The 144,179-nt window shown below is 42.3% G+C and overlaps 2 protein-coding genes across 2 annotated transcripts; both read right to left on the bottom strand.

The window, feature by feature from the left end:
* Positions 1-50,966: 50,966 nt before the first annotated feature.
* EDEM1 (ER degradation enhancing alpha-mannosidase like protein 1) lies at positions 50,967-78,620 on the bottom strand. The gene is made up of 12 exons (XM_026501270.4): positions 78,007-78,620; positions 71,759-71,831; positions 68,745-68,848; positions 67,303-67,474; positions 66,131-66,314; positions 64,216-64,390; positions 62,629-62,749; positions 61,986-62,156; positions 60,111-60,184; positions 59,164-59,260; positions 57,434-57,637; positions 50,967-54,901 (listed from the first exon to the last, which is right to left on the bottom strand). The coding sequence occupies exons 1-12, from the start codon at positions 78,525-78,527 to the stop codon at positions 54,812-54,814; spliced, it is 1,986 nt and encodes a 661-aa protein (XP_026357055.1). The 5' UTR covers positions 78,528-78,620; the 3' UTR covers positions 50,967-54,811.
* A 6,870-nt stretch (positions 78,621-85,490) lies between these two features.
* Positions 85,491-134,806, bottom strand: ARL8B (ADP ribosylation factor like GTPase 8B). Its single transcript, XM_026501269.4, has 7 exons — positions 134,461-134,806; positions 99,517-99,597; positions 97,915-97,988; positions 97,317-97,410; positions 94,241-94,308; positions 93,285-93,355; positions 85,491-87,772 (listed from the first exon to the last, which is right to left on the bottom strand). Exons 1-7 carry the CDS (start codon positions 134,581-134,583, stop codon positions 87,723-87,725), a joined length of 561 nt encoding a protein of 186 aa, XP_026357054.1. The 5' UTR covers positions 134,584-134,806; the 3' UTR covers positions 85,491-87,722.
* Positions 134,807-144,179: the final 9,373 nt, after the last annotated feature.

Genomic DNA, 144,179 nt, shown 5'->3' with positions numbered 1-144,179 from the left:
TTTCTGCTTATCTATTTGCATCTCCATTCCTTACGTCTAGGTTTACTTGTCAGAAAATGTGGTGCAGCCTATTTCTATGTTGAAGACTGAAGTCTCTGTGTGGCTGGAGGTACTTAAGGACTTCAGAGAGAATCAGAGATGATACAACTTTATAGCCTGAGGAGCCATGGACTCGTGGCTAGTGTAGAAATCCATCAACTGTCTACCCCTGCTATTTAATCAACATTTTTAAAAAGTTGCCTCCCAGGAAACCCTATGTGAATCCTAAAGTAAACTGGTAAAGTGAAGTTCTCCCTGAGTAGTAAGATGCTACAAAGCATGGCACTGGGTGATATGAGTTCTGGACCCAAACTCCCAGTTCTACCACCAGCCAGCTGTGTGACCTTGGGCAAGCGTCTCATCCTCCCTGAACTCCAGCTTCTCCAGCACCCAATAAAAGAAGCTGAAGCACGAGTCTTTGCAAGCTCTAGCCTCTCTAAGCCAGGAGGCCTCAAAGGGCTGTGGGAAACACTATCTCCAGCTCCACTGTGCAACATGAAGTGATACAACTAAATGACCCGTAAGATCCCAACCGGCTTTAAAATTCTACAAAGGAAACAAATCAGTCACCCACAGTCCTTGCTTTTAGCTGCCTGGATTAAACAATTGTACCTGGATTAAAAGGACCCACATTGTAGAAAGGAAAGGAGGAATTAGGTCCAAGTTTTGACTCTAGCTGTACTTAGACAATAGATGTCCAAATATTCTGACCCTCACTTATCTCATCTTTAAAACAGATATGATAATCACCAAACTCTTACAAAGCTTAAAAAAGATAATAAATAGAAGACCCGTTATAAACTGTGAAGCACTGTAAAGCATTCGTTCCCATTATTAAATACTCATGCACATTGATGCCTCTAATGTCTTATGTGTTGTTTTATTGAGTGTTAAATTTAATGGAATTGTTAAACTTACTGCCTTTTATTAAACAGGCAATCGGAGGCAAGTCTAAACTGTAAAAGCAAGGGAATAGGTATTTTGCCTGAATTACCTGGGTAATCACAGCTAAATCACTTTGATGCGTTAAGAAGAGTAAGAATTAAGAGTATCTCAAGGCTGGGGAAGGACTTAATAACCTCGCTACATCTCCTTCTCCCCCATTATTTTATAAAATTGAGACTGAGAGAGAATTCCATTATACTACATACTGAAAAGGAAATGAAACCATAAATTCACACCAGACTAGCACATTAGCATGGGACAAAGTCATGCCAGGTGACGAGTGTGTCAAATGAGTTTTCATGTAAGGTGTAATTGTTTGTATTTTACAGAAGAAGGTAATAAACCAACACTCTGTTGCTTTCTCCTAACTCAGAGTTGTGTAAGGACCCATTTTGTAAATCCCAGCCCAATGGTACTAGTGGACACAAGGAGTCTATTATCTCATTTCCCTACATGCAGTTTAGGGAAAATGGATTCAAAAGATTTCTTCCTCCAGCAAAGAATAATCCAGTGTTTGAGCAAGTCGGTATGCTTACTGTCCTTTTCAGCTCTTGGGAAAAGCATCATGATCAGCAATGATAATAAACCGACCATCCTACCAACAGTTGAGAAGTTTAAAGTCATGCTTCCTGGAGCTGGGCTCTGAAACCTAAACCATGCCAGCTGGCACAGAGAGGCCAATGTGAGTGCCCCTCAACCACTCACATGGTAAGCCCCGCTGAATTGCTCTCATTCTAAGGGGAAACTTAACATCACACTTTTTTTTTCCTTTTCAACAGAAGTCCTCCTTGGGGTGCCTGGGTGGCTCAATCGGTTAAGCATCTGCCTTCAGCTCGGGTCATGATCTCGGGATCCTGGGATAGAGCCCCGCATCTGACTCCCTGCTCAGCAAGGAGCCTGCTTTTCCCTTCCCTCTGCTCCTCCCCCCCCCCCGCCCCCACCCCTGCTCATGTTCTCTCTCTCTCTCTCAAATAAATAAATAATATCTTTTTAAAAAATCATCTTTGTGATGTTCATTTTTCTTTTCGGAGCAAAGGATGATGCCAAAAAGGCCAATGTCACCGATTCAATCTGTATTCAGGACATTTAACTTTATCCTTGTCTTAAGCCATGATTTATCTGCCTGTGTACCTGTATCCTTGACTCTGAAGAGCATGCATCTATCAAATGGAAATAATAATATGCTCACTGCCTACCTGTAGTAGGGTGAATGGTTACCCCCAAAAGAGGTGTCTATGGCCTCAACCCTAGAACCTGTGAATGTGACTTTATTTGAGAAACATAATCTTTGCAGATGTACTTAAATAAAGGATCTCAAGATAAAATCATCCTGCATTACCTGAATGGGTCCTAAATCCAATGGTAAGTGTCTTATAAGAGTCAGAAGAGCAGAAGATGGAGACACACAGAGACAGAAGGGAGATGGGAGTTATGCAGCCACAAACCAAGGAATGCCTGGAGCCACCAGAAGCTGGAGGAGGCCAGAATTCTCCCTCAGACATTCAGAGGGAGCCGGGTCCTGCTGACACCTTGATTTTTTACTTCTGGCCTATGGGACTGTGAGAAAATAAATTATCGTTGCTCTAACCACCAAGTTTGTGGCCATTTGTTAAGGCAGTCACAGGAAACAAACACACTACCATAATGGGATTGTTACTAACTGTGAAAAAGAGTTTAAGTCGTTTCTGGACTGACCAAGGCCTGCCTGGGAAAATGAAGGTCAGAGGCCTATTTCTTTGGAAACTACCATAGAGTTGAGACAAATGTGTGTAGAATGTTATGGCGGCCTTCTTGGCTACAAAAGCCTGGTGTTTGGAGCTGTGAGTTGACATGCAGACCATGCACTTATGTGAACAGAAGTGTGTAAAAGACCGGTGGCAAACCGGAGGCCTCAACCGCTCTTTGTCAAAGTGACCCACACACAAGGTTCTTATTCTGGATATGCCTACACACCCCTGTGGGTGAGGGAACAAAGGAAGCTGTGTCCTTGGGTAGCCATTGGGTCTCCCGAAGAGATAAAGACACTGTGGAGCCTGCATTTCCTGTCCTTTATACAGCTGAGAAAAGGCAGTATGTGATGAAGTCCTATTGCATCTTATGAACATGATAGCCAATTCCAACCTACACTCACCCCTGTACCAATAAAATGCATGAATAGGTAACACATACTGGCATACCTGTATACATGTGCAGGGTGTTACATGCTGTCTCTCCATGAATCCTCACATCCTTATAAAACTGGCACCATTATTCCCATTTTACAGATGGAATGTAACACTTAAGTAACCATTCAGTAATAATTCAGATATTTTTTTTAAATTATAAACCTCACATTACACTTCTCCCTGTTGGCAAGATCAAATAAGTTTAGAGTATCTCATCCAAAAGTCACAATCTGATATCCCTCAGGTTACAGCTACATACCAGACATGTTCTGTCTCTATTTAAGAAATGTATTAGTTGTCAGTTGTCTAAAATCAGAAAATTTCACATTAAAATCTCTGGCTTACAGTGAATAAATATATCTTGCAACACAGGGCTCACCTGAGCGTATGTGGGAGCATAGCAGTGAAGGTGCCTTTTAGACAGAACCCTTCAGTTGACCACAGTCCCCACTATTCCCTCTCGACTCCCCAGACACTGAGGCAAAGGTCAACTACCATTCATCATTCTTTATCCAGCTCAAGAAATATATATGTACCCATTTATATTTCTTCTTGGCCGCTGCTAATGTATGAATATGTAGCCCTGATATATTAGTTTTCTATTGCTGCCATAACAGATTACAACAGTCTTAGTGACCTAACAACACCCATTAATTACCTCACAGTTCTGTAGGTCACAAATCTAGATAAAGCATGGCTAGGCTTGTTCTCTGCTCCAGGTTTCACAAGGTTGAAATCCTGGTGTAGCAGGGCTGCATTCCTTTTTGGAGGCTCTGGGGATAGATCTGTGTCAACCTCACTCAGGTTGTTGGCAAGACTCAGTTCCATGTGGTTGTAGGACTGAGATCCTTATTTCCCTGCTGGCTGTCAGCAAGAGGTCATTAGCTCTTAGAAGAGCTGGCTTTCCAGGGCTCAAGGCTCTCTTCCTCCATTTGAAAAACCAGCAATGGCAAGTCCAAGTTCCTCTCACGCTTCAAATTTCTTTGACACCCCCCCCCCCTTTCTAGAACATTTCTCTTTACCTTCCTTTTCTACCACATTTTCTCACTTCCTCTTCTGTTTTTATAGGCTCATGTGATGACAATGAGTCCATCCAGATAATCCAGAATAATCTCCCAATCTTAAAGGGAGATGATTAGTAACTTTAATCTGAAAATCTCTTCACAGCAGTACCTAAATTAGTACCAGCTTTAATGAACAGAAAAAAGCAATTTATATTGGACACATTAATTTGTTACATGCAAATGATTCTTATTAGCACAGCATGAAGACATCTTAGGCAAAGCTTATAAATGCTCAAAAATGTGCCAATATCAGTAAAATGGAAATAGTATACACCTCATACGGATAATGTAAGGATTAAACGAGCTCATGTAAAGTTTTTAGCACAGTAGCTGGTAGTAGATATTTATTATGTTTGCCTCCCGAGATATACTATTCATTCTCTGGGTAAGAGAGACCCTATTGTACTCCGTGACTCTTGCACTTTCCCATTCACTTCTAGATACACTCTCGCAGAGCCCAAACCACCCATTTCTGAAAAATGAATGGGCACATTACCTAAGCCAGGAATCATAAATTCCTCCACGGAATCTGAATCTTGAGTGGAATAAACCAAAGATTACATCTGCTACCTAGCATAATTCCAAAACTGACCACCGGGATCAGGCTCCTCTGCTGGGAGCCTGCTTCTTCCTCTCCCACTCCCCCTGCTTGTGTTCCCTCTCTCGCTGGCTGTCTCTCTGTCAAATAAATAAATAAAATCTTTTTTAAAAAATGGAAAAGTTAGCTACAGAATGGGAGAAAATATTAACAATGCATGTTTCTGACAAAGACTCATACTCAGGACATTTAAATTCCTATAAATCCAGAATAAAAAGGTAACCCAATATTTAAAAAAAAAAAAAACCAAGAAGGCAGAGGAGGAGAACTGAATAAGCACATGGCAAAGGAATGAGTACAAAGAGCCAAGAAGCACATACACAAAAAAGTGCTCAACATCATTAGTCGTGAGAAAAATACCAATTAAACACACTGTGAGATACCACTACACACTTGTTTGAATGGCTGCAATTTAAAACTGACAATACCAATGTCACACAAGCATTTTGGAAAATTATTGAGCAATTTTTTTTTATTACCTATGCTCTGACCCATCAATTTCTCTCCTAAGATTTATTATACAAGACTGTTTGTAGCAACTTTATTCATAAAAGCCAAAGTGTGGGGCAGAGAGGACCTAAATGCCCATCAGTGGAGGATAGGTAAGCACACTGTGGCGTATTCATACGATGGAATATTACTCAGCAGAAAAGGAGAACTAACTGATAGAACACTAAAGGTGAATCTCAAATCCATGTTGAATCAAGGATGTCAGAATAAATAAAGTCCATACTGTAAGATTTCGTTTATATGAAGTTCAAGAACAGGAAGAATGAATCTCTGTTGTTAAAAACCAGAAAGTAGGTGCCTCTGGGTGAGGGGATTGTTTGGAAAGAGGCACAAGCCAATATTCTGCCACGCTGGGAATGTTTTCTATCCCGATGGGAGCCACAGTCACCTGGGCACATCATTTTTCACAACTCATCAAACTGTATATTTAAGATCTGCAAATTTTACTATATGTAAATTAAACTCCACTACAGAAATATATGTTGATTTTTTAAAGGATACAGAAGAAGAAATAAATGCCATATAAAACTTGTAATTTCTATCCCTGTGCTACTTTATAGCAAACATTTTCAAACTTAAAGCTTTACTGACTCTTTCATAAACACCATCTTTAGCTTCCCATTACTCCCACACTTCATTAATGCCAGTTTGATTTTTTCCTCTTAGTGTTTAACAATTCTCTACCTAAGCATCTTCCATGACATGCATCATGCAAACACGGCACCGAGAGAGAGAACGTGAATATTCCTAACCCCAATTACATGGTGTAAAAATAAAGGCCTTGTTATTGACCATGAGAACTATGTGAACAAATTAAACATGGCTTGATCGTGCAGAGGAAAAAGGAAGTAACGGTTAGAGCTTAATAAGGTGATCCATGGGGTTCATTAACATGGAGTGGAATTTATCAGAAGAGGTTTTTGGAACCTAATTAATTAAACCCCCATCAAATAGATGCATTCGATTATTATGATCCCATTCTGAGTTTAAACATCAACACTAATTAACCCCATAATTTATATATTTCTCAGCCATGTGAGGAACATTAGTCACATTAATCAAAAAAGGATCACATTATTAATGAAAATAAATCAAGAAGCAAATGTAAATGAGATGATGTGACCCTTTGGCCCATCCCATTTTAAATTCATTTTCATAAATGGACAATATAGAAAAATGTCAGCCAACAGTATGTGGCAGAGGAAAAGTTTTAAAATTAGGAAATATATGTTCTATTCTCAGCTTGGCCACCAAAATAGCATATGACTTCAGCAAGTCACCAGGAGATTTAGTTTTGGATAACAAAATACACAACCTCCCTGTTTCTCATGGTTTACCCAAGAAGTGGGCTTTTGAGGAATCTGGGCCATCCATGAGTCCTATTCTTTATGGATTCCCTGATTAGTCATGGCTACCATCAGAAAGGTACTGATTCATGGCCTATCTTGAGATGCAAGGCCTTTAAAAAATGCAAACAATTCTCTTCTAGAAATACAACCTGTTTTCTTTTAGAAATGTTTTCTTTTTCCAGGAGGAGGAAAATAAAATTTTTCAGGTAGGTCAGAGCTAGACTGAGGGCAAAATGGCAGGACTGTTTTTTCCCCACGAAGAATCCAAAGATGTGTTCAAGTTCCAGTTGGCTTAACTTGGGGAATCCCTTAACCACTGGTAAAGTGAAAGAAGATAATACTACTGTTGTAGGATAACTCTCAAACAGTTAAAAATATGATACTCATGAAATATAAAACATATGTTTAAAATGTTTATTCAACTCGTTCATTAATGACACGGCCAGTAAGATACTCAAAGGAGAGTATGAGGAACAGAAATATATTTAGTCACTCAAAGGGATGCCGAAATAAATTTGCTCATAGAGGCAAAACTGGTTAATATCCTACAAGGCAATAAATGGTAATATTTGGGGCTATCCCTTGTCACCACAGGGAAATCAATTGCACCTCTCCGGGACAAGATTTATTTGCATCCCTGTGGAGAGGAATTATTTACATTCCTCTCAGACAAGAATAATTTGCAATGCTATTCATTTTTTACAAGTTAATTTCTATCCCTACAGAGTTGTAAAATAGCCTAGTTCAAGAGCCGGAGAGACAAACTACTGCCCATGGGTCAAATCCAGCCCAGGGCTCACAAAATAAGCATGGCTTTTACATTTTTAAAGAGCTGTTTTTAAAAAGCAGGGGAGAAGAAAAATAGCCAACAGATAATGTGTATATTCCGCAAAGCCTAAAATATTTACTATCTAGGGCTTTACACAAGTTTTCTGACCCCTGGCTTGGTCAATAGACATTCTACACCTTTGTAGACTTCGATAATCCCTGGAGGATTTGCTGGATAGTGTTTGTGTTGCAGTGAAAGAAAACCATCCTTCCTTTTGCCTATTTTCAAATTTTGGATAATTTTCTTGACACTATCTTCCATACCAACCTACCAGAATTTTGTGAGGTCAATTGAGCTAATAAAGCAGTTAGGAAACTCTGGAGTGTCATACATGTATAAAGGGGTGCTGTGCCTCAAGTGAAGGGTTGGCAGTTTTCAGAAGTAATTCTTCAGGGGCGCCTGGGTGGCTCAGTCGGTTGAGCATCTGCCTTTGGCAGATGATCCCAGGGTCCTGGGATGGAGCCCTGCATCAGGTTCTATGCTCAATGGGGAGTCTGCTTCTCCCTCTCCCTTTGCCCCCCACCCATACTCTCTGAAAAAAAACAGAGGGAGGGAGGAAGACGTAATCTAGTCCTTCAGGGTATGACCAGTATGTAATTACATCTACCCCAGGTGGCCTCTCCAAAGATATTTAGAATCCTGAAGCAAGATGTGTTTGCCCCAGGGCACCTGGGTGGTTTAGTCAGTTAAGCATCTGCCTTTGACTCAAGTGGGGGATCCCGGGGTCCTGGGATTGAGCCTCGCCTGCAGCTCCCTGCTCAGCAGGGAGCCTGCTTCTCCCTCTCCCTCTGCCTGCCACTCCCTCCCCCCCCCCCCCCCCCCCCGCTTGTGCTCTCTCTCTCTCCCTCTCTCTCTGACAAATAAATAAATAAAATTTAAAAAAAAAAAAAAAAGAGGAAGAAGAAGTGTCTGCCTCCGTGAATTCTGCTCCCCTGCGTCATCTACAATACCATTAGGTTTTATAAGAAAATCTGCACTTGTGTCCTTCAGCATTGGCTCATAAATCATTAACAATATTGGGCCTTTTACTAAGTTTGCACTTTTTTAACAGCAACTGCTTTCATAAAGACAGCACTGTCCCCCCCTCCCCCACAGCCCAGTCAAATGCCTTCAGAACCACCTCAGAATATTAAACTTTTTCCCATGCCAACCAAGACTTCCTGAAGCTATTAATATGTTTTCTAATAAATGAGGGTGATTAATAAAATTAAGCAATGCTTTCTGCTTGCCCGCTCTAAAATAAAACTCCTACTGATAATATATGAAAATCCATTCCAGCTTTATAAAATATACCATCTATCTCCATTAGTTGGTTTTCTAGTATCTATTGACCTCCCACTGGGTGTGACACATTCTGCCACATATCTTAGCAGATGGAAAAATAAGATCCCACGCATGCCCCTAAGAAACTCAAAATCTATTTTGAGCAATGCAAGCCATACACTGAAAAGGGCAAACCCGTGAAATGCAAAATCCAAAGTAGGTAAAATCAGCAGGGGTGATATCTTGGTGTTTGGAATCAGAAGAGTTCATGTACCTAATTCCATGAAGTAGTCAAAGAGAGGTTTCCTATTTTTGTAAGTATCTTTGCAAACATTAGTTACTACCATGAAAAATTAGGGTATTTCAGATAAAACAGTATTACTGTTTTTCTTAAAAAGTTCTGATGAGCTGGCAAACATGGACCGACATTGTCATATTGCAACAATCAACTAGATTCTTACTTCTCAGAGGATGGAAGAAGGAATCAGCAGGATGGCATCACCTAGGAGATGCTTAGAAATTCTCAAACTGGACACCTACATGTAAAAGAATGAAACCAGACCACTATCCTACACCACACACAAAATATAATGGATCAAGGACCTAAATGTGAGACCTAAAAATCCTAGAAGAGAGCATAGGCAGTGATGTCTCTGATATCAGCCATAGCAATATTTTTTTAGATATATCTCCTAAGGCAAGGGAAAGAAAAACAAAAATAAACTATAGGGACTACATCAAAATAAAGTTTCTGCACAGTGAAGGAAACCATCAACAAAACTAAAAGGCAACCTATGGAATGGTAGAAATATTTGATAAAGGATTAGTATCCAAAATAGATAAAGAATTTATGTAACTCAACACCAAAAAAACCACAAATAATCAAATTAGAAAATGGGCAGAAGACATGAACAGACATTTCTCCAGAGAAGACATACAGATGCCAACAGACACATGAAAAGATGCTCAACATCACTCTCCATCGAAACTGCGATATCACCTCACACCTGTCAGAATGGCTAATCAAAAACACAAGAAACAACAAGTGTTGGCAAACATGTGGAGAAAAAGGAACCCTCATGCACTGTTGGTGGGAATACAAACTTGTGCAGCCACTCTGGAAAACGGTATGGAGGGGGGTGCCTGAGTAGCCAGTCGGTTAAGCATCTGCCTTCAGCTCAGGTCACGATCCCATAATCCCAGGTTTGAGCCCCATCTTGGGCTCCCTGCTCAGTGGGGTGTCTACTTTTCCCTCTCCCTCTGCCCCTCCCCCTGCTCCTTCTCTCTCTCTCGCTCACTCTCTCAAATAAATAAATAAAATCTTTTTTAAAAAATGGTACAGAGGTTCCTCAAAAGTTAAAAATAGAACTACCCTATGATCCAGTAATCACACTATGCGGTATTTACCCAAAAAATACAAAAACACTAATTCACTGGGATACATGCACCCCAACGCTTATTGCCGCATTATTTACATAATAGTTAAATTATGGGAGCAGCCCAAGTGTCCATTAATAGATGACTGGATAAAGATGATGTGGTATAAACATAATGGAATATTATCCACCCATAAAAAGAATGATATCTTGTCATTTTCAACAACATGGGTGGAGCTAGAGAATATAATGTTAAGCAAAATAAGTCACTCAGAGCAAGACAAATACCATATGATTTCGCTCACGTGGAATTTAAGAAACAAAACAAACCAGCAAACAAAAAAGAAAAAGAGGGAGACAAAGCAAGAAACAGACTCGTAACTATAGAGAACAAACTGATAGTTACCAGAGGGAAGGTGGGTGGGCGGACGGTGAAGGGGATTAAGAGTACACTTATCATGATGAGCTCTGAGTAATGTGTAAAATAATTGAGTCACTATTGTACACCTGAAATGAAACAGCACACTGTACATTAACTACACTGGAATTAAAATTAAAAACTTAATAAAAAAATATGGAATCTCAGCTGCCTTCCCCCATTCCAAAACCATAGCCCCAAAGACAAGGTGCCCAGGAGGTGCCCAGGTATATTATAGGCATTCAATAATGAGAGTATGAACGTAGTAACAAATAAACCAACGAACGGAGGAATGTCCTATTAGAGCCAGAACTTCAAGTGACAAATACTTATTTCCCCTCAGGTGCTGTGCTAGGCCAAGGGGATACAGGGTAAATAAGATATCATTCCTACACTCAAGGAGTTCCCAATACATCTGGAAAGCCTGATAGATAAGCCATAATTGCAACACAAGAGAATTTGAACTGTAATAGAAGTGTAACGGTTATCTATTGCTTTAATAATGCTACATACCAAACAACCACAAAACCTCAGTGGCATGCTACAATTATTACTTATTGATCATGAATCCGGGGTGGTCAGCTAAGTGACTTTGTTGTTCTCGGCTTGATTACATACCAGGGAGCGGACTGAAGGTCAGGTGCTCTTGGTTCAATGACTGGCTCACCTCCATGCGTCTCTCCTTCTCCAGCAGACTGGCCTGGGCATTTTCCTGGGAACGGCAGATGTGTACTTTTTTTTAACTACAAAATGTTTACATTTTATTTTTTTCTTTAGATAAGGCAAACCTATTTTCCCAAGGAAATAACACAAATTGGCACAAAGACCAAAGGAGCTACCTCTGTCTCGTGATTGAGGTTTGTTTTACAATATATGAACTGCCGACACCGCCCCGTCACCCGGCAGCACTTCTCAGGGATGCCCTTGGCTTCGAAGCCCAGAGCAGGAGGCAGACATGGCAAGAGACAATTTGAGAAAAATGACTCGCTGCCGTGCTGACCAACTGGAACTGACCTTCAAAGGAATTTTCATCAGAATGTGGAGAAGACTCCGAATTTCATTGGGGAATGACTCAGAACTGGCAAAGACACTCAATGGCTTTGTCAAGTCTTTCTTTGTATTATGTCCACTAACATCTCACAGGCCAAAGGAAATCACATGACACATTTAGAAACAAGAGGCAAGAGCTTCCAAGTCACATGGCAAAGGGTGTGGACAGAGGAAGAGGAAGAACTGGGCCATTTTTGTAATCCACCATAACAGGTATGAAAAAGTGCTATAGGCAGAAGTTTAAAATCTAAGCATGGAGAGTGATTTTGGAAGCATTTCCATTCCACAATCCCGAGATCATTTTTTCTAAATACTATCTAAACTGGAAAGAACACTGCCATTCAGAGCCCTAACAAATAGAAAAATAACAAATAGAATTCGTGGAGCCCTCTCAGTGTATCAGGCCCTGTGCTAGGCTCTGCACATGCTCTAACTTACCGCTTCCTCCCCAACTACTCTGAGATGTGTATGATTACTCCAGTTACAGATAAAGAAACTAAGGTCCCAGAAAGTTTGATGACTTGCTCGAGGCGGCCCACCCAGGATTCACTCTGGAGCTTCTCCTCTCCTCACCTCCGGCACAGAAATTAAAGTCATGCCCATCCCCTCCTCCTTCTTCTTCTTGCTGAAAGAGGCTATGTAACGGTTTTCATGTATTGATCATTTTTGGCCAAATGTAGAGTCCCAAGAATTAAAATTTCAATACATGAACCACCAGGAGTAAATTCTAGCGTAGGTCAGCCATGAACTGGCAGTGTGTATATTTAGGGCTGTTGCATACTAACTGACAAGGCCCATTTGTTTTTGTTTTTCTCTGCAATATTGCATTTTCAAATTGCTTCCTTGCTCCAAACAGTCCTGATGCCATTTGTGTTGTGTCAGTTGCAACACAAATTCAAGTAATCCTGAAGAATCTAATAATGTGTCAACCAAAGATGAGGGCTGTGGTTTTTTCTCACTGTATGAATAATGCATTTTTAATGAAACCATTTCACTTCTCAAGTTTGAAAACTGTAGCCTAAGTATTCCCTCCTATCCCATTATTTTGTTCTGGGTGGTCATCTGCCTGACCTTGCTTGTACCTCCAAGATACAAGAAAGGAAGAAATTGAGTCCCTGGATATGAGCATTCAGGGTCAGTGGTGTTGAGTTGCAATCAGAGAAAACTTGCTCACCCTAAAGAATTGGATTCGCCCTTGGTGTGACCCATTTGCTTTCTCTCCTGAAATGCACAATTTTCCATCTGTTCCAGAAGTTGGCTTCCATCAATGTCTGGTGTGGAGTAAAAAGCTCAAAAACTGAAATAAAGCCTTGCCTTAGCAATCCTGTCCAATTCCCTAGTGGAACTTCTAAAATGGCCCACTTTTCAAAGTGACATAACAAGCAATGAGCCGTTTAGTGATTCAGCTGGAAATCCAAAGCCCAGGCTGTTTGTCCTCAAGCATTTCCATACAGAAGAAGAAAAAACCAGCAAGGAGAGAAGAGAAATACAACTTTCCCTTATGATCTACATCAGGGATGTTTAAAAGGCTTCACTTCACGTGACAGCTCCCCTTAAGTGGTGGTTCTGCCTGGAGTGCTCTGTTGAGAAGAATTCTGAACTCATGTAGGGCCCTAACGGGACCTGTGCAGCAATCAATTAGTAATGTCTGCTTGCACAAAGAGAAGCAGCAGCCTGTGGGCTATCCTGGCTTTGTTCTTAGGAAAGTCGCAGTTGGTTGTTTCTTTGTTTTTTTGTTTTAAGATTTTATTTATTTATTTGTCAGAGAGAGAGAGACAGTGTTCACGAGCAGGGGGAGCGGCAGGCAGAGGGAGAAGCAGGCTCCTGCTGAGCAGGGAGCCCGACCTGGGACTCGATCCCAGGACCCCGAGATCATAACCCGAGCCAAAGCCTGACACTTAACCAACTGAGCCACCCAGGAGGTGTTTAAACATTCATTCATGCAGAGTTATCCAGTCTGACTTACTATACGTGGACAGTAGAATAACTCTTGTAATGCCCGGCATCACTGATGGCATTAAAGAAATTAGTTGATATCAGCCTCTTTCCACAATGGGCCACTGTGAAGAAGAGGGATCTAGGTTTTTCTCTACATCACCATGTAAGAAACCTATACCATGCTTACATGTTTATTCTTCATAACCCAGCTCCATAAAACAGGCTTCACCCAATTGGATTTGTCTTTAAAACTGGTTGTTCTTTCCTATTCTTTCCCCACAGTTAAGAAATTGAGTGCTAAAAATGACCACATAGCCATGTCTTCCCACAGTCCCTGCATCGAATCAGTAGCTTTCTGCTGGACACACGGTCAGAGGATACCAAGAGCCTTGTTCAATAAAAGCAATGTAACCCCAGAGCATGACTCCGAGGACCACAACAGATCGTTAGGTAGAAATTAACTCCCTTTCTTGTCTGGTACCTCATTAAAGTTCAAAAATAATTGTTGTCCCTACTAGTTAGCACTTATTGTACGTCTCGCCTTATCACCTTGCAGAGCCTCGGTGAGAGAAACAGCCTTATTGATTGATGTCAGCAGACATGGGGGAACAAATGGTGTTTTGTTCATGACATCAGGGTTGGCCCACATGGCGGAACAGGACGGCTCATGGCTTAGCCAATGTCTAAGCAGGAAAGGCTAAGGAGCCCCCTACTCCCTTTCTCTTTGCTCTGCTCTTTCCATGTCTTTTTTTTCCTTCTGTTCTAGTGTGTTCTTCTTTTTCCTTTTCACTTTCAACTTTCCTCACCCTTTGTTTCCTTTCCACTTTTCTTCCTGTCTTCTTTTTTCTTTCCTTTTTTGCTTTCTTACCTTCTTTCCCTTTTTCTCTGTCTACACCATTATTTACTCCTAGCCATTGAGACTGTGAGTTCAACATGTAATGAGTGAGCTTTTTCAGAGGGTCGCATGTTTCACGTGGTCACGATAAAGCTGCCATTAGATCCTTTCCAGAGAAGGGATTTGCTGCTGGCTGGGAGAGGGATAGGGAGTGAAGGGGATGAAGGGCACTGCCCGGCCCGCCACTGAGCAATGGCTCTGCCATTGCTTAAACAGAGTCAAAGGAAAGTCTGCTTCTAACAGTTCTGAAGCTTCATCCAAAATAATGGGATAAAATGGCTCCAGGAAGATTAAGATGGAAAATAATTTTAATCCATATTCTAGTTCTTTTATTCTTATTATTTTAATAGCATTTGGAGGGAAATCCTTGGTTGCAGCCAATTTTGGCCCAATTCTCAGCTTGCCTAGCACCCTGGGCCACTCACCTCAGAAAACAAGGCAATGGAGGGAAGGCTCAGTGGGATCCATTGGCCAGGGGTTTAAATGGGTGGTTGGTCATGGCTAAGAGCCTCAGAGCTGAAAATTCACTAGAGCCCACAGAGTACTTCAGCCTCACTCTCTGACAGACTCCTCATTTTTGCTTTCTTGCTGAGCCCCCAGTTCCTATAAGCCACATTTGACTTTGCTGAAAGAAAGATTTAGGATAAAATCTGGATCTGTGTTTAACTGATTATTAAAAGATCGCCTTTTTCAAGGGCTTACAGATACCAAGATTTTTGCGTAAATTAATCCCTTTTAATTTTCACAACAATCTTCTGAAGTGAGAACTGTTGTTTCCATTTAAAAGATGTGGAAACTGAAGCCTAGATGCGCAATTTATTTGCCCAAGGTCACATAACAGTACGTCCTGTAGCCATGACCGACAGCACAGCAGTGAGTGGCAAAGCCCTTGTTCTTTGTGTCTACACTCCACTGCCTCCTTCAAAAGCCTACAAATGTGTCTGTACGATGACTAACCTCAAGTCTACAGAACCCTGTAGACTGGGTACCCAACCTCCTAGGCCCTGCTCAAGTTTCATTTACTCTGTGAAGCCTTTTCTAATGCCCCAGCCTCCATGGGTCTATACCCACAGAGAACGGTCAGCATACATTTAACATTTTGTACGGAAATTTTCCATCCTTTTTACCATGTTCTCTGTCTCCCTACCTAGACTATGAACTCCTTGAGGGTCAAAACAATTCTTTCCACTTCTTATTTTTGTCCAAAAAGGACAGAGTTTCTCCAACCAGGCTCTGCATATCGGTGCCACCCAGGGAACTTGTAAAATACAGATGGCCCACACCTGTCCCTGGGCTCCTGAAGTGGCCTCTCCGGGGAGGGCCTCAGCATCTGTACTTGAACCCATATCACGAAGTTCTTCTGAGGCACAGCAAGACATGTAAATAGCTTACCTACAATATCTACAACAGGTTTAAGCAATTCTCCTCTCAAAATGGCTGCAGAATCGTCATAAATATTTTTCGTGACCAAACTGCCTCTCTTCCTCTACCTCTCACAGCTCCTGAAACAACAGGTCTGGATGGTCCCTTGTGCCCTCAGGTGACCCAGACCCAGACCCAGGACTGTACTAGATCCTGGCCCAAGGGTGTTCCATTTTCCAGGGAGGTAGAAGGCTAGACCCATGCATACATCCTAGGGAGTTAAACTGTGCCAAAAGCTGTGACAGAGGTGTGTGCAAAATGCTCTCTGAAACCTGCAGAGGAATTGGGGAAGGCTTCTCCAAGGAAGTTAAATTGGTTGAAGGATGAATAGATGTTGCAGGGTGGGACTGGGGATAGATGGTGATTGATTTGTGAGGTGACACAAAAACATGTACAAGGGCAAAGGGTGGGACTCAAAAAACACCACTGTTTTTTTAAGAAACACTTAAATTGCCAATAGAGAACTGGTTATAAACGATAATATAGCTATGCAGTGGAACACTATACACATGCAAAAATGAGTGCAGAACTCTATATTCTAATTTGGAATAATCTCCAAGACACATGGTTGAAAAAAATCAAGGTACATGAGTGCTGGGAAAAAAAAACAAACAAACATGGGGGGAGACTGTGTACATACACACATTTGTGTTGAGGCAAGAATATTCTGGAAATACACATGAAATGCACTGGGAAGAGTGCCTGGGGGATAGATGGCAAAATAAAGTGTTTCATGATATGCCCTTTTATACTGATAGGTTAATGTGTGTATATTCATTCTTTGTTTACAAAATCTGCAAAGTGTTTTAAAAATATTTTGTTGGTGATCAAATAAAAGGATAATGAATGCCATTCTAGAGAATTGTTTCCTATTCTGGTAAAAAGTGTCCCACCACTCAGGTGTTCAAAAAGAACCTGGTCAAAAAAAGAAAAGAAAAGAAAAGAAAAGAAAAGAAAAGAAAAGAAAAGAAAAGAAAAGAAAAGAAAAGAACCTGGTCAACTGCCTGGACAGATGGTGTAGACAGGGAGAGAAATGGATTCAAGCAAGTTAGTTGGATGAGATGAGCTTCTGAGTACCAAGCCACTGGGAAACTCAAAGCGCCTAAGTTCAAACATCTGGGGGCAGGGCTTGCATCACTGAATTCAATTAAACAAGCCCATCGTTGGCACTCGATAAAGCTATTGAATCCAAAATCTTATTAAAATGTCTATATTGGGAGAGTCTGCTAATCTATAATAAAGCCACATTAATCGAAGATTTAAATGAAGTTAAATTTGTGTTAACAAATACTCTAAAGGTCAGACTCATTACTTTCGACTCAGGCAGCTCACATTTACTGCAAATATTTTTCTCTTGTATGTTACACCTCGGTGTCTGTTGAAACTGGCTTGCCCATAGCACCCCATTATCTCCCTCCAGCCTGAGAAGGAGTAATCTCCTCATTCCTGCTCAACTCCAGGGCGCATTGCCTTTGTGATATGATCAGGTAGCTTTCCCAAGAAATTTCCTTTGAGCTCCTCATTGTTAGAAAAGAAATTTCCTCTACTGCCTGAAACCCATTGGTGGGTATAATTTGTGGCATTGTGCTCGCCACCAGGAGGGTGCGTGAAGGCGGGAACATTAATCAAATTTGAAAACAACGAAGAAACAGTGGGCTCCGAGTGGATCAGCGTGTGATTAGCAGCCCACAGTATCAGATTTTAGAATGTGAAAACCGGAAAACCCTGGGGCTAAGCTGTATGAGACTGAAGTGCCAATCTGCAGGCCACCCCGAGGGCTTTGACAGCAAATATTACCCCCAAACGCCTAACGTCAACGTCGTTAATGTATTAGTTGTTTGTATTTCCGATCTCTATCATGAGCTGCAATGTTTCCGAAAACTATTATCAAATTTATATAAATTTGATATCGTCCCTAGCATGATACCAAAGGCGTGGGGTTTAATAAGTGCTCCTAGCTGATGAAATGTTTGTTGAGCGCCTACTATCTACAAAGGGCACCTTTGAGTTCCCTTTCACCAAAATAAGTAATTGGTCTATATGGTATTTTTTCACCTCTGGGCTTTTCATACATTTCACCCTGCCAGAAACATCCTCAGTCTTTCAAGATTCTACTCCTCCTTGAAGGCACAGTTAAATCCCTTCCCTTCTGTCCCCAATCCCCTGATACCTTTTTCCTTTGAGACCTCATAGTGCTTTGTATGTTCTGAGAGTACGCTACGTGGGCGTCACTAATAACAGTTACCTGCATTCCCTACTCTCCCTCCCAGAGCTAAGGAGCCTGTGAGCTTGATCCGTATCCCTCTGCATACAGTGCCCAGCACGGAGCCCTATAAACATCATGTTCTTAATATTTTTTTAAATAAAGAGCAGGAACTACCATGTGAAATTGTACTGGATTGAACAGTTCCCCTCCCCATCAAAAAAATGTGTCCACCTAGACCCCATGAATGTGCTTATTTGGGAAAAGGGTCCTTGCAGGTGTGATTCAGCGAAGGATCTTGAGGTGAGACCACCCTGCATTAACAGGGCGGCCCTAACCCAATGACATGTATTCTTAGGAGAGACAGAAGAGAAGACAGAGACGCAGAAAGGAGAAGGCCCTGGGAAGTCAGAGGCAGAGATCAGAGCGATCCCACCACAGCAAAATGCCTAGAGTCATCAAGCCTGGAGAAGGCAAGGCAGAATCCTCCCCTAGAACTTCCAGAAAGAATATGGCCCTGCCAACACCTTGATTTCAGACTTCTGTCCTACAAAACTGTGAGAGAATAAATTTCTGTCATTTAAGATCCCATGTTTGTGGTAATTCGTTACAGCAGCAAGAGGAAACAAACACAGATATGGTCTCTGGCTTTAAAGGAAATTATTGGAGAGACAGTGACATGCAGAGAGAAGAATATTCATACATAAAAAGACAACAGTAGGGGCGCCTGGGTGGCTCAGTCAGTTAAGCACCTGCCTTTGGCTCAGGTGATGCTCCCAGGGTCCTGGGATCGAGCCCTGCATCTTCGGGCTACCTGCTCAGCAAGGAGCCTGCTTCTCCCTCTCCCTCTGCTCGCTCTCTCACTCTCTCTCAAATAAATACATAAAATCTTTTAAAAAAAGAAAAAAAGACAACAGTAAAGTCAAATGTCATTAGGAGTTGCACGGATTTTAGATACCAGGTGCTTGTTCAGTCAGTAAACATTGATTGATCATCCTTGATGCTCCAGGCTCTCAGAATTCAGCGGTAAACAAGGCAGACAGACGTCTAGCCTCGTAGACCTTAGACTGGGCAGAAACTGCAAAACTCAAAAGCCTGCAGGGGACCAGGCACATGATAGAAAGCCCTAAGGTAGGGTGAGGGGATCTACCATCCACCTGCCCACTTTTGATAACGAGAGTTATTTCTTTGAAAATTTCTCTGAAAAAAGATCAGCCACAAGAATGATAAAGAGCAATCAACACTCAGACCTCCTTTGGAGTGAAACAGCAGGGACAGGTAGAAACTGTGGAGAACTGCAGACACACGTCCCAGCTGAAAGGGAGTCTTCACTCAAGCCCCAGTTGCTGCCACATGCAAATGAGAGCACAGTCTTGCCCGAGTTTTACTCTTAAGAGAAAATGAGAGAATCCCAGGGTTTTGTTTGGTTTTTTTTTCCCCCACTTTTATTGAGAAATAGTTGACATACATCGGAGTGTAGTAAGCAAAGGGGGTTAAGAAGATGAAATTGGGGAAATAGCTAGACGTCAGAAAATGCAAGCCTTTATGTGCCTTGGTCAGGCCACTGGACTTCCAGCAAATGAGATGGGATGCCTCTGGAGGGTTGGCGTAGAGGAAACGTGGCCTTGACTTGCACCTGAGAGCTCACCCTGCTAAACCAACAGATATCCAGAGACAGCAACTCTGCTGAGGGAGTTTCTGATGACCTCCGGAGGCGCTGGTAAACACTCGGTTATAAAATATTCAGAAGAAGCCAGCAAAACAAGTGGAGAACAGCCAGAGAGGTTGAGAGATGGACCATATCAAATATGGCATTAAAGATAGAGCAGCCGTTTAGAAGAGCAAATCCATCAAGAGCGATCCCACAAGGCAGCCTGAAACAACCACACTGCTCACTTTCTTCAGCTCTCGCGCGCAGTAGGACGAAGGCGTTCAGGAGACAGGTTTTGCTAACAAACATGTCTGTGCTGTACAGACCCAGCCTCGGGAATATCTGAAGCTTGCCCCCACGCCATCTGGCAGATGATGAACGTGTGATTAAACCTGATGATTAACCATAGCCAGGAATTTGATCGCTAATAGTCAGAGACTCAGGGGGCAACTTTTATCCGCGGTTGAGTGCTTTGCCAGAAACTGCCCCCCAGAGGGGACTGGGCGATCGGAGAGATGATGAAGGAGCCCCGTGGTGGGGAAAAATGAAACTGTAGACCAATGAGATAATAACAGCAATAGAGAGAAGCAGAGCTTCCCACACACATGCACCAAGTCAGAAATACCTCAGGATAATTAAACCCTACTCCAGAATTTAGCACCTTTTTGTAATAAGAATCTTTACTTGCAATCCTCAGCATCCTGTTGCCTTGGCAAAAAAACCTATCTCTTGACATTCGGGAGGTTTCCGTTCCATTTTCAAAGAACAGCCCCAGTGAAGATGCATTTCAAAAAATGTGTTTGTATCTGCAGTGACTTTGCCGATGAATCCCCGTTCCCCAGCAGAACTGGTTCCCATTCTCTCTCTGCCTTCTCTCCACCCCCATTTGCACTGGCAAACCTGGGGCTGGACGCACTGTGGCTGAACAAACTTTAGCCATTTTTAGCAGGAAAGCTGGTGGTTGTGTGGAAAAGGATAAAGATAAGACTCAGAGAGACTGTGCTTGTAGGAGAGGAGACTTGGGTGTGGGAAGAGAATTTCAGAATCCTGTTTACATGCAAAAGGCACCATGCAAAGACCCCATTTCATGAGGATCGATTCAGCCCTATGTTCACAGAAACCCAAGATATGGCCCTGGGGAGTTTGCTTAAAGCCATGTAAGTTTGAGTATGCTGTGTTTGAAAATCCGGTGATGGAAAACTCACGTTACTCCCTCTCTCGCCTTCTCCATCACAGTGGTGATGATGAGAATGTCTTCATTCAATAATTATGTATCAAGTGTGTGCTGTGAGCTAGATACCAGGTTACTGCAGAGAGCAAAGCAAAGTCCCTGCCCTCCTGCATCTTAACAGTCTGGTCGGGAAGATAGACAATCAATATATACATAGTGTAAATAAGTCATCACAGTCAAGATAGTGGTATGAAAAACAGGAAAGAATCTCTTTCAGAGAGGGTGAACAAGCAGGCCTCCTTGAGGAGAGCCTGGGTGGCACAGTTGGTTCAGCATCTGACTCATGATTTCAGTTCAGATCATGACCTCATGCGTTGTGAGAGCAAGCCTTGTGTCAGGCTCCATGTTCAGTGGGGAGTCTGCTTGAGATTCTCTCTCTGCCTCTGCCCCTCCCCCCACTCGAACACGCGTGCGCACACACACTCTCAAATAAATAAATAAATCTTAAAAAAAAAAAAAAGAAGTCCTCCTTGAGACGGTGACATTCAAACTGAGGTTTGAAGCAAACGAGAATAAACAAAGCAAGCAAAGAATGGGAAGAATGCCCAAGGAAGACCTATAGTGGGGAAAATGACAGTAATCACTTACCACGGATTGAGCTCCTATATGCCAGCTCCCTTCCAAGTCATCTCCTTTGACCCCGCAACTCTGCAAGGAGGGTACGATTTTTCCAGGGGATAACAGACTCAGAGAGCGCAAATAAATCACCCGAGGCAAGTTACAACGCTAATACTGAGTCGTATCAGCGTCCAGCTGTGGTGCACAGCTTTGTTTTGGAGCCCCAAGGTCAGAGCAAAGCAATGGATCAGAACCAGGAAGAACAAAAAAGACAAGCTTTCCAGGCCAGGGGGAAAGGCCAGCAGCCATTATGATGGATCTTAAAGGACTGTCTTAAAGAGAATTGTAATAACCGTCGCCACGTTCTCAGTGATGGTCTTGTGCCAGGCACTGCTAAGCCCCCCACAAGCAGCTCTCATTTCCTCCTCCCAACCCCTTCAGGTAAGAGACGCTACATGAAAAAAGGGATGGAACACCCCCTCCCCCGCACCCCCATCCCCTCCACCACCAGGTCACACACAGACCCAAGTGGAACCATGATTTCAATCTGGGATACTGACTGCCAAGGCGAGCGATGAGGGAGATTTAAACCATGTCCTATGAGCACTGACAGAACACAGTTAGCCAGGAGGAAAGAGTGCAACAGAGAGCCAGGGAGAGGACACCGCAAGTGTTTGGAAGGTTATTTCGTAGGGAAGCTGGGCTAGATTTGTTGACCTCAGAAAACAGAACTTAAATCAGTGGGTGCAACGAAAGCCGTCAGCACCCCATTCAGATCCACGTTTCCAGGTCCATCCCCTCAATGCCCAGTAGCTGCGTGTACTCGCTAACACGTTCTCACAGCGACACCCTTTTCTGGAGAATTGGCACAGGGAGGGTGCCACAAAGCAACTCAATGTCTGCTCTGTCCCAGCCGCTGTTTTCGAACTGAATTTTGACACGTACAATGACAGTCTGAAAATCCAGCCCCCTCTTTGTACAGCTTGCTATAATAATAACTAAAGCACAAAAAGACTGTGATTTGGAAACAAAATGAATCCCACGGTATCCTGTTTGTCCCCAGCAAGCAGACACAAAGCAAACCAAAAGAGGACTCAGGTAATGAGCCCTCCAAAAATACGGTTTGGGAATTTGTCCCTGCTGGTATTTTATTTAAGCCCTGGGGCTTTCCCTCCCTTGGCCAATTAACAGGTCAGTGATTTCTAGTCTCCTTGCACACCTAATATTTGCCTCCTCGGTTTAATCAAGGAAAGATGGAGGAAAAAGCAAGGACGTCTGACTGTAGCAAAAAGCACTTGTGAAAAGCATTAAGCCGAGATCAAATATTTAGGCTTCGGCAAGCTAGCTGATTGTAATATCCAAGGATAATAAATCATTTGAAAAAAGGGAGAAAAAGCGATCAATGTGAATAGTATAACTTGCCTTTCATCAGTAGCTCTTGATTTTTTTTATTGTTGCTGTTCATCTAACAATGATAGTTTCTGACTTCTTTTTCTTCTCATTTAGAAATACTTTTCCTTTCCCTGCCCTCACCCCCAGGCCACTCAGATGTGCAGTGTTATTACAAGAGGTTTTGCGAAGGAGGCACTGGATTCCATATTTTGTGAGCTGCAAAGGGGGACATATGTACTTTCCTTTAGCCCTTGTCTCTGTTTCCGCGGCTCCTGCTGTGGTTACATGATTACGAAATTGATTGAACTTCGAGAGACCAGAGCATTTCAAAGAACAGCCGTGTTCAAATTACGGATTGCAGTAAATGAGACTTAGGAGAAACATTAACAGCTGCCAACTGGCCAATAGCTTTCATCCCCAGCCCCCCCCCTTCCTCCCGGCCAAGCCCACATGGGCACCAGCTAATAAACGAAATGTACATAACAGATGAAAAATGATAATGAACAATTTGACATTATTCACCATTAATGTTTTCTAAAAATCTACCTTTTTAGTATTTGAAACAGTACCATTCATCTTGTTGCATTTTTTAAATTTTTATTATGTGCTTCAATTACATAATCTTCCCAGGAAAGTCTGCAACAAGGTCATACCTGGAAGATAAACTGCCCTGCGATTTATCATCAGACTATGAAATGACCTGATCCTTGGTGCTTATGGAATTTGGTCCTCCTGATTTTTAGAACTTATTTGTAACGGCTTTATTGAGATAAAATTCACATAGCATACAATTCATCCATTTAAAGTATACAATTCAGTGGCTTTTACTATATTCACAGCGTTGATGTTCTTTTGAGTAAACACAATTCCGTTGTTTTAAAACAGTCTTTTTGGAGGGAAAGCCATAGAGAAGAATCTAGAACTTCCAACCTCACGAACTTTGAATTCAAAGAATCGACTGCTACTTTCCTTCCACCCCGTGGCTCTGTTCTTCATAAATGTTTAATTATATTTTTGGACACATTCATTTAACCAATTCCAACATTCCACCAAGAAGTTCTCTATGCCCAGTGTCAGCAGAGAAGCAGTTGCATTAGGTTAAGTCTTGCACCCTCGCTGTGGAAAGCACAGTTGGGACTTTGCTGCTGGAACATAAAACCTCCATTTCCCTTAGTTCTCCTCACAGACATTTTTGGGCACAGCTCATTGCAGACTGAGCTTTATGACTTCATTATTTGCTCAAGGCACGTGATTTATTACTAGTAGCACAACATAAATTCATAGAGGAAAAATCTTTATAAAATATCAATGAACCAAGTTTCACTTTTTATACTTTGTGCTGCCTGTGTGTGATTTACACACACACACACACACACACACACACACACACACATTCAGTCATTCGTAGTATGGCTGATGGGTCTGATTCTGTTGTCTTTCCTTTTATAAGAGGAGATAATTAAATCTGAACACTTACTGTTCACTCAATTCCTGTGCACCACGCTTCTCACCCCAGGCTTCCTCATGTTCTTGGAGGAGTGAGGCCTGGGAACCTGTATTTTGCACAAAATTTCCAGGTGACCCGGATGGCCCGGCACGGGGAACCAAGACTCCTCTGTCACATACTGAAGACTGGATATTCAGTGCAAGCCGTGGGTGGCTTTGTGGCTGATGCACCAGAGTTAAATCACCAGCTGCTAGAATCTCAGTGTCTGTTTCTTCCCCAAATTCCTCTGTTGAAATTCTGACTCCCATGGTGATGGCATTACAAGATGAGGCCTTTGGACGTTGATTAGGACATGAGGACGGAGGCCTCATGAATGCGATTAGAGCCCTTATAAAAGAGGCCCATCTCCTCCCTTCTTCTTCCCCAGAAACCCCTCACCTCTTCTATCATGTGAGGACACAGCGAGACGTCACCAGCTATGGACCAAGAAGAGGGCTCCCACCAGATTCCAACCATGCTCATCACTCAGTCTTGGACTTCCAGCCTCCAGAGTGTGAGAGGCAAGTTTCTGTTATCCAAATGCCTCCCAGTCTGTAGCACTTTGTTATAGCGGCCCCAGCAGACTCAGATACGAACGGTTCTGAAGTCTGAGAGCACCCAAATCAGCATGTCCACTCGATGCCACATGCGGGAACTCTAAGAGGAACCAGACTTGACCTCTCTGTCTTATAGGAATCTGGACATGTAAACCAGCAAATTACAATAAAGTATTAAAAGCACAAAACCAAAAATCTGTATGTTACAAGGCCAATCTGAGGAAAAGTGTTAAAAACCACCTTCAGGTTTCCTGTATCTCTTCTTTCTTTCTTCTGACCTCCCATCCCCCCACCCAAACACAAGCCCCACATAATTACACACACACATACACACCATGTACACATACACCCATTCCCCACATACTCCCCACTCACATATCACACAGATAGGGCTGCCAAATTTAACTAACCTATTAAATTAGCCTTTCAGAAAAACATACTTGGGACATATTTCTACTAAAAAGAAATTCATGATTTATCTGAAATTCTCATTTAACCAAGGTCCTATCTTTTACTTGGCAACTCTTCACACCTCTTTCTCTCTCTGTCTCTGTCTCTCTCCCCCTCTCTCTTTCTTTCATACACCCACACCCACACACACACAGACACACAGACACACACACATACACTCCTCTACCCTACTTTCACATAGGTCTACAATACTGCTAAAAATCCCTACAAGAGAGCTCTGAGTCACTATCTTTTTTACCTTAATTTTTGCTTGAATTTTTATAATACACATGTATTCCATTTGAAATAAGAAATTTAAAAATTGTTCAGAAACCGTTAAATGCATATTTAGTCCCACTCAGCCATCAACATTCCTAGGAACGTGACTTCTCCTCGCCAAGTTCATGAACTGCTACAGAAAATACCATGTTTCTGGGGAACTATGGGAGCTCTAGAAAGGGAAGAACATGGGTCCAGTAAAAAGGGCAGCTAGGAAGAGACACTGGAGAAGGCAACCAGGCATGGAGACTGCTAAATGTGTTGGCTGTTTTTTAAATGATAAAACCTACTACAAACCAAGACTGCTATATTTGGCTGTATGTCAAATATGCACTGGAAGAGTGGCTGACCCAAGGCCAACGAGGCTGTACTCTGCTTGCTCTTCCCCCACATTCAGAGGCCATCTTTTTCCCATTTATATAAAGGCTCTGCAGAGCTTAACAACCGCCTCTGTGAGTTAGCATGTAGGAGAAATTGTTACATGCTTGCTAGTGTGCTAATTGGCTTAGGAGGCACACCGTTCCTGGAGGAGATCTCCCTGCTACAGAAGGAACACCACTCCAGGAAATTCAGAGCACTAGCAGGTGACATGGGCACTTGTCTGGTGCATACAATGGAAGCCGCCACCCCCTCCTTAGCCTGGCCTCCCTCACACTGAGCTCCAGAGGCAGGTGAAGGAATGCACTTGTCAAAGACGGCTACACTACGCTCTTCTGCAATGCTACTCTCCAACCCAGAAACCTGGTAGGATCGCAGGTGCTTCAGCCAATAGGGTAGCACAGAGGGGACACAGGTAGCTTTGGAGGCTACATCTAACAGGTGAGGCAGCTCCACCTCGCCTCTAGCTACCCTGAGGCTGCCATGCTGTAAAGAAGCCGGTGAGGTAGACTCTGAGGCATCCTAGCCTGGGCACCAGGTGTGCAGGAATGAACTTTCAGGAGACTCCTGCCCCTGCACTTGCATCACAACCAACCTTTGAGCCTTCCCCACCAAAACCCCAACATCCTGGACTACTGGCATGCCATTTCACTCTTTCTTGTCTGATCTCCTGACCCACAGAATCCACAGGTGTAAGTCACTATGTGTTGCAATAACTTGTTACACAGTCTTAATACCTGGAACAGCAGAACAGAATGCCACCTATGGACCCGGTGAGGGCCAACAAATTCTGTCAAAGCCTAGAGAACAGAGTGGTATAATCAAGGCCAACGGCATTGTCCTGAAATCAACCAGATGGGCTTCTTCCCTCTCTGGCCTCAACAGTATTTCAAGTCCATGTGATCACATCAAGACAGAAACCATAGGACATAAAGAATCAGCAACCAGAAAAGTGGCTTTACTCTCATTATTGCCTGCCAGAACCACACTAAGCTATATCGAGACTTCGCCACACCGCTCACCTCTGGGCAAGTTTGGTTCCTTCAATACTCACAACACCCCCTGGAGACCCCAGGGCTTGCAGAGCCTACTCCACAATGTGGCAGGACAGAAAACTTTGCAGGTACATTTGGGGGCTGCTATTCCTCAAGGAGAGGGACAGTTTGATGCCTTATAGTGCTCTTCCCTGGAAAGAAATTTTGAGGTTGTGGCGCTATTTCATCACAACTCTCTTGAGCCTTTTTTGGCATATAAAGTAAAGCTTCTCCTTAATATGTATAAGAACATGCCTAAGAACAGATATAACAAGCAAGCATGATTTGTAAATGAAGGGGAGTTCAGCAGACGGTTTGCAAACATTAGGAATTCTCTTACTTTGTGCAGACAGATTTGCAGCCCATATCTGGGAAAAGACACAGAAAACTTAGGAAACCCCACAAAAAGATTGTTAGAAACTAGAACTCCAGTTCATTAATTCCATGGATCACCCATGAAATAGAAGAGTCACTCACTATATAATGTTGTTAGGGGTCTCAAGGGTAAGGGATTTTTCTGAGGGCCTCCAGTGACATTTGCATATAGTGTTTTTTAAGATTTTATTTATTTATTAAAGGTTTTATTTATTTATGTCAGAGAGAGAGAGCACATGCAGTGGGAGCAGCAGGCAGAGCAGGCAGAGGGAGAAGCAGGCTCCCCCACTGAGCAAGGAGCCCAGTGCAGGACTCGATCCCAGGACTCTGGGATCACGATCCAAGCCGAAGGCAGACGCTTAACTGACTGAGCCACCCAGGCACCCCTGCATATAGTTTAAATAAGCACGTGTGATTACTTAATAAGTTCCAAGAGGATGCCCCAAATCACTTCTGCACCCTGACTGTATTCACAATTTAGGATGCTCATTGTCTCCAAGAAGTAGAATAGCCAGGAGTCATGCAAAAGTCTTGGGTCAGTTGAAGAGGTTGTGCACAGCTATTTAAAAACAAAACCAATGGCACTCATTTTTCAGGGAGGACAACAAAGACCTCCCCCTTGGAGTCTCTACTGGTAACAAACCCTGTGTGGGATGGAACTGCTAGCAAGGTCCTGAGACTTTGCTTCAGCCAGCTCTGCTATGTTATATACTAACAGTCTCCCGGAAGGGACATCATTAGTCCAGGAGCCCTTCCGAAAGGATGACATGCCAGGTACTTCCAACTCTCCATAAGTGACACGATGCAGTGGTCCAAGCACTGACCAAGAGACAGCCCACATCTCACCAGTAAGACTTCAGTTGTAAAAATATTACTAAATGAGTTCTCTGGAAACATTTTCATCATCATCCCTCAGGTCCCTATTATGCTTTATGATGCTACTGCCACCACCGAGCCATTGCCAGGTTGACTGGGGTAAGTCATTCCTCCTTAACAGCCCCCAACATAGCAAAAATGTTGCCCTCTTTCCCAGAAATAGCGAGATCGGAACAGCTTCCCATCGCTGTCCTGAGAACTGAATATTTATCTTGCCCCATCTCAGATAAAATGCCTGGCCCTAATGAGTGGGGAGCAACTAGGTTTCTGAACTATTTTCTCCCCTGTTAGGACCATAAGGAGAGGAGGATCCAGGGCCATGTCTGGAGTCATGGGGAAAGAATTTCATGATTGATTAATGATGTCTGCATGGGACCAAGGAGCAAAGACATCCGCCATGGGTTTGCTATCCTGGCTCTGACCTAAAAGCCACTCTCCCAAAACAACAGGACTGTTAAAAAATCAGTCATAACTTAGCAGGAGAAATGTAAACAAATGCTTTTTTGGTGGTGTTTGGGTTTTTGTTTTTGTTTTTTTTTTAATATTGCTCTTTTTACACCACTAGCACTTGGGGGGGAAAAACTGTGAAAAATGAGTCCATTTTATTACACTCCCAGATCCTGCTACTGATTCTAGTGGGATTAGCACTAATAAACCTCCGAGATGGAAGATTGAGTTGTAGTGGCTGCAATCCCCATTTTATATCGTTACAGATAATATGTACTCGCCAAAAGTAACTTTATTATTCTTCTGACATCTTTTATCTAATTCAGAAATGGGCAATTCCAGCCGTGAAATGTGTGTGCTGCATGCCAATATTTCCAGAAGCGGGGCAAACGCGGGCATGCTGATTGCACATGAAGGAGGATTTGGCCTTGGGGCCCCCACGCCTCCATGCAGCCCCCGCTGCCGCCCTGGGATCACATTCACAGGAGCAAGTCAGTAACGGCTGCTTCCTGCTTCTCAGGCACTACGTGGGCGTGCAGAGGGCAGGAATCCCTGAGCCCTTTGGACTGCTCTGTTTGAGGGGCTGGGGACCACCTTCAGGTCAAGCACAGTCTAGAGTTGCTGACCTCAGCTCCCAAACATTAAGAGGCTCCAAACTGAGGAGGGACGGCATCAGGCTGTGCCTTAGGCTAGGAGCTTCAGGACATGTGGACTCCACGCGAGTGACATCCATTAGCACGTTCCACCACAGTGGAAATGTGCTGTGACCTGCCTGTCCAGTAAGGTAGCCTTACGTGTCTACTGAGCACTTATACTGTGGCTGACGTGCCCGAGAAAAGTGGGAGGTTTAATCTTATGTCATTTTAATTAATATAAAGTATTTAAGTAGCCTTTGGTGATGTTGGTCAAGTGATTTAACTTATCCAGCCCTCAGTTTTACATCCTACAGACCCTCAAACCCACTCACTTCCTCCCCTCTCTCTGCAGCGCTGTAACCCTCTAACAAAAGCTATTCTGTCTGTCTCTCCCCAGGATAGCCACCACAGCCTCCCAGTCAATTGTCCTTGCTGACTGTGGATGGTGAGCACTTACAAAAATAAAAATTTGACTAAAAAAATCTATCAACAGCTTCCCAGTGCTTTTCAGATAAAGGACACAATCACTATCATGACCGGTTTATAAGACCCTGTGTGGCCTGCTCCCTCCTACTTCCCCAGCATGAACCCTCACTGCCATATCCTTGACCCTGGGCTCCAGCCACTCTGGACTTTCCCTGTCCCTTGAAGCTCCATGCTCTCTTCTGCCCCAGGGCCTTGGCACATTCTTCCTCTCCCATTGCTCATCTTCCCTCATCCCCCCTCTCCCTCGGCCTTATTTACTCTTGTACATCCTTTAGAACTCAGCTCAAGCTTTCCTCCTCCATGGAAGCCTCCAGTGTTGGTCCCAATTCTCTGTTGTAAAGTCCATAAGGATTAGAGTCTACCCCTTCAGAGCACCATGACCTGCCAACTTCAAGTTCATTGCTCTTGTGGTGAAGGAGAACACAGCCTTATCAGAAATGTAGTCGCATCCCAGAGGAGGGGGGCACAACTGGAAGATCTAGGAGATGTGAGGGAACTGGTTTAGGCAGCTCTTTCAATGCAGGGTCTGACAGGCATATGCAAGTTTCATAACACAATCATTTAGGACTGCTGAACACGGCAAGGCAAGGGTTTTGAAAAGTCTTGAAAAGTCATTTGATGAGCCCTGTTAAGTAACCTACAGCCCTGAGAAAGGGACATTAACCCTAATGAGAGATAGCTCTCCATTTGGATAAACACAATACAGCTATTTTTAACTTCAGCTTCTGGTATGGTAAGTCCTGTTACGTACAGTCAATAGAAAACCCTGTTAATGAAGATGGGGAGCTAAGTGCTTGCAAACGGGTCTGCTTCTCGTCGGGGAATTTGTGAAGTATGTGTCTGGTGATTATTTGATTCACGTCTCTCTCTCTCTCTCTCTCCCTCTAGGCTGCATACCCCATGGGAGCAGGAACTATATCTGCTTCTGGAATCACCACTGTACCCCAACACTTCATCTTGTGTGATGTCTGGCAATATATATTTGTGTAACAAATAACCAAACAACCATCAGGAAGAAGTGGACCGGTGAGATTTTGCACAGGGCGAGGGCATTAAAAGAATAATCCCAGGAGAAGGAAGAGGCGGTTTTTTAGAGGAAAGGAGAACGGCACAGAATGGAGACCACGCCACCGAGTCCACACACGTCCTTCTCCGGCTACAGACATACTCTCAGGGCTCAAAGTTGTTCTGCCTTCTGCCTCAGTATCTAGCTGCCTATGCGTGTTTCTTGCTCTTTCTGCCCAGGCATCTAGGCTACCTCCACACCCCCTTCCCAGTTCACCATTCATCTATCAAAACCTTAGGTCAGTCATATATCATCCATTCCTGCAAATTAAAGTCATGCAGCCTTTCTCCCAGAAGCGTCTTCATCGGCTTTGTTTCTTGTTGTGGAATCAGAGGCAGCCTCTTTCCTCTGCCTCGAGGAAGCAGAGCATCACCCATAAACCTTCAGTGAGCTTCTGCTGCATGGATAGGCACTTCCTGAGCCAGCCTGAAGCAGAAGGAGGGCTGACGGCCCTTCTGACCATCTGTAGAGTTCTCTGCGGGCAGGAGCTCTCCCTGCAAAAGTTCTTGCAGGCAGGGTCACAGTTCCCTCTGGGGCTCCAGGGTGAGCCCAGAGTGTACTTAGGATTCCTGTGTGACAAGGACTCCCTCCTTGACCAAACTTTACTTAGGTTCCTCTGAGCCCTCTTGTCATCTGGGCCTTGACCTTGACCACCCATGTCCTTGGCCTGCTTACTCCAGTTTTAGCAAAGAAACCTAAGTCAGGGTAGCAAGACTCTCGCCACTCTTGCTATAAGTCAATTTTCTCTTAGTGATTTTCCAGCCATCGAGCCTCACATTTTGCTCACTGGCTGTAAGCCCCTAGATGATTTTGCCACATTTGGAGTTCAGCCTGTTCTCTACTGAAGTCTCTCTCCCTACCGTAGCACAAATGAAATCCGTCTTGCCATTTGTAACCGGCATCCAGTGCCGAAGTTTTCCTTTACATGTGAGCTTACAGAGAGAGACTCCTGTGAGCAAGACATCGTTGCTCCTTGTCCACATTAATATCCTTCCACATTCCAGGGTATTGGACCCCGGGATCAGAGCCCTTCTAATTGTAAAAGACAGAAATCCAACTCAAACAAGCTGGGGAAAAAAAAGGAGTTTGCTCATTGCCATTTCTAGGAAGACCACAGCATGACTACACATGGGGCTCAAACTTCACCCTCAAGAGAATGTTTCCTTTCATTTCCTTGGCTCTGCTTTCCCTTTGTTGACTTTATAGTCACACAAGTTCCAGGCTCACTTGCTCCTTTATATTTCTAACATCACAAGAAGAGAAATGTCATCTTTCATCTCATATCCATCTCAGTCCCTCCAAAAAAAGTCTGAATGGCCCAAGTCATACATCAACCCATGGACCACCCCCTGGTCCCCCGACCAACCTGAGACCCTGAGATCTTCAGGGCAGAGATGCTCAGGGACCATTTGTAGGAATCCCCACCCAAACCAAGAGTGGGGAGGCAGGGGTTCTCAAAGAGAGCGATAAAGAACAGACAGACACCCACTACCTAGCGCTACTCCAAGTGTGGTACGTGCACCAGGCAACACGTAGGAACTCATGAGAAATGCAGATTCCTAGGCCCCATCCCAGATGAACTGATTCAGAACTTCTGGGAGTGAAGCCCAGCAATCTCTGCTTTAAGAAGCCTTCCAGGGGATTCTATGCACACTAAAGTTTGAGACCCACTGTACTTTTCTACCCACTGGGTCAGAAGTCACACACTGAAGAGTCGTGCTTGTACAGTCACTCCTGGAAACAAACAGTCTTAAAATGAGGATCATCCAGCACTTAGAAATGCCTTCCCATCATTTCTTAATCCCTTAGTGGGCCCTGCTATGTGTCAAGCACTGAGCTAGATTCTGCATATCCAGAGACAAACACGGAGCCACCTTAGTCATACAGAACCAGAGAGTTTCAGTCTAGAATGAGCTGTCTAGATGCATTATCACATTCCATTGATAAGATTATGAAACGAGACCAGCCTTCTGGAGAGCAATCAGGCAATATAGACCAAGAACCGTCAACATCTTTGTGCCCTATTAATTCAACTTCTAGAAATAAAGATTCCTAGGAAGCAAACAGTGATGTGGATCAAAGGTTATGTATAAGTCTTGGTAGCATTGTTCATCATCGGAAATAATGAAGGCACTCGGAATAGCCGAGGTGATAGGAAAACAGCTAAATAAATTATGATCCATTTGTGAAAAATCACATTCATGACTAGTTTTTAATAGCTTCAAAAATGATTACCATATGATACTACCTTTCATAGAAGTACAATATTGGCTCTGCCTCAGTTTTTATTTCCCGGACTCTTTATATTAGTTAGCTCCTGCTGTGTAACAAATTGCCCACAAGCCTAATGCCTTAAAACAACACCACTGATCCTATCACAGCTTCCGTGTGTCAGGCAATTAAAAGTGGCTGAACAGGGTCCTCTGACTCTGGTTTCCTCACCAGGCTACAGTCATATTAAGACTCAAGTAGGGAAGGACCAGCTTCCAAGCTCACTCCAGTGGTTGCTGGCATGATTCAGCTGCTCATGGGCTGTGGGCTAATGCCTCCTTCAGTTTCTTATCACATAGGGCAATTCACACCATGGCAGCTTGCCTCATGAGAGCAAGCAAGAAAGACCGCCAGCAAGACAGAAGTCACAGTCCTTAATAACTTAAATGTGGAAGGCACATCCCATCACTTCTGCCATATTCTATTCATTAGAAGCCCGTGCTGACAGGTGACTACTCTGAGACAAAGTCTTGCAGGCAACGTCGCAGTCCCTTCCTGAGCTTGAGGGTGAACCCATCGTCCTCAGGAGTTGTACTAGCAGATTATGCTTAGGATCCCCGGGAGCTCAGGGAGACCCCTAAGTCCAGCCCACACACAAGATGGGAGGAATACACAAGGCCATGAATGCCAGTAGACCAGGATCGCTGTGGGCCTCATAGAGCAGCCTGCTTCACCTTCAACAGTCAGCCAGAGGCCTGCAGCCTGAAGCTCGCCTCACCTTTCCCACCACCCTCATCAAGGTCAGGGGAACAGAGAAGATTCTAAGCACCTGACGGTTTGAGCCAGACACCAAGGAGAACATGGAAGCAGCAGAAGCAAACAGAGAAGAATGAAACATTTGGAAAGATCATCGTGTGTAAACACAAGAACTTCAGATGACAAATAGGAGAAAAGCACAGATGAAGCAGTCAGAGGAGTCAGGTCTCTCATGGAAGTTTAGCCCCAGAACCAGGGCCCTGGCCAAGGTCAGAAGTGACTTTTTCAGAAGCAAAGCAGATACTTAGCCAGGTGCACAGAGCCAGAGGCTCTGTGGCGCCCCACCCAGATCTCCCTTCCCGGAAGGGGCGCTAACCCCCTTGTCCTCCACAGCACCCAGTGGGAATGGTGGCCACTAGAGGTTCAGTGCTCCCTTCTGTAGGAAGTCCCTTCCCCCAGGAAGTTGCGTGTATATCCCCCCACCCCAGGTGGCCCACTGCCTGGCAAGGAGATGGCACCATGCTGCCAGGGCCAGACTCCCTGGATCTCCAAACTTGCCCTGTTCTTTCCTCTTAACTACACGGCTTCCCTCCCTCCCTTTCATGCTTCCCCCCAACCACCCAAGGAATCCAAATTCCTATTTCAAGTTATGCTTCAGGGGACTGAACGAAAATAGTGATGAAAGATACAAGATGGCAGGCACTGTTGAAAGGGCTGGTCCCCCAGGACATGTGACAAGTGCTGGAACACTGCTGCAGCTGGAAAAACCCAAATACCCAAGCAACAGGGTTTGGGATGGAGGAAGTAAAAACAGTGGCCCTGAAAGGAGTATTTGCCGTGTTGGTGTTGGCATTACAAACTCAGGTACTTAAAAAAAAGGAAGAGAATGTGGCTGCTATTCTCCTTAAGGGTCTCGAGCACTCGGTTAAGGTATTGATCCCAGGCCACCTTTGCACCATGGTCACCAAAAGCATCATGTAGACAAGGGTTCTGCTCCTCACCCCCAGATTGGTAAGAGAGAAGCATAATCAATTAGCGATAGTCGATCTCAACACAGGAGCTTAGCACCAACACTACATGCCTTGAACAAGCCTCCTCTGGACTGTGGAAGTGAGAATAGGCTTTTAACACAGGGAGGCCTGTGTTAAAACTCAGGAACAGCTTCCTATTAGCCCTGGCGCCTTAAGCAAACACTCAACTCCTCCTTCTCAATATATTAACTTCCTATGGCTGCTGTAACAAATTCCTACCAACTTGGACACTTAACACAACACACATATTCTCTTACCATTCTGGAGGCCACAAGTCCAGAACCAGTTACACAGAGCTAACATCAAAGTGTAGGCAGAACTCGTTCCTCTGGAGGAACCTCGTGGCCCCTTCCTCCATCTTCAAAGCCCCTCCTTCTTATCTCTGCTCACATTACCTCCTCCTCTTCTGAGCCAAATCTCCCTCCACTGCCCTCTCATACAGACACTTGTGATTACATTCAGGAGCAACTTGGACGATCCAGGATACTCCCCCAGCTTCAAGATCCTTAACTTAATCATATCTGGGAAATCCACTCTGCCGTATAAGGTAACGTTCAGAGACTCCAGGTATTAGGACTTGGATTTGGGGGAGCCTCCCACACTCAGTTTCTGTGAAGAAAGAAAATGCCTTTCTTCTCATGGCGTTGTTCTCATGATTATAACACTCAAATAATAGGCCTTTTCTCTTCCACAAGGATCCAAATTGTCTTGAAATCCCAGCCCCGCCACTGCACAGTAAACAATTTGGCCTTACCCTAAGGGAGCTCTGGACTTTGTCTTCAGCTTCTGGAAGGTAATCCATGTTGCACCTGATAGGAGTGTCTTTGTGGAGGACAAGGACTGGCCATCCTGGATCTTGGAGGGGGGCTGGCCATGCCTGATAGTCAGGGGTGAGGGATGACCATGTCCAGAGAAACAAACCAGGTGATTTCTATTGGGGACTTTGGTCAAGCTTTATCAGTTGCCCTGGAGACTGAGTTGAACCACAGGAACAATTAGTCAATCAACCACTCATGCCTATGTAATGAGGCCCCAATAAAAACTGGACACCAGAGTTTGGGTGAACACTCCCCGGTTGGCAATACTCCATGAATATTGTCACACATTGATACCATGAGGGTAATGCACCCTGAGGACAAGAGATACTTCCCATTTGAAACCTCTCCACACCGTGCCCTATGCCTCTCCTCTTTGGGTTGATTCATCTGTATCCGTTCATCGTAATAAATTGTAACCATGAGTATACTAGCTTGCAGTGAGTTCTGTGAGTCCTTCAAGCTAATTATCAAACCTGTGGATGGTTTGAGAAGGGGACCACTCCCTTTCATTTTGTAGTTGCCCGAAACTCCTTATATCTGGTGTCAAAAATGAGGGACATCTTGCATGGAAACTGTTCCCTTAACCTTGATGTGGAGAACAAAGGCAGAAGAAAAAAATTAAACCTCTTTTCAACTTACAGCCCACTAACAGGTCCTTGAGAAAGGCAGAGGCAGAGTGACCTTCTTCTAGGAACTCAACTGCCTCAGTGTTAATACTTTGTTAAGGGCAAAGTCAATGTTAGCCTAACATTAACGGCAAAGGCAAAAGACAACCTTAGCTTAACATTAGCCCAACCCCCAGGATCCTATGTCTCCTTTAACATATAAAAATTCCTTTGGAAACTTCTTTTATCTCTACCCCCCAAAATAAAGGTTAGCAATCATCCACCAAGCATATGGCCCACTGATATACACCTGATGAGGGAACGGAGGGCAAGTTGAGGACAGGGCAGAAACTGACACCCTGCAACCCTCCCCCCCAAGGGATGTACATGACATTCCTCAGGCACTCCTGGCTGCCCTAAAGGACAAAGAAATTGTTAACCTATAGATACCACAATCCTGCAAGACTTAAGTCTCCCTCAGTTTACAAATGTGTTAGCAGTTTACAAGAATGAAGCATTTCTATCAATAACCTAGCTTCTGGAAGGGAATGTAGATACAATTAAATGTCCTTATAATCTGCAGCCTCCAGGAAGTTCCCAACCATCTTAATGTTAATAATGCCTTCCTAGAGGGAAAAACAACCTTAACTTGACAATGGCAAGGCCTCCTTACCCTGTGAGTCTTCTTTAACATATGAAAGTATTTCTCAACCTCCCTTTTTCCTTATCTCCCGGAACCCCATGGTATATAATCAGCCACCCCTCACAACCCCTGTGCCGCAGCTCTTTCTGCCCACGGGTCCTGTCCCCATGCTTTAATAAACCACCAATTTTGCACCAAAGACGCCTCAAGAATCCTTTCTTGGTCGTCGGCTCTGGACTCCACCCCACTGAACCTCACCTATATCCCACAACCTCATCACACCTAAAGGGTCTCATGACTAAGGGTTTACTAGAGAGTAGTAAATGACCTTTTCCTAACAACAGCTAGCCCTTCAAGGTCCTGGAAACCTTTCTTCCAAATTCCTTAGAGATTTACGCTGTCCCTAATCCTCTCCCAACTTGAAAGTATATAATCAGTCACCCCTCACAACCCCAGTGCAGCTCTTTCTGCCCGTGAGTCCTGTCCCTGTGTTTCAATAAACCATCTCTTTGCACCAAAGACATCGCAAGAATTCTTTCTTGACCATTCACTCCCAAAGCCCAACATTTTCACATCAACATCAACCTTTGCAGTTTAGACTTGAAACAAACACCTATTAGTCCTATGACTTTAGGCATTTCTCTGTGCCTCACTCAGCACCCCAACTCCAAAATGGGGATACCTGGTAGGGTCACTGTGAGATCTGAATTAGTTAATATAAGTAAGCACTCAGAAGGGAGCCTGACACACACAGTAAACACGGAATCATGCACCCTTAATGGAAACAATATCACCAACAGGGCAAAAATGGTTCTTAGAGGTAAAGGAAAAGAAACTTACAATTTTTATGGATAAAAATTTATATCCAATACATAAACAGATAAATAGTATATCTATGGTATTAAAATTTCATAAGGGGGGATTAGAAAAACTCTAGGGGCGCCTGGGTGGCACAGCGGTTGAGCGTCTGCCTTCGGCTCAGGGCGTGATCCTGGCATTGTGGGATCGAACCCCACATCGGGCTCCTCCGCTGGGAGCCTGCTTCTTCCTCTCCCACTCCCCCTGCTTGTGTTCCCTCTCTCGCTGGCTGTCTCTATCTCTGTCGAGTAAATAAATAAAATCTTTAAAAAAAAAAAAAAAGAAAAGAAAAACTCTAAAAGGCTGCTTAAGAGGGGCAAAATGCAAAATGCAAAAAAAAAAAAAAAAAGGCTGACGAACTCGGCCCTGCACAAGACCACCTACAGTGACAGTGATGACACAGCCCAGGCGCTCCAAATGGCCGAAACACAGAGATGGGCTCTTTCTGAAACATGGGTAGCTCCCCAGTCTAGGGACAGGTCAGTCCAGATTGTTTCTCCAAAACCCCCATTCCCTTCCCAGGCTGTTCCTGCTGCGATGGGTGGGGCTAGCTAGGCTGAGGAAATGCTTCCTGCCTCCCTCAGCTAGCAGCACCTTTATGGGATGCCAGCCTTCACCCCCATCCTTGTTTTGCATATTATTAAAGCCAAATCATGCGGATGTCTGAACTGAGAGAATTTTACTTTTTTCCCCTTTCAAATCTATTTTGAAACTGATGGATGTGTAAAAAAACACATGCAATGTAAATTAGCCTCAAAATGACTGATTTTTCAGTAATTCTGAGAAAGAAAAAAAAAGAAAGTGTTGCCCTCAGAAGGTGTCATCTATCTGCATACAATTTGGGTTAGAAAAAGAAAATCCTTATCAGTACTTTATTATATAGCTCTCAACCCAGCGCCAGGAAACAGTGTAATTTGAGACAATGAATATCATCAATGCCATGAATTCAATGTAATTGTATTTCATTGAGAAAAGGAAAAATGTGTCTCCTGGCATACTTGTGCGTTTGAGTGAGGAGAAAGGGAACGACGAGGAGCAAGAGCACTGTACCATCTGGACTGTCAGAATAAAGATGAAAAATAGAACAGCCACTCACCCCGGCATTGGGAATTCAGTCACACACTCCTGAAACACGAAATATGAACACCATTAAGCTAAGGTCAAAAGAAATCAGCTCGAGGCTGGTTTTTCTCTACAGTCCAGCCACCCCTTAGTGAACACCTCCCTTGCAGATTCTCTCCCCCTGCTGAAGCTTCAGCCCTTGTAACAGAAGAGGTGAAGACTCCACCTGTAACGGTCAGAGTTGGGGCTTGAACCCACCTTCCCTGAGTCTCATATTCTAACCCTCTGGCTTTCAACAGACTGAAGCGGGTTCCACTCAAAAAAGGAAAGGATTGGTGCACCATGCTAAACAGTCCAGGTGGAAAGGCTTCAGGCATGGCTGGATTTAGGGGTTCGAACAACATGGTCAGGGCTCTCTCCTGCCTTCTGCTCTACATAAGAGCTCAGCGCTGACGCCTCAGTTTGGGGGGTAGGGAGATGAAGGCTGATTGGCCCTAGGTCATGTGGCCGCCCCAACAGTGCGGGGAAAGAGAGTGAAACCTTCTGAACTGAATGGGCTCTCCCAGAACAAGGATTAAAGGACAAAATATAGTCCTCTCTATCATCCAGGGAAAAAAGAATAGCCCATGCCCCTCCCCCATCCCCTCGTCCACCCAGCATGCCAGCCTTTCTCCCGGCTCTGCCCTCATGTTCTTGCCATGATCTGACATGACAGCATAAACTGACTGATTTCTGGGAAAGCACAATCCTATCACCACACCCTAGTACCCAGAAGAGTCCCTGGCACCTAACGGCTGTGGAGTATTTGTTCACTTCAACGAATGAATGAATCAGAAACACCGAACCTGCCCTCAACTAGAAATGACACGGTTTAGGTGACAAGGCGTGCTCCAGGGGAGGAGAAATGACCAGCACTCTCAGTAGGCGCTTCATACACGCTCAGCAGCGGCACACTCGGCAAAGTGGAGAACGACCCCGTCTCCCACCTCTCCCAGCCCAAGAATGGCAGAAAGCGGATGGATTCCGGAATCTGTTCCACGTGGTTGGGACGAAGACCGATCCGCCCTCGCGGGTGGTCGCCTGCGATTCAAAATCCAGAAACGTTGGGGCGCCTGGGTGGCACAGCGGTTAAGTGTCTGCCTTCGGCTCAGGGCGTGATCCCCGCATTATGGGATCGAGCCCCACATCAGGCTCCTCCGCTGTGAGCCTGCTTTTTCCTCTCCCACTCCCCCTGCTTGTGTTCCCTCTCTCACTGGCTGTCTCTATCTCTGTCGAATAAATAAATAAAATCTTTAAAAAAAAAATCCAGAAACCTTGTCAAAGCGAATTGCCCAATGCCCCCCCCCCCCAACCCCGCCCTGGAAATCCTGGAGATTCCCATTCTCTAAGTCTTGGGTAGAGCCCATGAGTTTCTAACAAGTCCCCGGAGGTGCCGCGTGGCTGTGTTAGGAACCGCACTGTGAGAAGGAGCTTTCCCAACAAGACAGCGTTTTCCAGCTGTACTCCAGAGCGGCGGGCAGCTACCGGGTGGCAGGAGTCCTTGGAAGGGTACAGCAGGAAGCAGCCTCGATGAGCTGCATTTGCAAATGTTATTACTTCCGTCCCAGAGGTAAGCCTTGAAATGCAGGCTGTGGCGCCGTTTCCCCCCAGCAAACTCCCAGGCAGTGCAGTATTCAAACTGTGGTCCTCTGACCACTAGCCTCGACCGCCTCCCCCGCCCTCGGCCCCAGCGTCTGTTGAAAGGCAGGCTGTGACTCAGGGCCATCGGGGATGGTTTAGCAATCACACGAGGGTTTGTGTTTGTGTTTTTTTAGATATATAGAAGGATTTATTGTGAAGGATTGGACTCACCTGAGTATGGAGGCTAACTTCTCCCCGGCTCCCAATCTGCCGGCTGCAAGCTGCACGCCCAGGAAAGCCGCTGGTACAGTTTCAAGTTCAAGCCCAAAGCCTGAGAACGAGGGCAGCCAGTGAGGGAACTCCCAGTCAGAGTCCTGAGAGCCAGAAGTCCCGGTGTCTGAGGGCAGGAGGACATGGACGTCCCAGCTCGGCAGAGAACAGATTGCCCCTTCCTCTGCCTTTCTGTTCTGTTCAGGCCTTCAACAGACCGGAGTTCTGCCCGCCGGGGTAGGGCCATCTTGTTTGCTCAGCCGCCTCCCAGTCGCGGAGGTGGCCGTGAGAGCCAGTGGCCCGCCATGCCTCCACGACGGCGACCGCCAGAGCCCCAGCCCGGTCAGCCATCTTAGATTGAACGGGGGATTCTCATTGAAATGTTAGAACCACTGCCCCACCCCAAGGGCTGCAGGGTTGCAGCAGAACGTAATTAGGTCTGTAATGAATATTCTGTGAGTCCTCTCCGAACCAGGGCTCACAACCACACACGCAGCCCATCTGAGGGTGAGGGAGGAAGAAAGGGAAGGATATCCCCACAAACCCCTGTGAGATGTGTATAACTAGCCGCATTTTACAGATGACTAAACTGGGATTCAGAGAGGCTTAATAACCCACCCAGCTAATAAGGAGCAGAGTCCAGATTTAAACCTACAGTGACGACTCAATATACCGCCTCTGTCTCCCAAATTGGACAACGGAAACCGAAGGCAGGACAATAACTGGAATGGAGGGCTCAACAGGACCCAGAAGTGTCTGACATCCAGAGTAAAAGTTCAAGGGGAGAAACTGTGAGGAAGGAGAGCCTAAGGAAGCCGTCATCTGGGAAACTCCCCATTGTGCAATGCACTGTGGGTGCCCAAGTTGCACCTAGCACTACTGGGTATCTCCCCAAATTCACAGCAAGCCGAAAGCAACCTCACAACATGAAAATTAAACCACCCACCGAACACCGAGAAGACTTGGTGCACTTCCCGTAGAGGAGGTCTACATTTTCCCTTTTCTTACCTACCCCTTGTTCTGAAACATCACCATCTAATAGGGCAGCTTGTGGTATTTTCCTAGTCTCACGCTCAGAAACCGAGACCCCAAGACACATGGCATTGCAAGTCTTCACTGAATAACTATATGAAAGAGTTTGCTCCCGGGAGGAAGACCCCATAGAGACACCCGATGCCATCATTGTCATCGTCACTTACTCATGTTTCAATTAGGAGCACACATCAAGAGTTCTATACAAGATTCCAAAAGACCATGAAATTACATTTTTGCACGCTGAGTTTAAAACATGCCAACACTGTTTATTTCTGTGCCGCTGGTTGTTAAAACTGTATTTTTTTAGAAGTTACCGCTAGAAAAAGTGAAGCAAGAGTGGCCTCTTGTGGAAGTGACGACACCTACAACAATTTGTCGAGCTGGAATGGCACAGGGTCTTTTGAAGCCCGCTGGAGGGAAATGGCCTATTTTCCGGGTGGTTTTTGAAAGGGCGTGCCTAAAACCTGAGGCCACGCCCAGCAGCCTTTCCTCCAGGCCATGAAAAGTTGCATCCCTCCCTCCTGTCCACCGCCGGCCTCCCCACTCCACGCTCCGCAATCGCCCAGGTGCGTCTCTAGCAGGTGTTCAAGAAACATGCTCTGAGATCCAGGGTTCGACTAGTTTTCCCGGCATTGTGTGGTGTGGACCACTGTTTTCTTCAAATATCACTCTCGGAGCGGGGGAGGGGGGAGGGGTGGGGGGGGTTGCGCATACAACTTAAAGACCTTCCCTCCTGGACTCCAATCCAAAACTGCCAACCCACTGACAAGCCCTCTTCTGGGTTTGTGTCCATGGAAGGAAAAGGAAGACTAAGGCTAGCATAGGTCAAACCAAACTAAAAGGGTTGAGGGGGGCCCAAAATCCTTGGTAGATTTCTCCACTAGATGCATATGATTTTATTTTTCCCCGTTTTGCCCAACATTTTGCCCCTTTTCACACGGTAGCAGAACAAACTGAATTATGACTTCTTTTTCACAATTTGGGAGACCAGTTTCACCTACGATGTTAAAATTCTTGTATTACAAAATTTGATAAGCACACTGAAGAACATCTAAAACATAGGGACCATATAAAGAATAAAAATAAACAGCCAGCCAGCTAACAAGGAACCCAAGATAAAAATGGACGTTGCCAGCAGCCCTGTGTGCCTGTTCACCAACATATCCTCATCACACTCATGGATGGCATGACCCCTCTGCTAACTTCCACGATCATCATTTGTTTTTTTTTTCTTTGTAATTTTCCGCATGTGTTTACACACCTAAGCGATAAATTCAGCTTGAGTTGCTTTTGACCGGTAAATAAATGGACCATTGTGCATTGCATCTCTGCTCTATGATCTCCCAATATACAGATCACTACTTTTGATGGACGTTTGGGTAGCCTCTCCGTTTTTTGCTTTGGCAAACCATGCTGCTACGAACCATCTCAGTAAGTGTCACCAGGTTCTCACATGCAGGGAATCCTCTAGACTAGATGCCAGCAAACATTTTCTGTTTGTCAGAGAGTGAATATTCGGGGTTTTGTGAAGCAGATGGTCTCTCACAACTATTCAACTGTCATCGTATAGGAAAAACGTGTGTGACCAAATGGAAACGAATGAGCCTGAATGTGCTCTAATAAAACTTTATTTAACCATACAAAACCAGACAAAAACTGGCGGCAGCTCGGATTTGGACCATGGTCCAATAGTTTGCTGACTCCTGTTAAAGATGACTTCCTTAGGCGTGACCTTGCCAGGGCCACCCCATGGCACAACTCCATGGCACCCCCACGAGGTGCGGTGCACAGCCCGGCACCACCAGAAGCTCGGCCACAGTGCGTGTTCCAATCAACTCTGCTGGGTAACACCAAGCTCCGCCCCCAAGCAAGTTTGCATTCCCACGAGCAGTGTGGCAGTGTCCCCATCACTCACATCCTTACCAGTACCTGGTATCCTTAATTTCTGCCAAACCCCTGGGTGTGCAAGAATTTTGTGTTGCAGTTCACTGAAACATAGCTGAGTCTTGAGTTCATGTATTTCTGACAGAATGACTGCTTTCTGTTAAACTGAAGAGAAGACATTTCTCCTTGGGCCCTTAAGTGGCAGAAGAACATAGTTTTGTATCATCCTCTTGCCCCTTCCCCCAAATCCATGCTTATCCACTGCTGAGGCAACTGTTTGGGTCACTCAAATCATGCCTTTGAACTTGAAAAGATCCTCCTACTAATAAAAGACAGGCAACCAAGACTGGTGGTTGAGGCTGAGGCTGTTTTTGTGGAAGACTACAGACCATACTAAAACCTGAAAAATAAAAACCCTACTAATGAAGGAAGCAGAGTGAGTGGCTATCTCCGTGATTCTTGGGGACCCTTAGTTCTTGTAAAGCAGAGCTGGTTGGAGGAGGTGAGAAGTTCAGGGTCCCCATTCTTTCCCATACTTAACTGGAGCTACAAGTTTGCAGGGTTTGGTTTTGTTTTTTTCATCTGTTTTATAAATTCAGCCACTACATTATATTTTATTTGAAGAATTTTATAAGCTCTTTAAAAAGGCTACAAACCAGACTGATGAATCACAAACCTGTACCCCTGAAACAAATACATAATATGTTAATAATTAAAATTAAATTTTTAAAAATTTAAAAATTAAAAAAAAATTTTAAAAAGGCTACAAACCACTATTCAATGTTTATCAACTTACAGAGAGCCAACACGAAAACTGCCCCACATGGAACCTATATGATACGGCCAGAGGCTCATACCCTGGGTTCCGATTCTGACTCTGCCACTTCCTGGCAGGGTGACGCTGGGCTGATGCTACACTTTTCTGAATCTGTTTCCTCACGTGCAAAATGGGAGTAATGACTAAAACTCCCACCTCAGCTTAGTCCAAGTGTTAACTGAGATAATGACTGGGAAAAGCTTGCTATGGTACAGGCATGAAATTTAAGAAATGAACACTAGCTATGGCGATCTTAGTTTTTAAAAAATGTAATCGGGAATATAGTGGAATGTCCCTTCTCCAATTCTCCATAAACTCTTCAGGCTCAGAACCACTTGTCTTCTAGTGAAGAAGTAGGTTTCGTGTGGCTAGACAATGAGAGGCCAAGGATCCAATTACTTTCTTTGCTTTCACTGCCAGGAAGCTGAGGGTCTATAACCAGGGGGTTGAGGGTTTATGTCAGAGAAGGGGTATACAAATGTGAGACACAAAATATATACAGATTGATATAAGTATAAATACAAAGAATAATCAAAACGTATATAACCAAAAAGTGTAGGAAAAGAGGTAAATCGGGTAATTTTCATTAAACCATTATAATTCGTATGGAATGTTATTGTATTTGCCAACTTTTTAATATTTGTGATTTGTTGTGATTTTTTCTCATCCTACATACATATTTACTTTTGCATTTCTAATTTTAAGTTCATAATTCTTTTTTTTTTTTTTTGTAAAGACATCCCTCCAAAACCCGGATCACCCTCCTGTAAAACATGGAAAAGTTCCTTTGTACTAGAGGATGCTCCAAGGGGAAAGCTTTAAGCAGGATTCTCAAACAGTGGTCCCCAGATTGGCGGTAATCAGGCTCACCCATTTTTGATGGCTGAGTAATATTCCTGTGTGTGTGTGTGTGTGTGTGTGTACCACATCTTCTTTATCCATTCATCTGTTGATGGGCATCTGGGCTCTTCCCACAGTTTGGCTATTGCGGACGTTGCTGCTATAAACTTTGGGGTGCAGGTGCTCCTTCGGATCACTACATTTGTATCTTTGTGGTAAATCCCTAGGAGTGCAATTGCTGGGTTGTAGGGCAGCTCTATATTCAACTTTTTGAGGAGCCTCCATACTGTTTTCCCAGCTTACATTCCCACCAGCAGTGTGGGAGGGTTCCCCTTTCTCTGCATCCTCACCAACATCTTGCCATTTGTGACCACATGGATGGAAGTAGAGGGTATTACGCTAAGCAAAATAAGTCAATCAGAGAAAGACAAGTATCATTTGATCTGACTCATACATGGAATTTAAGAAACAATACAGAGGATCATAGGGGAAGGGAAGAAAAATAAAACAAGACAAAATCAGAGAAGGAGTCAAACCATAAGAGACTCTTAATCATAGGAAACAAACTGAGGGTTGCTGTAAGGGAGGGTGGCGGGGGAAGGGGTAACTGGGTGTTGGGCATTAAGGAGGGCACGTAATGGGGCACCCAGGTAGCTCAGTCAGTTAAGCGTCTGCCTTTGGCTCAGGTCATGAGCCCATGGTCCTGGGATCGAGCCCTGAGTCGGCTCCCTGCTCAGCGTGGAGCCTGCTGCTCCCTCTCCCGCCTCCCCCCCTCCCCCGCCACTCATGCTCTCTCTCGCTGTCTGTCTCTCTCTCAAATAAAATTTAAAAAAAGAAAAAAAAAAGGAGGGCATGTGATGTAATGAGCACTGGGTGTTATATAAGACTGATGAATCACTTACCTCTACCTCTGAAACTAATAATACACTATATGTTAATTGAATTTAAGTTTTAAAAAAAACATGCCTCCCCCCCCCAAAAAATCAGGCTCACCCAGGAGCTGATTAGCCATGCAGATTCTCAGGCCCTGCCCCAGACCTACTAAGTCAGAAGCGCTGCGGCGGCGCCCAGCCATCAGTGTCTCTGCAACCACTCCAAGGGACTCCAAGGAACTCTGAAGTCTGACAACTGCTGTCTTTAAAGGAGTTTCCAAATCCTCACCACACACAACATAAAAGTACGCGTGTGTACTTTCACCAAAATGGCTCGGCTTGAGGCTTGACCTGTGACCTGCCGGCTCTCAGCCCCCAGGATCCCTCTCCAACGTGGTGGGCGGGCCTGCCTCTCACAGACCCAGAATCTCAGCGCTCTGTGCGCACAGCCCTGGCGTGTAGAAACCTCTGGAGCACCAAAGGGTCCGCGGGAAATATTCCTCAGGAAACAAGCTGCCTCGTGCCTTCCTGGCTTGTTGGCAGCAGGGCCTCGATCGGAGGCTCGAGTGCCTCCTTCTGTTCCTGTAGCAAACACAGCAAAACTTTGCACCACCGCGCTCCATGCTAGGATGCAGACGGTAGAGGGCTCGCGGGTTAATGAACACGTTTAGCAGGACCGAAAAATGAAATCAGACTTTTCCCGTCAGCAAATAAGCCCGCTAGGGCCAAATAGCTTGAAAACAAGGACTGGCTTAGCCAATTAGGTTACATGGTGGTTATTTCCTCTGAACTGTGTTAAGACTACAGCTCCAGGGTTTGATGTAAATATATTTAAGGGAGGTGACAAGATGAAGGCATTTATATTTTAAATGTATTATCGAGATATGTCAAAGCTAATACTAATTTTCTAGCACTTTTGAGTATTTCAGGTTCTGTAAGATGCCTCTACATTTAAAAATAGCAGGTACATGGGAACGCACGCTGGTGCAGCCACTCTGGAAAATAGTATGGAGGGTCCTCAAAAAGTTGAATATAGAGCTACCCTATGACCCAGCAATTGCACTCCTAGGGATTTACCCCAAAGATACAGATGTAGTGATCCGAAGGGGCACCTGCACCCCAATGTGTATAGCAGCAATGTCCACAATAGCCAAACTGTGGAAGGAGCCCAGATGTCCATCGACAGATGAATGGATAAAGAAGATGTGGTCTATATATACAATGGAATATTACTCAGCCATCAGAAAAACTGAAATCTTGCCATTCGCAACAACATGGATAGAACTAGAGGGTATAATGCTAAGCAAAATAAGTCAACCAGAGAAGGCAATTATCATATGATCTCACTGGTATGTGGAATTTAAGAAACAAAATAGAGGATCATAGGGGAAGAGAGGAAAAAATGAAACAAGACAAAACCAGAGAGGGAGACAAACCATAAGAAACTCTTAATCATAGGAAACAAACAGGGTTGCTGGAGGGGAGGGGGTAGGGGGATGGGGTGGCTGGGTGGTGGATAGTGGGGAGGGTATGTGCTATGGTGAGTGCTGTGAATTGTGTAAGACTGATGAATCATAGACCTGTACCCCTGAAACAAATAATACATTTTATGTTAATATAAATAAATAAATAAATAAATAAATAAATAAATAAAGCAGGTACAATGAATAATCATTTGATAAATCTTGAAAGACCTTTCTGGGATATATTTTATCTAAGAGAATGACTCTAATAACATAATAACAAATCCTTTTTGCAAAGGGGCTTTCTGTTGGTTGGAGGGAGGGCGGGCTCACTGCCTCTTGCACCCCCCATGCTGGCACAGAAAATATTCTGATTTGTGGAATGCAGTGCAGCTTCTGGACGTCTTGATTCTCAGAAGCGGGGAGGGCCACGGTGCCTCAGGCTGGGGTCCCAAGAATCCAGAAGCAGGTTTGCTGCCCTATCCCGACCTCCACCTTCCCCCTCCATGGGAGGGGCCACTGGGGTCTCAGAACAAGGATTGAGCAATATCCCTCTGGAAAGGGCCCAAGGTAGCCCCCACAGTAAAGACCCCCTTCTCTCCATCCTGGGACTAGAGCCAAACTATTTATCTAGTACTTAAGAGAACTTGAAGTCACGGGTTCAGGGTGGTTCCACTGTGACCTAGGGCAGGGTTGCTTACCTTCCAGTGGCCTCAGCTGTAAAAATGGAACAATAGAACTTACCTCCCAGGATTTTGGTGATGCTTGAATATGGTAGGCTTTAAGCCACATGTACACACACACACACACACACACACACACATACACGTTGGAGGCCTATTTGTTTGATGTGCCAGTGAGGAGCTGACTGTGCCAGGCACTTGCCCACAATTCCCTGGGGAGTGTGGGGCACGGGTATCACTCCTAACCACCCTGCACCTCATGTTCTGGCATCGTAAGATGGACAGGACGGCAGTGTATTCTGTTGGTGGGAACGCACGCTGGTGCAGCCACTCCGGAAAACAGCATGGAGGTTCCTCAAAAAGTTGAATACAGAGCTACCCTACGACCCAGCACTACTAGGTATTTACCCCAAAGATACAAATGTAGTGATCCAAAGGGGCACCTGCACCCCAATGTGTATAGCAGCAATGTCCACAAGGGCGAAACTGTGGAAGGAGCCCAGATGTCCATCGACAGATGAATGGATATAGAAGGTGTGGTTTATATATTCAATGGAATACTACTCAGCCATCAGAAAAACTGAAATCTTGCCATTCGCAACAACATGGATAGAACTAGAGGGTATAATGCTAAGCAAAATAAGTCAACCAGAGAAGGCAATTATCATATGATCTCACTGGTATGTGGAATTTAAGAAACAAAACAGAGGATCATAGGGGAAGAGAGGAAAAAATGAAACAAGACAAAACCAGAGAGGGAGACAAACCATAAGGGACTCTTAATCATAGGAAACAAACAGGGTTGCTGGAGGGGAGGGGGGTGGGGGGATGGGGTAACTGGGGGATGGACACTAAGAGGGCACGTGCTATACTGAGCACTGGCTGTTGTATGCAACTGATGAACCACTGACCTCTACCTCTGAAACTAATATTATCTGTTAATTGATATTAATTTTTAAAAAATTTTTAAAAAACAACCAAAAAAGGTAACATACTATTTTTAAAAAGGAGAAGAGAAAAAGCACAGCCGTGCATTTTCCTGATTAAACTGACATGAAGATGGTAGCTGCTGGCAGCTCACCGGCTCTGACAAAACGTAGCTCGTCCTGCTCTCACAAGAACCTGCGAGTTAAGGTGCTAGTGTCCGGCTTTGCAAACGAGGAAACAGTGTGAGACCCTGATCCAAGCTGCTGACCCAGAAGGACAAGCCTGGGGTTCCAGCCCAGGCCTCTTGGTGCCAGTCCACGTTCTTATCCCTCCTCAGCGTCCCTGTGTAAAAATCCTGCAGCTTATCCTGGGAATCAAATCCAACTTGACCCTAATTGTAGGAAACGCACACACACAGCTACTATGTGCCAGGGGCCATTCGAAGTACACTACACGGCTTAATCCACCCAATCTACCTTTTTTGTGTAAGGACGCTGCTGTCAGTGCATGTAATAGACGGGGAAACTGAGGCCCACGAGATTATTTACCTTGGACAACTTGGCGCAAGGCTCACCGGTAGAGGTAGGACTGTACCTCACACAGTGTGGGTCCAGAGTCCCCCTCTCAGCCCTGGCGCTCCCCTGCAAAGTCAGGAGAGGATGCTCCAGGACACTCGCCACGGCCCCTCTCAAGGCTCTTCCGCTGCCCCCTTGGCATTGGGGCCCTGCCTAGCCTTGTCAGGTGGTTATAAACCCATGAGACTTCATAGACACAACTACCACCGACCCTTACAAAGCAGCAGGGTGTTTTCTTTTTTTTTAAGTAGGCTCCACACCCAGCGTGGAGCCCAGTGTGGGACTTGAACTCACAACCCTGAGATCAAGACCTGAGCTGAGATCAAGGGTCAGACCCTTCACCAACTGAGCCATGCAGATGCCCCCAGCCAGTGTGCTTTACGACCAGCAATGTACTTCTGATCCCAGGGCTCCCTTCCTCTCCTTGCCGCAATTCAGTTTTTTAAAAGCCCCATCAGAATTGCCTAGAACACAAAGGTGGGACACCAAGGTGTCACAGGGGCAGAATCAGCCATCTCTTCCAGACCTCATCGCAACTCAGGTAGCAGTAGGGAGGGAGCCATCCCGCTGAAACCCTCCTGGCTCATGCCTCCCCCAGACCATGCACCCCACGCTGACCCCATGTGCCATTACCCCCACTTAGCCTCCAAGAGGTCAGGAGAAATGAATCACCTTGCTTAAGATAGTGGAGAATGGGTTCCAGAACCTAGAGAGACTCAGATAAAAGGCAACAAGAACTGAGAATGAGTTGGGGCCTGGGATAAAGGAAGTAGTTGCAGAGAGGAGGGGAGGGACAGGATGAAAATCGTTACACGAGGCTCTAAGCCACATGGCAAGGACAGTTCAACAGAAGGTGTGACGGACAAAAATGGAGCAGTATTACTCAGGGCTCAGCTATGAAACACACATACGCACACAAAATAAAGTTTTTATTTGTCTAGTTTTATAGTTTCCCTTAAAGGGTTTTCCCCCTTTTTTGTCCTGCATGTAATGTATATGTGTGAGTATATAAAGAAGAAACAAAATGACAATTCAAAAAAAAAAAGAATCTTTTAATAAAAATTACTCATAAAAATCCTAATAAATTTCAAAGAACAAGATATTTCTTAGTATATTTATAAAAGAACATTTGGTCCTTTTACAAAAAATCTCCCTCTTAATTTAAATACATTTCTTATTTACAGATTAAACATAAAATATCATCTATAGTTGCAAAGCATATTGCACATTACAGAGAGAGAAGCATGTGTATATCTCAACAGGTTTTCCCAGAGTTTCCAACTCCAGATTTTTTTGTAAAAACAGATTTACCTTTCTTGTGCATAATAAATAAAAATGCAGCTTGTGTTTTGCTATTTAAAACTAAAACAAAATACCTTTTAAAAATATTATTTCTCTGCCTCTCAGAAAGAGGGAAAGGGGGTATGAATTAGGAAGGTCCACAGGTACATTTTCCCGGATTCACATCCAAACTCCAGCAGGAACAGAACCCTGAGCCCTGCAAAACCTGGGGATACACAGCCCAGCCAGCCCACCTTCCCTCTTTCACAAGGGTCCCTGCCCTGCAGGGAAGAGGCACTAGAGACGGAGCTGGATGTCTGGGAATGGAAAAGGAAAGACCAAGATTTTCTTCAAAAGTCCCTGCTCAGGTACTCTAGTTAGAGCAATCATTCAGCCCTACCTTTTCACCAGCATTAAATTTGAAAGCATCAAGAGAAAGACCTCTGGAGCCCTCCAGAGAGAAGAAAAGGACGTCTGATGTTCAGTCCACAAGATCTGAAGCAAAGGATCACAGTTTGCAAACATTCGGTGAACTGAGCTAAGGAAATAGCTAAGAGGGTACTTTTCTTTGGTGGGGGAGGGGAGGGAAGGAGGTGGAGCCACGTTCAGGCCCTTGGATTGCACAAAGAGCCTCCTCTAAAATTCACCTGCACAGACACACCCTGATGCAGAAACACACAATGACTTTAGTGACATGTGCGTGCCCCCCCGATCCAGGACAACCTGGGAACCTGGGATTTGGAGGCACAGACAGAATTCGGGTACAAGAGCTGGAACGATAGGAAAAGATGTGAACATTGGAAGCTGGTTCTTCACAAAGGCCAGCACAGCTGGAAGCCAGCCAACACTTCGTCTGTCACCTCCCATTCCGGAAATGAGTTCCTCGGTCACATCACCGAAAGCAGCAAAGTCTGCCCTGTATGGACTGAGAACTCTGTGGTAGGAGATTGAGACGGCCCAGCCTAACTACAGGGCAGCTTTCTACGAGAGTTTTGCAAAACCGTATTCCTCGCATCGACCAAAGCCGACTCCAGACGCTAGCTACACAGGGGAACTTGAGGATGGTGCAGGCTCACGGCTGTTCCAAAGGATGACCTCTGTTCAGAATCAGGCCAGGCCTGGGGCACAGCACTGAGCGAGGGAATCTCTTCGACACTCCCCTCCCTGGCCCTTCCCTATCTGATACCCTGCAACACAGAATGGAAGAAAACAGCAAAAGCCCTGCAAAATATAACACAGTTGTTGACATCCTGATTTCCAAAAAGAAAACAAGCTTTGAACTTGTCTCAAAGAACCTTCGTTTCATGACTGGCACTAGACAGTATTCTGCCTCCAGCCCCACAGATCACGGGCAGCATCAAACTTTAGACCGGCTAGTCTGGAAGCTCAACCACCAGGATTCGTCTGTAGTAACACCCTCACCCTCCGTCTCGCCAACTGGTACAAGTCAGTGCCCAGAAGTCAAGGGAGGTTGAGACTTCACACAAAACACATATCATGGCAGCCGGTGGCCCCTGGCGTGCGTCAGTGGCCCTGAGGCACAGGTCCCTTTCCTGAGCACGAGGGGGATGGAATGCCAGAGCGGGACACAGGTTAAGGGCCTGGATGAGAGGGTGGTGTTGCAATGCTACACATCGATGTTGCCCCAGAAGCTGGAGAGGGCACCCGGCAGGGCCACGAGAGACAGAACTGATGCCCAGAGGACAGACTTCCTTCCCTGACATGCCCCATCCCCCCAGACGGGACATTTATAGTCCTGCCTCGGTTTGCCTGGAGTAAAGGTAGGGGGACGCCGTGCCTGGGTGTACCTGCGTATGTCAAATGAACATTTTGATTTTACTGAGTCAACGAAAACACCTAAAATATACAGTGTTCTCAAAGAAAATGTTCTATTCAGGAGATGAGACAAGGTCGATTAAGAGAATGCTTCCAAAATGAAGAGAAAAGGTAAAACAGAAGCTTTTGATTTTGTTTACTTTACAACAATCTGCATAGTAAATACTTAAAAGACAGAGGTCATGCATTTATTACTGAAAATCCCTTTTGCAAAAATCTCCAAGAACTGAATTCTGTATCTATTTTAAAAAAAAAAAAACAGTAACACTGAAATTTCAAGAAGGAATAAAACTTCTCCCTTTGATTGGTATATGGAATGGCTCAGACCACACTTCTGGTTTTAAAAAAATGAACAGGAAATCATTTGAAGTGTGCAAGCAGACAGGTGAGCAACATGACAGGTAAGGTTGGAGGTTAAGAGACTCTACCAGGATGTACCAGGATGCATCTCAACCTCAGACGTTATACGGAAGCCAGGCTGAGGGTTCAAATCCACCTCTGCTCTGTAGGAGCATTCAGCCTAAGGTCAAAGAGAGATGCTTCTGTTCTGGCTAAGGAAAGAATAACAAAGAAAGAAGGCAGTGTAGCACAACTTCCTCCTAAAGTCGGTTTGCTTAAAATACCAGGCTGAAAGGCAAGGACTGGCCAAGAATTTTCCAGACTCTTACTAATACTCATCCCTTCCCCTTTTTCACTGTGGTCCCACCCCGTGACAATACAAAACGAGGCCGCTAAAACCAGAGCAGCAGTGGCCCCAACCCAAATCCTGTAAGGCACTAAGCTAAAGCCCGCAGTACAGAGAAACGGCTCAGGGATGCCAGAGAGCCGTCCGATCATTTCTTTCTCCCTGACGAGAAACGGCTCAGGGATGCCAGAGAGCCGTCTGACCATTTCTTTCTCCCTGACTTAGCTAATTGGCACTAGACACAGAAAACAAAAACAAAACAAAATTCTAACCCAAAACGGTCAGAATTGAGAATCCTTGGTTAGTAAATATGAGATAGATGGAAGCTCAGACATTCTTGGGTATTTTTCTCTCCCTAAAAGGCACCTGGTCCTGGAACTATGGGAGTTCTTCAGGTAAGGTCAAATTAAATGTAATATACCGTCCCAAAGATCTAGCTGTGTGACAACTTAAGAGACTGCCTTTTGAAATTCAGATAAAAGTTATTCATAAGCAATTAACTTGTAACATTGTGAAGATTATGTGGGGTGCAAATGAAAAACTGAATGATTTTCCTCCCTGTGATCCAAAATTGTGGGTGGAAGCAGAGCCAATTATCTAATGAGAGAGAGAAAGGATAACAAAATGCAATAAATAGGGATGAACTTCAGGCCCTTTGCACGGAAATTTCGTTCACAGTCCTCTAACAGAGAGGTAGCAATACTGCAGTCACGGCAAGTGCCAGAGACAGGAACGCACTTGTTGGATTCCAAAGTGGGAAGCTGCGAAGCCCCATCCAGAGATGCCCCATCCACACTGTGCTTATAAAATCAGCATGTCCTAAGAAGCCAACTCCTACGTACCTTCTTACTTCAAATTATACCCTTAAGAAAAACGGGGCATTTTATTGAACAGAAGAGAAACACTAATGTATGCAAGAATCTGCTAGATGTGTGTGAGGAGCTGGACAGAAATCCCTACACCATCACAGACGGCCAGACTTCCATCCTCTTCCGCTTCAGACTGGATCTCTGCACAGCGTGGGTCTGGCTGCTTCCATCCGGGTTCAGATGAGGCCCCACGGAGGTGAGCAGATCAAATCAAGCCAACCATCTGGTCAATCTGCCGCATGTAGATGCTCTTTAAGGGCAGGGAGTATCTCCTCTCGTCAGGAACACGATTGCACTAGAAAGGAAACAACAAAGAGGAAATATGTCAACTTTGCATTAAAAATCCAAGTACTGATTGCTCAGAGAATAAACGGGTTTCTCCACCTGGGCACTGCTGACACGTGGGGCCCTCTCGCGTACTGCAGGATGCTTACCAGCATCCCTGGTCTCTCCCGCTAGATGCCCCTCACCCCTACCCCCGAGTCATGACAACCCAGACTGTCTCCAGACATTGCTCGCTGTTCTCTGAGGAGCAAACCACCCCCAGTTGAGGATGACTAACATCATTTAATACCTTCACAGGGGAAGAAATGGAGACCAAGGAGGCTAAAAGACACCCACCCAAGGGCAGAGTGACCATGAGAAGCTCATCCCTTGCGTCCTTAACTTAATCCACCCAGAATTTCAGAAAACACCGTAGCTATTTGGAAACACAGCTGGCCTTTTGAACAATGCAGGGTTCAGAGCACTGACCCCAGTGCAGCTGAAAACCCACATGTAACCTTTGACTCCCTAAAAACTATTGACGGCCTGCGGCTGACCGGAAGCCCTGCTGGTAACTTAATCAGCAGATGCTACACTTCGTATTTTGTATGCTGCGTGTATTACACACGATAGTCTCACAATACAGGCAGCTAGAGAAAAGAAAATGCTATTAAGAAAGTCAAGGAAGAGAAAATACATTGACAGGACTGCAAAGTACTTATCAAAAACATCCGCATGCAGTTCGGACCTGCATTGTTCAAGTGTCAACTGTACTGTGGCTTTTCCCAGCCACAGCTAAAACCTAAGTGCTTGACAGAGGTTTTTGTTTTTTTTTGTTGTTGTTGTTGTTAAGGAAAAGCCCCTTTCCCCCCTCAAAGGAGATGCGAATTTGAGAACCAAACACGTTTATCTGCCGACAGTTTCCACATACATTCATGACACACTCGCCTAGGAGGAAGCACGTTCCCACTGCTCCGTGCCACCACCGAACTCACTACCCCCTCCCCCACTCCGCATCCCCTGAGATCAAGGCCGCAGGTCCTTCAGCTCGTCCCAGCCGCTCCCCAGCCGCGCACTTGCAGGTGCCATCCCTGCTGCCCGAACAGCCCTTCCTGCGAAGCTCCTCCGCATCCCTCACGGATCTTCTGAAAGGAGACCTGGCCCTTATTTCCCCCGGCAGACTGACTCCTCCGACTCCTCCCTCCTCTGTGTTTCAGCAGCACTTCCTGCGGCGCCTTACTGACAAACACCGGGGAGGAGCCGGTCTCCCCACGAGCCCCCTCTGACGGACCCACATCGCCAGAGCCAGGCACAGGATCAGGTCTAAGACAAGTGTCTCCTTCCAGTCCACCTCCTGGCTCCAATGTGCGACCAGAAGCTCTCTGTGCCTCCCTTTCTCCACGTGTAAAATGGGAGGCCAACGGCACCTACCCTCGAGGGGCCGCAGTGAGACGTTAATGGGCAAGACCAGCTGGAAAAGGGGCCTGGGCTGTGGGAGGCGTTATACACGAATGCTGTTGTTACTATTTCCCTCCCCCCAGCTCTCCTCCTTCTCTTTCCTTCTCAATTGGGCTGTGTTTGCCTAGTCTACACCCCATGGCCTTCTGGAGATTTGGGGGACCAATCTCTGCTCTGGTCCGTCAACGTAGTACACAGACTGATGGTAAAGACCTTCAATGAGACACTGAAGGCCAAGTTCAGAAGCAGAGTCTGGGACCAAGGGGTGTCCCCTAACCAAGGCAGTTTGGAAGTAGGTGGCAGGCATCTTGACAACAGAGGCTTTTTCTGAGCAGAGATGCGGCACCCAGGGCACGGTGGGATAACCCAGTTTGATATTTCAACTGATACGGGGTCTCCCACTTCCAAACCATTCTGACTCAAATCAGTACCACTACCTAGGACTCCTACCAGGAACTGCAGGACTGGTTTCCAAACCTTTCCCCGTGTTCATCAGGACGGTGGAGGCATGCTCAATGAAACCTTGCTTTAAACAAAACTGAGTTCCTCTGCACTTCCAAGAGCATTACATTAAAAATCACAATGACTCATGACTGCTCCTTCCCCCTCTCTGCTGGTGGGTGATTTGGCTGATCTCTTCCATTTGTCCTTCCAGATCCACTCTCTGCCCTTCCCCATTCTGCTCTGGCCCCAGAGGCCAACCTGATAGATTATACCAAAAGTCCCTGTGGCCTCTGACGTCTGGTGAGCATTGGCACTGAGAAGCTCCCACAGAGGAAAAGGCAGAAGGATGGTCAAGTGTTCACTCTGCTGGCTCCCTTCCTGCAAGGTCGCTGGAGTCAGCTCAGAACGAGGCTTCTGCCAGGAGCCCCCTGCCCCAGCACGCCTCTCTCCACCCAGGTTCCGGGGACCACGAGCCCCTGCAGCTAGGATGGACAGCAGCGCCACTCCCAGGGGTCCCCACTGTCAACGGTCTTTTGTGAAACTCTTCCCCAGTGACCCAGTCTATGTGTGCCACCAATTTTCTGTCAGGGACTCTGGATGACAAGTTTGTATTATTTTCTCCTCCTCCACATGCCAACCACCCCTGGAGAAAGCAACTTACGTTGGAGCTGGAGTTGATGACTTTTAAGTCCGGTGATTTAGGCCTGTGCACAGACTTCCCCTCTTGGTCCTGCCCTCCCTCTTCAGAAAAGAATTCCTTCCAGGGTGATTCCCGAAGATGTTTATCCACAGATACAATGTGTCCCTCAGTTGTAAACATGTATTTGGTTCCGGATTTGTGGACTGGATTCTCCTCATCAAATAGCTAGTGGGAAAGGAAAAAGAAAGAAAACAAAAAAGATACAACTGGTAATTGTAGCACATTTGGAACAAACTCAGTTGAGTGTGTCCCAGACTACATGGGGAGCAGAATTTGCTGGGTCCTCGGGCTTTTCAGTGACAAATGGGTGAAAAGGTGGCTCCCAACTCTGGATGCAAATCAGAATCACCAGTTTTATTTAAACCCAAATGCCTGAATTTCCCCCATTCCATCCCACCCTGCTCGGACCCAAAGATTCAGAAATCCCAGGGCTGAGACCCGAACTTGCATAGTCTATAAAAGCTCTCTGGATGACCCCATTCACTCCCCTGACAGTTGTGGCACTAGAATTCTAGAACTAACCCCACCTCACATACACCTAGGCCCTCAACTAGAAAATGCCGGAAGGGAAGAAGCACACGCTCTATCCTTCACCATATCCCAGGGCCTGGCCATAGAGCCTGACCCCTGTGCCACCACCCGACTGACTCCTGTCAGAATACGGGCCGGGCTCTAAGGACAGAGGGCAGTGCCTTCCTTCCACAGGAGGCATGAGGCAGGAGCGTCCAGAAAGAACACCAAGCTGAATACAGGACAGGTCAGTGGGTGGAGAAGGCAGGTGTCCAGTAAATGTTAAATGAGTGAACATTTAGGACAGAAATCTCAGTGATAGAAGAAACCTTACAGTCACCTGAAGTATTGTACAGATGAGGAAAAACGAGACTTGGCACAACCTGTCTGTGTTTCCACAGCTAACAGAAGAATGGGGTAGGCCTAGGTTTTCTGGTCCCAGACCCTATGTTCCTTCCTCTAGAACAGCCTAGGAGGTCTCCTTTATTCGCTCTAGAACTCGCCCGCGACCACCCCAGGCACCAAGGGCTGCTGAACAGGATGCACGCAGGGCTCCTATCAGCCTGCAGAGGGCGGCCAGCCTGGCCCGGAGACATGCACTGAGAGGGAGGCCTAGGCCCCCGGGGGGACCTGACTGAGGCGTCAGCTCTGCCATGCAGTCACCCCGAAAACCCACACAAGTCACCTGACGTCAGCTCCCATAAGGGGAAGAATGAATGTTGACAATGATCCCTTAGAGGTTTCCTCCAGGTCCCGTGACTCTGTCTCTCTCCACACACCTGAGAACGTGTGTGTGGACAGAGAGCCAAACGGGCTGGGGTCTCAGCCAAACTCACACGCATCAAAAGACGTAAGGGCGGGAGACACTGCTCTCTTCCTCAGAGACGACCTCCCCGACCATCCCAACTCACGTGCGCAGGTCCTCTAGGAACCGTGACCAGCACTTCATACCGGCTGTAATCGGAAGTTCCTTTGTTTACTTGACGATGCCTCCCCCACAAGGTTAGAAACCACGGCAGATGACAGCAATACGCTCTTGTTTTGATAGCACTGGGTCCCCGGGCCAGCACACGCCCAGCACAGAGCCGTGCCCGGTGAATGTATGCTACATGGAAGACCGGATGAACGCATGCTCCGAGCATTAATAAACATTTCTTGGGTTAACCTTCTAACACACATACCAGATACAAGTATTTACAGGTCTCACTGAGAAAGAAGCTCTCCATCCGGTCCTCTTTGGATTTGTCTATGACGTGATGCAATGTCGCATACCCACACCTATAAAACAAATTTCCAGTTAGTCCTGCCTCTGCTCCTTCCTACCTGCTTATTAATTTAAGAAGCGGAAATAGTCTCTTAACAGAATAATCAGCCAAATTATCAAATGCCATATGAAACACAAATTAGGTTAGGTTTAAGAGCTATGTTTTTTGAGCCTAGATTATTTGCAAATTTATGAAAAAGTGGTGTGGCTGCTAAATCATCAGGTTAGTCATAGGGGGAAGAAGGTGGGACTGGTGGAGGGTACTTGCCAAGCACTTAACATGACACCAAGAAAATGACTGGCAACAAATTTAGGACTGATTGAAATTTTTTGTCCCAGTATCTGTAGAACTGACTTATCATTGGATAGCCTAAAATATTTTGTAAGAGAATACTTAAGATATACTGCTAAGTGAAAAAAGCAGGTCACAAAATTGAAATATAGTTTTTGTTAACATATACGTATATACACACATTATATGTACAACTACATGAAAATGTTGGCTGTGGTTACCTACACATGGAGATTACAATGACAAGATTCTACCTCCACATCTTCTGTACTCCCTCAACTTGTTAGTACATGTATTATTTGTACAACTAGGAAAAATAAGTTATTTAAAAAGAACATACACAGTCTGCTGGAACCTTACAGAAAAAAAAGGTGAAAAAATAAAAAATAAAAAGCAATTCCCACTGTAATGGACTGGTCCTGCTACACAAGAAGTAAGCAAATTTCCTACAGGATTAACATTAATTGACCTGTTCTGTAAATTAAAGTGCAAAATAATTCTATTTTCCCCGGAACAACTGAAAATAAATCAAAAGTGGCCAACGGAAAAAGGAAGGAACTTAGGAAACTAACTTGACTCTTGTGTACTTTTCCAGACTCTGCAGAATATCCATTCCTACATGGAGGTAGAAGGGATTCTTGGTTGCCTAGAGAGAACATGAGAGAACGTGATCCGGCGAGGGCCTGGGAAACAAGCCATCAACAAGTATCATGGTGACTGCAGCAATCTCCCGAGAGGCGAGTCACTGGCCAAAGGCAGGCACAGCGCCCAGCTCACGTTACCTTGAAGGGTCACACGTGTCAAAGAACTAAGGTGTTCTGCTGGTTCACGTCAAAGTACATCTACAGTCTGTTTAACCGCTGAGACAATCCGCTCCAGGGCAGAACGATGCCCTGCTCTGGCTCTCCCGGTCCCCATCATGATCAGAAATGAAAGAATGCCTTGTTGATGGTACCGTATGTGAGCCCAAATCTAGTTTCCCTCTTGCCTCCGAACTCTCAAACTTAAGATGCAGGCCCAAGGACGCAGGACTTTGCCCCCATTCCACTTACAGCATTCTGAGGAAAAGCTAAGAGGAACAAGAAGACTTTCACACAGGAGGCCCCCACACTTTCCTCTCGAGCCGCCCTACGAACTCAGTCCTGAGGGTTGCTTACTGTGCTGTCACATGCTCTTTCACGGCTTCACTAGGAAACCAATTCTCTGGGAAGATGAGACCTGTACCCCACACACAGTGTAAGAGCTGGGGCTCATCTTGGATCCACGCCTAGGGCCCGCCTGCAGCAGCAAATGCAAACTACCGTGGCTGAGGGCAGCGGTCTGTGTGGGAAGAGGCACAGGGAGAGGCCTCAGAAGGCGGAGCCAGGAAGCTGAAGGGTTCTCTGACTTCGAAGAAAAGAGTCAACGGGAGGAAGAAGCTGAAAACAGGAAAGAAGAAGTGACGAGAAATGAAGAGGTATAAACCCAAAGGCAACAGACCGAAGCTTAAGAGGAGAACTTGGGCAGCACCAGGCACAGCATCCTCGGGGCGCACGGAGCCGGGCTGACCACCCAGCTCAGAGAAGCAAACTCGGAGGCTATCCGTGCCCTCCTCTGAGAGGTTATCTAGATCTCATGAACTCTCTCTTTCATGTGAGGCCTAGGACCAGTTTCATAGGATTTCTCCCTTTTTCGTCTAGAAGCAAATGGCACGATTCAGCATTAATTTTTTCTTCAATAAATCCAAACCACAGTACTAATCCTACTACCAGAACTCAAAAATGTACGGGCTTGCCCCTGCAGGCGTTTGTCCCCGGTCGGCTGAGGCGCACTGCAGGCTGGCTTTGCAGAAAGCTGCTGGATCTGTGAATGGATGCAGACTCTCCGTGTGTATAGATGGACGGCACGCTCAGAGGTATAAATACCTGCCTTCGACTGCGGGGGAGACTTCACAGCTAAAGTGACAATCCTTCTGGCATGAAATTTCATGGAAAAACGAACACTATACTTTTTTTTAACTATTAAACAAAAATAGACATTCAGATGAATCCCAGATGATTTCCTTTATCCAGAAAAAGAATTCCTTTGGTCTGAATAATGATTACACAGACCAGGGTCTCACAGTGCATGAGTACAGAACTGTATCTCAAAAAAGAGTTCTTTGGCCAAATAAATCTGGAAAACACAGAGTATTAAGTCCTCTTTCATGTATAAGGATGTGAGAGAAAAGCCCTATGGTACAGGCCCGATGGGCTTTGCGGAAGGTTAGGTTCAACAGCTCCATGTGGGACCGCAGACGCCTTCTCTGTCCTGTAGAACCAGGAATCCCACTCGATATCAAGCCTACGGTTAGGCGGCAACCGTATCGGAGTCACAAAGAAACAGCACAGTTCTACACCAATCAGCCAATGTCTGCTAAAAACCACCTGCTACAGGTCCTGCTAGCGCTGAAACACAGAGTCTAGTACCTGGTAGAGGAGATACGTAGACTCCACTAACTCCGGTCTCAGCGGGTAGAAGAGCACGTCGGGGGCCTGGAGCTGCCAGTTATACCTCTCAGGGAGGGCCCCGTAGCGTTTCCAGATGGCGTAGTAAAAGGCATGGAGGCAGATGGCATCTTCCACATCGCCTATCAGAACCTAAGGAGAAGACGCTTTTCTCAAAGTGGCAAGATGTGACACGCAGGCCCTGGGCGCTCCCTCTGCCCCCCACTTCTTATCTGACCTGGTTGGAGACAAAACCAACCCAAAAGTAGCAACTCAGGGGAAAGGGTGCCCTCCCTAACAGACTGTCAATGCCAAACTGATGTGAACTGCATAGGGCAAGATGTTAACTGTACTTAGGAGCAAAGAATAAACAACTGAGAGACAGATGACCCAAAAATCACGTACGGTCACTCTCCAGCCATGGTTTTACACTTACTTAGTATGGCTCTGTTCCAGATCCTGACGACTAATCTCACAAACAGAATAATCAAGACATATTGTGCTACTAATCTCCCAAATCCGGACGAGCCCGAGAATGCTCTGGTGTCACAAAAAGAAAAGAGAACACACAGAAACCCGTGGTGGTAATGGCCACGTCTTCTCGGCAAACGCGGTGGCTACCTACCTGCAGTCCAGGGAAGAAGGCCTGCAGCGAGTCAATCCAAGTGTTCATCAGCTGCCCGCTGAACATGTTCACGTTCACGTACAGCGGCGGGTCTCCTTCTCCTTCGTTACAGGCTTCCCGGCTGGCGGGCCAAGCAGAGCAGGCAACGGTGAGAAGGCTCGCTGACGGCCCTCCAGCCCTCCTCCTCCCGCAGCCGCGGGTGGTTTCACTTCAATGGCATCAACATTAACGTTTTCTCCTAACTCGTTCTTTCAAACCTCTACCTGTGGATACCAGACTCTAGCGTCAGGTAACATCTACCGTGGAATAAAAGCTCTGAACTTAGCCATTTTAACTTATCAGGGACTTCACTGTATTTTGCAGAAAGCACTTGGACTTTCTGGCTTACGAGTACTGCCACGTAATAAGGTATCTAGCGTGGGTCTTTGTTGGTTTTGACCTGAGTGGAAAAGAGTCTCTTCTCTAATAAGGTCCTACACCAGGGGCCTGAAGGAACGCATCAGAGCAAGATGCTCAGGGATTACTACTCAATTTAGGTTGGGACTTTAAAAAGCAAAAATGACTGAACTCTGGCCAAACGGCCTCTTACTAAAACACAGCACTCACATAAGGGGTTCCTACAACAGCTAACGTAATGGGTCCAAGAAAATCTCAACATGCAGAAACTCAGTACCTATCACCTGCACTGGACACTTAACCTACAAAGGCAGACAAAGACCTAAGGAAGTGAGGCGACCTCGGGGTAGAAGCCACTGTCACTCTGAATGGCACTTCTCTCCTGCCCTCCTGACGGAACACTGGGTAGCAAATAATGCTGTTTTAAACAACAGAGGGGGAAATGTGGTAATTGTCCTTTCTGTCATTAGGTATAAAGACCAATCCGAACAATTCATCAGTAATGGTCCGAATTACAGCTCTGTCTGCTATTAAAGCAACAGCGAAACACAGGCACGTGTCACTCCTTGCGGCAGCCAGTCTCCACCATGGCCCCCCAAGATCCCTGACTCCTGGCAGTCACAGAGGGTGGGCCTTGTACAGCCCTCTCCCACACTGTACCAGGTTTGGTCTGCGGGGTCTACAGAGCAGGGCAGCAGGGCTGGTTTGTCATTCCAAACGTAGGTCACAAAAGCACACCTCTGACCTCTCTTTCTACCTCTGTCAGATCACTCACTCTGGGGGAAGCCGGCTGCCATCACCTGCCTACAAAGAGGTCCACGTGGCGAGCAACTGAAGCCTGCCAACCACCACAGGAGTGAGCCTAGAGGTGGGTCCTCCGGCCCTGACCCACCCTTGACACGGCTGTAGTCCCTGCCAGTAGCCTGGTGACAACCTTGCGAGACCCTGGGTGCGCTCAGCAGCTCTTGGCTTCCTGACCCTCAGGAACTGTGTGACATAATGTTTGCCGTGTAAGCCACTAAGTGCTGGGGTAATTTGCGACGCCACAGCAGAAGGCTAATACAGCTCTTCACCCCAAATGCCTGCCCAGCAACCAGGAAGCGGGAAGATGACTGCGGAGACCACAAGACGCTGTGGAGTCAGGTGGAGAACACACCCTGGCTGTTCTACAGGGCAAGGGAGGAGACACACCCTCTTCTTAAGTAGTTCTGAATACTCCGGTACGCAGCATTAAACATCTCGAGGTCTTCCTTTTCTCCAAAGAGAATGTAAGATTTCAAGAGGTATTCATAGAAGGAGTCCAGGCCAGCGCCCAAGCCGCTCTGCTTTCCAACCCAGCGGCCCGTCTGAATGTTCACCACGTTGCCTGCAAAAACAGATAAAGCCCGTCAGGCCCCAGGTATCTGGAGACGGCTCCTCCTCCAGGGTGCCCTCCTACTCTGGCCCCACCACTCTCCCACACCCTCAGCCTTGGCAGAAAAGAAGGAATGAACGCTTCGCCCTCACATTTTTATCAGTCCCATCAGCGGCACAGCCAGCCAGGAAATCTTTCTCAATATACGGTGTTTAAACAGTGGGACAAAACTGGGGAAAACACTTCAGGCAAGAGAAAAGTAAATTTGTCATTTTGCCTTTCCAGATTAAGTGCATTTCAAACGCCAAAGGAGTGTTCAAATCTTTGACTCGGTAATGCCATTCCTAGGAATTTATCCTTTGTGAAAAAAAAATGTTTTTAAGAACAAGTATTGTGTTGTTCATCAAGAATTATGAACTCTATGATTTATATTACCTGTAAAATGAGGGGGGAAAAGAAAAAACAGAAATATTCCAAGTGTCCCACAGTGGAAGAGTTAAAGGACTCTATGTAGATTTTAAAGACAGTAGCTATGAAAGCAAGATAACAACCTGAACAACCTGAACTGCCAAATGTAAAAATGTCATGGTGACACTGGCAAACCATTTGGTGGTGGGGTGGCGATCTGGGCAACTTGTTTATTTCTACCATTGTTGCCAAACACAACAAATATGTAAATAAACTTAAAAACTTAAGGAATAATCAAAAATCACTTGTAGGGCACCTGGCTGGCTCAGTCAGAGGAGCACGCAACTCTTGATCTCAGGGTCGAGAGTTCGAGCCTCACACTTGGCATAGAGATTACTTAAAAAAAAAAAAGTCATTTTTAAAAAGGCAGCGCTCTTGCAATGAAGCTCTATGGCCCTCCAACAACTAATCAAGGTACTTCTTGATGACAAAATAAATTTTTCTGGGGCGCCTGGGTGGCTCAGTCGGTTAAGCATCTGCCTTTGGCTCAGGTCATGATCCCAGGGTCCTGGAATCGAGCCCCACATTGGGCTCCCTGCTCAGTGGGGAGCCTGCTTCTCCCTCTCCCTCTGCCCCTCCCCCCTGCTTGTGCTCTCGCTCTCTCTCGAATAAATTTTTAAAATTTTTAAAAATTTTTCTCAGTGTAAAACCCTTTAAAACTAATATTTTGAATTAGCAAAAACTAGTAATTACTGGAGATGAATGATGAGTACACAGGGATTCATTATTCATTATACTTTCTTCCTACTTTTGTAGGTTTGAAATGTTCCATAATAAAAATTTTTTAAATAACATCTTGACCAAATATTTTCGAGAGGGAAAAAAAAAAACCCACCTAATGTAGGTTTAATCTGGCCTTTCAACCTACTACCACATGCCTAGATTTTTTAAAGGAGAAAGCTACTCCACCAGTAACTCCAAATGCCTATATTTAGAGCCTTATGCTGAAACAATACAATCTGCCTCAGAGGCAGTTCTTTTTATAACATTTCCATTAATAATTATTTTCAAGTGGAATATGCTAAGGGATTCAAATCAGAAGGGAACCCTCAAACAGCACAAGCATTCTTCTTTCCCATCAAACCTTACAGCCTCACTCAAAGCAGAAAGTCCCACAGAGAAACTGGACATGGCAGACACGAAGGGCCATTCTCTCTGAGGTGTCCACTGTCAGTTCGGTGGTACAGACAGAAGGAGTGGACAGTGAGGAGAGCCCCAGAGAAGAGGAAAGGAAAGGGGGCCACATGTACCCAGTCCCAACAGCCTGAGAAGGTGCCACCACACCTAATAATCCTGTATCATTGCTCCGCAGGTTCCAAAGGGCTTTCACAGCACGTCTGGCCACCCACTCAAATGTAGAATCCCCCAGGAGTCGGCTCAGAATCCCAAATTCCACCAGGAGGGAACCGGCGCCCGCTGTGCAAGTCTCATTATTGCTGTCAGGGGGGACGCCTGTCTTTAGATTCACCTGGGGACAGGAAGAGACAAAGGATTTGTGGCAAGACTTGTGAGGAACCCTCAGGGCTAGAAGGCCAGGTCACAGCCACTAGACTCAACTACTGAACCAAACTTACTGCAGTGTGACGCAGCTCACCGCCTCCCATGTCACACCTGAGACAGGGGAGTTAAGCTTCGAAGACACAAACAAGACAATCAGAACACCACGGCCTTGTTTTAATAAGAGCAAGTCTTAGGGGAATGGTTACAATGCTATGCACTAATCCACGTCTTTCCATAACCGGGCTTTGGCATTAGAAACAAAGGCCAGCTGTGGGATCCCTTATCAATTTTAAGTGAGCTACTAGGAACTCACCCCTGCTCAGCGAACAGAAATCACAAACCGGCAGACAAGGGAGACACGGGAAGAATGTGACAGCCTGTTTCATCACTGAGGCTCCGTGGGCTGGCAATTCTCTTCTGGTTACCTAAAAGGCTGACTCAATTCCCAAGGGAGTTCTGAGCTCAGCAAATTGGGTGCCACAAAGATATAATCGCATTCCAAATCTTGCATTTAAATCAGCAGCTCACTGGCTGGGCTGGGCAGGCTTTTATTTGAAAGATCCAGGTGAAGCACTCCCAAGAACATTCGCCAGGACCCTACAGTGCACACATGAGGGTCTCTGGGGAAACGTACTCGAGTCAGAAATAAAGACAAATTCCCCATGCTGTTTTGTGGCAGGGGACATAACTCTCACACGCAGAACTTCAGAATACTGAGTACAGGAACATAAGTTCCTTAAGGGGAAGAATCACGTATGTCAACCGTATGCCTAGTATGCAGTAGGTGCTCGGTAAATGCTGACTGAATTAAAAACATTTACATCACATTTAGGGACAAATTCTCTCAAGGACACAGCTTTCCTCTTTCACATCACTTCTCTCCTCCCCCCAAATATATCAATCAAAAAAGAGTTTTAATTCAGGAAGATGCTGAAACGTCCAACTACTCTACGTACCCGAGGATAGGGGATCCCTGTCTTGGTGTTTTCAAAGGCCGGCAGGAGCCGCACGGCCAGGTCATGAGCCATGTGCAACAATTCGTTATCATAATCCTTAATTGTCATGTCACCAAAGGGCTGCTTGGAGTCAGTTATTATTCTGTGGGCAGAAAGGAGGCTTCCTAGGACCCTAAAAGACAGGATGACAAGAAGAACACAAAAACAATACAATCACGTGGCTTGTCAATGCGCACAATCCAGTTCAGACTGAAAGCAGCAGCCTCAAACCCCTTGAACTCAGAGCTGCCTGGAATCCCAGGGACTGACCTTAATGGCTTCTTGAAGTTCTTTCCAGCCCTGATAAATGACCGATTCTTAATTACCCACATTACTGGGTAATGGGGGGACAGAGAACCATTCACCTGAGGCCACCAAGAATAATCTCACTTAAAGTAATAACTAATGGCCAGCAGTCTCAATCATCTCATCTGAAGGGAGGGTACCAGCCATTCTCAGAATAAACATTACCTTTCAGTATTAATAAAGGACTCGGTTTCTCTCATATGGGGAAAACACTTAACCATATGGGAAACAGGAGAGGGCAAGACAGCAAATACTAAGTAGCTCTCCTAGTTCAGGCTGCCAAAGTGCTGAGAAATTCTCCACCTTCTGGTGAGGAGGCAAGGTGAGGAAGAGGAGGAAAAGACGCGCTCAGAGGCAGACGGCCACCAGCTCAGGCTCAGGTCTATGTCCCTACGGAGCCAGGAATCCTGCATCACCCCAATGATCTCAAGCTGATCATGATGTTTGCTGGTACGATTGTTGTTTGAAGTTATGTTTTCATAACTTTCATTTTAAATAAATGACACATCTGAAATGCTATGCAGTAACACAGTTTTCAAAAAGTTTAAGTAGTAAAATAGTCACAATATATCAGCCTAGAGATGAAAGATACAAAACTGAGTATGGAACATATGCCCAACTACCTTGGTGGGGGGAGGGGGGGCAGCGGGCACGGGGTGGGGGGTGGGGAGAGAAGTTAGAGTGGCACATGAGAGGGAAATACACCCAAATGGTAAGCAGTCGTCCTCTGTGGGTGGTAGGTAAGATGGGAAACTTTCATTTCCTTCAGAAATGTTGTAGGGGTTTTCCTAGGACACAGTGAAGGAAGGAAATGAGACCAGACACCAAGTGACAGTGAAAATCTGCATTAATAGGACATCCGTCTCCCACCTACATTAAAGCTTAAGTGAGTCTTTCTTTTCAGACCCCAATGTAATTACTTTGAAATGTCAATTGTTCCACTGATGATGAAGCCCAAAAGGGAGAGGAAAACGACACGGCGCCCATAAGGTCCCCGGTGGACTCTCTACCTGGATCTCGCAGCAGGGAGAGCCTCAGGAATTTTGCTGCTCACACCCAGAAAAGAAGCCTTCCATCCATTTCATGTACTATTTTACCTTATCGTGGCCTCAAAGACTTGGACGGTGGAATCTTTGTCAAATGAAACTGTGTCGATCACTAACTTGACTGCTTTCTGGAACTCAGACGAATTTCCCATTATCTTTAAAAAGAGGAACACAAACCCTTAAAACAGCTTGAAATGACACGGAGGGGCCACTTCATCTAAATGTCTGTCCGCGGTTTTGCCACCCATGGAAGGAGCATAAACACAACACGTAGAAACACAGTTATCTCTTAGAATATATTCCAGGACAGAAGGCAAGCCCATTTCCCGCAACTCAAGAATCCTATCTCCTAATGGTCAAACTGTGAAATAATTCCTCATGAACCATTAGTACCCCTCACCTTCCCACTAGACTCTCCCTCAAACTTCGTCTGATTTAGCATGCAAGGCGCTAGAGTTCCTAAAACTCTTGAAATGAGTAAAAATAAATCCAAAAACCGAAGAAACAAAAATATAACTTCCCCTATGCTCTTCAAATAAATCGACAGCTTGGGTGCTTGGCTCCCAGGAGACTGAAACATCTGGAAAGTGGACTTGTTGCTACTTATCCAGATGTCCAAACACTTTAAGAAATAGCAGCATTATCTTTTGGAGCACAGCATAAACCCAGGGGCACTCGAAACAAACAAAACATACAAATAATCTGCTCCGTGTCCTTTTTAAAGAGTGATCTAAAATTACGATTCCTATTTTGGGTGCCTGAATATGATCTCATGCTAAGCCACTCTCTCCTATATGAAGTGCAAATTGGGAATAAAATTTTACAGATTAACTCAACCAAAATGCTTTCATTCTGTTCGAAAATTTAGGACAATCCTGGGACTTTAAGGACATCATAATGATACACACACAAAGGAAAAACAAATAATTTCATCCAGACACTATTTCTTTCAAGCGTGCCTGAATTCCTAGTATTTATTGGGCTAGCACATCTTTTTATCTCCCTCTTTGTTGTTATTATGCCATAAACACCCAGAGCAAGTACAGACGTTTCTTTCCTGGCCTTTAGTTCTTTCTTTTTAAAAGATTACTCAATAATGCTACACGTTGCAGCCAATGGTCAGGGGACTGTTATCTTCCGAGTGTTTCTACAGCACATCTGTTAGAGCCTGTTTAAAACGTTAGCAAGAGAACAAGAAAACCTCAGCTGAAGTAACACCTGAAAAATAAGCCCGAAGTGCTAGCACAGTGAAGACCGGATATTCTACAATGAAAAACCACACAAGTGGCTTTGTTTCCTTACAGATGCTCACCAGTGACAATATCTGTTAGCAGCTGCAGAGGCTGATATGATCTCAGATCGAATGGAGGATGGTGAAGGAAGCCAGCAACTTTCAATTACATAGTCCAATTTACCGTTTTAGTCACACAGCTACAGAGTAAGCAGGCTGTGAAATCATTTGCTCAGGCTTAAGAAAACCTGGACTGGACAAAGGAGTTAAATCGGGTTCTTTACTGCAGGACTTCTCAGAGCCTTTGAAATGCTGGCATACGTTGTAGCTCTCCAATAATGGACAGCCATGCAGAAATTCTCAAGGTTCACTTGGAAATGGAATTCCTCTTTTGGGGAATATACCCTTGGAAACAGTGTTGGGAAATGCTGAATTTGGAGAAGTTCATTTTTTCAACACATATTTGCAGTCCTACTATGTATCAGACACCATTAGGTGGAGAGTACAGTGAATAATACAGATGAGGTCTCTGTACTTAATGAGCATGGCAGAGGGATAAAAAGACACAATGAGGGCCAAAAAAGAGAGGTCAGGGATGAGAGGCACTCCTTCATAAGGTACGTGAGTTTTGGGAGACTCTCCAAGCAACACCTACAAGGCTGAGTCAGCCTCCGGTATCTTCAACAAGATAACTCTAATTAGGCTGAGCAGACTTGTCCCGGCACATTGTGATCGCCGAGGATGGATGACTGAAGCGGAGCAGCAAAAAGCCCAGAAGGAGAAACTGGGCCACTAACATGCTGTGCAACCACAGGCTGGCAGAATGAAAGCCCAGAGGCCCCGCAGACCCTGGGCCCAGGAGGGCACAGAGACCGCTCGAGCTCCTCCCAAGTCCTAGCGAGTCTCCCGCCAGCGAGCTCCTGGGCAGCTGTAATACTAACTTAGCTAGCATTACCCACTTCCAACCCCTGACAGCTTTAAACTCTTCTCAGGGAAGTTAAAACAGACAAGACTACATTAGTAAATGCAGGATTTGGGCTCGAAGACGGGAAGAATTCTCTAGTGGTAAAGGCGTGCTGGACAATGAAGCGGAGCAAAGAGGCTTGCGACAGCTTCACGAAGGAGGATTTAACATGCTACGCTGAAGTACAGTCCCGTGGAAGCAAAGCGCCGAGAGGCAGACCGCGCACACGGCCCGCACGGAGTGATGGCAAGTACCATGCCAGCGGCGTCCTGCTTGCAGCGAGCGTCTTCCTATCTGCTCAGGCGTCTCCAGCTCCCGGACTCCACGAGGAAACCATGGGATGTTGGGGGAAAAGGCAGCGCCCATATTGGCAGCCTCGGTGTGGACAAGACACGAGCGGCACGCAGAGAGGAGCGTTTCTAGAGAAGGTCTTGCGCAGGGGCCCGGGGCCAGGGCTCAGGACACACTCCCGGGGAGCAAGCAGCCAGATGCTACTTCAGGGGCCCACTGACCCGGAGCTTGTCTTTACTTCTCAAATCTTAACTACAGTAACTGTCAACTTGAATGGAATGCTCTACTGATTCCTTTATCGAATAAAATAGTGGGAAACTGGAAGAAAAATAGGTTCCCCCAAAACAATCATTTCTTCTCCATTTTTTTTTTTTAGGGGAATCACATTTCCACTCCTTTAACCTTGAATGCCTTTCTCACCCTCAGCATTAAGGTCATTAAAATAAACAATGGCTATCAAAGCTATGAATACATTTTGAGTATCAGGTTTCCTGGAATTCCCATCCCTGGTAGAAACTAGAGATAATCAATCCCGAAATATCTTAATTAATGAAAAAAATAATAAGGCTAAACACTTACCGCAAGTGTATCCAATGCATCAACAAGAGTCAATGAATAATTCCCTAGGACATCATTGATGTTCAGATTTGAACTGAAAAAGAAATAAAATTAAAATTAAAGAAAGGTACTTTATTTTAAAAGAAAAAGGGGACAATAACACTAAACACCCATCAGAAACTGAAACTGTTGGCAACTCTCACTGATTCAGGGACCATTATAGGTGAGTCAGTTTGGCAGTGGTCTTTCTGTCTCATAAGTGACTATTTCTAGAGTGTCTGCAAGTGGACTCAAGTCACACAACAACAGAGACACACCAATGACACTACTGTGGGAAGAACACGCAACAGGAAGTCCAGAGGTGGTGAACCAGAGTCGTGTGCCCGCTCTGAGGTACAGCTTTATCACCACAAATCAAGCTCTCTGGCCAGCTTCAAAGAGCTCTGATTTCAAAAACATTAGGAATGGAAAAAGAAAGACCCTGTCGTGTGACCTGCCCATGACTCTTCATTTTTTTTTTAAGATTTTATTTATTTGTTTGAGAGAGAGAGAGAGAGAGAGCACACGCACAAGCAGGGGGGGAGGGCCAGAGGGAGAGGGAGAAGCAGGCTCCCCGCTAAGCAGGACTCGATCCCAGGACCCTGAGATCATGACCTGAGCTGAAGGCAGATGCTTAACCAACTGGGCCATCCAGGTGCCCACCCCCATGACCCTTTAATACAGAACTCAGCCGCTCCAGCAGGTTACCCACAAAAAGAAGCAAATACCTTCCATGACAGCCTGATTACCACTCAGCTGTGCTTTGGTTGGGGAATAAATTAACCTCTTGATCTCATTTTCTCATTCACATCTCAATGAAAGAATCCCATCACCTCCACCAACTCTGAGGAGCTGAGCCAAGGCAGGACTTCTCTACGCTGGAGCTGCACCCACGTTTCTGCCCACACCTCCTGTCTCCACAATCAACACCGATTTCCCTTTCTGAAGCAATCTTAAGACGCCGACTTCAGGCCTGCAGTGAGGGTAAAGCTCCCAGTCACTCAGAAGTAAGGAGAGAAGTAGGATACCTGCTTACTTTCACTAAAGACCAAAGTCAAAAAGCCCTGGCTTTATCTTTGACAGCAGATTCACTGAAATTATGGCATCTTCCAGCACATCCCCAGACCACTGTGGCTAGTCCTTCAGTCACTCGAATGGGACTGGTCTCGCTTCCCTGTTCTGGATGGCCTGCTCTGCTCTCTGAAAGCGTCCCCCCGCAATGTGCCTGGGTTGGGTGAATGGCCTTACATGAGGCAGGCAAACAGAACTTCAACACGTCACAGCTGATCTTACCTGAGGCTTCCTTCCTGTTGCTTTGTTGTGTGCTGTGTTACCCCACTAAATCTAGGACAAAGAATTAAGAGGTAACTTTTACATACATTGTTTCAAACAGGCTACATAGAAGGGGCTATCTGGGAACCAGGTTATCTCGCCCCTCACAAACCATGAGGCCAGCACACTGCACGGCTCAAACACAGCACCTGCTTCTTCGATCTGTAGATTCTTTCTAAATAAAGTTATATAATTGCAAAAGGTCCTCTAGCCGAGAGCTGTGGGTTAAAATAAGCACTTCAAGGGCACTGCCAGCCAGAAAGGATACAGGAAATGCAGAAAGTTGGAGAAGAAGGTCAGAGTAGACAGGGAGATCCTTGTGCTCAATTCTGCCAACTCCAGAATATTCTGTTGGGTTTAAATATTTAACTGCATTGCTCTGTGGCTCAGAAACAGAGTGGGTTCCCAGGACCCACCTCATTAGAAAATGGCTCCCTTGGGAGGCCTGGGTGGCTCAGTCGGTTAAGCATCTGCCTTTCGCTTGGGTCATGACCCCAGGGTCCTGGGATCGAGCCCCACATTGGGATCCCTGCTCAGTAGAGCCTGCTTCTCCCTCTCCCTCTGCCTGCTGCTCCCTCTGCTTGTGCTCTCTGTCAAATAAATAAATAAAATCTTAAAAAAAAAAAAAATGAAAAGAAAGAAAATGGCAACCTCACCACTTAGCAACACCCCAACTGCCCTCTCCTGAGCTGTACCCTCGTCTGGGCCAAGGTCACCCACTCCACCTGCACAGGCCCGTGGAAGGTAGTACGAATTTTGACTGCTAAACTGCTTCACATGTTTTATAGTACTTTTCCTTTTAGGCCATCACTAAAAAGGACACAACTTTACAATACCTCTCAATACAGTGCCCAAGCAGTTACTCACAATGAACAGTTATAAGCAACGCTGCGGTAAAAAAATAAAAATTTGGAATAACTGGGTGGGTTCCTTCTCTCCACTAAGACCAATCACCTGAAAAATCTAAGGTGTGCATTAAAACACTTTTAACTATTTCCTACCAAGTAATTGCTATACACTCTTTCAAAATGTGCCAAAATAGAAGAAAAGAAAGAGGGGTGTGAAGTGGAACGTAGATTCCATAAAACCCCCTTGGCCTAACAGCACCATACTACTGTGATTCCATTTACACCAGCTCATGATGTAGGTATAAGACTGTGGCCTTGTTCTTTGTAGATATTCTTGATCGATGGCCAGCCTGACTTATCTGCTAAGTGCCTCAAGCCAAGAACTAAATCTTCTAGTACGGGGCTAGGCTCCCAAGTACACATCTTTTCACATCACCAGCTGGCTGAACCACGATGACCCAGAATTAAACTCTCCACTTAATTTACCACGTGTGACTGTTCATGACATTCACCCCAGTGTGAATTTGTAAGGTTATCACCCCAAAACAGAGCTGGAAAAAACTACAACCTTTGACAGACAATTTTTGATTATGTAACTAACAAAATCAAACATACAGTAAAAAAAAAAAAAGTCTCCCACATATATTTAACCTGTACCAGCTGTTCAGAAATCTACCTGCTGCTGGGTAGCACTGAGGTAACATAGGAAGCAGTGTCTGTGCCAAGGGGTTGACAATCTGGAGAGACAAGACAAAGGGAAGGGAAGGTGAGCACACAACAGCACTCAGTTCTCAAGTGATGTTGAAATGTGGGAGAGCAGCTCAAACGGAAGAAACGGAAAGGAGAACCAAGTAAAGCAAGGAAAATTGTTTTCAAAAGTTCAATGGCATCGTAGAAAAAGACTTAGGTCTGACTGTGAAGTGAGACAGGACATTAGAAAGAAAGAAGAATGCACAGGAGGCCACCTTATGCTAGCGGTGCCTCGGAACGGGTCGGTTTGGGGCCAGTATCAGTTGGGGTTGTTCACAGGCTTGCTTTTTTACTTGAACAGCAATATGGCCATGCAGGAAGCAAAGAAGGATCATGCGCCCAAGGCCTGAACTATCGTTATCATTCACAAGATGACAAGAAATAGAATATCCAAATTTATCTGAAGAAACTTTTGAATTCGGATCCTCCAACCCAAATTGGGGATATGAGAGTAACTGACTTTGCACAGTAATCTGTAGCTGGGCCGAAAGATTAGCTATTTTAAAGTGTTCAGATTTCATTTACTTCACGTTAACTCCTCACCCTAACCTACAGTCAAACAAGACATGCAAGACAAGCCTCAAGTAAATGTGACTAAAAGGAAAAGAAACACAGATTGAGCACCCATATTTTGTTTCTGTACTTTCTACATACAATGGTTATGTCACTCTATATTTTAAATGCATCATTAGAATATGCTTGACAACTATCATTAGAATACATTTGATTTTTTTAAATCTGAAAAACTTTGGGGCACCTGGGTGGCTCAGTCGGTTAAGCGTCTGCCTTCGGCTCAGTCATGATCTCGGGATCATGGGATGGACCCCTCATCGGGCTCCCTGCTCAGCTCCCTCTCCCTCTGTGCCCTCTCACTCTCACTCTTGCTGTCTCTCAAATAAATAAATAAAATCTTTACCCCCCACCAAAAAAAAAAAAAAAAGATATTAAAGAAATAAAAGAAAATCTGAAAAGTTTTTATTGCAGGTTATCTATTTTGGGGATGTAAATGTATCCTATTGTTTCAGAGCCAGAATGACAAAGCTCTCGTTCTAAACGTTTCTTTGAAAATCCTAGTCTGAAAGGAATTAAGTTAAAGAAAGGAGAGTAAAAAAAAATTAGCCTTTCCACTCTTTGGAAGCAGTCAGTGTGAGGGTCTATTCAAAGCCACCATTACCCAGAGTTCTTTCACCTCCTCAAAGACACCAAAGGTTTATCAACCGAAAGGTTTATTAACCTCTGGGAACAACCCTTCCCAAATGGCATCTGCTCAATATTTCAAACTCCATCTTTCCAACAACAATACATCTGTCTCAAAGCAACCTGACTTCAGTTTACCCACACCGCCACTGTACAATCAAACCAAGACACTCATCAGCAGACTTCATCCTGAAACAAAGCCTATGCCACCTGGAACTACCACAGGGACCAGCAAGTTAATCAACTGCCACGTCACCTTGCTGGAGAAGGGCTCCAACTCTCCAAAGGGTTCCTAACGGTCATTAAGAAAAGCATCAAAATGTCATCAACTCACTCTCCTGACCATCATATTCCAATTGAAAGCGTTATCACAAGTCCTCATTAAACTATTTTCCTTAGGTCCACACCATAAAAGGAAATCTGAGGAAAAAGTGAGAGAGAATAAGGGCACTTACTCAAAGTATCCTCTCCCTCCTTGTAATACCATGAGCATTAGTGAGAAAATACAAGATCCAAAATATGTACACACACTTTGGTTTCAACTATGTAAAATATGTGTAGGCATATGGGCAGGAGCTGCCAGGAAAAATAAATTAAAAATAACTGTCTGGTGGGGTTTTAGGCTTTTTTAGTTTTTTTCAAATTTTAATCTTTTTTTCCTCCAACAACAAACAACAAAAAATGAGATCCAAAGAAAATACATAGGTATAAAGTCTGGTACAGTTAAGGACTAACAATTAGCTCACTAATTTCCTAATATCTGGAAAGGCCCCAGTAATTTTTATCAAAACTTAAAAATTTTTCTCAAAAAAAAAAAAAAAAAACTGAGATAGAAAATATTCATACCCATAAAGCCTGATACAGTGAAGCAAGAAAAATAACTCATCAGTTTCCTACAAATTTAAAAAGGCCCAGTCCTTTGAAACTAGCTTGGACTGTGCCCCTCGCTTCACTAAAACTCATGCTCCTCAAATTGTCATTTAAGATATGACTTTGTAGATAACCTAACCATTTCTTTAAATTCTTTAAACCCCTTTAGTATATGGGCTTCCTTTTCAGAACTTAAGGACAGGACTCTTCCTTTCACCAGGTGAAGGAAGATACATCCCTCAAAGTCCAAAAGCACCCATAGGATGTGGGGCCAAGGCAATGGGCAGCCCATCTCCTCTACTCCCATCACCCAGAGGAAGGTAGTCACCTATCCGGTTTAACAGGGTCAGTGGCAAAGCACACCCATTCTCTCCAGCTGGAAGGTCCTTAGCTGGGTGTGCTGTCCTCCTGGACTCTGATGTCAACACCAGTGACCCTGGAAGCTTGGCCTCCACAGACAAGGCTGGTGGAAGGGGAGGACTGGCTGACCTTACTGGACAGTCCGGCCACCAGAGTGGAGGAATTTATGGGGCAGATAAAGGTGACAGTCAATTCAGCGGCCAAGGAATCAAACCCTGAGTATCAAGACCCCAAATCTTGGCCAGACAGCCAAGACAGAGTCTCTCCCTTTCCTGTAAGTTTCCTCAGCCTAAGAAGCAGTCCCCATAAATGAAGGAGAAAGGTTGGAGACCCACTCTGCGTCACTATCACTGGCTGGCTTTGGAAAAGTCCTTTCCTGGAATCAACCCCTGAATTTTTATATGGGGATAAGTCGGGGGAGGGGATGAGAGACTGTTTTGAAGCTCCGTTTACAAGGGATTTCATTTTGATTATATATATGTTCATCTGGAGAAGGGGTTATTGGAGATGAGAGTCTAAAGCCCCCGAAGCTATCCCCTTGGTACTTGCTACCGTCCCTTCCAGTCTGAGCCTCAGTTTCCCCATCTGTAAAAGAGACTGCGCTGAACAGTTGTCCTGTAACTCAAGAGATTCCGGAAGAATCAAGAAAGAGGACAGCCACCGGCCCATCCACACCACCCCCCCAAGTCCAGGGGGACGCCCGGGGCGGGGGGCGGGCCAAGGCACTGGGCGGGCGGGTGTGGCCCCAGGCCCTTAAACGCCGCGGCAGCCCTTGGGGAATCCGGAGGTCAGAAGGCTGCACCCTGACCCGGAGGACGGAAGGAAGCGCGTGGGGCGCGCGGCCGGGGCGTCGGGCCAGCGCCGACTACTTACGGGTCCCCGCGGTCAGGCCCTCGGCCGCGGCAGTGGATGGGGTTGAGCTCGTCCTGGGGAAAGGCGTGCGCCATGTAGTTGTCGTAGCCGAAGACGAACATGCCCCGCGCCAGGTCGCGCATCTGGGCGCGCAGCTGCGGCGGGAAGGCGCCGCTGTAGCGCTTCTCGTACTCGTCCGGGCCGCGGCCCCGGCCGCCCAGCACGTAGCCCCAGTGGGCCGGGCCGCACACGCCCGGCTCCGGCCGCCGCGGAGCCCGCCGTCGTCCCGCCGCCGCAGCCCCAGGGAGCGGCGGCTGCATCCACGACGGCCCCGACGGCCCCCCGGGCGTCCCGGGCCGGCCCGCGGGCCCCAAGGCAGGAGACTCGGGGCCGTCGGGGGCCCTCAGGCGCTGGAAGCCGAAGCTGAGCGGAAAACGCTGGTAGAAGCCCATGCTGGGCCCCAGCCCGAAGACGAGCCACAGCACTCCATGGAGGCCAAGCCGGAGGAGCACCAGCCCCAGGACAAGCGCTCGCCATTGCATGGTCGCGCGGGCGCCGCGGGCATTATTTTAAAGCGCGGGGGACCTCCCCCGCGGACCACCGCACCCCGCACCCGCCCCGTAGCCCCGCTCACTTCCCCTTTAAGGAACTCCCCCGTGACGCACCAGGAACCGGCCCATTGTCCCCCACCCCCAGTTCCTCGGGCCGGCCGGCCCGGCCCCGCGTTCGCCCGCCCAGTCGCCCGGGATTGGCCCGGCCCGGCCCGGCCTCGTGGGGCGCGGCCGGGGACTCCCTCCCGCGCCATAGGCCGCCCGGACTTCCGCAGCGCCGTGAGGCCCCGCCCCATCCTCCCGCCCCGCCCTCGGGGCCCCGCCCCATCCTCCCGTCCCGCCCCCTGGGCGGTCGGAGTCCAGATGGGCTGGCGTGGCGAGTAGAGGCCGCTCGGGCTACTAGTGAGAAAACTTCCAGCCAATGGGAGCGCTGCACGGGAGCACCAGTCGGACGCCGGACAGAGACTTGGCCCCCAGCCCGCCGGGCTTTGGGTAGAGCTTGTCTCCCGCCTGGCTGGGACCGGAGAAAGCCACTCCAGCCCTAGGTTAGGGATGGTGCCAGTTAAAAGACGTAAGGAAGAGGAGGGAAAGGGACATTTCCTTATAAAAGGAGCTACTTTTGCATTGCACGGGCACGGTTTTTAAGAAGATGGTTGTTTACGGTGGGGGTGGGATACTCCTGGTAGCTCCCGACGACACAAAAAGGTATCCTGAATTCTCTTATCAGAACACCCTAATTTGTAAGAATCGCGCACTGTAATTGTAAAACACATATTCCCAGATCTTATACTAGACCTAGCAAATGCCAATGGGGAGGGTCCTGGGAATTGTGTGTAACAAGTGCTCTTGGGCGATTCTTAGCATCTGGCAATTTCAGGAAATGCTGAATTAGGTTATATTGCCTTTGTCTCGGAAATAGGAGCTTAAAAAAAAAAAAAAAAAAGGAAAAGGAAAGGCCGCCGGTAACGCCGAATTATTTTTGCCTAATCTATTTAACCAGGTCCCCTCCCGCCTCTGCTACTCCCACCATCTCTCCTGTGCACCACAGTACGGACCTAACCTTTGGGTTCCTAGAATAGATTCCTGGTCAAATCACTTTACCCATTACCACATACCCATGTATCTACTTACAATTAAGAAGGTTGAGAATATCAGCTCTGAAGGGCTATGGCTCTCATATAACAATTCAACAGTTTAGGGGTTTTGTTTTGTTTGCTACATTTGTAGATGTCTGTTAAGATATTCCCTCAAAGTTAGACCATGTGCTTGTTACACCAAGGTTTCTGAAAAGCACAGGAAGCAAAAACCGATGAATGGCCCAAATCAGAGATTGGCTGAGTGACCAAGGAGTGATTAAGAGGATGATGAAGTTGTCATGTGGCACAATCATCACATTCTGAGTCAGGGGGCTTTTTGCAACATTGAGGAGGTGTATGTAATGGGGACTCGGGAGCCCAGAGAAACATTTTATTACAACACAAGGTAACTGGCACCTACTAAGCCCCTCTTTTTTGGCTGAGCCTTATTCTTCCCCCCAAATCCTGAGAGATAGGCCTGCCCAAGCATCAAAGAGTATAAAGAGAGCTTGAACCGAGGTCTTTTGCCTATGAAGATTCTTTTACTCCTCTGTGAAAGGCAGGTAGGAACCATGCTAGAAATCCAATCTTGATTGGGCTTGATCCTGGACTTTGAGGTCTGCCTTCCAAGAACCTGAAAACTGAATGTGAACATTAGGGTATGTGTTGTTGCCTTCGTTAGCTATTTTATTGCAAATTTAAAAAGTTTTAAATTTGATCTTGCTCCATGGTCAAGTGCACTCCACATTAATGACAGCTCCTGTCCTCACATTTGGAGACAAGCTCCAGTAAAAACAAAACCAAATTTCTTTTCATAGCCAGAGAAAACCATCTAACTTTTGAAAGATGCTTTTCCTGGTAAAACTGACAGTAGCTGCCAGTTATGTATGTCTTATGGTCTTCAAAACGTGTTGTCGTTTAATCTTCACAGATAGCGTTGCTAGGCCTATTCCACAAGCCATAAGGGAAGAAATCAGGTTGGAAGGCTCAAGTTCTCTGAGCTACTTACTGTAGGCAGAAAAAGAGCTACCACCCAGGTCTCCTGAACTTTAGCAGAATTTACCAAAACTAGCTGGCCCTCAAAGCAAATGAAGACTGGTTTTTCTACTCTTCCCAAGTCACCCACTGGCAACATTGTTGACATTAGTGCCCTGCAAGGTGCAGCCAAAGATTTAGGGGCCAGGTTCAGAAAGTGTTTTGCCTCGAATTAAGCTGAATCAAAAGAACACGGAATATCTCATGCTAGCCTTTTAGATTAGCCTAGGACTCCCCTTAAGGTAAATGTGGCTGTTAAGATTGGGACAACACCCCTATCAGAAAACCTCAACCTTAAAAATCAACTCTTTATGAAAGGCTTTTCTGTACAGTCTCACAAGAGCATCAGGGGACTGATAAAAAAAAAAGAAAGAAAGAAAGAAAGAAAGAAAGAAAGAAAGAAAGAAAGAAAGAAAGAGAAAGAAAGAAAGAAAAGAAAAAAGAAACGTACTATGGTAAAAATGGCTTCGCTCTGGGGGACGCCAAAGAGACAACAGCTGAGAACCCAGACTCAGAAGCCCCATTGCCAGATGTTCAAATCATAGCTCTCGCCTCTTGAGTGACCTTGGGAAGTTACTTTTCTGTACCTGGTTTTCCCATCTGTAAAATGAGGGTGGTAAGAATAGTACTTAGAGCATATGGCAGTTTTGAGAACTAAAGTATTGAATGTATATAGTGTACCTACAACAGTGTTCTGTAGTGAGCCCTGTTACTACTCATGAACTCTATGAACTGACCAGCATTTAGTAGAAGTACCTGGTACATATAAACCTGAGGTCTGCTGGATGAATTAAACAAGCCCTATCCTATTTTCAAAGCACTATTTTAGGAGAAAAATGTGTCTAAGGAAACCAAATACGAGACTGGACAAGGACTAAAACTCACCACAGTCCAATATCGGCTCAAAGAGCTGTGAATCCTCACGTCTACTTAACATGTTCCAGCTTCTATACCTCGTGGCCCTAAATCTCTGTGATTTGGAATTATATCCCACAAGGTGATCCAAATTCAATCTCCCTCGTACTTTGAATGTTGAAGGGAAGTGACCTAGGAGGTATATTTTGGTGCCTTTAAGATATCCTCCATTGTAAACAAACAGGCAGACATTCCAGTTTTCAGAATCAACCTTGTGAGTCTGAGTGAATCACCGCACTAGGTTCCTAAAACTGCAAAGCCAGAAAATGACCTCAAAATGTACAAGGATACTTGCAGAGATTCCTATGTTAAATATCAGGGTTAATATAGTCTCATAAAAGGAGGATTTTTCTGCTCTAAAAAAACTATAAGGGATTTATTATCCAAAGCAATAATGTAAAACGAAACAAGTGATGTAATGATGACTTTTAAAACTGAGTACTGCTTCTTTCTGAAGCAATATATACTTGCTTTGTAAAAGGCAGGGTGGGGGGGAACTTAAGAAAAAAAGGGGGAATGAGGAGGAAATTACATATAATCACATTAATTTGGTGGAGATCCAACTGCAGAATTAAGGTAATATCATCTCCTCAGCTGGGTAAGAAAAGCTAAATTTCACTTGTTTAAAATTGTATTTAATTATCATTCCCACTTATCTGATGGGCCGAAATCCTGAAGTCTGTCAGCACACTCTGCTAAGACGTGGGAGACAGGAACTAGTAGAAACAAAAACTGGCATATCGTCTGTGAAGGGCAGTTTGGCAACTCCTAGCCAAAGTACAAACCCATTTACCCTTTGACACAGATATGCTTCTGTGAATTGCTGCACACATACGTACTTCACTGCAGTAATGGTTACAAAAGCAAAGGGTTATAAACAACCCAAATGTCTACCAACAGGGGACCAGTTAGGTGAACTACGGAATCTGGAAGTGAAAAACACATACACAATGAAATGAGAACTATGCTGCTATGAAGGAGAATGAGAAACTCTCTATACTTTGATATGGAAAGATCACTAGGACAGAGTAATTGGATAAAGTCATGTTCAAATCAGTATGCTACTTTCTATGTAAGAAAGTGATTAAAAAATATATATGTATTTCTATTTGCTTTTTGTATTTTGTATAAAGAAAACACTAGAAAAATAAATAAGAAAGTGATATAAGGATTACCTGTAAGGCCAGAGTGGTGGTGGGAAGGGTGGTTACTCAGTCATGGATCAAACCGACTGTTCATGTTTCTTTGGATATTTTCAATTTTTGAATCATGTGACTTACCTATTAAAAACCATTCAAAAAATAAGTGGAACCTAGAAAAAAAAAGTGGTAAGCTTCCTTTCCTCAGCTGTTCTAACTACTAAACCACTAAATCAAATGCAGTGATTATCCATCAAGAATTTATATTCACCATTCATATGCCATGCCCCACCCTTTAGGTTATTGATGTTTCCAGAGAAAGTAGATAACAATTGTTAACCTTCTTTGAAGGATGAGAGCTTGTGCTTTCATAAATCAGTTAGTGGTATGATAAATATTAATTTTTTTCCTTAGAAAATGATACAAATAGAAAAAGGAGTTATTTAATTCAAATATTGGGTAACTGGTAGACAGAAATGGTGGACTTTTAATATGTAGAAACAAGAGAGCACATTGTGTGATAGACTGTACAAAACTGAGGTTAGGCCAAAGCTGTATATAAAAGCTGGTTGGAGGAGATGCCATAATTGGCAATCTATTTATGTTCTATTTCCCATGTTCAAAAGGGATTACATTGACTTTGTTGGGGTATTCTCCCTCCTCTCATTACTTTGAAAAGAAGTATTTTCTAACTGTTCCAGTATTCTCTAAGCTCCAAATAAATTCTAGCTGAACCCAGTAACAGGGCAGTTATAAAGCGTTAAACATTGGCTCTAAAATAGTTTGCCCCCAAATTGGTAGTAGGTATGTATTTTTCCACATTGTATAGCAGAATAAACATATTTCTCTAGTCTGGGAGAAATACTTTAAATTTTTTAAATGATTTCAAATTATAAGCCTGTATATTTTATAGCATTTCCAAGTTATTGTATCATTCTGTAAAATGTGACCTCCAGCTCTTGTGTTAAAGTGATAAAATGTAAATATTTGTGCTTTTGGATTATTTCCAAGATGAAAAACATGCAAAGTTAACATATTCACTAGGCTGAGTGGGCCTTTTCATCTATCTTCTCTGCTGTTTTAGCATCATCCACATCTCTTGGCTGCTAGAACGGTAGTCTGTCAGGAGAAATAGTATTAGAGATCCTCTACTCTTCAGTTTACAGATAGAAAACTACAGGGCCAGAGGGAATTCAGCAACTCACCACACAATCAGTTAATAGCAAAGAAAGGAACCTATTTTCTCCAAATGTCAATCCAGCACTCTTGACAGAGCCAAACTACATTAGCATTTTAAACTGACAAATTATTTTCCTACCACATCCCTTCCTTTTATAAATTCAAGACCTGCAAGCCCCAGTAAAATGAAGTATCTTTCCCCCTCTGATTCCTGTTAGGAAATCTGCATTACCTAAGTTACCAGCTGCCTTGCAGTTTTAAAATAGAAATTACCTTACTGAAGAGAGGGCTTGTTAATGAAATGGAATAATGAATGACAACTGCTATTGCTTAGATTAAGAAACTTCCCATTGCAATCTATCTAGCATGTCAATGACTTGCTTCTGTTTCCTAAAAACAGCAAGAAGCAACAATTACAAAAGCACCCACTTTTATTAATAGCTGAGTTTTAAACAGAAATTATGTGGAGGCTATTTACTAATCAACAGGAAACACCTGCAGTGAGCCACACATTGTAGAACTGCAAGCTTAAGGGAAGTTGGCAAGGCTAGTGTTTGCTTTACTGTTTTCCTTTTCAAGCACCTTCACAGGCATATATGTTCTTGAGGGCTCAACAGTTCAAGTTTTTAATAAAGAATTTCAAACACAACATGGTGGTTTCCCCACGATGGCATTTTTAAAGTATTTGGCCAAGTGGATGTTACATTGTAATGCTGGCTACAGTAAATTCAGACTTCCACTCCAGTTCTCAATCTACCAGACCATGAGGCTGGAATTACCAAATCAACAGGATTTCAGTGTAACTGGATCCTGTACGGATAGAATTACACAAGGCAATTAGTTCCTCAGTCAAAACAATGAATACTGAAGGAGCCACAGTTCCAACACATCCAATTTACTTGACAGAATCAAAGGAAACAATTTTAGAAGTCTCAATTTTTGAAAGCAGTTATAAACTTAAAATCAAGGATTCAGTAAGCTAACCTTATATCCTCCCCACCCCTTTCCCAAATATCACATTCCTCCTTCAAAAATCGCTTTGGTAGAAGGGTGACAAGAAGAGGATCAAGTTAACTCCTTGACTAAATATCTCCACCAACCCCATACAAGAAATGAAACTGGGTATCCTAGGGACTTCTGTCCTAGAAATGCTAAATCACACATCCAATTGGCCAACAAGGTTTGGCTGTACAGAATAACAGTACGGATATAGAGAAAAAGCCAAGTTGAACTTTTCTTCAGTAAAACTACATAAAATCATTTCTGCAATAGCTTTGATGAGATAAATGTTCACTTTTATAATGCAAAAGATAACTCACTAGCAAAGCAGGCCAAATGGCTTTATTTTAAAAATGTGCTTCCGTGGGAAAACCACGTTTGATATTTAAAATCTTTTCATTCTGGAACTGAATTAAGTAGACCGGCCCTGCAATTTCAGCTTATTAGACGACTTTTGTTAAAATTTTTAAAACGAATAGATTATAAAGTGCCTAACCAACTAGCTCCTGCCACTTCTAAAAGTCCTAAATTTGATATATCAGGACAGTTTACAAGTAATAGCATTTCCTCCATCGTCCCCCCCCCAAAAAAATCGCAATATCAATCCTGTGGATATTTTAAAAGTTTATTTCTATTTTAACTAGCCCACAGACCCAATTCTTTGAGAAATGAGCTGATTTCTTTCTAACACATTGTCTGTGGACCTTGCTCGTGGTAACTTTCCTCCCATCCCCTTCCCAAAAAGTCAGCACCTTCCATCATGATGCACATTTTAAGTTAAAATTGTCAATACAACCCTCAAAATGCAAGTTTATTGAATAAAGCTGAGAAGAGCAGTAAACAGACAACAAATGCATCACCTAAATAAAAAAATTCACGTATTTACAAAGTTCAGTAACTGTTAAGTTTTCACATGCAGAAGTTAATGCACAGGAAAATGTTGGTAGTAGAGTTTGGATGTCTTGAAATGCTGAAAGCAATGAACAGACACACAAACACATTAAGTTTTAGCTATAGGTCAATTAACGAACCTATGCAGTCCCCACACAGTCACACACTTTAGTTCCAATTCCTCCTCTTAGGCACAAGCAAATTGCCACATTCTTTGTAATGGTTCAGAGTAACCATTAATGGTGTTGAGCTACTGTAGCAAGTTTAAATATCCCTTCATTTACAGAACCATCCACCCCATCAGGGAAGTATGCAACATGCTTCAAAGAGTAAGAACAGAATTTTAAAAGCTGAGATTCTACTCACAAAAACGTGAATGGAGGAAAACAAGTAGTATCTGTGCAACACAGTGCAGTATTTTGTACAGAATATTGTTAAGGCCATGGCAGTCTATAAATTAAAACTGGTATTCATTAAAACAACTGTTGACTGCACTCTGAGTGCTCAACATGTATGGAAATGCACTGTCTACATGAGTGCTGCTTAACAAAAGAAACACAATCACACACAGTGTGAGGCAACACAGAAGCGGGTGTAGCATAAAGTTTTATCTACTACAGTGGTTTTATGTGAGTAACAATTTACAAGTGAACCAGTATTAATGTGTCCCTTTATGTATATGGACGTCACTAAACTACAAACATGTTCGTTTTAAGTTTCTATACATCTCCGTGTTGTAGAAGCAAACACTACACAGCATCAGCTCCTCAGTTCTCTGTGTGATGGATCATGAAACAACCTGTAGACGCTGCGCATGATTACCTTAGATAGAGCAGGCAGGTCTAGAGTTGTCACAATAATCGAGATGTCTAATGGCACCAGACAAAAGAGTGCCGAACCTTACATCAATAAGAGAGAAAAATAAGAATTTTTATTTGTTTCTAAGTATCTATTGTGCTGAAAGTCTATGACTGGATATAAAAAGTCGAGAGTTAGAGTGTCATGCAGCAGCACTGATTTAATGACTAGAGATAGAAAGAACAAACAGGTGTTTGAACAAAGTCTGACATTCTTAACACATTTTATTATATTGGCTGGAATGCTCTAAATTCATGAAAGCCTTTGAGAAAATCTTCAATTCCCAACCGTTTAAAAAATTGTGTTGAACCACTCCCCCCCCCCCAAAAAAAAAGAGAAAAAGAAAAAGAAGAAAAAATAGAGAAGTAATGATCTGGACAGATACACAACAGCATGCCTTAGTTCCTCCCATATCCCCAGCTGCTATCCGGTGATGAAGAATTCTCAGAAAGCAGATGTTTTTAAAATTCATGTACGATCTCACCAGTGTAAAGAACCAATAACAACACTGATCTGGTGCCTCTGCTCACTCTTTGCAGACCATTTTTTAAATTCCTAAGGTGTAATTATACATTTCACATGCATTTGTGAGATATGTAAACATTATGTTTATATCCCACATGAGTCAGACTAAAGGTTTTCTAAATACTGTATGTGGCACTAGAAACTTCATGCTGTACCAAGTCAGTATCAGTATTAAGCTAATGGACTCTATAATGAAATATCATAAACATTTACTGAAAACCAATATAAAAATCTGGCCCAGAAAGACCAGAACAGAAATACGCAATTTTCTTGATTTAAGATGGTCAAGTGTGTGTTTAAAAAAAAAAAAAAAAAAGCTCTATACACTGTTTAAGACAAGTATGTATAAGAAGCTTTTTTTGTGTGTGCTGACTTTATCATGACAACTCTAGCTGATTCTTTATGAAGAAGTAGGGATACACATCTTCAGCAGTGCACAAGAGAAATAAACTCTGAAAAAGGCAATTTCTTGGGTTTAGGAAGGACCGTATTCTGGGAAGTACTTCAGAGGAACGGACAATAATTCTAGGATTATAGCCAGGAAGGACTGGAAGACTTCAGGAGATGCTTCAGCTTCTTCTAGATTTTGAATGTTGAATAAGCCACTGAAGTGTGATATCTAAAGATGGAGGGAAAAAAATTGAAGGCATTAAGATATCAAAGTTAAGACACTAAACATGAGAGACAGTATTTAAAATGCAGCTAATTCAAAGTACATGCTGGGCCTGCCTGCTTCTGCTTTTTGCATCTGTACTATTCTCCATTACCTAAACTTCACGAGGACATTCTAAGGAATTAATTCAAGACTCAGGAGTCTCTGATTTAAAAGTTAAATGATCCTCAGGACAGCCTGTGCCATCTTTTATTCATTCAAAAATTTACTGACTGCCTGTTAAGATAAGTACTGTATGTGAAGTGCCAGGAATGCAAAGATATGGGAGAACCCCACTATCCCCTGAAGGAGCTTTTAGTATCAAGTCAGAAAACATAGAAGAACTCATGTGGGACTGGGAGAAGGGCTGCCCCACAGAATTCCAGGCAAAGGAAACAACAAAAGCAAAAGAATAAACAAAGGTATGCACAGTGTGGAGATGTGGATGGATTGTATGTGATAAGATGTGGATGAAGCACAGGATTAGGGGAAGGGGCCACCACTCATCGCTAAGGCTACAGCAGGGGTTCTCAACTTCACCGTTTTGAGCTTTCGGACTGGATAATTCTTTGCTGGGACAGGACAAAGGCCTTTCCTGTGCATGGCAGACTATTTTGTGGCATCCGTGACCTCTACGCCTAGATGCCATTATCACTCCCCCTACACACCCACAACTATGACAACCAATAACGTCTTCAGGGATTGCCAAATGTCTCCTGAGGAGCAAAAATGTCCTCAACTGAGAACCACGGGCTAGAGGGAGCCAGATAACCTTGTATACCACTCGAACATGCTACTAAGTTTGGGTTTTAGTCTCAAGTCAACTGGAAGTTACTGGAGAATTTTAAGCAAGAAAATTATATTAGTTTATTTTAGGATGATCAACAATGGCAACAGAGGAGGACAATTTGGAGTTGTCGGTATAGACGCTATCACAGCAAGAATAGGAAATGCGAAGGCCTGTAGCAAACAAATGTTGTAGGGATGGAAGAAGGAAAATGTGGAGTTGACCAAGATACGAACAGAGAATCTTCTGGCCTCAGTGAGTTGTGTTTGTCATGGAGCTGTTGACAAACACGGTGGTTAAGAAAGAACAGACTTGAGAAAAAAAAGATAAAGAATTTAGCTACAGAGCATATCAGATTTGAGGTGCAGAAGGTAACAAGCATGGAGATGTCCAGCAGATAGTTTTAGCTATATCGATATCGATCTCAGAGAGGGATGGGAACTGGTAAGATGTCACCACAGAGGTGGCAGCTGAAGCTATCATAGCTGAGATTAGCCAAAAAAAGCACTTAGATTGACAAGAGAAGGCAGCTAAGTTGAAACAGTGAATTACTGTCCTTGAGTTCTTTAAAAATGTGTCATCCATATAAAGAGTATGTGAGCATCTATCAGAAGCAGCACTCAGGGGCGCCTGGGTGGCACGGCGGTTAAGCGTCTGCCTTTGGCTCAGGGCGTGATCCCGGCGTTATGGGATCGAGCCCCATGTCAGGCTCGTCCGCTGTGAGCCTGCTTCTTCCTCTCCCACTCCCCCTGCTTGTATTCCCTCTCTCGCTGGCTGTCTCTATCTCTTTCAAATAAATAAATAAAATCTTAAAAAAAAAAAAAAAAGAAGCAGCACTCAATTCTCCAAACCTGAAGGATGAGTGCAAATTCAGTTTACAAGCTAATATGTGTTATGGAAACTGTAAGCCACATACATGTAAAGAATAGCCTAGAGCTGAGATCTGAATAAATGCAACCTGTTCAGAGTTGTGGAAACAATGATTTAACCTGACTGTTGAACCAGATCATGTGCACTTTAAGAAGAAGACAGCAGTGTGTAGTAAGAGCAAAGCCACATTCATTAGGATTGAATGGGGAGAAAGGTAAATCTGAGAGTGAAATGCCCAGGTTTAAATATTTAAGAAATCCACTTAAAAAAAAAAATAAACAAAGCTTATGGACACTGGACAGAAGTTATATCCTAAGACAAATGGATCCTTAAGACTAGATAAAAAAGCAGAAAAGAAATAAGATACTCAAATGAAGGAGTCATCTTCCATGACAAAAAGGGCCACAAGTATGAGTCATCTTTGCAAAGATCATGTTCACAGAAGTAATCTGTTCTATGTGTGGTCTGAGGACACATTACTGAAGTATTTCATATTCCACACTGGGAAGCTGGAAGGAGAATATACAACCGATGTGCACTGAGATACTTCTGGAATAACTGAGTAAATTCATAAATTTGGTTCTAAAATATGTTGTAAAAGGTGAAATTAAAGAGGATGTTCTGATTAGACTACCCAAGAAGTCTAATCTACTTGGCCGTTAGTTGTATTTCTTGCTCCATTCAAATAAACAGGCATTCTGATTTACAAACCACTTGTTTTGAATCTAGTTAGAGTGGATCCATTTCCTTGGGCTTGCTAGTAAGTGAAGCGGCAGTTCTACAATCACAAACTGCTGACTATGGAGCTCTATGACAGACTATGAGGTCAGCCTCAAATAACAAAAGAAGTTCTCACCAACTCTCGGGCATTTACTTCTTCTTTTTTTTTTTTTTTTGGAAGATTTTATTTATTTGATAGAACAGGAAAGCACAAGCAGAGGGAGTAGCAAAGGGAGAAGGAGAAGCAGGTTCCTCACTGAGCAGGGAGCCTGATGCGGGGCTTGATCCCAGGACCCTGGGATCATGACCTGAGCCGGATCATGACCTGAGCCGAAGGCAGCCACTTAACCAACTGAGCCACCCAGGTGCCCCTCGGGCATTTACTTCTGAATGAGCTTACAAGATTTTTTCGGGAAAAGTATTCGGCTAGTTTCTCAAGGAAGTAAAACAAAGGATTTTTTTTTTCTCATTTCAATAACTTTTCCCCCCTATTTTATGAAATACCAGAGAAAATATAAGGGAGTGAAATGGATTTACAGAATAGCACAATGTCCTAAAATTATGGTTAGTGTATGCAGAACACAGTTTTTCAACCTCACCACTACTAACATTTTAGGCTGGACAATTCTCAGCTGTGGGGGATGGTAGCATGTTTAGAATATCCCTGGTCTCTACCCACTAAGTGCCAGCATCACACTCTTCATTATGACAACCAAGTGTCTCCAAACATTGCCAAATGTATCCTGGGGGCAAATCCTTCAATGAGAACCAGTGGTGTGTAAGTAAATGCTCTCTTGGGGACACAACTTAAAACTTAACATGAATTCCTCCTAACATGGGGGTGGAGGGTTTAATAAACTCTAAGTAACCCTAAGTGCTTGAAGAATCTGTCCTCAAATTAACTAAATGCTCACAATATAGCATATCACTTATTCTACCCATTTAACAGAGGACAGTTTGTGTCCGTCAGCAAAGTATTAGGCTCAGATTGCTTTTGGGTGCTCTTTAAAGGAAGCCCAGGGGCGCAAGGCTGGTTCAGTGGGCAGAGCACATGACTCCTGATCTCAGGGTTGTTAAGTTCAAGCCCCATGTTGGGTGTAGAGTTACTTAAAAATAAAATCTTAAAAAAATAATAAAAATAAGAAATAAATAAAGGAAGCCCAGAATTAGCAAGAAAACTATCAACACTTTGAGCTCATCAGAGCATGTTTGAGGAGGGGTGAGGAATGAGCTGATGCACTAGAACTGACTTGGGAAAAAAGTTAACTGTGATGAGAACCAATACATACTGAATGAAGGCTAAAGGGAAAAAAATAGAATACCTTCTAAACACACTGTGTTGGCACTATGTGTTACACTCTACTCCAATACAAGGTTTGTTTGTTTGTTTTTAATTGGAGGTGTGACTATGGTAGAATGGTCAGAGATACAATGTTTTTGGCTTTGAAGATGGAGGAAAGAGCCATGAGCCAAGAATGCAGGCAATTACCTAAAAGCTGAAAAACAGAAGGAAATGGGAGTCTCTCCTAGAGTCTCCAAAAAGAGCACAACCTGTCATTTTAGTCCTTGATTTCTAGCTCAGTGAGAACTATGACAGGCTTCTAACTGACAGCAGCAACAGAAAACTAACACACCCACGTGACATCCACCATATGTCAAATGCTGAAATGCATTTTCACATTCCCTCTCACCCACCATTATCACCATTTTATAGATGAGTAAAATTGGAGATCAGGGAGGTTAAGTGCTTTGTCCAAGGCCAGTCAGAGAGTAACTTAGGACCAAGTGTTCTGGCCTGAGGCTGCCTAACTCCAAAGCCCATGCTGTTTGCAGCCCATTAAAAGGCAATGATAGACAGCCTCATTTTTCTGTAGTAGCCCACAGAGTGATTTTTTTCACCAGTGACCACATACCCAGCTGCTTCAAGGTACATGAATTAAACTCTTCTCTCGCATTTTGTTTGGTTGAACCTGTCACGTCAGACAATAACCATGTGACTTAGTCTGAGTAGCTTTTCGTCATGAAGGTACACTTTACCAGTGAGTATATTGTATTGCACTGTCATAGGTCTTTTCACTCATATAGCTAACAGGTTGACTAGCCTTTTCATTTTGTCAAACGTTTCTATTCATCTTTCCTTTTGACCTTGTGATCCTTCTCAGACATTCCAATCCACTTTTATTAAATAACCTCTCACAAATTAGTTAAGAAACTAAAGTTCAGCCAGATATATTTAAATTCTTTAAGGACACTGTATTGGATTGAATAGTGTCCCCTAAAAATTCACACCTACCTAGAAACTCAGAATTTATTAAAAAATCGTGTTTATAGATATGAGGTCATACTGAATGAAGGTAGGCCCTAATCCAATGATATGTATCTTTATAAAAAGAGAAAATAATACACACAGAGAGACAAACAGAGGAGAAGGCTATGTGAAACCAGAGGCAGAAACTGGAGTGAAGCCTTGATACGTCAAAGAATGCCAAAGGGGGCCTACAACCACAAGCTAAGAAAAGGAAAGGAAGGATATTCCCCAACAGCCTTCATGGCCCTGCTTAACACCTTGATTTTGGACGCCTAGCCTCCTGAACTTGAGAAAATAAATTTCTGCTATTTTAAACCACCCAGTTTGTGGTACTTTGCTATGGCAGTTCTAGGAAATTAATACAGACATTAAATAGATGAAGGGTACTTTTGGGTAATACTTCCAATAGAGTACTAACATTACGGTAATATACTGGTTCAAAAAATGAACAATTGTTTAAGTGCTTATAGAACAATTTTTGTGAAGTCTTATTTCAAAAACATTTTGTTATAAAGCACAGCTGGATACTAGCTCTGCCAAAATTAATACAATAAATTGATATCACATAATGTTTAACTTCATGTCTATTTCATTTACTTCTTTAAATAGCATAGAGCACATTCAGGATGTTGTATTTGCTGTCAAAAGATACAATGTCTATTATTTTTCCTAAGGCAAAAACAACAGTCCTCTTATAAAGGAAGTCACTTAAACAGAAATGGGGATAATAAAGAATAAGAAGCTCTAAGACAGCCCTTCCAGTGACACCCATTTCTTCCACAGTTATTTCTTACCTATATTATCCTTTTCTTTGCAAGAAATTGAATAGCAGCAAATTTCTCTATCCTGAATAGCAGACAGGTTCCTGTAAGAAGCAGAATTAAGAGAATAAGTCTGTGCTTAAAATAACTATCAGACCTATCACTCTTTGTTCAATTTTCTTATCTTTCTATACTGAAGAAATTATTTTACTACTACTAAAATTTTTAGGAATTCACCTCTCTGGTAGGCCAAATTTACCATGTTTACCTAAAAACATGGCTATAATCATTACTAAATAATGGGAGGGCCTGGATGGCTCAACTGGAAAAGCGTATGACTCTTGATCTCGGGGTTATAAATTCAAGCCCCATGTTGGGTGTAGAGATTACTTAAAAATAAAATCTTTAAATAATAATAATAATAATAATGATGATAATATAATGATGCTAAACAAAGTAGTGGGCAAAATAGTATAATTTAGAACCAATTTTTTTTGTATGACTTGAGAACTTATTTCCCCCCAATTTTTTTTTTTTTTTAAAGATTTTATTCATTTATTCGACAGAGATAGAGACAGCCAGCGAGAGAGGGAACACAAGCAGGGGGAGTGGGAGAGGAAGGAGCAGGCTCATAGCGGAAGAGCCTGATGTGGGGCTCGATCCCACAACGCCGGGATCACGCCCTGAGCCGAAGGCAGACGCTCAACCGCTGTGCCACCCAGGCGCCCCTCCCCAAAATTTTTTTTAAAATTATTAACATATAATATATTATTTGTTTCAGGGGTACGGGTCTGTAATTCATCAGTCTTACACAATACACAGTGCTCACCACAACACATACCCTCCCCAATATCCACCACCCAGCCACCCCATCCCTCCCACCCTCCTCCACTCCAGCAACCCTCAGTTTATTTCTTGAGATTAAGAGTCTCTTAGGCAGAACAATTTTTTTTTAAAAAAAAACACCATCACTCATTCTTAAGACATACATTTTTTCAATTAGCTGTTTCTCATCCAAGGCATTAGGAAGATCTCTCTTGTTTCCAAGTACTAGCACCTTTAAAAAGAAAAGATATTAACAATAAACTTTTATGTAAGAAAAGGTCACAGAAGCATGAGATAGTCATATTTGTAGACATTAAAATTAGAATGCTACCACATGCCATAATATTGAGGTATATTTGTATAACTGGTGGCCTATCTCATTTATTTAATCTTTCAAATTAGCATTCATTTCAACTTCTACCACATGGATGCCCCTAATTCAGTATGTGGCTGCTAACTTCTACTTAAAATATTCTTAAATTCTTACCATATTCTTAAATATGGTATGTATTCTGCAATTTCTAAATAAATCTCTACCAAAATGTGAATATGATCTTAACACAACCAAGAGTGGGGGAACAATTTTTAACCACTTTTATGTTAGCCATTAATCATACAAACATATAAATATGCTTTTAAAATTCCTGATCCATCCTATAGAATATCATGTAGAAATATTCTAAGACAATGGTTAAGTCTGGAAATCAGGATAAATATAGCAGTCCTAAGCTCTAGGAATAAATGGTATTATCTGGTTGCTAGATGTGCTTTGAAAAGGAAAGGAGAGACAGGCTTCCCAATCACCACTCTATCTTCTCAGATAAGTCCTTTCTGCCTCAGAGAAGGAAAGAATAGGAGTAGATATGACATATTTGAGAATATCCATACTCTGAATCAGTGTTCTCTAAGAACATGTGATCTCTGACCCATCTGAACGAAGTACATGCCATGTCTACCTTGCCATACCTATTTCTTTCACTTAAAACACCCCCACCCTACTCCACACATTCTGACCATTTCTACTCATAGGACCTAGACTCTTACTTTGCACAAAGCACAAAGAGACAAGGACAGAGGCACAGAGAGTCAGGGACACTGGGAGCTCACAGGACAATGTTAAACCACAGCCTGTCTCCCCTTCCCCAACTTTCACCCCTCTCCATACTCTCATTTAAGTCACACTAAGTTCTCAAGCTGGACCTGCCTGAATTTCTAAAAATAATATCATGGCCATTTGTGACCAGCAGTCAGTTTGAGGGTTACCTGGCATTTTAGTCCTCTTACTACATTTAAGAACTCTCCTCCTACCTTATGAACCTGCCTCCCAATAAAGCTACTTGCTTCTATGGATAATTTTTGCCCCAGCTTTCCTTTCTGCTAGAGCGTGGACACATAATCTAGGATGAACCAAACCTTTCAATGCAGAGGCCGTGATGCAAGAAAGCAGGATAGAGAACCCATTCTGATAGGGAAAGGGAATCAGCTAGACGACCTTCCAATCAGAACAATTTTGTCTAGTGTTCAGAAACTGCATGTGGTCACCAGACTTACTCCGTGGTGAGTTTGGATATGATCCTGGCAGCTGCTCAGCTTCCTCGTTCCAGCCTATTTCCTGAGCCTGCTTATGCGCAGCCTTCTGAGAGACACTGTGAGCTACCCAATATACTTTCAATGAATTCCTTTCTACTTAAGTGCTTTCTATTGCTTGCAGCTAAGAAGACTTTTGGTGACCTTAAGGTAAGACTGACTTTTACTTACAGTAGGTACACAGAACCAGGTTTTAACACAGCAGAAAAAGAACAGGCTTTGAAGTCAGATAGACATGAATTCAAAACCTGGCTGCACAACATACTAACGCTGCCATGTAACCCTGAAGAACAACGGTTATAAAGGAGGGATAACCATGACCCTCATTATGTTTTAAGGATTACCTGAGAAAATATACCTCAAGTATTTAATATTCATGAATTTGTCATGAGGCTAAAGCGTGGTCCTTTTGCAACATTCTTCAGCTAAACAAATGGCACCCCCTTCCATCTAACTTCATGAACCAGAAACTAGGAATTATTTTTTATATCTCCTTTTCCAATCCATTACCAAGTCTGGTGGACAGCATTCCTAAATATCCCTAAGATCAGTTTCCTTCTCACCAACTTGTCTACTACCACCCTAACCCATGGTACTGTAATTTGCCAAGACAACTTAAACAGCTTCCTCAAACTGCCCTCCTTAGAGTCCCCCTTGCCACTTTAATCCATTCTTAAACTGAAATCAGAATGACTTAAATAACATTCTGACATTTAAAACAGTCCAACAGTGAGTGCTTGGGTGGCTCAGTCGGTTGAGCAGCTGAACGTCCGATTCTTGATTTTCGGCTCAGGTCATCGTTTCAGGGTCATGGGGTTGATTACCACCACCCCACCCCCCACCCCCGCGTGGATCTCTGCACTCAGGGCAGAGTCTGCTTCTCCTCCTCCCTCTCCCTCTGCTCCTCCCCCTCCCCCCACCCCTACCTGCTCTAATAAATAAAATCTTGAAAAAAAAGAAAAAGAAACACTTCAGGAAAAAAGTTTTAAAACACTAGCAACAGCTTCACACACAGTCCAGTCCAGCCTCCTCTAGTATCCTAGCTCCCACATGGCTCACCACACTCTCCCCACCCTCTCACTTTGCTTTTGCTCTAGGGAGACTGGGCTCCTCTCAGTGTCTTGCTTCCTCCTACCAAAAGGCCTTTTGTCTACAGTTCTCTTTTCTTCCAATCGCCCCATTCCTCACATGTCTACATATCCCTCACAATTCAGCTCAAGCAACACTTCCGCAGGGAATCCTTTCTTCCCTCAAACTAGATCAAATCTCCCCTCTAATTTTAACTCATGGCTCCTGGTACCTCTCCTTCATAGCACTTATCAGAGCTGTATTATTCAAGTGATTTCATGGCATCTACCTTTCCTACTAAACCACAAACTCCATGATGGCAGGGAGCATGCTTCTATTCACTTCTGTTCATCACTGTCTTCCCCAGGACTGAGCACTGCTCCTATTATATATAGTTTAATAAATAGCTGGTTAAGAAATGAATAAATAGCACAGAGCCCGGTATATGGCTAGTATTCAGTAGAGATAAGCCTTTTAAGACTTTAAGACATTTAACTGATTTCAAAAACAATAAATCATGCATTTATAATTTTAATAATTATATTATCATCATATAACATAAAATAACAAGAACTCCATACTTACTGGAATTCCTTGTAACTGTGGTTTATCTAGAAGATTATGTAGTTCATTTCGAGAGGCTTCTATCTTTTCACGATCAGCAGCATCTATCATGTAACTTAAAGAAAAAAAAAAGCGATTTCAAAATCTCATCTCCAAATTCTCTGATGGTCAAAATTAGGGATAAAGATTTTTAATTTTCATATTTATACTACCAAGGGACTCCTGGCTGGCTCAGTCAGAAGAGCATGTAACTCTTGATCTTGGGGTCCTGAGTTTGGGCCCCACACTGAGTGCAGAGATTACTTAAATAAACAAATTTTTAAAAAAGAGTTATATTACTGAAATTGTTAATCAAAATAAAGACCTAGATAAAGAAAATCTCAGTACCCAAAAATACTTTTAAGAAGATTATACTTAGATGCTAATACATGATAGTAAAACATTTATATCTCTTATAACTAAAATTCTCATTTATGATTAAATTTGTTAAAGTTTCATTATTAATGGGATTACACTAAGAAAGACTGTTATGGCATGAAATAAAAATTGAGCCTTCGGAAGTATTAAAAATAACCTTTTTTCCTGGAAACCTAAACTGACTTTTTAAAAAAGTGCTTACACAATGGCATTGACTCCTCTGCAGTACCGTTCCCACATGCTCCGGAATCGGGGTTGTCCTCCTATGTCCCAAATCTTTAAATCAAGACAGACAATTCTTAATTAAGATATATTTTTTTAAGATTTTATTTATTTACTTGACAGAGATAGAGACAGCCAGTGAGAGAGGGAACACAAGCAGGGGGAGTGAGAGAGGAAGAAGCAGGCTCATAGCGGAGGAGCCTGATGTGGGGCTCGATCCCATAACGCTGGGATCACACCCTGAGCCGAAGGCAGACGCTTAACCGCTGTGCCACCCAGGTGCCCCTTAATTAAGATATTTTAAGTAATACAATGAAAGAAAAAGTAGCAGAAGAAGGAAAGAAAGATCAGGCAGATATGCCCATTTCCACAATGCTAGAGCCAAATTACTCCTGAAAAACCTGAGCTGAAACAAGTTCTTAATCTAGAAGCTCTTGGGTCCGCTTCTAAACTTGAAGCTCATATTTAATATGTTTACACTGGATCTAGTAAGTTCTACTAAAGAAGATTTTGTGCAATACTTTCTTTGCTTGTTAACCAATACATTTCCGTATTGAAAATGTATCTTTAAGAGAACATTTTCAGCAAGTACCAAATCACGCATCATCCAGATTTGAATGCCAAAAGAGAAAATAACAGTTCATTCAGAATCTATTAAGATTTAATTGTCTGATTGGGTATGCATTAATGCCTAATCATTTACAAAATTATTGTATCCACACAAAAGCTACTACCCACAATAATTTCATAATTATGCCTACTCAGTAGGTACTATTCTGGACACTGGCCTACATAAACATCTTAAGTCATGGTATGTATCTTCAAGAGGCTTCCAGTTTAACTATAGAACCTACAATATGCATAAAGAGACCCATACATGAAAAATGAGAAACTTCATTAGATTAGCTCCAGGAAGAATTTAGTAAGCAGCTTCTGTGAGCCACAGGAATTGGGTGAAATGGCTGTAAGGGCTCAGACAATTAGACAATTGTTTAATTAGACAATTAAACGGCCATGAACTACAGAACACACACAAAAAAACTAAAATATGGCCCCTGATAAAGAGTCCAACAGTCCACGATTTAAACCTGTCAAATTCATTCTAAAAACAAAATTATGTTCAACTAGTTAGCTTTCTTATTATATAGTTTTAATTTTAGGGCTTAGTAGCAAAGAAAGAGAAAACTGGGTTACCATATATGTACCACAAATATAATACTAAATTACCAATATTATAAATAATAAATTATCTTTCAATATAAAATACTGTCCATGAAATAATGTAATTCCACTCTCCAAATACAGAATCTCAAACATGGGATTTTTATTTCCTAGGAACATCTACATCGCAATTATTATTCTGCCAAGCCATATGTTAAGTTTTTTATGACACTTAATAACATTTCAACTTACACATTTTAATTTATGAGAGAAGAAAAAAACAACTGATTTACATTCTTTTGGAATATACCCATTCATGAGTTAAGAAGTACAAATAAGCATGCAAAAAACAAAGAAAAAGAAAACTTTGTAGCTGTATATGCTGACAATTTAAATCAAGTATGGCAAGAAGATCACGTACCTTTATTGTGACGTTACCTTTAGTTACTTTCCTCATGTTGAAGCCCACTGTGGGTATCATATCTTCACTGAATTGACCTGACTGAACAAAAGAAAACATCTGAAGTTAAGATTAATCAGTATTTATTGAGACATAACACGGCATAAGCTTTAAACATCAACAATGCTTCTATAACCATTTTAGTATATAACTAATTTTTTAGTGGTGGTAACAATATGTCTTAAGAAAACATTCTTTATAGGTGCACCTGGGTGGCTCAGTCTGTTAAGCGTCCAATTCTTGATTTCATTTCAGGTCAGGATCTCAGGGTTGTGAGATCAAGCCCCTCTGCGGTGGGTGTGGAGCCTGCTAAGATTCTCTCTTTCCCTCCCCTTGCTCCTACCCACCCTCCTTAAAAGAGAAAAGAAAAGAAAAGAAAAGAAAAGAAAAGAAAAAAAGAGAAGAGAAGAGAAGAGAAGAGTTCCTTTTACCTGCAATTCTTGAAGAGATACATTATTTTATTCATAAAACACATATTCCATTTAAAAAAAGATACTTTTAGTAAGATAAGAACTTTTTACAAATTTCCTTAAGTTTAAAAAAGAAATATTATGTATCACAACTACAAATGAAAATTTATTAATTCCCCACCTACACATAAATGTTAACACACAAAGCAGGAAATCAGAAATAAAACTTCAAAGTTCTCCATTTTTAGCATTTAAATTATTTTGACAATTTACAACTCACTGCTAAATAGCTTTCCCAAGTTTGTCTTTTAACGAGGCTTATAAAATATTTTGTCATTGTATAGGTTTTCCTTTTATGTAATCAATTCTGTTCTCTTTTTGGCTTCTGACCTTCTTCTCATAAGACTAAAATATTTTCTAATAGTATTTGAATATGTGGTCCATATATACAATGGAATATTACTCAGCCATCAAAAGAACGATTTCTCAACATTTGCTGCAACATGGACGGGATTGGAGGAGATAATGCTAAGTGAAATAAGTCAAGTAGAAAAAGACAATTATCATATGGTTTCACTCATTTACGGAACATAAGAAGTAGGAAGATCGGTAGAAGAAGAAAGGGGGGTAAATAGAAGGAGGAATGAACCATGACAGACTATGGACTCTGGGAAACAAACTGAGGGCTTCAGAGGGGAGGGGGATGGGGGAATGGGATAGGCTGGTGATGGGTATTAAGGAGGGCACGTATTGCATGGTGCACTGGGTGTTATACACAAATAATGAATCATGGAACTTTACATCAAAAACTAGGGATGTACTGTATGGTGACTAACATAATATAATAAATTATTATAAAAAATTTTTAAAAATAAAATTTAAAATGTTCATCCATCTGGAATTTGATTTTACGGGGCAAGAAAGTTCCTTTTTCAATCACCTCACTCCTCATTTAAAAATCCACACATTCCTAACTAATTTGAAGTGATATGCCAAATGCCATACAGAGACACTTCTACGTCTGAGTCAATACTTTTCCATTAGTCTGTTTATTCCTAAATTAGGATTAAATGAGTTACTGCAGCTTGTATAATTTCATATTCTATACAGAAGATCAAGAATTTGGAATGTTTTCAAAATTGTCTTGGTTCATCACTCACATTCCAAATAAACTTTAGAAACTCATATTTCAGTTAAAATATTGACTGGAATTATATTAACTATATTAATTTGAGAAGGATTGCCCTGTATCAATTCTTGATATTTAACCGTGATCAAGTTTCTCCATCCAGGCACATGGTTTGTTCATTTAAACGTTCAAATCTTTTATATCTTTCACTAAAGTATAATTCTCATAACAGCCTTCACATTTCTTATATTCCTTATTTTTTTAAAGATTTACTTGAGAGAGAGAAAGACAGTGCAATCGGGGGGCATGGGAGAGGGGCATAGGGAGGAGGGACAGAATCTCAAGCAGACTCCTTGCTAAGCACAGAATCCAATGCAGGGCTCAACCCCATGACCCTGAGATCATGACGTGAGCAGAAACCAAGAGTCGGATGTCCAACCGACTCAGTCACCCAGGTGCCCCTCATAGACTCTACTTTGACTACAATTACGAAGTACATCTAATGAGTCACAGCTAATACTGACTTTATACATTTACATATTTATAAATTTTATTTACCAAATATTAATTTCTCAATTGACCTGACTCACTTTTTAGGTAAACAGCCCACGATTATGAAATCTCTCTCAACAAAGGAATGGTTAAACAAATACGACTATTTTCAACGCCCTAACACTGGTTGATTGTTTGCTGTGACCTTATGCTAGCCACACATGATTCTAAAACTGTCTACAAGTCCTGAGCACAATGAATTCCAATTTTACAAATTAATTTCCTCTACATAACTCCAAAGTTCTATGTTCCCCCCACCCCCCCATTCAGTGGAGTTCAGGCTGATTTCAGAAAAACGATGTTAACCACAATCACTACTTTCATTTATATTAAACATTATAATTCTCAGAACTTTCACATATGATTTATATGTGAAAATCTAGTCATGACATCAAAACTACATATATCAAAACTAGTAATAATACAACAACAAAAATAGAACCTGATTAAAAGGGGAGCAAAGGCAACACCAAAGGCACTATCCATGAAAGCAACCATAAGGTGGACTTCATTAAAATTAAAAACTGCTATGTGAACAAGGTTTCTAAGAGTTACAATGTTAAGAAAAGACGCACAGAGTAGGAGAAACTATTTGTAAAAAAAGATACTTCCAATAAAGGACTATTATCCAAAATATACAAAGAACTCTTTAAACCTCAACAATATGAAAAAAAAAAACAACAACCCGATTAAAAAATGAGCCAAAGACCTCAACCAATACTTTACCAAAGAAGGCAAATAAGCATACCGCACATCATATGTCATCAGGAAAATACAAATTAAAATCAGATACCACTGGTACACTTATCAGAGTGGCCAAAATCTGGTGCACCAATAATACCAAGGACGTGGAACAACAGCAACTCTCACTCATTACTGGTGGTAATGCAAATGGTACAGCCACTATTGAAGACAGTTTGGTGGTTTCTTACAAAACTAAATATACTCTTACCATTCAATCAAGCAATCATGCTCCTTCATTTTTATCCAAAGATGCTGAAAACTTAAGACTGCACAAAAACCTACACATTAATGTTTACAGCATCTTTATGCATAACTGCTAAAACTTGGAAGTAACCAAAGTGTCCTTCAGTAAGTTAATGCATAAATAAACTGTGTCATATCCAGGAAATGGAATATTATTCAATACTAAAAAGAAATGAGCTACCAAGCCACAAAAAGACATGAAGGAATCCTAAAAACATATCTAAATGAAGGACTCAATTTGGAAGGACTACATACCATTCCAACAAAATGACTGAAAACATGACTCCAGCAATATTCTGAAAAAGGCAAAACTATGGAAACAGTAAGAAGATTAGTGGTTGATAGGTGGTGAAGGGGTGGGGAGGAAATGAATAGGCAGAGCACAGAGGATTTTTAGACAATAAAAAGAAAAACTCTGCATGATACCATAATGATGGACACATGTCATTATACTTTTGTCCAAACCTATACAATGTACAACAAAGAGTGAAAAATAATGTAAACTATGGACTTTGGGTGATTGTGATGTGTCAACGTAAGTGCATCAATTGTAACAAATGTACCACTCTGGTGTGGGATGCTGATAATGGGGGAAGCTGTGAGTGTAGGGGCAGGAGTTACATGGAAACTCTGTACCTTCCCCTCCTCGATTACGTTGTGAACCTAAAACTGCTCTAAAAAAAATCCTTTTTTTCTTTTTTCCTAAGAGAGAGAAGCAGGCTCCCCGATTAGCAGGGAGCCCAATGTGGGGCTTGATCCCAAGACCCTGGGTTTCTGACCTGAGTCGAAGGCAGACGCTTAACCGACTGAGCCACCCAGGTGCCCCGCTCTAAAAAAACCTTAACAATAACTGTTTTTTAAATGGGCAAAGGACTTGAAGAGACATTTCTCCAAAGGAAATATACAAATAGCTAATAAGAACATGAAAAGATGCTCACCATCACTAATCAAATGATGGAAATGCAAATCAAAACCACAAAAGATACCACCCTCATGCCCATTAAGATGGCTATGATCAAAAACAAAAACAACAAAATACAAATTAACAAGTTATAGTGAGGATATGGAAAAACTGCAACCCTGGTGCATGGTTGCAGGAATGTAAAATGGTGCAGCTGCTAAGAAAAACAGTATAGAAGTTCCTGAAAAGGTTAAAAATAGAATTACCACATGATCCAGCAATTCTACTTCCAATATGTACCCAAATGCACTGAAAGCAGGGACTCAAAAAGATATCTGTATACCCATGTTCACAGCAGCATTATCCAAAACAGCCAAAAGGTGGAAGAAACCCAAAGGCCACTCGCAGATGAATGTGGTTTATTCCTACAATGTAATACTATTCAGCCTTAAAAAAAAAGTTTATTCATGCTAAAACACAGATGAGCATTTTGAAGACAGTATAATAATATAAATAAGCCAGATACAAAAAGACAAATACTATATAGTTCTATTCACATGAGAAACCTAAAATAGTTAAATTCATAAAGACAGAAAGTAGAATGGTATTTGCCAAAGGCTAGGGAGAAGGGGGAAATAGAGAGTAACTGCTTAGTGGGTATGGAATTTGTTTGAAGCAATTAAAAAGTTCCAGGGGCCCCTGGGTGGCTGTCAGTTAGCCTTCAACTTTGTTCCAGCTCAGGTCGTGATCTCTGAGTCGTGGGATGGAGCACTGTGTCAGGCTCAGCACTCTGCTTGGCATGGAGTCAGCTTGAGATTCTCTCCCTCTCCCTCTACCCATCCTCCTGCTCGCTCTCTCTCTAAATGAATGAATAAAATCTTTAATAAAAAAAAGTTGTATAGATGTATGGTGATATACTTAATACTACTGAACTAACTGTATACTTAAGAATAGTTAATATGTGGAATACTCCTCAGCCATCAAAAAAAACAAAATCTTGGGGCGCCTGGGTGGCACAGCGGTTAAGCGTCTGCCTTCGGCTCAGGGCGTGATCCTGGCGTTCTGGGATCGAGCCCCACATCAGGCTCCTCCGCTATGAGCCTGCTTCTTCCTCTCCCGCTCTTCCTGCTTGTGTTCCCTCTCTCGCTGGCTGTCTCTATCTCTGTCAAATAAATAAATAAAATCTTTAAAAAAAAAAAAAAAAATCTTGCCATCTGCAACAAACTACAAGGTAGAACTATAGGGTGTTATGCTAAGCGAAGTTAAGTCAATCAGAGAAAGACAATTGTCCTATGATCTCACTGATACGTGGAATTTAAGAAACAAAACAGAGGATCATAGGGAAAGAGAGGAAAAAAACAAAACAAGACCAAATCAGAGAGGAAGACAAACCATCAGAGACTCTTAAGCATAGTAAACAAACTGATGGTTGCTGAAGGGGAGACGTGTGGGGGGATGGGGTAACTGGGTGATGGACATTAAGGAGGGCACCTGATGTACTGAGCACTGGGTATTAGACTGATGAATCACTGACCTCTACCTCTGAAACCAATATTACGTTATATGTTAACTGAATTTAAATAAAAATAAATAAACGTAAAAAAAAAAAACAATAGTTAAGAGGGTGGGGTACGTGGGTGCTGCAGTCAACTCAGTGAATGACTCTTGGTTTGGGCTGGGGTCATGATCTCAGGATTGTGAGACGAGCTCTGCATTGGGCTCCACACTCAGCACAGAGTCTGCTTAAGACCCCCTCTCCCCCCTGCACGTGCTCTCTCTCTCGAATAAATAAATAAATCTTTTTTAAAAAGTCAAGGGACGCCTGGGTGGCTCAGTCATTAAGCATCTGCCTTTGGCTGGGGTCATGGTCCCAGGGTTCTGGGATCGAGCCCCGCATCAGGCTCCCTGCTCAGGGGAAGCCTGCTTCTCCCTTTCCCACTCCCCCTGCTTGTGTTCCCTCTCTCTCTGTCAAATAAATAAATAAAATATTTTTTATAAATAAATAAAGTCGAGATGTTAAATTTTGTTTTGTGTACTTTAGCACAATTTAAAAACTAATATGCTGTAAGAAGAGGTGATTATTATTTTATAGAACAGGAAATAAATTCCCAAGGTCACATAGCTCAATAGTGGTTGATTCTGTTTTTCTTAAAGATTTCCACTGTAATTATATGTATTGTAGTAAGTTTTAATTGATGTCTGAAGTGAGGTCCATGTGAGATAATGCCTCATTTGTTTGGTATCATTAGGAAATAGGTGTTTTACACAATGAAGCAGCCAGAAATGCTAAACTTTTTAAATGCCAAAACTTTTAAACTAGCTTACACAGGAAGCTTTCTGAAATGCATTACATACTTAAGGTGCCAGGGTGGCTCACTCTCTCTCAAATAAATAAAATCATTAAAAAAAAACTAAAAAATAATAAATGCAATACATACTTAGCTAACTTCTCACACATAATTTATGGAACATGATTTAATGTGCTCTTGGTATTTCAAAGTTACTTAATCAATTGTAAAACAAGAAAACAAAGATAACCCTTACAGGCCCTTCTGGCAAAAAATTTAATGATTGTCAACATCTAGTATAGTACCATCCCATGATAAAATGATGTAGGGGTCTGCAGTATAGTGGGGTGTTGACCCTAAAATTTCTTTGATGTTCCTTCATCTCCTTTGTCCATACTTCGTACTGGTGGCAGAAGCTAACTATAACTTTCTTTAATTCAGTTGCTAGTGCTAATCTGCAATGGCTGAAAATTAGGTAATCAAGTTCTTGGGTTTTTAATCCAAAAACATCTTGAGCACAGAAATATGTTTAATAAATACTTAACTGTGATGCATGGATTTTGTGCTATAACTACTTTATAAACTTGGAAGCATTTCTACTGCTTTCCTAGTATCAAATCTTAATCCTCACTTTTCAAAGCTTGTGCTGAATGACTAAACCACTGAGTTGGCAGTTGTTCTCTAGGTAACAGAGAATTTATTTCTGTGCTGTCAAAATGCCACTAAACTGAGACAAGCAATTTGGGAAGCAAATAGAGGCTTGAAAAAAAATACTACTTCATTGTGTATCATCCTATTTACTTAAACAAATTTAACACTTAAATAATACCAGACACTGTTCTTAGCACTTAATAAATATTGATACAAGTAGCACTCACTGATTTTGTGATGATGGATAGAACTGTAGTCATCTACACACACCCTATAAGCCAAAGTCTCAAGGCAATATTTCCAGAGTTTGTTAATTTAGGCAAAATAAATCTGAAGCAAAATAGGTGGTAAAAAGAAGACTATCCTCTAAGCCTGGGAATCTTATTACCAATTTTTGCTACTTACTAACCACACGCAAATGATTTTACCTTTTTTTTTTTTTTTTAAGATTATTTATTTATTTATTCATTTGTCAGAGAGAGCGTGCACAAGCAGGGGGAGGGCAGGCAGAGAGAGAAGCAGGTTCCCTGCTGAGCAAGGAGCCTGATGCCTGGACTCGATCCTAGGATCCTAGGATCATGACCTGGGCCAAAGGCAGACGCTTAACCAGCTGAGCCACTCAGGCATCCCTGATTTCACCTTTAAAAGGAAGCTACCTTATATAGAAGAAGAGGGAATTGGAAGAGTATGTCCAAAGCCACTTCCAGCTCTAACATTTACGGTTTTGTATTTTATTTACTGGCCTCTCATTTAAAATATAGTTAAGCAAGAGATAAATGCCTACAACAGTACAAAAATGTGGCTCTCTCTTTCCAAAATTCTTTGGTATATGAAAGGCTAAAAGCAAACCTTGTCCCAGAAAGGTTTCCTTTACTGCTAACTCACATGTAGATCTGGGGAGAACACAGTGAAATACTCACACATTTCAGTGCTTTAAAGGAGGGATTCTAAATTAATTAGGTTAGATTTTACAGTTGCTCATTACTGGTGGTAATGCAAAATGGTACAGCCACTATTGAAGACAGTTTGGTGGTTTCTTACAAAACCAAATATACTCTTACCATTCAATCAAGCAATCATGCTCCTTCATATTTATCCAAAGATGCTGGAAACTTAAGACCGCACAAAAACCTACACGTTAATGTTTACAGCATCTTTATGCATAACTGCTAAAATGTTAATAGTCTGATCTTGGTAAAGGGTATATGGATGTTCTTTGCAATGCTTTTATTCCTACAACTTTTCTGTAAATTTGAAATTATTTGCAAACAATACATTTTTTAAATGACAATTTTTAAATGGGGATCATCAAATACCACCTTCTCCTATATTCCACCAATGACAACTGGAATTAGAAGATATATCAGCCATGCCACTACTACCTATTCCCTACTACAATAGTAAAACTCATGAATACACCCAATCATAAGGAATTCCAACAAGTTCAGGAACAAGTCATTGCTAACCTTGTTCTATCTATCCTTTAATATTCTAAAAGGACACTCATTTATAGATATCTTCTAATAGAAAAATCCATGTTTTGTATTTCATAGTTTTGGTATAAAGTTGAACCTTCTGGGCTTTAAAACTGGCATTTTAAAATCTACTCCAGTGTTTCAATATTTATTTACAACCTGGGAAATGCATTAAGATAGTGTGTTCTACACCTAGGCTTCTCTTGGTTTTTGGAACTAAACATATTTTCCTTTTCTTTCAAACCACTTAATTGTTACCACTGTGAACACAATCATCATGTCTGAGGCAATCTCCCTTACAACACTCTTTTTAAGGGGCTAGAAAAGATAATCATTCACTATAGTAGCACTTCAAGAATCATTAATATAATGTTCAATTTTCTCCCAATTTTAGAACACTATGGACAATCTCTTCTTTAATAATTTCCCAAAAGACAACAATTTGTTCTCAGTTTTATGTGCAAATCTGGACTTAACTTCCAACTACAGACATAACTCATTCCCAACGAACATCAGTTTGAAAGCACACATTAAAAAATCTGTTTGGCTAACTGAATCTTAATAACCAAAGAATAACTTCTCTCAAAATTCCAGTGCATTTGTTTGTGGTTTGTTTGTGGGTTTTGCTTGTTTGGGGGTTCTCTGTAGTACTTATTACAGAGAATTAAGAACCACATCAAAATTTTAAATTTCAGTTTCCTCAGGGACATAATCAAGTAAGGCCTCTTTTCTTCAAATGGCCCAAATTCTCAAAATGGGCCACTGTTCTAAATAAACTAAGCTTAGAAATTATTTCTCTGAAGCAAATCAAATAATAGAAACTTTCTACAAAGTCATAAAATTCCAAGATTATCCTTCAAAAAAATGATGCAACTTGCAACACCGACTCAAAAAAACTTTTAACTCTTCAAGAAATACTAGCTAAAGGAGTAACAGCATCCTTAGGTTCTTGCAAAGACAGGCCCCTATGTAGACTGTGGTCTGGATGCCAATGTTTTTCATCTGGTCTCGAAATTCAAATCCACCTGGGCTCAGTGAGGATGTGCTCTTCCATCTGTGCTGTCACAGATGAGGAAAAAGTGGTTACAGCTTTCAGGCTTGGCATTCGTGAACTCTGGCTTAGGGGTGCTGCCGTAGGCAAGCCAATTACAAAAGCCTGTTTCACACATGACCCAATCATTGGCAGCACATGGAGACAATGAATGTGTGTTGTACTGATTCATGAACACCATTTCCTCAATGGTCATAAACCCACAAAGCTACTTTGCCTCCACTTTTACTCATTCATTTATTCACTCACTTATTCAAACAACAGAAGGAAAGAAAAGAAACTAGGAAACAAATATAAAATACCACACTAATATACACCATTTAAAACAAAGGAGGTAACATGGGATGACTGGGTATCCAGAAGCCCTCTCTGAAGTAGTGACATTTAAGCATCTAAAGATAATTTAAAATCTACAAAGGATAATAGGCCAGCTTCTGCACATAACCTACCTGTTGTGCTACTTGAATACTGGTAAGGAAATCTAAATTTCAGTTCCAGCTATGCCACTTTCGACTGCATATAAACACAACTTTGAACACTCTTGCTCAGAATGCAAAGGTTCTACGTCCTCTGTCCTTATAGCTGCTTCTCTAAGTGTCTATAGCTACTTCACTTCCTCCATTTCCTCAAGTGCTTCTACTCCCTTCCCTTTGCTTTTCTTCTTTCCTGAGTCTCAAAAGCTACTGTAGATAGGAGTTTCTGCTGCCAAACAGGCCTTTAATAAGAAGGGCATTCCTTTCATCTCTGAGGCAAACAGACCCACTCCAACCCACAAGTTGTAATATTTAACTCCTAACTGCTGTCCTGGTCCTCACAAACCACTCAAGCATCACCTCTCTGCCCACAAAGGCATTCTTGATTGATAAGACTTTTCTTCCTAGGACCATACCTGAATCTAAGGGTCCAGAAAGCCAAGTCTCCAGGTTTTAGTGTTAAAGTTGCCAGTATCTGGTTTGTTTTGTTTTGTCCTTTATTAATGTTTTTAAATTTATGGTAATTTGGCAAGCAATCAAGTTTGCCCTGGAAGGACTGGAGGTGAATAGCTTATTTTTCAAGTGAACTATTAGTAGGTTTTTTACATTGTTGGGATATATATAACACCCCAAACAGTAGCAACATGGATTTTAAAATAGCTCTTTTTGGGTGGCACCATTAAAACTGAGTGAAAGACATTATGTTTTCTTTGACACTAGGGTATGAAAACTAAATATAACAGACAAAAATTCTCCAAATAAGAACTTTTTTAAAGCATAATGGCAAAGGGAATGCTCTAACAACTAATTAAATGCCTGTCATTCCAATTCAACTCATTTTAAACAACTAATTAATCCTTACTTCTTGCTAATACCAACAGGGCTACTTTGAGGCAATCTCCTTTACAAAGATAACTCTTGAGGATTAAAATGTTCTCAAAACCACAGTTTCAATTAGGAGCCTGAAAATTCTCATCTCTGCTAACCTCTATTCCTGAAGAAAATTCATTTCAAAAGGTCTCTAATGACTATTTCCTATGTTCACTATACCTTTCATTAATGGCATTTTAATAATGGTTTTACTAAATCTATATCCAAAGAACTGCTTAAGGAAAACTCAACTTGCTTGTCTGTAAAATAATTTGCTGGTGAGCATCCCTAGTCAAACACTCAGAGACCACATCACAATGCATTTTCACGAAGATACACAGAAATTATCACAATGCAGTAATAATGTGAAGATGGATCCCAAAAGAAATCAGTGCTACAGACCTTTAGCAAATATTGTTTTGTTAACCTGTCAAGTCACTAATATGTCTGGATGTATTTCCCATAAGCATCAAGGTTCCACCATAAATCTTTAATAAACACCTGTGTCTTTACATAAAAAGACTACTACTTATCTTCACATGTGAGCTAAAGAAGGTTCTAAAGTCAGAAGCATGAGACTGGGAAAAATTAGCATACAGTCACATCTTCAGGCCTTGATACTATTCTACTGGTTGGTCTCTACTTTTTTTTTCTTCTTTTCTTTCTAACTTAAACACTGTTTCATAAAGAAAGTGATTTTCTATATTTAAAAGTTTCTTTCCTTTTTTCTGGGAAAACGGGGTACTTAAGAACTAGAATGAGAAGGAGACCTCTTTTCTTGCTGCATGTCCCCTGCCTGTGTGCATGTTTAGCTTGTTCAAAAAGATATTACAAAACATGTCCATCAAATCCCAAAATAGGCTTTCTACTACTAAATTAAAAGGGGGATTCCTAGAACCACCCAATGCTCGAAGTCAGTGAGTTATATATGTAACAAAAGTCCTTTAGTCATAAGGAAAACTGCTTTATGGCAAGGCTTCATCATATATAACAAATATTTAACCTGCAAACAGTACACTGAATTTCACTCTTCAAAACAAAGTAACAGGTCTATCAAACTCTATTAAAGCCAGAATCAGAAGAAAAATAATAATTTTAATGTAATTAATAAAGTCCATCCTACAAAAGTAAAATGGATGATAGTCATTTCAGGACAGTTTAGTAACTGTGGAGTTACTGTAAGAGTCTGTGGAGTTATTATAAGAGGTGCTGTTCATTTTCTCACATAATAGATGTTAAAACACAAGGAAATAGAAATAGTGTTAGTTTGGTGGTTATGACTGAGACTCTGGAGACGGGTTATACTAGGTTGTAACTCTGGTCTTACCACTTGCCTAGCTTTGTGTCCCCCTTGCATGCTCCTTAATTTTGCAATGCCTCACTTTTCCCAAATATAAAATGGAGATAACAGTCACTATCTCACAGAGTTGTTTAAAAATTAAATCAAGTAAAACACATACAGCATTTACAACAATGCCTCTTCAGAAACAGGTACAGAGAAAGCATTTAATATTTGCTATCATCATCATTACAGTCCATTAAATGTGATGTAATGTTAAAAAGCAATGCACAGGGTTCTGGTTAAGATTAGTTAAGCACACTCTACCCTATCCACTGAGTGTAACTAAAAACCCTCGACAGAATGCATGCAGCACCTGAGGGCTCTGAAAAGTGTGTGGAAACAGGTAGAATAGAAAAGGAAGTCAGAACTCAAAGCACAAGCAATCTGGTGCTATTTCCTAGTTGTTTTCTTTCCTCCCAACCTCCCAGCCTGGATCAAAGGCAGCCCAAATGCCAGAAATGTATACCAGGCATGAAAAGAAAAGGCTCCAAGAAAAGCACCTTCTCTTTTGAGTCTGAGGACTGTGCGTGTGTGTTGGGGGTGAGGGGAAGGGGATGATGGCAGGACAGGACAGAGAGTGGGAAAAGTCCCCTGCATTTTTTCCCCTCTCCCCTGCCATGGCCTCCAGACAAAACCAAGCCTGAAAGCTATGAGCATCTATGGCAGCGATGGTCAGGCAGGCATTCCTTAGAAAAGGATCCTCTCTAACCATAGGAACCCTGGTCCAAAAAGTGCTTGTAGTGGGGGCAGGATGGGGCGTGGATACAGAGAGGACTCCCTGTTGATTATTTTCTGTCTATTCTCTTGGCCCGTGAGATAGATTCAGTTGAGGGAAGGACACAGCAAAGGAGGGATAACAAAGCCCCAAGTTTGTAGACAGAGGATCAGGAAAGTGGGGAAAGGGCTGTGAGCAACAGTAGGGGGAAATATGCAAAGGGAAGATCTAGAGAAATAGGCCCCACAGAGTTGTACATGAACTCCTGGGCTCATCTCTAAACTGGTATATGGATCTGACCCTAAAGAATACATCAAAGGCCCTGAGAACTAAACTACTAAGTAGACTACTTGCCAGGTTTCTGGTTAATGCCCGACACAGTATATAGCCAGGAATAATCCAAATGTTACTACCGAGGTTTTGAAAACCGGACATTAGAAACAAAGCCTACAGAAGAAGGCAGGTTGGATCTTTTGGCCTGAATTGAACTGGGTCAAATGCATACTAAAACAAAACAAGTCATTCTCCATAGGATGTAAACAAAACCCAGACTTGCAATATTCAAAGTGTCCACAATAACTGAAAATATGAAGAATCAAGAAAATTCAACAACTACCAAAGGAAAAAATCACAGACTAGAAGCCAACATCAAGATGACCCCAATGTTGGAAATATGAGACAAAGACTATCATAACCACGCTCCAAGGATGAAATGAATGTAACAGGGAGTTTTAGCAGGTAAATAAAAGTTATAAAATAGAACCAAATGAAAAATCTTAGAACTAAAAAATACAGTAAGAAAACAAAACCAGGGGCGTCTGGGTAGTGCAGTTGTTAGGCGGCTGCCTTCGGCTCAGGGCGTGATCCCGGCGTTCCGGGATCGAGTCCCACATCGGGCTCCTCCGCTGGGAGCCTGCTTCTTCCTCTCCCACTCCCCCTGCCTGTGTTCCCTCTCTCGCTGGCTGTTTATCTCTGTCAAATAAATAAATAAAAAATCTTTAAAAAAAAAAAAAAAAAAGAAAGAAAGAAAACAAAACCAAAACAAACCTCACCAGATGGGCTCAACAGAGGAATGGAGATGACAGAGGAAAAAGTCAATGAACTTAAAGATAAAGCAACAAAAATTACCCAACCTGGAAAAAAAAGGAAAAAGAAACAGCCAAGCCTCAAGGATCTGTAGGACAATATAAAAAGGTCTAACATTCATGTCACTGAAATCCCAGAATAAGAGAAAGAAAATGAAATCACAAAATACCCAGAAAAGTCAAAGCAATCTTGAGAAAGAAGGCCTTTTACTCCCTGACTTCAAATTCTAGTACAAACTATAGTAATCAAACCAGTATGTTATTGGCTTAGAAACAGACCCATCCATCAATGAAAAGAATAGTGAACCAGAAATAAACCCACACATATGTGGTCAATTAATTTATGACAAGGGAACCTAGAATATACAACAGGGAAAGGACAGTTTCTTTAATAAATGATGTTGGGAAAACTGCCACTATCTTACACCACACACAAAAATTAACTCCATAAATTAAAGACTTGAATATAAGACCCATAACCATAAAACTTCTAGAAGAAAATATAGGCGGTAGGCTCCTTGACACAGGTCTTGAGAATGTTTTTGTGCATCTTGACACCAAAAGCAAAAATAAAAAATTGACAGTATTGAACTAAAATGTTTCTGCACAGCAGAGAAAACCAACATCAAAATGAAAAGACAACTTACCGAATGGTAGAAAATATTTGCAAATCATGTCTGAAAAAAGGGCTGATATCCAAAATACGAAGAACTTATACAACTAAATAACGATCTACTTAAAAAAATGGCAGAAGACCTGAAAAGATATTTTTCCAAAGAAGATATACAGATGGCCACCTGAAACATGAAAAGGAGCTCAACATCACTAATCATCAGGGAAATGCAAAGCAAAACCAAGTGCAAATCAAAACCTCAGGCCTGTTAAAATGGCCATTATCAAAAAGATAAGAAATAGTAAGTGCTGGCAAAGATGTGGAGAAAAGGGAACCCTTCCTTGTTGATGGGAACGTAAACTGGTACTACTGGCCTCTATGGTAAACAGTATGGAGGTTCCTCAGAATTAAAGACAGAACTACTATATGATCCAGCAATTCCACTTCTGGGTTTACCTGAAGAAATTGAAAATACTAAAGATACATGTCCCCCACTTTCATTGTAGCATTATTTACAATAGACAAGATATGAAAACACACCTAAGTGACCAACAATGGACGAATAATGAAAACATGATATATATGTATATTCATATCAGTTCACATATATATTCATATATATATTATTCAACCAATAAAAAATAATGAAATCTGGATGCCTGGGTGGCTCGGTCAGTTAAGCGTCTGTCTTTGGCTCAGGTCATGATCTGGTCCTGGGACTGAGCCCGACATCAGGCTCCTTGCTCAGGAAGGAGACTGCTTCTCCCTCTGCCTGCTGCTCCCCCTGCTTATACTCTCTCTCTCTCTGACAAAAAATGTAAATAAAATCTTTAAAAGATAATGAAATCTTGCCATTTGTGACAACATGAATGGACCTCAAGAGCACTATACTAAGTGAAATAAGTCAGACAGAGAAAGACAAATACCGTATGATTTCACATGCGAAATCTAAAAATAAAAAAAAAAACCCAAGCTCATAGATAAAGAAAACAGACTGGTGGTTCCCAGAGGCAGGCGATGGAAGTGGGGGAGGGGGGGGACGACATGGGGGACAGGTGAGAGAGAAATGGGTAAAGGGAGTCAAAAGGTACAAATTTTCAGTTTTAATAAATAAGTCAATGGTGACTATAGCTAATAATACTGTATTCCATATGTGAAAGCTGCTAAGGGAGTAAACCTCATCACAAGAAAAAAGATTTATTTTGTTAACTATGTACTAAGGTGATAGATGTTAACTAGATTTATTGTGGTGACTATTTCATAATGTATGCAAATAAAAAAAATCATTATATTGGGGGCGCCTGGGTGGCTCAGTCATTAAGCATCTGCCTTCGGCTCAGGTCATGATCCCAGAGTCCTGGGATCTGGCCCACGGGCTCCCTGCTCAGCAGGAAGCCTGCTTCTCCCTCTCCCTCTCCCTCTGCTTGTGTTCCCTCTCTCACTGTCTCTCTCTCTGTCAAATAAATAAAATATCTTTAAAAAAAATCATTATATTGTACACCTGAAACTAATATTTTATATGAGAATTATACCTCCATTTAAAAACAGAGAATAACAAAATGTCCAAAATTTGGTGAAAGACAAACTTAGATTCAAGAACAACAAGCTCAAAGCAGCATAAGCTCAAAAGAAATCCACACCTAGGTACATCATAATTAAACTGCTGATAAGAAAAACAAAAAAATCTTGAAAGCAGCCAGAAACAACACATGACCTACGAGAATAACAACTTGAATGACTATGAATTTCTAATCAGAAACCTTTACAAAAGCTTTTACAAATCTGCTGGGGGGGAAAATGACTGTCAACTTAGAATTCTGTATCCAGCAAAACATTCTTTAAGAATGAAGACAATAAAGACATTCTCCAACAAAGGAAAACTAAAAGAATTTGTACATATCTGCAGATATGTACTAGCAGATATACTCGAAAAGGAAGGCTAAAAGAAGTTCTGCAGGCATAAGATAAATACGGAAACTTAGAGGGGCGCCTGGGTAGCGCAGTCGTTAAGCGTCTCCCTTCGGCTCGGGGCGTGGTCCCGGCGTTCTAGGATCGAGTCCCATGTCAGGCTCCTCCGCTGGGAGCCTGCTTTTTCCTCTCCCACTCCCCCTGCTTGTGTTCCCTCTCTCACTGGCTGTCTCTATCTCTGTCAAACAAAATAAATAAAATCTTCAAAAAAAAAAAAAATAGGGAAACCTAGAACTTCAGGAATTAAGGGAAAGCAATAGAAATGGTAACATCTGGGTAAATGTAAAGTAACTATTGTCTTCCTTTCGAATACTTAAAATGTTTGATGGTTACAAGCAAAAATTATAACATTATCTGGTGCTGTTTTCAATGTATGTAGATATAATATGACAATAGCACCATATAGACAAGAAGGTAAAAGGACCTATATGGTGGTAAGGTTTCTACATTCCACATGAAGTGATAACATATTAATTCTAAGTAAACTAGGTAAAGTATGTATACTGTAATAGCTAGGACAATCACTAAAGAAGCCATACAAAGAGAATAGTCAAAACTGCAATAAATTAGTGAAAAATAATCCAACTGAAAAGAAAGCAAGAAAGAAGAAACAAAGGAATAAAAAACAAAGGAGACAAACAGAAAACAAATCATAGAACTAAATCCGAACATGTCAATAATTACAATTATATACAAAAGTAAATGCTTATCTAAACACACCAATTAAAAGACAGAGATTGTCAGAATATTTTTTTAATAAAAATACCCAACTATACACTGTCTACAAGAAACTTACTCTAAGTATAATGATAGAGAAAGGTTAAAAGTAAAAGGATAGAAAGAGTAATACCATACTGGCACTAACCAAAAGAAAGCTGGAGTAGCTATACTAATATCAAACAAACTAGACTTGAGAAAATGATAAAAGAACCAATTCACCAAGAGCATATAACATCCTAAATGTGTATGCACCTAACAACAAAGCTTCAAAATACATAAAATTAAAACTGATGAAATTGAAAGGAGAAATAAATCCACAATTACAGACTCAGAATTCCTCTCATGTTGACAGAATGAACAGCAAGAAAGCCAGCAAAGATAGAGAATATAACATCACTAACAATCAAGTGGATCTGACATTTATAGAAGTTTAAAGAATGCTCCATTCAAAAAGAGAATACACATTTTCTTCAAGTGAACATGGAACATTCATTCAAGATAAACCATATCCTGACCATAAAATGAAGCTTAAGAAATTTAAAAAGATTTGAGTCATACAAACATGTTTTCTGACTATAATAGAATTAAGCTAGAAATAACTAATACAATAGTATCTGGAAATAACCAAATATTTGGTTATATATAATCTATGGGTCAAAAAGGAAGTCTTAAAGAAAATTAGAAAATATTTTAAACTAAGTGAAAAACACATTAAATTTGCGAGATGTAGCTAAAGTAGTGTTTAGAAGGAAACTAAGACACTCAAAGGTTTATATTAGAAAATTCTCAAATTAAAACTTAAAGAATTAAAAAGCAAATATGTACAACATTATTACTATAATTAACACTGCTGTATGCTATTTTGAAAGCTGTTAAAAAAATAAATCTTAAGAGTTCCATCACAAAGAAGTTTTTCTTTTTTGGTACCTGTAGATGATAGGCACTAACTATTGTTATAGTTATTAACTTGTGATAATCATTTCACAATATATGAAAGTCATTATGTCATATACCTTAAACCACACAGTGCCATATTTCAATTTTATATCAATAAAATGGGGGGGGCAAAATAAATCCAAAACAAACAGAAAACACTAAGAGTAGTAATCAATAATACTAAACAGAAAATCCACAGAAGTCAATGAAACCAATAGCTGATTCTCTAAAAAGACAAAACTGATAAACTGACAGAAGAAAACAGGGGAAACAAAAATTACCAATATCAATAATGAAGGAATGGATATCCCTAAATTCTACAGATATTAAATGTATTATAAGAAATACTATAAACTCTATGCACATAAATTCAACACCACCACTGAAATGGACAAATTCTTAAAAGTCAATCTATCAAAACTAAGCAGGAAGGAAAAAACTGAGTAGTCCTCTGTCAATTAAAGAAATGTAATTAATGATTTTTCAATCCCTTTTGGGGGGGGGAATTTTTTAATGTTTTGTATAATCTCTACCATCAATGTGGGGCTCAGACTCACAACCCCGAGATCAAGAGTCACACGCTCCACCAACTGAGCCAGTCAGGCACCCCATTTTAAATCTCTAAATAATATCCAGACCCAAATGGTTTCATGGGTGAATTCTACCGAACTTTTTTTTTTTTTTTAAGATTTTATTTATTTATTTGTCAGAGAGAGTGTAAGCAGGGAAAGAGAAAGGCAGAGGGAGAAGCAGGCTCCCTGCTGAGGAGGAGTCTGATGTGGGACTTTATCCCAGGACCCTGGGATCATGACCTGAGCCGAAGGCAGATGACTGACTGACTGGGCCACCCAGGTGTTCCTTACCAAACATTTAAATAAAAAATAACACCAATTCTACAAAATCTCTTCCCCAAAAATACAAGAGGCAGGAATATTTTCCAACTCATTTTATGAGTCAAGCATTACCCTGATACCAAAAAGTAGTTTACAATATTCAAAAAAAAGTGGATACACTGTCCTAAAACAAGTATACTGACATAGGACAATAAGAGATAGCAAGAGGGATAGCTAGAAAATTCACACCCATCTACAGCAAAGTTCTATAAACTAATGGATTTGTTTGTGATTTGGGGACAACAACCCTTAACTAAGGGAGATATCATTTGCTGAATGATTTAGATCAATTTTGTTCAACCAAATGCTGGTGTGTGGAAGTAGGGGAGTGGGGGCATACGAACCCCCACCCCCATCAGGATGTTACTGGTGGTAACCAATGTTCTCCCGTAACCCTGGAATCATTTATTCTAACCTAAAATTTTCAGAATACAACAAACCATTGTTCCACACATACAGCTGCATCCCTCAGGCTGTCTTTTCTTACTGTACCCTTGGATTAGTTTTAAGCAGTCTGGAAACCTGTTCCAATACTCACTAAATAGAGAATTAAGGACAAGATTAGAAGATTAGTCTGTGTTGGAATTTAGCCATGAGGCTTAGTTCCTTCCTGACGAACCAACCAGAGAACATTATTTTTAAAACAGCTTGCGCATAGTCCCCAAAGTGAAGAAGACAAGCTAATCACATCTTATATGGGAAGATGCCATGACCACTGCTACCTCTGAAAGAATACAACTGGGAAGGCCACTGGGAACCCTGCAAGCTTTACATCACATATTGCCCTCATTTTTTTAAGACAGGACACCCTGTAGGAATTGAATTGACTCATTCAGAATTCCCAGGTCCAACATCATCCATTAACTATTTTTGCTTCCCGTTCAGCTCCATTTCTTTAATTTTACAGAGGTTTTTCTGGGCTATTAAGAAATCTAACTGGTGATGAACATTTTATATAATTTTCTGAGTCTACTTCATTCTACTTCCGAGACAATAAACTTTAATGCTCACTGAAACTGTAACATCCATTAGTGGCTATTTAGATCTGCAATTAAACAAATGTCAGAGACATCACTGAGAAGTCACCCAGGAAGTGTCTCCTAGTTTAGAATTTAACCCATAACTTCTACTGCTACTCAGAACCTTTAAATATGAGAAAGAAAAAGCCTCTAAATGTAACCAAAGATTACAGCATATCATGCCAGATGACAGCATATGCATGACCTCTTATCAGATCTCTTTTCTAACTAGAAGATAAACGAAGCTGTTGAAACCCTGCTCCACAGGTATATGATAAAAGAGAGGCAGTAGTCCCTTCCTTATCTTTTAAAGACTAGCCCAGGCATCCTTGACAGCAGTAGTGGAAGCAAGAAAATGTTTATAAATACAACTCTAATGTCAGACTCTGGACAAAATTAACTTTGGCACCTATTATTAGGATACATTAAAATCTGGATTTTAATTTTTTAGTCCTTTATCTCCAACTTGTAACCTTTTCCTGCCTTGTAGATTCGCAACCTTATCTCCTCCACTAATAACATCAAGTGGACTACTTTGCGCTTTTCCCCACTGTAAAACCTTTAGTAACACTGCTTAGATTTCAAAATATTTAAGTTACTAATTCCCTAAAAACATTTTAAACCAGATAACACGTCGAGTCTTTTAGCTATCTGTTTACTTATGTATCAATAGAGACATCTCTGTTTCTACATTTATCAGTTTGGCAGTACAGTGTGTGGCTGCAGAAGGTGCCATAGTCTGAATACATTTCTCTTTCAGTAGCTGTTTTTCAGCCTCTGGCTCTCTCTGGGTGTCCCTGAAAAAACACTAAACATTGTAAAGCTACTCCATTAGCTCAGTCAGTGTTATCAGCATTGCTTCATACTGAAACGCAGCTCTTAAATGATGGGCAGTCATGAAATACTGAGTCATTGTACAGTGCTCAGGTTCCAAACTGCTGCGTCTTCTAAATGCTAAAATCATTATTTATTCAGTAGCTGTCTACAAACCCACTTACTACCGTCCAGGTGGGGAGCTTGGCAGGGAATTAGAAGTGCAGGAAGAGGCTGGAGTGACAAGAATGTTTTCCACTTATATGTGGTTCCTGCATCAAGAATACATCATTGGGGGTGCCTGGGTGGCTCAGTCGTTAAGCGTCTGTCTTCGGCTCAGGGCGTGATCCTGGCGTTCTGGGATTGAGCCCCACATCAGGCTCCTCCGCTGGGAGCCTGCTTCCTCCTCTCCCACTCCCCCTGCTTGTGTTACCTCTCTCACTACCCGTCTCTCTCTCTCTCTGTCATATAAATAAATAAAATCTTAAAAAAAAAAAAAGAATACATCATTGTTTTTAGTTAGGTCACATGTCGCTGAATTACACTATTAATAACAATAGTAATAATGATAATAGCAACATGATACCATTCACCTTACCTGTACTTATTTGAGGGGTAGGAGGAGATCCATTTCATCTGTCATCTAACTGGAACATATACTCCTGCCCTAATCCCCAAATATTATATCAACCACACTGGTAATTATCAACTATGGAGCATTTATGCCAGGCACTATGCTGATTTATCTTACCTCATACCATGAGACCATGGGACAACTATTCTCATTCCCAAATCATCAATGAAGAAACTGAAACTTTCAGGGGGTCTCAGAGCTCTGACAAATCTAGAATTCAAATTTAGGCATGTCTGACCCAATATACTTAAACGATACCCTACACTGCTTCAATAAGTCAATAATTATGAGCACCTCCTGAGTCAGGGACAGAGTTATGTTTACGGGATACAAATAAGAAAGTTTGCAGTCTGGAAGTGAAGACAGATAAATAGATGATAATAGACCCAAATAAATACAATTTTGATCCAAGTGCTATGAAAAGAGAGCAGAGGGCAATTAACTTCACCTTAGAGAAGAGTTAAGGCAAGGCTCCACAATCCAGGATCTAAACAATATGTAAGACAGTGCCATCTAAGGGAAAAGGAGTACCAGGAGGTAATGTATTACAGACAAAGGAAAATGGCTTGGTTATCTGGGGTGTCTCATTTTCTATCATAACACAGTCTAACATGTATTTCACGGCCTGCTTCCTCCTTCTCCCCAAAACCATCTTGCTAATTTTCACTGGCAAATTTAAGCCCAACTCCAAAGTCTGCCAAAAAACAACAACAACAACAACAACAACACAAAAACCACACATACTCTAAAATTTACAAATATTCCTAGGAAGGATAATATAGACAAATATTAAAACAACCAGTAAAGTAGACTTAAAGTATCTGGCAACAAATTGCTAAAGAAAGCTAAAAACGGCTAAGGAACACCACAAGAGGTGATGTCCAATTTCCAAACTAGTCTCAGTCACAGGACTTGGAAGAGCTGTACTATATCAAGTGGCAAAGCAAGGTCCTAAAGGATTTGTCTGTAAACAAGGATTCATCATAGCTCACCTTTTTAATGCAACAGAACATCCAGGCTGAGTTACAGCTGCATTCCAGACCTATCCCAAAACTGTGTCACTTAACCTCTTTTTTCCTTTTGTAAGCCAGTATCTACTTAACAAGGGGGCTAGAAGAATCATATAATGCTTTGTATGTGAATGCACTTCATAAAACAGTCAACCGTTTCATTAAAAAAAATAAAAAGATTTTCATTGAATACTCCTTGTGTGTTGGAGAGAGTAGAAAAGGATGATTAAGAAATAGCAGGATATCTAGGAATATTCTTTGTGTTAACTATCCTTAAAAACGACAGTATAGGAGCGCCTGGGTGGCTCAGTTGGTTAAGCATCCAACTCCTGATTTCAGCTTGGGTTATGATCTCAGGGTTGTGAGATCCAGCCCCGTGTCAGGCTCCGTACTTGGCATGGAGTCTGCTTGTCCTTCTCCCTCTGCTCCAAAATGAATCTCTTAGCAAATATCAAACACCCTAACTGGGATAAGGGGATTGAGGATCACACTTTCTTTTCAATCACACAGTAAAATAATCAGTAATGTAACCCAGTAAGAGAGGAAAATGATATTCTGAGTCTAGTACTATCCACGTGTTTGCCCAGCACCTAAGAAAAATCACAACTTAAATCCCAAGAGATCAAATATCCTTTATGTTTAAAGCACAACAAATTACACACACCAACTATTCTCTTCAGTAGAAAGACAGTATACAAAACTAAACCAGATGCTTTCCAGGGACAGAAACATTCCTCTCCAAATTAAATAGTGAAGGCTTCCAAGCCTACAAGAGTCTGAACCACTTTGAATATACAGCCTTCATTCAGCTGCTTGAAGGGCCTGTGGATTAAGACCTCTTCTGGGCAGCCTGCAATCTGGGCACAGACTCATGTACACAGGCACCAAAAACAAATCAAGATAGCCCAATTGCAATTCTGGAAGAGTGGAGAACATTCTGTTTATTCCTTGCTTATAAAATGTTTGCAAAGTAAATAATCGGCAGGGTAGGATAACTGACACAAATCACAAGAAAAAGTATTCTACAACATTCTTTTGAAGAGAAACCAGAACTGGATTCTCAACTACTTCCTAAGTTTCTTACTACTAAGATATGAATTGATGAAATTTTAATTCTCAGTTTTAGTCCCACCATATCTAAAAATAGCATGAATGCCCTTCCCAAATATAAATTCCCTTTATATCATTAATCATATAATACATTTTATATTCAATCCATACCTATCTCTTCTAAACGCATTCCCCCTTCTCCACCCCATATCCACTACTTGATCACACAATCATATTCCCCAACATTCACTCAACTCCTTAAAAAAGTCTTTGACAACGGGGCGACTGGGTAGCACAGTCGTTAGGCGTCTGCCTTCAGCTCAGGGCATGATCCCGGCGTTCCGGGATCGAGTCCTACATCGGGCTCCTCCGCTGGGAGCCTGCTTCTTCCTCTCCCACTGCCCCTGCTTGTGTTCCCTCTCGCTGGCTGTCTATCTCTGTCAAAAACAAAAAACAAAAAACAAAACAAAACTTAAAAAAAAAAAAAAAGCCTTTGACAACAAATTCCCCTTTGCCCTACACATCTGATTCTACCACAAAATTGCACCCATTCTACTTCCAAAATAAAGTTATCTTTTCCTTACTCCTTAACTCTCCCCCTCAGTATCTCTCAATCAGATCTTCGTAATAACCCTGTGACCAAGCTCCTTTTCACTGGTCTCTGTATTGCTACTAAATTCATCCTTTGGAAAACAGGTCTTACTTCATTCCCCCCCAAAAAAATCTTCAATGGTTCCCCACGCACACTGATCTATGTTTCCAGTCTTTTATTTTCTCCCTCATCCAAGTTAAACTTAATGCAACAAAATTTCTTCCCCTCAGTTGTGTCCTTGCTACTCCCACTGTTCCTTCTTGAACATCTTTTCTTCCCTCCGTAATAGTGGAGTTGCACAAGGAACCATGTCTGTTTTGTTCCTCATTGTATCTACACCACCTAGAACACTGTTTGAAATACTCGCTGAATAAATGAAAACCACTCAACTCTCAAAGTTCATGGCGCCTGGGTGGCTCAGTCGGTTAAGCATCTGCCTTGGCTCAGGTCATGATCTCGGGGTCCTAGGATCAATCCCATGTTAGGCTCTCTGCTCAGGAGGGAGTCTGCTTCACCCTCTCACTCTCCCTTCGTGCTCTCCCTCTCTCTCTCTCTCTCTCTCTCAAATAAATAAAATCTTTTAAAAAAAAGTTCACTTCAGTGGCCATTCCCAAGGTCCCACTAAACCACCTTTCTAAAATACTCCCAATGTCTTAGTGAAGTGAGGGGTAGCATTTTGTGCCAATCTTAAGGCACTTAGTATTTCTATCCTATACATACATGACTAGTATGAGGCACATAATCTACCACAAATAACCTTGTCTGGTACATTTATGAATCATCTATCACAATAGCTTGTACACAGTTTAAGTATACATAAAATAGATACACTTTGTGGTTATATTCATTCATTCACTCAGTATTTACAGAGCTTATTTATTATAAGCGGGGCATAGTGCTTTGCACTGGGATACAGTACTGAAAAAAGGACAAAGCTCTGCCCTTATGGAACTTACATTCATTAAAAAAAAAAGACAAAGATAATAAACAAGCTAATTTCTTAAGGTAGCAAGTGTGGTGAAAATTACAATGGAGGTGATACTATCAATCCTAATTTGGGAAGATACATGCAATAGGATGAAAGGAGTATGTGAAGGTTAAAACGGGTCAAACTGTCTGGCCCACCTTCACGCACCCTGAAGAAAATCACAAAAACAAAGTTTTAGGCACAAACATTTCAATCACTCAATAATGGAAAATAATGCCTGCAACGAAAAGATACATATGCAGATTAAAGACTATTAACATCCATTTCATTTAACATTTTTTAGAAAAGGATAGACATTGGTTCCCTGGATTGAGGCAGAAGGGGATCAAAAGTTCCACCTTGGGGCACCCAGATGGCTCAGTCGATTCAATGTCTGCCTTCAGCTTGGATCATGATCCCAGGGTCCTGGAATCAAGCCCCGCATCGGGCTCCCTGCTCAGTCTGCTTCTCCCTCTGCTCCTCCCCTGCTCCCTGCTCATGCACTCTCTCAAATGAATAAAATCTAAATAAATAAATAAAATTAAAAAAAATAAAAGTTCTATCTTGAACTGACTGAACTTGGGCTGCCTTTTAGCCATCAAAAGGTATGTCATACAGATTACATGAAATCACTTAGAATGTACAACATAATCCCGCCGTGGTTATCAAGAAAGCATATACTGGACATTATGCTAAGTGAAATAAGTCAAAGAAAAACACTTATATGTGGAATCTTAAGAAAAATAGTACTCACAGAGAAGAGATTGGTGGCTGCCAGAGGCAGGAGGTACAGGATGGTGGTGGAGGAAACAGGTAAAGGGAGCCAAACGTACAAACTTCCAGTTATAAAATAAGTAGGAGGTAATGTACAGCATGGTGACTACAATTAATAATACTACTAATAATAACTAAATAATACTTTATATTATTAATATTTAATAATTATTTAATAATACTGTATAATAATAATACTGTATATTTCAAAGTCGCTAAGAAGTAAATCTTAAAAGTACTCATTGCAAGATTAAAAAAAATTAAAAAAATCATTAACTATGCATGGTGACAGATGTTAACTAGACTTACTGTGATGATCATTTTGCAATATATACAAATATGCAATCATTATGTTATACACCTAAAATTAATATATGTTAATTTTATCTCAATAACAAAAAAAGCATATATTTGCGTATATATAAAAGGACAGGAAGAAAATGGGAAGGATACACAGCTTAATATTAATAGTCATTAAATCTTAATGGTATTAAAAATGATTTTTGCTTGCATATTTATACTTTTTTAAATATAGATGATGTGTATTCTTTTTAAGAAAAAAATGTTTTAAGTTTTTAAATTCAGCCACTGAATGAAGACAATATTAAGATCAAAATAAGTCAAAATCCAAAAGTGAAACAGCTAGATTTTGGAGGCAGAAAAAGTGGGTTTCTTCCATTTCCTAGTTTTTCCTCTGAGAAGAACTATTTTAAAATAATGAAGTCCATATATTTGCATTCAAACTTTCTCCATACAGAACAAGCTGTCAAGAAAAAGTAGGTCTAGGGGCGTCTGGGTGGCTCAGTCGTTAAGCGTCTGCCTTCGGCTCAGGGCATGATCCTGGCGTTCTGGGATCGAGCCCCACATCGGGCTCCTCCGCTGGAAGCCTGCTTCTTCCTCTCCCACTCCCCCTGCTTGTGTTCCCTCTCTCACTGGCTGTCTCTCTCTGTCAAATAAATAAAATCTTGAAAAAAAAAAAAGAAAGAAAGAAAAAGTAGGTCTAGTGATCAATGTTTAAACCACCTTAACCTACCTTCACAGAGGAAACTCTGCCAAAAACTCTTTCTGGTCCAGCCTACATACAATCTCAAGAGCCCACTTCTCATCTAGGAGAAGATGGGCTACTACCAACACAGTAAACTGCCTCTTGGGGCTTAAAAATTTATGGCTGTCAACAGTGATTAAACCTACTCTAATCTTAAGTCCTGTTTTAAAAATTAAAACACATGAAAATGGATACCGATATTATGGTCTTATCTAAATTTAAAATTACAATCTAAGCATACACTTGTATGCTTAAATTCTAGAGGGCAGATAGTACCGCCAAGGGCCACTCTTCTCTGCCTGTAGGGATGAGTCTACCTCTCTACCTTTTCCATAAAGTTGCATTCTTAACTTTCATTCTTAACACTATGCTACACTTTGCATACTGAAATATCAAAATGGAAATGTGGGTTCATAAAGACAGTTTTCTTAATTTTATATTTTGAATGTAACACATCTATTCAAAAATATATTTGAGCACCTAGTATGTGCCAGGCGCTGTTTCAGGGAATTAGACTATATCAGTGAACAAAAGCAACACAAATCCCTGCTCTCAAGGAGAGCACATTACAGTAATCGAGCAGCTAACATTTTTGAAGCACTTCCATATTATTTGCCTTGTTTTGAACACTGTTCAAAATGTTTTACAAGTATTAACTCATAACAACTCTATGAGGTAGAAACTACTATTATTCCCATTTTACATGTAAGGAAACAGACACTGAGGAGTTAAATAACTTGCCAAAAATAAGACAAGTCAAAGAAGAGTCAAGAGCTGAACCTTAATAGTCTGGCTCTCAGTTCCTAACCTCTATGCCATCCTAACTCATGCAGCCACTTAAACATATTCCAAATAAACTCATTCATACCACATTTATATGCCAACAAATTTAGGCTCAAAATATATTCTTACAGTAATACTACTTAGGTAGATCTAAAGTAATTGTTACCAACGAAATTAGTAAAAAAGACATTTTTAGGATCATTTTGCCAATCATTATCCAAGTTTTTTTAAAATAACAAATGATTGTTTTTCTAACCCAGCTTAGAAGGAAAAGCTTCAATTTTCAACCAGAAATGTCACTACTTAGATACCTGAAACCTAAAATTATTTTGTCAGTATTACAATTTTTTAAAAGTACAGTGTTCGTAGAGACAATTTAAAAATGAATCCTAAAGCTTTCATTTTTTAAATGTAAAAAAATTTCCTTTTGGAATATGAAATAAGGATGTTATTCTACTGTGTAAAACTAGACAAACTATGAAATCAGATCCAAATACAAGACCCAATGTCTAATTTAAGAAACACTGTAACCTTTAAAAAAAATAGCACAATAGAATGTAAGCCTTGTGTTTTGACTTTGAAGAAAGAAATTAACTCAAATTATTCCATTAGAGATTCCAATTTTGGTTTGTCACACCATAGAAAAACTAAATGCCTTAAATTATCATTTAATTTTGACCAGCAAACAGGTTAATATTTTTCTTAGTTTTTTTTTCATATATGAGCACAAAAGACATGAATCAACTTTTGTAATTATAAATGATACTCAAGTTATTATTTAAAAAATTCATATGCTATAGCCTCCAAAAATGGTCTACTTGGCAAACTTTCTTTTCTCTCTCTCTCTCTAAGAAAGACAGGTAGGGGGGCAGAAGGGCAGATGGAGAGAGAGAGAATCTTAAGCAGGCTCCACACCCAGTGCAGAGCCAACACGGAGCTGGTTCTCATGACCCTGAGATTATGACCCGAGTAAAAATCAAAAGTCGGACATTTAACCAACTGAGCTATCCAGGCACCCCTACTTGGCAAACTTCCTTAGATTCTGATTTAGAAAAGAAAATTTTTAAATACCACCCCCCCTCCGAAGAAAAGCAGCATCACACTGTAACAGAACAAGATTAGGTAAGGACTGCATGGAAATATGCCAGATTCCTAGAATACAACTCCTAATGCAATCCACCATTAAGTTTAAAACAAATTAGATCCAGATAGCTAAAGGGAATGAGCTGTATTTATATAACTTGCCCACAAAATTCAATAAAAAAGAAAATTGAAAAAGGAATTATGTTCTCTATAGTCTTAGTCTTTAGTAGTTGCTGAAACATAGATAAGTCTTTAAACCTTAAACACAGAAGCAGAGCAATTACCTAATAGAATAGTTTAAAAATACTGCTGGTTTACTTTACTTATCAACAAAACTAAGTATGTTTTGCCCTAAAAATAATAAATATGTTTTGCCCTAAAAATAACAAGGGACAAGTACTTAGCTGATGTCCGACTTTATATATGGAATCTGTTCAGAGGACATTCTCAGTAAGAGTACATACTTTACTTTCTGGAAAGCAGTTTGGCCATTTGACATGAAATATGTTTGTATCTTGTGACCCAGGGATGTAACTCTGGACCTCAATCCTTAGGAAATGCAGAACACACTGATGTACAACAGCAAAACTCTGGAAATTACTCAAATGTCCAATAACGAGGAAATGATCAAATATATTATGGGACAGCCACAAGATATGCCATAAAAGAATAAATTATAAAGGCATTAAAATGGTTTTACATACAGAAAAATGCATACACCATAATTAAAACAAACTAGATAGCATCTCAAAACTTTTTAAAAAGGTGTCTGATATATTCATTTAAAAAAGACAAAAAGGAGAAAAAACCAAATAAATAAATAGGGGCGCCTGGGTGACTCTGGCTCAGGTGGTGATGTCAGGGTCCTGGGATTGAGCCTCCTGTCGGGCTCCCTGCCTCCCCCTTGGCCTCTGCCTCTCCACCCCCCCACACCCTGCTCGTACTCTCTCTCAAAATAAATTTAAAAATCTTTTTAAAAAAATAATAATAAAAGGAAAAAAGGAAATACTCTGAAATGTTGACAGTAGTTAACCTTGGATGGTGAAGACAACAATGTTTTCTTCTACTTTATACTATTCTTTTCAAATTTCTACTAATGAGCCTGTCTTATTTTGATAAACAGAAAAAATTCTAAAAATAATATTTAAGTAACTAGTTTTTATGGGTTCAATGCATTTTGTACCCATGTTCAGTGACCACCCACTTTATCTTTGAGAAGGTTTAAAAAGCACTTTAAGTTGTGAGATATATTCTAAGTCAGGAATTTAAAATGGATTATTGCACTATAACAACTTCTTAATGAGAACATTTGGCTTTTGATATTCTAGGTCTGCAGAGCAAAAATAATGGGAATGGGGATGAGGGTAAAGAACCTGGAAGAGAAGCTCCTTGGCAGGATGCCTCATGTGCTACAATTCCTAATGTGAATTTGAACACCACCTCACTGGAAGGCTCATTTCTATAGTAAAATTACAAATTTACTAACCTGTAGACTTGAGCCACATTATAGTTTCTTTAAAAACTATCTTCCCCATTCTTACTCCAGAGTAATTAAGTAATAAACACTCTGATCAAATCCAGAATTATTTTTTTAAGGAAAATAAACATAGCTCAGTAACCCAACAATGCCTGTTAGCCAGTTATTTATATGTCCAAACATAATATTATAATATTCAACTACTCCTACTTTACAAAGATTATCATTCCTTCCCCTAATTCATGTCCTCAAACATAAGTATATGCGCACACATACACACAAACAGTCCTCAAACGTTAATCAACATGCTTAAGATGCTTGGGTTTAAAATGTCATTCAGATTCGTAACTAGAGTATATTTATGAACAAATACATTTAAAAGATTTTTAAAGGATTAAGATCTCCTAATCCACAGCTCTATGATTCTAATCTCAGCTGGACTTTACAGAGGTAGACCAGAAAAGTAGAAAGGGAACAAGCCCTAGGTTCTAATTTTATCTCTGCTACTAGTTAGCTGCCTTAAGAATTTCACTTACTTTTCTGGATCTTCTAGCTACATCTATAAAATGAGAGTAAAATTAGACCACTAATTAAAGTTTCTACAAACTCTTAAAAAAAAGATTCTGGGGTGCCTGGGTGGCTCAATCGGTTGAGCACCTGACTCTTGGTTTTGGTTCAGGTCATGATCTCAGGGTCCTGGGACCCAGCCCCCGGTGGAGCTCCACACTCAGCAGGGAGTCTGCTTTAAGTGCTCTTCCTTTGCTCCTCCCCCATGCACACGCTAAAGAGCACGTGCTCTCTCCCTCCCTCCCTAAATAAATAAATAAATAAATAAATAAATCTTAAAATAACAACAACAAAAAAAAGATTCTAGGTTCAAATTTCTCCAATCGTTCCAAATATCTCCTTTTCCTAATTCTTAGCAGTAATAAACTTCTTGGATTAACCAATTTAGTATCACTACTTCATAAAAATGTAGACAAACTTTTATACTACTCATTTCTAACACACACTGTATCTCTAAGCCCATTAACAATTTGGTAAATCCTATTAAACATTTCTTAGTAATTCCTGTAACCCATCCATGTAAGAGTCTCCGTTAAAAATAAAGATTACTCAACATACATTACACATATAGGACACATGATTTATTATGCAATAACTGCTGAATACTTAGCAATGGGCAATATTTCATTCCCTAACGCTAATGAGAAAAGACTAGAGAGGTTTTTTTTTAACGTCCAAAACAGAGAGAACACTGTGTATGTTGAGGGTCTCTATGTAAAAATATTAGATAAAATGAAGTATCATTCCATTTTCAAAACCACAAGAATATGAATTTTTAGGAATGAATCTTTCTGCAAATAAAACGCCTAATTTCAGAATGAGCCAAACCCTACATATAAATAATTCAGCTTCACAAACCTTTTGAGTTAAGTTAAATGACATTTCTGAAATTTTTCTTAACTTTTAAGGCAGAAGATAAAGAAAGCCACATTTTATGCAAAAAGTTGATTTTTACCAAAAGAAAATTGGCTTCCCCTGAAGATTTTCATACCTCGCAAGTTACTTTCTAAAGTGACACAAAGTACTCAACCCATCTGTATTTGAGTCTACAAATAAAACATTTTATACAAAATACAAACAACAGTTCAGTTAATTTTTTTTAATGTAAGGCTAAATTTACTATTCTGGAAACACTGTTTTTATCTAAAAGTCTGTAAAAATCATCTTTAATTAACTAACCTTTTCCTCACCCTCAATATATTCTTAATAACCACAGACTAAGTTAGAGTCTGAGATTTTTTTTAAAAGGCGTGAAATTGGGGCACCTGGGTGGCACAGCAGTTAAGTGTCTGCCTTCGGCTCAGGGCGTGATCCCGGCGTTATGGGATCGAGCCCCACATCAGGCTCCTCCGCTGTGAGCCTGTTTCTTTCTCTCCCACTCCCCCCGCTTGTGTTCCCTCTCTCTCTGGCTGTCTCTATCTCTGTCAAATAAATAAATAAAATCTTAAAAAAAAAAAAAAAAAGGTGTGAAATTTACCAAGGTCTCTTCTTTCTCAGCATCTTAAAGGCTGTAACCAACTACAGTCCAGAGTTTTCTAAGCCAAACCTACCCACATCATTATAATACAAAAAGAATTGTCTAATGTAAAAAAAAATAGTGGAACCACTAGTTCACTTTGAGTTCAACAGGGTTCCAGAAGCTCTCCTGTTAAAATAATCTAATACAATTTTTTTAATGGGGGGTGGGGGGGTGCATGATGTGATTATTTGCTACAATCCATAAATCCACTACTGGAGCCCACGTTTGGATAAATCAGATTCAAGGAAGGAAATGACCCCAGCTAATTCCCTTCTGAATATTTTTCAAAACACTGTTTCTGCATTAAAGAAGTGTATCCACTAGAAATAACAACAGCTACCACTTACCTACCCCCTTCTACATACGGGCAGCATGGTGCTAGTCACTTAACATCTGTCATTTCATTTACTCCCCAGAACAACTCTTTAAGAAACCTATTATTATCTCTATTTAATGCTATTTAATAGATGAGAAAGCAAGGACTTAAAGAGGATACAAGGCTGCTAAGTGGCAGAGCCAGATTGCAAACCCAGAGTTCCTTGACTTCAAAGTTCTTGCTCATTATATTAAGCTACACCATCTATGAAAAACATAATAAGCATGATTTTCATGCTTATGCCTTCAGAAGTTCTTCAAAGATTTACTAGACTTTTTCAGGTTTCCCAAGCATAACTACTCTGCAACAAATACAACAATTGTAGTAATACACCTACCTCTCCACGATATATTAATTCAGTCTTGTCAAAAGGATAGGGTTTACAAGGAGACTCCAATTCTTATCTCAAAGGAAAACCCAAAAATTTACAGTTAACTAAGGTCTTATCTTTTCCATTTCATATAAAAGCTCGAGTATGGGGTGCCTGGGTGGCTCAGTCGGTTAAGCGCCTGCCTTTGTCTCGGGATGGAGTCCCACAGTGGGCTCCCGGCTCAGCAGGGAGTCTGCTTCTCCCTCTCCCCCTTCTCCCTGCTTGTGCTCGCTCTCTCTCATGCTCTCTCTCTCTCTCTCTCAAATAAACAAAGTATTTAAAATAAATACATAAAAGCTCTAGTATGGATATTTAGTCCAAAATTTTTAAATTAATTTTAGTGCTATCATATACACTTTCCACTCTACTTGTTGCAAAGATAATCTTGTCATCTCAAGTCAAAAACAAACAAACAAACAAAAACGTATCACAAAAGGAGCCAAACAAGAAGGTAAATTTTCTTTTATACTTATACACAATGTTCCTCAAAGAAAGTCTGGATCTCTGCTAATCTTTTTCTTCAACTCTTACTCACTCTGTTGCTCCATTACTGCAGGACTAAGAGTCACACCTTGCATATTTTCTCCCACAAGGGAGCTGTGTTTGAATCATTCCTGTAACCAAACCAGTTGGGCAGCTAGTACATGAAATAAGGATTTCAACCATCATCAAAAAGATGGAAGAACTGCTCCCATCTCTCTTTAGAATAGTTCTAAAGCTTATCCCTGACAAGTACAAGCACCTATCAGCTAAAAGTGAGTCACATCAACTCCTAGCCTCTAAATTAAAATTGAAGAGAATCTTTCTGTCTTATTCCTTCCCCAACTAACCACCCAAGCAAAATTTAATAATCATCCTTCCACTCAATCACTGCTGAATAAACACCACATTGTATACAGGTTCCCAGGGCAACTTCCCTCCTAGACACCCATTTCCTGGGCCTGGAATAAACTATGTTCCTGCCCAGTCTCTTCCCCTCCCTTTCAAGCAAGAAACACCCTCATAAAAGATCAACCCCTCCTTTTTCAAGGAAGTTGAGTGACTACAGATCCATCTTTTCCGACTACTGGCTCTTGGAAAAGCAGAAACCCCTAACTGCCTGGCTAAATAAATGCTGCGGACTACAGTGGACCGGACGGGCTGGAAGGGTTTCTCCCCAGTTTCTACCAGCGAGCCCAGCAGCCACGAACTTGATCTCCGCCCCTAGGGGAACGACTGAAAACCAATAACTAAATTACAGGGAACATACTGCCCACGGAATTCGGGCAGGAGCCCACACGGGTCTCCTGCTTTCCTCACGACGGGGCTCTCCGTCCCGAGTGGCTACTTGAGGGACGCCCTGGAGTCTCACGCTTTCTCACGGGACTGACAGCTCGCCAAATCCCACCCTTCGGGGAAGTGACAGGCTGGAGTTAAGCCTGCAGGTGCCCCCACAGAGCAAACCCGAAGGGAACCCAACCCTTAAAAACTCGAAAAGGTCGATTTTACCCTTCCCAAGTCCCGGCCGCACTGAGGACCTAGCCTTCTGTAGAAGGTGACTAAATGGAATTAAACCTTCGGCTGCCCATCTCAACGCTACCCCTCAGGCACCAACACGCGGGAACTCCAAACCCCGGTCCCCGCGGAGGTGACAGGAATGGCTTGCCTCCTCTCCTCGTCCCAGTCGCCCCATCGCGCGGAGGGCAGCCCCAACCCGGGCCTTCGGGCAAGCGCCGGGCCGGACTCGCGGGCTGCGGCGGCCCGGGCGGGTGAGCGGGCGGCACTCACCGCGATGACATTGACGAAGGTGGTCTTGCCCGAGTACTGCAGTCCCACCAGCGTCAGCTCCATCTCCTCCTTCCAGAAGAGCGAGCGAAACCAGTCCAGCAGGCGGGAGATGAGCGCCAGCATGATGGCGGCCGGGAGGGTGAACGGACGGGCGGGCGGGAGGACAGCAGCAGCTAAGGCTCCCACACGAGCGGGCCTCAGCCCGGACCCCTCAACGGCTCCTCGGGGCCGCGGCGCACCACTGGCGGACACGGGCGGGCGGCGGCGGCCGAAGCCAGGAAGCCGAGCGGGTCATATGACTCGCCCTACCCCACACGCTCGTCCCCGCGCCACCGTCGGCGCCCACGGCAAGAGCGACGTGGCCCGTCCGGCCAGGCGCGTCTACCGCCTGCAGCGCCACCTGCTGGAGCCTCCCTGCAGCACCGCGTACCTGGGAGCTGCCCTTGGGCTCCCTACCACCCCTCCTTCACTCATTAACGTTGGTTAACTCATCATTCTTTCTACAATTGTTTATTGGCAATCGGCTCTATGCAGAAAGCCTTCAAGACTCTAGGAGATTCAGCATGGAATAAAAATCCTTTCCTACATTTTTGGTAATAGCAAAAGATGGGAAGCCACAAGTGTTTATCAAGAGGGAACTGATTTAAAAAACTATAGTATGGCCCCAAAAGGGAATATTATGCAGCTATAAAAACAAATGAGGAAATTCTCTATGAACTGATATAGAATGATGTCTAGGAAATATTTTCAAGGACTGTAAATGCAAAGTATGTATGTATATACAAGTATGTATTGTATTTGCATAAAGAAATCCTGGAAGACCAATAAAAACGGTTTCTTATGGGACAGAAGAAAATGGATGGCCAGAGACAGGAATGGGAATGAGACTTCTCTAGGTATCTTTTTGTATCATTTTGACTTTCAATCATGGAAATGAGTTGCCCGTTCAAAAGTTTCACTTAATAAAAAATAAATTTAAATATCTGCAAGCCTTTCCATATTTAAAAAAATCCTTGCCCTCATGGAGCTTACATTCTAGTGAGGAGATATGTAACATAATAAACAAATAAATATAAGATATAATGCCATGCAGTACTGAGCATTATAAAGAAAACTGAACAAGAGAAGGACACAAGAGTAGCAGTGTTCTAGTTAGGATCAGAGTAGACTTCTCAGAGGGGCTAGCCCTGGATGGGAAGACTTGGAGGAAGTGAGAAAGAGATCCAGACACAGATCTGATGGGAACACATTCCAGACAGAAGGAACAGCAAAGACCCTGAGGGGGAAGGAGCATGGAATGCTCTGGGATCAGAAAAACAATCAGCGTGGCTAACTCATTAATAAGGCAGGAAGTAGAAAGAGATGTGGACGGAGAAAGAGGCAGGGACCAGAGGAAATAGGACATGGTGTCCCTAGTTCAGATTTTACTCTTGGTGAGGGAACCAACGCATACTTTTAAAAAAGTGAACTCTAGGGGCGCCATGGCTCACTCAGTTAAGCGTCTGCCTTTGGTTTCTGGAGTCCTGAGATCAAGCCCCATGTCCCTGCTCAGTGGAGTCTGCTTCTCCCTCTCCCTCTGCTCCTCCCCCCACTCATGCTCTTGTGCTGTCTCTCTGTGTCTCTCTCACTCTCAAATAAACAAATAAAATCTAAAAAAATATTTTGTTTTAAGTGAATTCTGGTAGCTCCATGGAGAATTGGCTATGGGAAGGCATTATGGGTTGAATTGTGTCCCTCCAGAAGATACGTTGGAGTCCTAACCCCCAATACCTCAGAATATGACCTTGTTTGGAAATGGGGCAATTGCAGACATGATCAGTGAAGATAGTCATACTGGAGTATGACCATCCAAAACAACTGGTTTCCTTATAAGAATAGCAGAAGATACACAGTCACAGGCGAGAAGACCATGTGACGACAGAGGCAGACACTGAAGCCTTACAGCTGCAAGCCAGGGAACACCAAGGACTGGCCAGCAAGCCACCAGGAGTTAGTGATGAGGGAGCAGAAGGCTAGCTGAAGACCAAGCACAAGCTGACACCCTGCAACCTCCCCCCATCACTCCCCCACTCCTGGGTGGGACATGTGTGATATTATTCCAGGGAACTCCCAACTAAATGTCTATACCTTGCTAGAGGGGAAAGCAACCTTAACTTGACAATGGCAAGACCCCTGGTATCTTGTAGGTATCTTGTAGGTCCATCCTCTTTAGTATATGAAAGTTCTTTTGAAACCTCCCTTTTCCTTACTTCCCCCAACTCCCCAGTATGTAATCAACCACTCCTCAAGACCCCGGGGCAGCAGCTCTTTCTGCTCCCAGGTCCTGTCCCCATACCAATAAAACCACCATTTTGCACCAAAGACGTCTCAAGAATTCTTTCTTGGTCATCAGCTCCAGACTTCACCCCACCGAAACTCACGTATATTCCAAAACCACATCACTAGGGAAGAGGCATGGGACAGATTCTCTCTTACAGCTTCGGAAAGAACCAACCTGGCCACCATCTTGATCTTGGACTTGCAGCCTCCAGAACTGTGAGACAAACTGTGGTTTTTAGCCAGCCAGTCTGTGGTTCTTTCTTATGGCCACCCTAGTAAACTAGTACAGAAGGAAAGAACAGAAGCAGTGAGATGGTTAGGAAGCTGTTGTATTAGTTTAAGGGAGCCGATGATGGTGGCTAGAACCATGACTTTGTAGGTACTTAAGTGCTGGCCATCACAGAGCTTTCATTCTGGTAGGAAGGACAATGAACCAATAAACACACTAATTTTAAAATGAGAATTCGAACATTCCTCAACCTTTGCAATTGTTGTAATTCTCTTCACCTCTAAGACCATTTAATGAAAAAGTCACTTTTACCTTCCAATTCTAGTTTCCCATAAAAGAAACTAGGGATTATTTTTATCATATAAGCTGTAAAATATCAAATAATACAGAGATGTGACAAGAAAAAGGTAATCTATCTCTTGGCATTCTCAATCCCCTCATCTTTGAAGTAACCCATTTTAACAGTTTATTTTTTCTATCAGATAAACACATATACATGTATGTGTGATAGTTTTCTCTTATATACAAAAATGGAAACATGTCGTAGGCACTACTCTATAGCTTCTTTTGTTCACTTATAGTTAAGCACGTTTTGTTAAAAATAAAGGCAATAAATACTCAAAACAAGTGTTCCCTAATATTTTACTACAGTTTACTATTATCTATTTCTTGAAGCTATTTACATGTGTCCTATCCATACAGTGGAAATACCATGTAGTAGAGAATTACTGTACATGTCTTCCCAATTCTGAGTTCATTCATGTTATAGTGGTAGCTTGAAATTGGCCCTAGCAGGAATATTCACACCATGAAAATTGGCAAACACCACAAATCAGGATTCCACCCTTCCTTAGAAAACCAGTTGTTAGACATTTACCAGTACATGGTTGATAATACCTAAAAGATAGCATTAGAATGAGGATGAAAATAATATTAAGTTAGACTAAGTAAGATAGTAAAAGGCAGGCTGATATACTTATCACATATAGCCTACGCAGTTAGAATGGCTGATTGTGCTATCCTCTCCTCTACCCATCCGCTGTGTGAACTGTCAAAGTTGTTTAACCTCTCTGTGCCTCTATTTATTAACATTTGCTAAATGCTGGTTGTTATTTCCAGGACATAGTGTCTCGGGACATTTTGTTAACAATTCTGAGGCTTGGTTTTCTTATCTGTAAAACAGGGATAAAAATAAAGGATACCACCCTTATGCGTTGTTTTAATTGAAGAGGCATTTTCTGCTGCACTGTCTAGTAGTGTACTAAATTCCATGGGTGCCTTTGAACTTTGTCTCAAATTAAGCCAAAAGAAGGAGAATGCAGGATCACATGCTCAGACCCATTCAAAAGTCATGTGTAAAGGTCAGGAATCCCAGTGTCCTGTGAGTGTGGATGGTGAGGGCAGAGTAAGAGGTAAGATGGACCGATATGTTTGCCTTATGGCTGTTGTAATAACATACAATTCTAGGCCTTCAGAGCTGAATGCATCCTTGAAGACCATTCTAGTTTTCGCTATCAGAAAACTGAGGCACAAATGAGGTAATATCACAGTTAGGGACAGGATATTAAATTGTAATCTCCTTAAGGACAGGGACCATTTCTACTTCAATCAATAAAGTCATTTTGAGAAAATAAGCCAGTGACTATGGGGATTCTGAAGTCTAGTCTCTGAGGCATCTGTTTTGTTAGCTTCACACTTGTCTAACAGGATAATAGTTTTGGCCAAAGAATAAAATGGGTGCGATACATTCCATATGTTCCCACTGGCCTGATTATCAGCCTCAGAGCAGCTTAAAATGACAGCAGCTGGGCCTCATCCACAGGACATTTCTGCATGTTGGCCAAGTCGGTCAAGGAGCCAGGATTTTTCATTACCCATGGATGTCATTCCAGGTCATATAGCTAGCCCCCTGAATCTACAAGGGGCAGAAGGTCAGCTCTGCCATTTAAAAGGAGACTGTTGACTTTAGGTAAAGGAAAGCAAGAAGCTGGGAGTTCTCTTTAGAAATGTCAGGGAGGAAGAAGTCCTGTTCTCTCACAAGTCCCTCTAGCTGGACTCAGAATTAAATTGACATGAGACAGATTCACTGGAGAAAAATAAAATTTATTAGTGTACAGACAGGGAATCCACACAGACATGGAATTTCCAGACAGTCAGGCAGAGTGAGGTCTGTATGTCATCCTGAACTAAGGAGAAGGGGACAGGGGTCTGGGACTTCAAAGGAAAGGAATGCACTTCATAGGGTAATATGAAGAGCAGATATTTGGTAATTTTTTTTAAAGATTTCTTTCTTTCTTTTTTTTTTTTAAGTAATCTCTACACCCAACTTGGGGCTCAAACTCACAACTCCGAGACCAAGAGTCGAGGGCATTCCAGAAGTTTGGTAATTAGATGTTAGCCCTGTGATACAGATGGGTCACTCAGATAAAATATATCTCTGCTAATAATCCTTATTCTGGGCAAGACCCCCAATTTAGATTCTTCTAGGTAGGTAAAGGAGGAGCAAAATTTCTCCTGAGCCTGTGGGATCCCAATTGCCTTCAGCTCAGAATCAATGTCATGCCAAAGTGGTCCATCTTGGGTCAGTCTGCCCTTATCCCTACAGAAGGAACGCTCTTCATTATTTTAAAACTGAGCTAGTTAACCCCAGGTGAAGAAAAGCCAATCATATGAGAATTTCATAGGTAGAAAACATACGTCATGCAGTGTGGGGTGGTGCAAAGAGCACTCTGCTAGGAAGGACAAGGCTTACGTTGAATAAAAAAGTTCTTATTTTGGCCAGTCTAGGGCAAGTTACCTCTCCTTTCTGGGCTTCAGCTTCCTTATGTATGAAGTGAAGGTTTGAGATAAGATAAAATTTAAGAAGCTCTTACCTCTAAAATCTTATGATTTCATAGCATCTTAATTGAAATGTTCAGGAAGGGATTCCTACATGAAAGAAGAAATAATTCTTTTTTTTTAAATAGCTTTTATGTGGGGGACAGTTTTAGGTTTACAGAGAATTGAGCAAATAGTGCTGAGAGTTCCCATAACCTTCTTCCCCCTTCATACCATCCCCAATTACATTTGTTAAATTTATTACAGTAGTTAACTATTGATGAACCAATATAGAAACCTTATTAACTAGAGTCCATAGGGTAATTAAGATTGTTTAAAAAAGAAAAAGTGGGAACAATAGGCCTAAAATGGAATCCCTTACCACCATTTTGGCAAACCAAGACTTAACTGCAGGAATGAGACCTTTAACCGGTCAATCTGGAATTTCCTGATCAGTGCTAGTGAAGTAGACCCTGGCCCTGGCCCAAAGGAAGGTGACCTTACCTGGAACAATCCTTCCTTTGCTTTTACTAATAACTTCCTTGCCCTGCCCCTGTTTCTACCTATAAAAGCCTTCCATTTTGCACAGCTCATTTCTACTTGCTAGATGGGATGCTTCCGGATTCACAAGTTCTTGAATAAAGCCAAATAGATCTTTACATTTACTCAGCTGAGTTTTGATTTTAACACATTTGGTGGCAGCAGTAGGATCCAAAGTGGACTTCTGATGGCGTTTGGAAACAAGGAGAAACAGAGGCATAGCACCAGTGGAACACCGTGAGTTCTCTGTCTCACTGTTTCTCAGGGTAAGAGCTCTCGGTTCTCAGCTCTGCTCTTAATGTTGAGCTCCCTGTCTTACTGGCTTTCCAGTTCCAGTTTCCTGTTCCCTATTTGGTTGGAAATTCCAGCCCTGGCTTTTGTCCCCAGATTCCCGGATTTCACATCGGATACTGCTGGTGGCAGCTGTGGTTCCCCACTTGTTTTTTTTTGTTGTTGTTTAAATCAGACTACAGTCTTCATTCTTTGGAGTTTGCTGGTTCAGTTCTTTTCCCAGCCCCCAGATTCTACATGGAGAGCTTGGTGGTTCCTGGCTGAAGATGGACTGGGTTGAATATGGGTACCAGAGCCAGACTGGGTTGGGATCAAACAAGGCTGACTTAAGCTGGGTCCAGTGGGTATAGGCTATTGCTAATGGGAATCTCAGAAGTCAAAAGAGCCACAAAATTGGTGGTCGTGAGTCGAACATTTAAAACCTGTTAGAGTGCTGGCCACCTAACCTAAATAGTCCTGTGTTATGATAAGTTGGTCATGGGATGGGTTAGATTGATATTAGGTCACCTGCCAAACTCAAGAAAATTTCCACGCAATGAGGTACGCTGAAACACCACACAATCCCCAACCCAGAGGCACAACCGTTTTAAGTATTAATCTGGCTTCAAGAGACACAGAAGATTTTAGCTAAAAGAAATGGGATTTTTTTAAATCTAAAGAGTTAAGCACGGGGCGCCTGGGTGGCTCAGTCGGATGAGCATCTGCCTTCAGCTTAGGTCATGATCCCGGGGTCCTGGGATTGAGCCCCACATCAGGCTTCCTGCTGAGTGGGGGGAGTTGGCTGGCTTATCCCTCTCTCTCTCTCCCCCTGCTTGTGCTTTTTCTCTATCTCAAATAAATTAATTAAATAGTTAAACACACTACTTCCAGCACACCTGCTCATTTTATGTCTAGAAATGATAGTCCCAGAAAGCTGTAGATATCTACAAAAATGGCAAAATCTTATTTAAAAACCTAGAATTACAATGGCCATTATGGGGAACTTGGCAGTTGGACAAGATTGAGAAGTGCACTTGAAAGGAAGAGCTCCTGAATTAAACTGAATGGAATACCTATTTTAACTGGTATGCAGAAGCTTCCAACAGGCTTCAAGATTTCAAAATTGATTCATTGAAAGAGTCATTACAAAAGATCAATGAAAAATTAAAGACACAAGAGTTACCAGAGACAGAAGACTGAGACTCATGTGACTCCTCCTACTCCCTCTATCCTTTACCAGAGTGCTCCCAGGCCCTCATCCTCTCTCTGAATTGCCTTTCCACTCTTAAAGAGACTATGAGATATTTACCTTTTAAAATAAAACCCCCTGAGGTTACAGGAGGGCCTCCTTCGGCACCTTTCACTCTTTGGTCAAAGCTGAAACTTAGGGCTGTAGGCAAAACATTTTCTAAACCTACGGAGGATCCCGGAAGTTTTTGTAAGAATTTCGAGTCGTTATCAGGACTTATGCTCCCAGGCTGCCAGATGTTTATCAGCGCATGTATACATCGGTAGGACCTGATGAAGCCCAAAAATGGATGCAGGAAGCAAAAATGGCAAAACCCCAGGGATGACATTAGAGATCCTTGATCTTCAATAGGTTTCCCTCAAGGGCCAGCAAAAGCTGGCAGAAGTGCAAGCGATCTTTTACAAGCCATTCAGAGAGTCTTCCTTGACTGCATTGATTTGTCTAATAGCCACACATGCAAACAAAAGAAAGATGAATCTGGCAGACTTTAAGACCTGTTTGGAAGCTCTCTTCCAATGGCATTCTGGGTTCCGTGCAACAAAGAAGGTCACGCAACCCACTCTAGCTGCCCTACTTATAAAACTCCTGAGATGAGTGGATTGGTAAAAGGGCAGAAAATGAGATGGGAGGCCAGCAGCCTGACTCAACTCATGGCCACAGCTGAGTACTTCGAAAGGACTTTGGAACAGCAATGTAAAACAAAGGTCTGCCAGCTATTTGCTTCAGAGCCACGCCAGCTCCAAGGTGATGTAGGAAAGATGTTAGGGTTCAATGCCGACGGCCAAGAAAGAAATCTTGAGACGTCTTTGGTGCAAAATGTGATTTTATTAAAGCACAGGGACAGACCCGTGGGCAGAAAGAGCTGCACTGGGGTCATGAGGAGTGGCCCTTATATACTTTCAAGTTGGGAGGGGGGTAGAGATAGCGCAAGTCTCTAAGGAATTTGGAAGCAAGGTTTCCAGGACCTTGAGGGGGCTAGCTATTGTTGGGTAAAGGTCATTTATTACTGGCTCATAAAACCTGAGTCATGAGACCCTTCAGATGTATATCGGTGGGTCATATGCTTGGGAGGATGATTGCCAACATGTATCTTGTGGGACAGAGATAAAGGAAGATTCCAAAAGACTTTTTATATGTTGACGTAGACTTACAGGATTCTGGGGGTTGGGCTAAGATTGCCTTTTGCCCTTAGCAAAGCATTAACCTCGAGGCAGTTGGGTCCCTAGAGGAATGTCACTGTGCCTGTTTCAAGGATTTGTCAATGGACTGTAGATAGTAAGAAAATTCAATAATTTTTCTTCTGCCTTTGTTTCTCACATCACAAGGCACTTAGAATAACACCCGCGCCTCCCTCATTGCACCCTCCTAGGGGTCCTTCATCAAAATGCTGGTCCGAGGATCAATATCCCAGCTGTAATCAACTGGGACACTGGAAAAGAGATGTTCTCAAAGGTCCTATGAAAATTCTTTAAAACCCACTTCAATACCCCCGTATCTATGCTGGAAGGAGGGCACGTCCCAAAGTTGATGCGACTCTGAGGGGTTTTTCTGATCAGCTGATAACTTATTTCCTTAAACAGCCAAGGGGAAACAAACTAAAATTAATGGCTATGCAGCACTGCCAGAAATATTGACTGTTTGTGCCAGCTAAAAACTGACAAGATATTTGGAGAGATTTAATAACTCTATGATCAGAAATGTGGCCAAATCAGAAGCTGATATACACAGCCTGATAGGAATTTTTCTAAGGCCTTCTCCCATAAGCTAAATGTATCCAGCGGGCAAGGAAAACATTCTAACATAGGTGAGTGGGCATGTTAGTCATTGATATCCTTTAGGTAGCAACATGATTCTTTGAGGAATTAAAGACAGCTGCCTTTTTTTTTTTTTTTTACAAATCTAGTCTTTGCAGGACCAGAGATAGCAGCTCCAGAAACAATTCAAAGTCTATCAGTCCTTTTTACTAAACCCCAAAACTCCCCTATTTTGTCAGAAGGTGTGTAGGAACTTTTTTTTTCCTGTGCCTTTGTGATGTAAATGTTCTCCTAGGATCTTATCGAGAACTCTTATCTAGACCATCTCTTTGATACCCAAACTTCTGGGAGGTAATTCTTATCAAAAGAAAAAACAAAAAGGGGAAAGGTCATTTGGAACTTGACTTGTTGAGGACAAATACTAAGTGTCTTCTCCACAAATATTAATACAAAAAGCTTTAATCATCTGAGCAGATAAATTTAATGTGGTCTATCTACCAGAAAAACAACTTAGATCAACTTCTTTTTAACTAATGAGTTT

This window comes from Ursus arctos, unplaced genomic scaffold (assembly GCF_023065955.2).
Source record: "Ursus arctos isolate Adak ecotype North America unplaced genomic scaffold, UrsArc2.0 scaffold_14, whole genome shotgun sequence".
NCBI classification, from domain to species: Eukaryota; Metazoa; Chordata; class Mammalia; order Carnivora; family Ursidae; genus Ursus; species Ursus arctos.
This window is presented reverse-complemented; position numbering and strand designations above follow the sequence as displayed.

Excerpts from the sequence above, each read along its gene's own strand:
- EDEM1 (XM_026501270.4), bottom strand. The coding sequence starts at position 78,527 with ATGCAATGGCGAGCGCTTGTCCTGGGGCTGGTGCTCCTCCGGCTTGGC. Across the intron at positions 68,849-71,758 it reads ATGCATTGGATACACTTGCG|ATAATGGGAAATTCGTCTGA; the intron begins GTAAGTGTTTAG and ends CTCTTTTTAAAG. Across the intron at positions 59,261-60,110 it reads GAAAAGTACACAAGAGTCAA|GTGTGGGTATGCGACATTGC; the intron begins GTTAGTTTCCTA and ends TTTGTTTTATAG.
- ARL8B (XM_026501269.4), bottom strand. The coding sequence starts at position 134,583 with ATGCTGGCGCTCATCTCCCGCCTGCTGGACTGGTTTCGCTCGCTCTTC. Across the intron at positions 97,989-99,516 it reads AAGGTAACGTCACAATAAAG|ATTTGGGACATAGGAGGACA; the intron begins GTACGTGATCTT and ends CTTGATTTAAAG. Across the intron at positions 93,356-94,240 it reads AAACAGCTAATTGAAAAAAT|GAACCTGTCTGCTATTCAGG; the intron begins GTATGTCTTAAG and ends TGCTTCTTACAG.